The following is a 144179-nucleotide window of genomic DNA, read 5'->3' on the forward strand; positions in this document are numbered from 1 at the left end:
AGGTCCTGTCCTACTACTGGGGTATCTTCTGAGCTAACTCAGGCTCACTTGATCTTCAGGCAGGCTAGGGTTCTTCACTAGCCTCCTGGTCATAGCTAGCAGCCGGGGCTATCAAGCTGCATGTCAGGAGGAGGCCCTCAGCATATCTCTGGCTGGTGCCTTCTGACTTCTGTCTCCACAGACTCCTGACTATGAACTAACTCCTCCCTGTCTGGGCCTGAACATTTATACTAGGGGCTCCCTATCTCCCTCTAGTGTCTAGGATGCCTAACTACACCCTAATAGGCCTGCTTATACATAACACAGGGGAAACATTGCATATAAAAGCACATAGAAAATACATTAACTGCATAGTTAAATATAAGACCACTGTCCCTTGTGAGTAGAAGTAACACGCAACCAATTGACCCTTGTGTAGTGCCCACGCCTACCTAGTGGGACACTACATACCCCCACGCTATAACGTTGCCCGTCCTCGGCGCAACATGAAGGGGCCCTGCCCAGCTGGATACTGCACCTGAAAAAGAGAAATAATGCAAAGCAGGAAAATACATCTACATTTGCAAAATACATTATATGTATACATCAGGCAGTTCCACTGGCTTAGGAGCAAGTACGGTGAAAAGGGGCGTCGTTCTCTTCTCTCAGGATAATGTAAGGGAACAGGGGCGCTGACCTGGTGCAGCGTATCAATAATACCAGGATAGTCCATATAATACTTTAAGTGCAAATTGTCCATAATAGAACAGTAGAAAAAGGTAAAACAATTAAAAGTTCTTGGAGGCTCAAAGAACAAACATGAGTCCGTACCCAGGCTCTTTTCTTAATTAATAGCAAGTGTTTCAAATATTCCAGCACTGGGGAAGGTATGAGATCACAGAGGCTCGCATACAGTGGAGTCCATCTCTGGGCACATTTCTTTAAAGTAGCAATATCTCAGAGGCTCATGTGCATTTGAGTCTATCCCTGGGCGCTTTTCCTTAGACTTAGGTTGCACAATAAAATGACAGTACATAAAAATAGCCCACATTATTCCAATGGCATATATAAAAATAAGTGCTGCAATACCCTTAATCAACCTGAAAAGGGGGTTAAAGGGTTAAAGGTGCAACATAAAAATAGGCACAACTTGGTGAAATATTGTAGAAGCAGGCAGGAGGTCCTGTAAACAAAATGACTTTGCTGCAATTGGTATTTCAGTGGGCGACCACTACCACTGAGCCGTGGGTAACTGGCAGCAGCAACAAAGGACCAAAACAAAGGACTCCTGTCCTGGAAGGGTTGAATTCTCAGCAATGAGGTCCCTTGATGAAAGCAAATCAAATAAATCAATGGCCTAGCAGGCCAATTCACAGGGGCATGTCATATTCACTTTGCATCACAGTGGTGCTCCCTGGCTCCGCTTGCAGATGAGGCCTCTAATAAGCATCAACAGGCAGATGTGCCCACAACACAGTATTGGGGGGCAGCTGCAGCATAAAGGGACCCCTAATAGGTATTGGCCCCATAGGCCTAGGGGTGATCACGGTTGCTGACCTCACCGGTGCAGGCATAACAATCGTGGGCTGCTGCACTGGCCTGGGTACCGCCGCCGCAAGCGGTCCGGTGGGCTCTGGGACAACTGGCTCTGCGCAGCAAGTCACAGTGTGAGAGGGCCTCCTTGGGGGCCTCAACGCAGCCGCAGTAGCAGTAGGTGGCCGGCGGGTAGGGACAGGTACCCTTACCTCTGACCCAGCGATGTCCGAGTACTGAAGGCGGACCTCTTCCTTTCTAGGTGGCTTCCGGATTCTGGCGGTGGCAATTCGGCGTAGTTCCCGCAGCTTTTCCTCCAGACGGACGATCTGATCATCTAGACTCTCAGCTTCAGGATCGCTGTCTTCCGGAGCTTCCACTGGTACAGGTAGGGGAATCGCATCCTGCGCAGCCGCTACAGGTTCAGGTGGCGCGTCCGGTCTTTTACCCTTTCGGGAATCGCTCCAGGTTCTCCATCTCTTTAATAGTCTTCTCCCGGCGAGGCAGCTCAGGGGACGGATATGGGCTCACCCACTTCTCCACTACCGTTGGTTGCCAGAATACATTCGGGCCAATGAAAGAGCCCCGCTCTTGAAATGCATGATGGGCCGGTTCTGGAGAGCGCGCTGGTTCACGCTCGCAGCCAGTGTAGTCCTCATCAGCTTCCCAGTCCTCCGGTTCTTTCCTGGGACGGGTCACGGCAGTGGCATATGGGCCTCGAAGGCCCTCGGCAGGGGTGAACTCCACTTCTTCTCCCTCGCGGAGGTTGTGCATGCGCTCCGGGAGGTAACTCTGCTTGACGGACCTCCGATTCACGTACAAGTCTCTGCCGGTGGTATAGTCCTGTATAAAACCGTAGCCACGGTCCTTGTCAAATGCCACAACCAACCCCTTTCTCCTTTCCAGGCGTGGTTGGGTGTCAGTGTGGCACTCATGAATGGTCTTTGCCAGTTCCTCATAGTATATCTTTGTCTTTGTAGTTTTCTTTATGGCGGCCTCCCGTATCTCTGCCATCAGCGCCGACCATTTGAATGAGGGCTGGAAAAAGTCTCTCCAGGAGCCATAGTAGTTCTCCGGTTGCGTCCTCAGTGGCGGGCAGGCGGGTCTCTCCGGTCCCGGAGAGTAGGCCGGTGGAGCGTCCTCTTGCTCCATGGTATTAGGATCCATTTTCAACAGATCAGGCGCGGACATCCCAGCAGAGCAGTCTTCACTCTTCAACATGCTCGATCCTTCTCTGGAGAGCGACAGGGTGGCGCCAATAATTTCAGACAGATCCTCCCATTGCTCTGGGAGGCCGCCCCCCAGGTACTCCAGTATGGGGGAGGCGGAGTCCATTTCTGCAGACATGCAAATGTCCAGACAGGGCGGTGGCGCCGACATTGAGCCTTTCCCGCACTTTTCAGCAAAAAGGCGCCAATTTTTACCGCCAATTTAGTATGAAGATGACGCAGCAATAAATCCAAGCAAGCTAAGCGGCCATCTTAAGCAAAACGCTGTCTATTCACTGACAGCAAGCGGTGGCTTAAATAAGCAGCAAACAGTCCAGAAAATATTATCTTCACACCGCAAATTATTACAGTTCTTTGGCCCAGCAATTTTTCAATAAAGCAATTAGGGCTTGGTCACTTTAAAGCAATTAACAGCACACAGTTCTTGTATCCGCAATGGCGCAGGAATGTTCAGAATCCTGTTCGTGACGCCAATTTATGCAGCACGCCAGACCTGCAGGATATTGAGAAGTGAGGTCACGGTTATGGGCAATCGAGGGTTACTCACTGTTTGGAGGAGAACCCTGGGCAGGCATGCGGCAGTGAAGGAGAGGTAGACACAAGTTCCTCTGGGGCACACTCTGTATGTAGAGACCTGGCCTGATGTTGTGTGAGGTGCCCTGGATGTTGCAGGTGTTTAATGTGCCTGAAGCAAGGTCCCTTTAGAGATTCGTGACGCCAGTGCCTGTAACGGTGGCACACCGGGTTCCAGTAGCAATAAGTGAGGTACACAGGTGGTATAGTGAACCAAACGTTGCTTTACTTAAAACAGTCCAACTTTGTAAATACAGATGATGATGCAGTCCCTTATTTCAATGTTTCACAAGCAGGCTTATTCTCAACAATATGGCAGGTATTAATTCTGTGCAAGATACTCAGAGGGTAATCAACAACACACTCAGAATCAGGTTGTACCTTCTCCTCAGAGATAGTGTACGCTGTTCTTTAGAACTCCTGTCTGGTTTCTATCCCAAGGCCCGGATGCCTAAATGCTGGCTTAAATCCTTGGTAAAATAATCTTCCTCCCGTATTGACTCTTGCTCTCACTTTATAGCTCCTCTGCCCATTAGCTTACTTATCTGAGCTGGTGGCACTGTCTCTGCTTGGCTTGAGGGTAACTGCAGGTTTCTCCCAGGAGGTCCTGTCCTTCTACTGGGGTGACTTCTGAGCTAACTGAGGCTCACTTGGACTTCAGACAGGCTAGGGTTCTTCACTAGCCTCCTGGTCATAGCTAGCAGCCGGGGCTATCAAGCTTCATGTCAGGAGGAGGCCCTCAGCGTATCTCTGGCTGGTGCCTTCTGACTTCTGTCTCCACAGACTCCTGACTATGAACTAACTCCTTCCTGTCTGGGCCTGGAAATTTATACTAGGGGCTCCCTATCTCCCTCTAGTGTCTAGGATGCCTAACTACACCCTAATAGGCCTGCTATGCATAATACAGGGGGAACATTGTATATAAAAGCACATAGAAAAATACATTAAATGCATAATCAAATATAAGACAACTGTCCCTTGTGAGTAGAAGTAACACGCAAACCAATTGACCCTTGTGTAGTGCCCACACCAATCTAGTGGGACACTACACTTCTTAAAGTTCAGATAGCCATACGGCTAATGAGTTCCCGTTTAAGGTCTATTTTAAAATATAACATTTATTGAATATTCATTTAAAATTAACGGGAAAAAGAAAAGAAAAGTATTTAAAAGTTCAAATGCTCTGGTGCTTGATAACAGTAGTTGCTCTGTTTTCCTATGTCCACTGCTTGTATGACATTCTCAATCTTTGATATATATACAAATCTATCCTGAGGAGTTGATCTAACTGAATTTCCCTGCTTCAGTTAAGCAGGAGTATGGCGAGATAGATCACTATCAGTCCCGCATCATAATGGATAGAGTATATGTAACTCTATCCCTTGTTCCTCTTAAGGATAGATTGTAACTATTTGTCACGGCTAACCCAGTGTCTGCAGCTCACCGGGGCCGGACTACAAGCACACCGCACTGATCTAAAACCTAAGATTGTAGCTCCCCCGACATGTTTCACCATAACATTCTAATATAGTATATAATATCCCCAAGTCCTCCACCCGGGCACCTCTCCTCCACCCTCCATTTCTCTATTCAGGAAAATAGGACCAGTCTATATTTATATGTTGCAGCCCTCCTAATCCTTCAGAAATAAATGGATAATAAGGCAATAATTTAGGAAAAGCTGCATAATTCTACATCTATATGCTGAAATTCCCCCAAGTCCCTATGCTAATAAAATGGATAGTAAGTGCCAATAATCTTATATCTCCAATATAATGTGGAGAGAATTGGAAGGTGATGATATGGAATAAGAATATAGAAGGTGAGATTAACCTAGTCAATTCTTTATAAAAGAGACACTGAATGTACCTAAAATATGGGCTTGAGAGAATCTGGCAAACTGATAGACAAACAGGCTGAGCATGCGTAGTAGAAACACCTTAGAAAATAATTGGAGTATACACGTATGCGCCTCAACTCTAACCTGACGAAATAAGTGGAGAGGATGGGGAGGTCCTGGAAACGACAGAGTGTGGACGCATGCGCATTGACACTCGTATCGTGGATTCTAGCAACTCACGAACAGAGTGTGTGAGCATGCGCAGTAGGGATAACCTGTGGCGAAGCGATCTGACAGTAATGCGCTTGCGCCTACACTTGGTAATCGGGGAGGCGATGCTGTGAGTGCTGCGCATGCGCCTATACTTAGCAGCCGTACGGAAAGCCTACCCTAGCGAGACAGACCTGGAATGAAAAGAGGATTTCAGGTTACAAGTCGACACGCAAGCGCACACTGTTGACAGGCACTGGTCGGGTTAACACTGACGGTGTATGAATTGGACTCCTATTGGCCAACCATTGTGACTAACAACAGATCCCCGGCGAATCACTGGTGATAGGGTAAGTTCAACGACCCACCCATGTGATATATAAAGGGCAAATCAGAGGACGATCGTGTTGTTAGTAGCTCCATAGCCCCTGAAGACGCCACATTTGTGGTGAAACATGTCGGGGGAGCTACAATCTTAGGTTTTAGATCAGTGCGGTGTGCTTGTAGTCCGGCCCCGGTGAGCTGCAGACACTGGGTTAGCCGTGACAAATAGTTACAATCTATCCTTAAGAGGAACAAGGGATAGAGCTACATATACTCTATCCATTATGATGCGGGACTGATAGTGATCTATCTCGCCATACTCCTGCTTAACTGAAGCAGGGAAATTCAGTTAGATCAACTCCTCAGGATAGATTTGTATATATATCAAAGATTGAGAATGTCATACAAGCAGTGGACATAGGAAAACAGAGCAACTACTGTTATCAAGCACCAGAGCATTTGAACTTTTAAATACTTTTCTTTTCTTTTTCCCGTTAATTTTAAATGAATATTCAATAAATGTTATATTTTAAAATAGACCTTAAACGGGAACTCATTAGCCGTATGGCTATCTGAACTTTAATAATTTAAATCCCGGGTCCGAAGGGTCCCTGAAAGGAAACACTACACTTCTGACACCCAGAGGATCCTAGTGATGAAGGAAGAGGAGACATCTATGGGGGCAAATGATAAATCTTTAATATATATATATATATATATATATCCAGTATAGAAAATACGTATGATAAGAAGCTCTTCACTGGAAAGTCCCTTAAACAGACAATGGCGCCCCCTGTGCAGGATTCAGTCTCCAGCGTTGGAAAGGCTTCTTCACTGTAAGAGCAGAGACACTGACTCGTGGCACACCGGGGTCCACTCCTTCCACTGACTCAGAATGAACGTGTTTACCGTCACTATGCTGCAACAGAAAACGCTGTACCACGTACTGACTTCTAGCTGAGCTTGTGCTTATACAGAACAGCCAAACTGATGAAGCAGAGCTGCAGTGTACAGCATGGGGACAGACTTCCTCCCACCCTCTGCACTTTGATTGACAGGACCAGGCAGTGTAAACGTCATCACACCTGGCCCTGTTAATAAAGAGCAGAGGACGAGGCAGTTGCACAGAGAGCAGAGCCGCTAGGTGTAATGGTAACGCCCCCGTTGCTCCTAGAGGCTCATTTGCATATAATGAAACATCATATTTCTCAACAATGCGGCACATATGAACACGGGACCAACACAGATGCCTTCAGCTGCCGGTGTCATAGGGACAGAACTGTGGACAGATTTAAAGGGGTTACGCCATTATGTAAAGAATGAAAATCAGACGTCATATAGGACATGACAGTCTCTTTCTATCAAAGCTAGGATTAGCCCTGGACCTCACATGGATCCAGAGATCTCTACATTCACTGCTCCAACTGCTCTGTTAGATTATCTTCAGCCTGGCAACTCAGGGGGCGTGTCCCTTCTGCAGCAGCTCAGGGGGCGCGTCCTTTCTGCAGCAGCTCAGGGGAGCGCACATAGGCTGGTGCTTTTTCCTATAGTGTGCAAGCACGACCACCGATGCTGGATTGCAGGGTGGCCGTAACCATGGAAACAAGAAGTGCATAATGTGATGGAAAAATGAATCCAGCCAGCAGAGGAGGCAATATGGAGAATGACAATACATTAGTAAGTGCCTTGTATTCACTTCCTCTACATGATAAATGCCATTTGCTGAAGTGAGACGACCCCTTTAATCTTCCTCACAAAATTGCAGATCTGCACCCCTTACTACATTCATTACGCCCCAACATCCGCAAGCATGAAGCATCTGATTGGCGCTGACACCAGGGGGCGCATTTTAAGTGCCATGTCAAATACATACATGGACGGACGAAATTCCAATTCGGAAGCTTTGATTCCTCCATATAGGACAATGTGGCCCGAAACAGGTCGCCTCCTCTGTCTCATATAGGGAAATATGGCTTCGTAATAGGACATCAGAAAATGCTTGCGAAGCGAATCTACACAAATGTGCGATTTCCGTGCGTGAATGCGGCCGAATAAAGTCAATCACTGCAGGAAAAAGACAAAGCCTAGTCCTACAGTCAGACAGAAGCCGAGATCTGCAGATTTCTAGAACTTGTGTAACTGATACTTTGTAACAAGCCTCTTAAAGTGGCAGATACTTTCTTTCTTTCTTTCTGCGAGAAAATGCCAAATTCCTCCACCCCCCATCTAAAAAGAGTCCAGTGCCAAGGTAACCAAGCTACGCAGGAGGAGCTGGAGGCGTCTGGCAGAGCCGGGCCGGGTCAGTGCCTGCGATTGGGAGTCTGAGTCAATAGAGGAGGATGTGGAGGGGTCATTGTTACCTCCTGCCAAGACTGCACAGGCGCTCACACCGCACACACATGCCGCACCGCAGGGACACGCAGCTCTGAGGGCTCCGCAACATGTCACAGGCCGAGAGCAGGATCCTGCAGCTGGCCGCCAGAGGCGAGTGGATCACCCTGGAGCAGACGCTGAAAGGGATCGACAAAGGCGATCTAGGAGCCTCCGAAACCGACCCAGTGGGTGACCTAATTTTCTCTTCATTAGACAGAATATAGCGATCATTTATACGTCTTTTTATGTAGTTGCTATTTATGCAATTTTCTACCCAGGCAGACTAGAGTGCTATTATTTATGCAGCGGGTCTGCAATACACGGATGCAGCATAGGTCCGCAACGGAGGCATGGAGCGCCACGGAAGCACCACAGAGCGCTTCCGCGGGGGTTTCTGTCTGTGCCTCCGCACAGCGAAAAAGGTAGTGCATGCAGTACTTTTTTGTGGTGCGGACAGACCACGGACCTATTCAAGTCGAATGAGTCCGGATCCGTCTGCGGAATCCGCACGGGTGGTGCCCGCGCCTTAGGGTCCCCGATGCACAGGACGGCCGATCGACGAGTCCTAATACTGAATGACGTAGGTGCTGTTTATGCAGTTCCCTGCTCTAATCGCCAAGCAGAACCGCAATCCCATTTTATTAGGGTGTTATTATTTATGCAATTCTCTTAAAGTAATTTTTCAATCTAATGGGTTCCCCAATCATCGATCGGAGGTTTCCGTATCTCCCATAGACTTGTATGGAAAATGTTGTGGCCATGCTGAAGGATTGGGGGCCCCTGATCTAGCAATTAGTGGGGACCCAGCAGTCGTAACCACTACAAACGTGCGGTCCTATTATACCTCTGATTGCCCCCATGGTCCATCGACAAGCACCATAAGATTACCGGTGGTCCCATGAGAACATCATATTAGGGAGTTGCTATTTAAGCAGTTTCCTAATACAAACATTTCTCAGTTCCAGACTTTAGGGAGTTGCAATTTCTGCAGTGCCTAAAGGGGCCCAAGGGCCACTCTGCTCCCCAGAACACCAGCACTGGCAACTGGGAAAAGATTGTGCCTCGTTACACCTCTTCTTATTGATTCCATTCATGTCAGATTAAGAGAATTATGCAGCATTGATAGTCATAGAACTACAACTCCCAGCATATCCTACCAAACTTGAACTGGCCGCACAGATCGGTATTCTCAGATGGTTTGCTGATCGATAAACAGATTGTTTGTCTATTGCGGCTGTAGAAAAGACACACAAATAGTTCAGGAAGGATCTCTCCTTGCTGTCAGTGAATAGAAACATTGGTATTCACATACAGACGCTGATACCGTCTCACAGCTGAGGTTTGTTACATGGTGTCAGCATAGGTGTCCTTCATAAGCACAACACAGCAGAAAAGTGTCATTTTGCTGGCCTGAATGCCAGGCTGATACACTGTAACGAACCATCAGCTGTGTGGGTAGGACTAGTTCAGGGTTGCAGTGAGGTTGCCATTTTACTGTGACTAATAAGCGCACGATTATCAGATGATTGTAGAAAAGTATATAAAACTCATTCCTAAAGGTTAAGAAAGTAATAACTTAAAAAAAACATTGCAACCTTTATAACAGTGCAAAAATAATACTGCCACATAGTTTCCAAATGATATTGCGATACAGAACCCAGATACCACTGTATAGTGTCTGAATATTAACACCATAGTGTGCTCAAGTACTGCAGCCATAAAGTACCCAATAATACTACACGATACTGCCTGAATAACACCAGCGTACAGCGCCTGAATAACACCACTATAATGTGCTCATGCTGCCATACAGCGCCCAATAATACTACACGATACTGCCCGAATAACACCAGTGTACAGAGCCTAAATAACACCACTATAATGTGCTCATGCTGCCATACAGCGCCCAATAATACTACACGATACTGCCCGAATAACACCAGTGTACAGAGCCTAAATAACACCACTATAATGTGCTCATGCTGCCATACAACGTCCAATAATACTACAATATACTGCCCGAATAACACCAACATACAGCACCTAAATAACACCACTATAATGTGCTCATGCTGCCATACAGCGCCCAATAATACTGCAATATACTGCCTAAATAACACCACTATAATGTGCTCATGCTGCCATACAGCACCCAATAATACTGCAATATACTGCCTAAATAACACCACTATAATGTGCTCATGCTGCCATACAGCGCCCAATAATACTGCAATATACTGCCCGAATAACACCAGTGTACAGAGCCTGAATAACACCACTATAATGTGCTCATGCTGCCATACAGCGCCCAATAATACTACAATATACTGCCCGAATAACACCAGTGTACAGAGCCTAAATAACACCACTATAATGTGCTCATGCTGCCATACAACGTCCAATAATACTACAATATACTGCCCGAATAACACCAACATACAGCACCTAAATAACACCACTATAATGTGCTCATGCTGCCATACAGCGCCCAATAATACTACAATATACTGCCCGAATAACACCAGTGTACAGAGCCTAAATAACACCACTATAATGTGCTCATGCTGCCATACAACGTCCAATAATACTACAATATACTGCCCGAATAACACCAACATACAGCACCTAAATAACACCACTATAATGTGCTCATGCTGCCATACAGCGCCCAATAATACTACACGATACTGCCCGAATAACACCAGTGTACAGAGCCTAAATAACACCACTATAATGTGCTCATGCTGCCATACAGCGCCCAATAATACTACACGATACTGCCCGAATAACACCAGTGTACAGAGCCTGAATAACACCACTATAATGTGCTCATGCTGCCATACAACATCCAATAATACTACAATATACTGCCTAAATAACACCAGCATCCAGCGCCTAAATAACACCACTATAATGTGCTCATGCTGCCATACAACGTCCAATAATACTACAATATACTGCCCGAATAACACCAACATACAGCACCTAAATAACACCACTATAATGTGCTCATGCTGCCATACAGCGCCCAATAATACTGCAATATACTGCCTAAATAACACCACTATAATGTGCTCATGCTGCCATACAACGTCCAATAATACTACAATATACTGCCCGAATAACACCAACATACAGCACCTAAATAACACCACTATAATGTGCTCATGCTGCCATACAGCGCCCAATAATACTGCAATATACTGCCTAAATAACACCACTATAATGTGCTCATGCTGCCATACAGCGCCCAATAATACTGCAATATACTGCCCGAATAACACCAGTGTACAGAGCCTGAATAACACCACTATAATGTGCTCATGCTGCCATACAACGTCCAATAATACTACAATATACTGCCCGAATAACACCAACATACAGCACCTAAATAACACCACTATAATGTGCTCATGCTGCCATACAGCGCCCAATAATACTACAATATACTGCCCGAATAACACCAGTGTACAGAGCCTAAATAACACCACTATAATGTGCTCATGCTGCCATACAACGTCCAATAATACTACAATATACTGCCCGAATAACACCAACATACAGCACCTAAATAACACCACTATAATGTGCTCATGCTGCCATACAGCGCCCAATAATACTACAATATACTGCCCGAATAACACCAGTGTACAGAGCCTAAATAACACCACTATAATGTGCTCATGCTGCCATACAACGTCCAATAATACTACAATATACTGCCCGAATAACACCAACATACAGCACCTAAATAACACCACTATAATGTGCTCATGCTGCCATACAGCGCCCAATAATACTACACGATACTGCCCGAATAACACCAGTGTACAGAGCCTAAATAACACCACTATAATGTGCTCATGCTGCCATACAGCGCCCAATAATACTACACGATACTGCCCGAATAACACCAGTGTACAGAGCCTGAATAACACCACTATAATGTGCTCATGCTGCCATACAACATCCAATAATACTACAATATACTGCCTAAATAACACCAGCATCCAGCGCCTAAATAACACCACTATAATGTGCTCATGCTGCCATACAACGTCCAATAATACTACAATATACTGCCCGAATAACACCAACATACAGCACCTAAATAACACCACTATAATGTGCTCATGCTGCCATACAGCGCCCAATAATACTGCAATATACTGCCTAAATAACACCACTATAATGTGCTCATGCTGCCATACAACGTCCAATAATACTACAATATACTGCCCGAATAACACCAACATACAGCACCTAAATAACACCACTATAATGTGCTCATGCTGCCATACAGCGCCCAATAATACTGCAATATACTGCCTAAATAACACCACTATAATGTGCTCATGCTGCCATACAGCGCCCAATAATACTGCAATATACTGCCCGAATAACACCAGTGTACAGAGCCTGAATAACACCACTATAATGTGCTCATGCTGCCATACAACGTCCAATAATACTACAATATACTGCCCGAATAACACCAACATACAGCACCTAAATAACACCACTATAATGTGCTCATGCTGCCATACAGCGCCCTACCCTACCGTTACCTACATCATACTGCCATGATGCTTTTAACTAATACATCTATATGGTATGCAAATAATATCGCCCTACAGTTTCAAAATGATATTGGCATGGAGTGAAATGAAATTACTACCCGACAATGTCTGTATAATGCCACCGTAATTCACTTGATTAATACCGCCATACGGTGCCCAAATAACAGAACCATACAATGCCTGAATAATATCACCATAATGTATAAAAATAATGCATCCATATAGTGCCCAAATAATACTGGCCTATGATTGAAAAATGATATTGCCATACAGCACCCAGATACCACCGTACAATGCCTGCATGCAGTGCCTAAATAATACAATCATGCAATGTCTGAAAAGTGCTACCATAATGTGCTAAAATAATACATCCATATGGTGCCCAAACATAATAATACCACCCTTTAATGCCTGAACGCAATCAGCAGAAATGATGCTTATTAGAAGTCTCACTGCTGATAATCCTCACACCCCTGGGTGTCCTTCACGTGTGAGGTCCTCTACCACCGCCAAACATTCCTGGAACCAGACGGAAGAGATGACTGCGATAAACGCCATGAAACAAAATCCGGCCGAGTCATTGTAACCGAACCTGAAACCCTAGTTGTTTATAACTGGAGCCCGGCCAACGGCAGAACGTCCTGAGTGCGGAGTTTCCTCATCTCCTAGTGACTCACCGCCAACATTTTACATCACAGAACCACCGCGGAGCCGCTCAGTCAGGACCTGCACCAGAAACGGGGCCCCGTTATACTACAGAAAGATTCCAGCGGCCTTGATACCTGTTCTCCATTGGAGAAATATCTTTATGGAACCGCTCTCCATGTTTGTCACTTATGTGTCCCAAATTGGGTGGGAAAAAGTCAAGATAGGAATGTAAGAAATGCACTTTCAATGACATTCGGCAGCCAAGTTGTTCATATGCTGTAGGCATGTTGTCTACTAATTCAGCATAGTTTGCAGCTCGTCTGTTCCCAAGGAAGTTCTGCACTACTAGCACAAATGCATCCCGAGCTGCAAGACTCACTCGCTTTGTCAGATTCTTGCGCTGATCATAAGTAGTGTATTTGCCACATATGTAGCAGAAATTGTCTGGATTGTTAACACATTTGCGTATATCAATCTTAAGTTTCAAAACTGATAGCACTGTAACAGATCACTTTATCAAAATCTGTCCAGCTTGCCTTATATACTTACTGCTGACATCAGCCTGAGTGCGTCCGGACAGGTCTGGACAAGTCCATTGGAATATCTCCAGTATAATGCATTAATATTATAACTGAATAGGCTTTGCATGTATAACTTAACCCTTTAAGGACCCAAACATGGCGCCCGTTCGCACGTGCAGCGGGCGCCATAGCCGCTGGGTTTCTGCTATTTTAAATAGCAGAGACCCGCGGCACATGTATGCGATCAGCCTTATGATTTTTCCTTTCAGGTGCCGTGGTCAAATGTGACCATGGCATCTGCGCAGTCCGGTGTCACGATCAGTGTGGGGGAAAAACTTCACACTAAACACAGGAGGGAAGGGGAATAGTAACTGGGCCTGGAAACTAGGGAAGGAGCAGGTCACCTCCTAAACAACCCTAATCCGGGCCCTAACTACCTATCAATATGAATAGACCTTAAAGGTAGGAATATCCATATGCAGGATACCTAGGCCTTTATATCCCTATAAGGCCCTGGAATGAGGTTAGGACCAGAGACAACCCATTCCTCCCCAGATGGACGAATGGAATTCTCTGTCTCAGGCCCAGATACAAACAACAGGGAATATAACAAACACAAAACAATAAGAAAAGACAAGACTTAGCTGAAAGTAGAAAACGGGCAACTCCAGAAGCAGCACAGAGTACAACCGACCAACTAGTTAGAAGGCAGGAAGAACATCTATAAACCGCACCTCCAAGAGTGAGAAGCGGCTACTTATGGGAAAAGTAAATTACCAACAAGCAACACCTGAAGCAAGGGGTGGGGCAGACACCAAAACACAGACACAATAAGATCCACAGGGAACTTGTCAATTTAACCCACGGGTTGCCAGTCTCTCCGATCTCCTGGTACCTGCCGAGAACGTCCGTGACATGCGGAAGTCGCGCACTTTTGCTCCGGTAACAGTGTTCCCCGGCTGAGATCGGGGAACCTGTTACATTGATCTAATAGGCTGAAGACTCAAGCAGGCTTCGGTGCCTATTAGATGACTATACCAATACAGGCCACTAGGTGGCAGCATTGTATTGGTATAGTGCAAATGAAGTGTTCAATGGTGTCTATATAGGCATCAATGAACACAATAGGCAGTTATTGTCACCCAAGGTGACTTAAAAAAGTAAAAAATGTTTTTGCAAATACAACAATAAACAATAAAAAAAATAAACATCACGGGCTTAGCCGTGTGCGAAAATGCCCATACTATTAAAATATAACAATATTAATGGCATACAGAAAATTGCGTAATGGGAAAAAAATAAAAACAGCCAATTTGCCATTTTTTGTCACTTCAACTACCCAATAATTTTTTAATAAAAAGTGATCAAAAAGTCGCACACACTTTAAATTGGTATCACTGAAAAGAACAGATCGTCCCACAAAAAATGAGCCCTCACACAGCCCCGTACACATAACTACTAAAAAGTTATAGGGGTCAGAATATGGTTATAAAAATAAAAATAAAAAATTCCTCAAAGGTTTAATATTTTTTTTCTGTATTAAAACGCAAGAAAAATTATACGAGTGTGGTATCGTTGTAACCGTACTGACCTGGAGAATGAAGATAAAAAGACAATTTTACCGCAGAGTGTACAGTGTAAAAAACAAACAAAACAAAAAAACTTTATCTGAATTGCATTTTTTCCCAATTCTACCCCATTTGGAATTTTTTACTGCTTCCTTCTACATGGTATGCAACCTTAAATGGTGCCATTAGAAAGTAAAACTTGTCCCGCAAAAAATAAGCCCTCATAAGGCTATGTGAATGGAAAAATGAAAAGTTAGGACTATGGGAAGGCGGGGAGTGAAAAATGAAAACGCAAAAATGGAAAATCCCAGGATCCTTAAGGGGTTAAAATCTAGACGTGTCAGGCCAATTCTGAGTTCCTATTTGGAATCAGCGCGCTCATTTTAGTATAAATCACATGTTTTTCTCTCAGTAGCAAAATCATTGTTGCGCGGTGTTATAGATTAAAAAAGTGCACGTGTGTTGTTTCCGTTGTGTTTCCTTTTCCGTTTTTCAGTTCCGTTTTTCCGTATGCCATATACAGTATACAGTAATTACATAGAAAAAATTTGGGCTGGGCATAACATTTTCAATAGATGGTTCCGCAAAAACGGAACGGATACGGAAGACAGACGGATGCATTTTCGAAGGTATCGCAACAACTATCAAACATAATTACAAATAGAAATATGTTGTGATTGACATAGGGCAATATTTATCAAAACGACAGAAAAGCCACAAAATACTATTATACTATGTCAGTGGTATTAAAGACAAAATAGTATAGATGTGATAGATGAAATAAATCATACTCTCCGGGACACAGATGTTTTATCAAAAATTATCATATGATCCAAAATGGAGGATAGAAAAACAAATTAAAACCCTATTAGATAAGGTTTACAAGGAGGGTTGATTGACATGAAGTTGAGAGATTTCTTGTCTATTACACATCCAACACCTGAGCTTTATTTATTGCTCAAAATACACAAAGGTCTTACCGACCCCCCTGGGAGACCGATTGTCTCAGGCTCTATGTTTAGTAATATCGCTAGATTACTGGGTTTTTTGTATGACTGTGGACACAAGAATCTACAACCAACATGGACCCCTGTACAATATAAAATTATCATATTTAATTGAGGTGTCTCTTTAATGTGTTGTGCTTGGCAGTGGTGAGCTATATAATATGTAACAGGCAAATTTGCCTTTTTTTGATTTCAGACATGGGAGAATGCAATAAATATTCTATACATACGGTGATCAAGTATCTTTAGTGATTCCTTACTAATAACATTTTCCTGAATATACACTGCCTGTCCAAAAAAAAAGTCGCCACCTGGATTTAACGAAGCAAATAGTTCTGAGCCTCCTATTGGATAATTACTGCACGGGCGATTATCTTTCAGCTGGCAACAAGTTATTTAACCCCAACTGGTGCAATGAGTTGCTTCTCATTTCTTAAACAACCATGTTGAAAGCCACATCTCGTGGTCGTGGAGAAGATGTTAGTCTGATTGAGAAGGGTCAAATCATTGGCATCAAGCAGAGAAAACAGATGGCAGAAACTACTAAAATTGGATTAAGAACTGCCCAACGCTTTTTAAAAACTGGAAGGATAGCGGGGACCCATCGTATCCAAGGAAGAAATGTGGCGGGAAAATAAATCCTGAATGATTGGCGTTCGGTGAAATCAAATCGAAGAAAAACAACAGTAGAACTCAGGGCTATGTTTAATAGTGAAAGTAATAGAACTCAGGGCTACGTTTAATAGTGAAAGTAAGAGCATTTCCACACGCACAATGCGAAGGGAACTCAAGGGATTTGGACTGAACAGTTGTGTAGCCGTAAGAAAACCACTGATCAGTGAGGAAACCAGAAAAAAAGGCTTCAATTTGCTCGGGAGCATAAAGATTGGACTCTGGAGCAATGGAAGAAGGTGATGTGGTCTGATGAGTCCAGATTTACCCTGTTCCAGAGTGATGGGCGCATCAGGGTAAGAAGAGAGGCAGATGAAGTGATGCCCCCATCATGCCTAGTGCCTACTGTACCAGCCTGTGGTCGGCAGTGCTATGATCTGGGGTTGCTGCAGTTGGTCAGGTCTAGGTTTACCAACAGTATGTGCTCCAAGAATGAGGTCAGCGACTACCTGAACATACTGAAGGACCAGGTTATTCCATCAATGGATTTGTTCTTCCCTGATGGCACGGGCATATTCCAAGAGGACAATGCCAGGATTCATCAGGCTCAAATTGTGAAAGAGTGGTTCAGGGAGCATGAGACATCATTGTCACACATGGATTGGCCACCACAGAGTCCAGACCTTAACCCCATTGAGAATCTTTGGGATGTGCTGGAGAAGGCTTCGCGCAGCGGTCAGACTCCACCATCATCAATGCAAGATCTTGGTGAAAAATTAATGCAACATCGGATGGAAATAAATCTTGTGACATTGCAGAAGCTTATCGAAACAACGCCACAGCGAATGCGTGCCGTAATCAAAGCTAAAAGCTTTTTTTTGGTGGCGACTTTTTTTTTGGACAGGCAATGTATGACGCAGTGGAGGCTTACCATTGGAGCCTATTGTGGGGAATATATGGGGCAATCCACTAGTTACAGGGACGACCATTTTTTATACATAATTTAGGTTAAAATGAAGGGGAAGTGAGGTTTTCACAGTTATGTTCAACGTCCGATTTTCAGATGGTGAGTGACTAGTGCTCCCCTCTGATGTGTGACTGGCTGCGGATGACTCCACCTATCACCGTTTTATTCTGTTATTGGTTGTGACTGAATGGGGTTAACCCTATCTATCTTAGGCTCATTACACACGAACGTAATGCAATAAAAGGGCACCGTTCCGTGTGCATTCCGCACCATTCACTTCAATGGGTCCGCAAACCCAGACATGCGGAATGGAAGCACGGAACGGAACCCTACAGAAGCACTACGGAGTGCTTCCGTGGGGTTTCGTCCCGTACTTCCGTTCCGCAAAAAGATAGAACATGTCCTATCTTTTTTCGAAACGGCCGGATCGCGGACCCATTAAAGTGAATGGGTCCGCGATCCGCTGCGGCTGCCCCACGGTGGGTGTTTGTGCAGTGTGGCCCGCAATTTGCAGGCCGCAGCACGACCGCGGGGCGAACACGTTCGTGTGCAAGAGGCCTAACACTGGAAATATTCTGGTCACACTTGATATGACCGGAGAGTACGATTTATTTCATCTATCACATCTATACTATTTTGTCTTTAATACCACTGACATAGTACAATAGTATTTTGTGGCTTTCCCCTGGTGTCTGATAATCTTATAATAATATACTTCTGTCGTTTTGATAAATATTGCCCTTTGTCAATCGGAACATATTTCTATTTGTAATTCTGTTTGACAGTTGTTACGATACCTTTGGTCATGTGATTTAATAGATCACATGAGCCTTTCACTGATGGACTCCTTGGAGATGTCTACGAGCAGAGTCACGTGATCGGACCCGATGGTCACATGTGCGCTTCACTCATGCACTCCATTTGAAGTGTGCGCATTACTCAAGCCTGCGCAGTGTGTTGACTGTCACGCTGAAGTGTGCGCGTGGTTCGCGCATGCGCACTGAGCTGTTTACCACGCCGAATACCATCTGATGCACCGGGGTCCATGCTGGCTAAGTGTCCACACATTTATGTTTTTAATCATCTGTTTTTAATATAACACGTGCACTTTTTTAATCTATAATTGGTGATTAGTATATTTTATGAATTTTGCCACAATACAATAATCATGAGAAATACTGAGTATTTACAGTTATGTATATCTCTATATCACTGTATACTTATATTTGAATCATGTATTTGCACCATTTATCTATAATCATGTTAATTATAGAGATGTCCTGAACTATTCGCCGGCGAATAGTTCCCGGCGAACATTGCTTGTTCGCGTTCACCGCGACGGGCGAACATATGCGATGTTCGGTCCGCCCCCTATACGTCATCATTGAGCAAACTTTGACCCTGTACCTCACAGTCAGCAGACACATTCCAGCCAATCAGCAGCATACCCTCCCTCCCAGACCCTCCCACCTCCTGGACAGCATCCATCTTAGATTCATTCTGAAGCTGCAGTGTCACAAAGTTGACTAAGTTGTAATCGCAATGCGATTAATACAGGTTATATTAATCGCATTGCGAATTCAACTTAGAGCTGGGCTCCTAATGGTTGGCGTTGCTATGGCTGGTGTCACCCGGTGCGGTAGAAAATTGTGTCACCCCTGCCCCCCCCCCCCCCCGAAGCCATAATAAAGAGATAAAGAGAAAAAAAAGAAGTCACTAAGTCAGCTCCAATCAGATATCTGCATAGACCCAGAGTCTTGGTCTATGTGCAGATATCTGATTGGAGCTGACTTCTTATTTTCTCTTTTGCACATAAACGTTTAAACTATATTCCTTAGTAAAAATGACCAGTCCACACCATGTGGGTGTATATTTATGAGGGCCCCCTGAGCAAAGATTAGTAAATGTGGCCGGGTGGCCCCAGCCCACAGTTCAACCCAACCACTTATGTCTCCTGGCCTGGGGCCGTCTCTATAATAATCCACCTGTAATTTATGAATGGGGTTAGGTTATTAACTTATTATTATTGGGGTATTATTACAATAATTATAAAGTCAGAGCTGCTCTACCTACCTCCTCCACCCGGCACCAGAGGCTCCTGCAGGGCAGCTGCCGCGGCGCCCCACCACTCACCAGGCTCCAGTCACACCCCCGTCCCCCTTTACCACGTGACGGCGCGACCAATACAACCATTATGAACTCAGATCTAAGTTGTAATCGCAATGCGATTAATGCAGGTTATATTAATCGCATTGCGAATTCAACTTACCACACTCTGCGTCAACTACGTAATTTTCCATGGGAGTTTTGCCATGGATCCCCCTCCGGCATGCCACAGTGCAGGTGTTAGTCCCCTTGAAACAACTTTTCCATCACTATTGTGGCCAGAAAGAGTCCCTGTGGGTTTTAAAATTCGCCTGTCTATTAAAGTCTATGGCGGTTCGCCCGGTTCGCGAACATTTGTGGAAATTCGCGTTCGCCGTTCGCGAACGGTAAATTTTATGTTTGCGACATCTCTAGTTAAGGCCTCTTTCACACTTGCGTTGTCCGGATCCGGCGTGTACTCCACTTGCCGGAATTACACGCCGGATCCGGAAAAACGCAAGTGTACTGAAAGCATTTGAAGACGGAACCGTCTTCCTAATGCGTTCAGTGTTACTATGGCAGCCAGGACGCTATTAAAGTCCTGGTTGCCATAGTAGGAGCGGGGAGCGGGGGAGCAGTATACTTACAGTCCGTGCGGCTCCCGGGGCGCTCCAGAGTGACGTCAGAGCGCCCCATGCGCATGGATGACGTGATCCATGTGATCACATGATCCATGCGCTTGGGGCGCCCTGACGTCACTCTGGAGCGCCCCGGGAGCCGCACGGACTGTAAGTATACTGCTCCCCCGCTCCCCACTACTACTATGGCACCCAGGACTTTAATAGCGTCCTGGGTACCATAGTAACCATTCAGAAAAAGCTAAACGTCGGATCCGGTAATGCGCCGAAACGACGTTTAGCTTAAGGCCGGATCCGGATCAATGCCTTTCAATGGGCATTAATTCCGGATCCGGCCTTGCGGCAAGTGTTCAGGATTTTTGACCGGAGCAAAAAGCGCAGCATGGTGCGGTATTTTCTCCGGCCAAAAAACTTTCTGGTCCGGAACTGAAGACATCCTGATGCATCCTGAACGGATTTCTCTCCATTCAGAATGCATTAGGATAAAACTGATCAGGATTCTTCCGGCATAGAGCCCCGACGACGGAACTCTATGCCGGAAGAAAAGAACACAAGTGTGAAAGAGCCCTAATTAATGAGTTATATTGAATATCCTATTTATACGCACAGAGGTCCTATGTATAATGTCACTGCTTGAGAAAGGTCCCAGTGACTGGACCGGAACGTTGCTGTTTGGTGATTGAAATTTACTCCTTTTTAGGCCTCTTTCACACTACAGTATTTTGCGTTCAGTATACTGGACGTTTTTTGAGTTCAGTATACGGAACAGATACTGAACCATTCATTTCAATGGTTCAGCAAAAAATACTGAAGTGTCTCCGTGTGCATTCCGTTTCAGTATTTCAGTATTTCCGTGCCGTGGAAAGATAGAACATGTCCTATGTTTGTCCGCAAATCACGGTCCGTGGCTCCATTAAAGTCAATGGGTCCGCAAAAAAAACGGAATGCATACGGAAGGCATCCGTATGTCATCCGTATGTCATCCGTTTTTTGCGGATCCGTCATTAACAAATGCTAGGCCCAGCCCACTGTGGCCATGTGTTTCTTGTTGCCAAACTTTGGCTGAGCACAAATACAGGTGGCTTCCGTTTTTGATCCGTGAAAAACGGACCGTATACGGGAACCATACGGAAACCATACTGAAAGGTTTTTGCGGACATACTGAACGGAAACGGAGACACAAAGGAACCCAAAAACGGGACAACGGATCCGTGAAAAACGGAACGCAAAACACTGAAATGGACATACTGTAGTGTGAAAGAGGCCTTATTCTCATTTGGGAAGTTCTGTGGAATTCCCTATATGTCTTATATCTATTTATCTTGTGGGGGCTTCATAATTGCACATTATATTTTTCTGATACTTCGCTCTCTGTTATTTGTGTATTTTATGATTATTATTTTTTTTGTATCTTCAGGTTTCTGGTCTGACTCCATTCATGATCGCTGTGAGAGAGAACCGGCTGTCCATAGTGGAACGATTCCTCGACCTGGGAGTCAGTCTTCAGGAGAAGACACAGGCGAGTAGTGAGGACGGAGGCCATTATACACAGTGAAGGGAACGCCAAATACTGCAGACTGAGGGACGATACACAATGATTGCTCTATATCTATCTATTATCTATTATCTATCTATCTATCTATCTATCTATCCTATCTATCACCCCCCTCTCTGCTATACAGTGCAGTATTTCACTCCTCCTGCTCGTTACATTGTTTCTTGGCCTCACACATGTGAGGTGAACTACATCAGTCCTCGCTCGGCCTTGGAGATGACCTTTCATTGAGGACCTCCTGCTGTTTCTCCAGGGACTACAACACAACAAACTTTTACAACTTTTTTCCTGAAGAGATTGTAGACAGTGCTGCCTGGTGTAACAGTATCTGGTGGGATTAGATACACAGCTCAGCAGACAGTATCACACAGGACAGGATTAGATACAAAGCTCAGCAGACAGTATCACACAGGACAGGATTAGATACACAGCTCAGCAGACAGTATCACACAGGACAGGATTAGATACACAGCTCAGCAGACAGTATCACACAGGATAGGATTAGATACACAGCTCAGCAGACAGTATCACACAGGACAGGATCAGATACACAGCTCAGCAGACAGTATCACACAGGATAGGATTAGATACACAGCTCAGCAGACAGTATCACACAGGACAGGATTAGATACACAGCTCAGCAGACAGTATCACACAGGATAGGATTAGATACACAGCTCAGCAGACAGTATCACACATGATAGGATTAGATACACAGCTCAGCAGACAGTATCACACAGGATAGGATTAGATACACAGCTCAGCAGACAGTATCACACAGGACAGGATTAGATACACAGCTCAGCAGACAGTATCACACAGGACAGGATTAGATACACAGCTCAGCAGACAGTATCACACAGGACAGGATTAGATACACAGCTCAGCAGACAGTATCACACAGGACAGGATTAGATACACAGCTCAGCAGACAGTATCACACAGGACAGGATTAGATACACAGCTCAGCAGACAGTATCACACAGGATAGGATTAGATACACAGCTCAGCAGACAGTATCACACAGGACAGGATTAGATACACAGCTCAGCAGACAGTATCACACAGGACAGGATTAGATACACAGCTCAGCAGACAGTATCACACAGGATAGGATTAGATACACAGCTCAGCAGACAGTATCACATAGGATTAGATACACAGCTCAGCAGACAGTATCACACAGGATAGGATTAGATACACAGCTCAGCAGACAGTATCACACAGGATAGGATTAGATACACAGCTCAGCAGACAGTATCACACATGATAGGATTAGATACACAGCTCAGCAGACAGTATCACACAGGATAGGATTAGATACACAGCTCAGCAGACAGTATCACACAGGACAGGATTAGATACACAGCTCAGCAGACAGTATCACACAGGACAGGATTAGATACACAGCTCAGCAGACAGTATCACACAGGACAGGATTAGATACACAGCTCAGCAGACAGTATCACACAGGACAGGATTAGATACACAGCTCAGCAGACAGTATCACACAGGACAGGATTAGATACACAGCTCAGCAGACAGTATCACACAGGATAGGATTAGATACACAGCTCAGCAGACAGTATCACACAGGACAGGATTAGATACACAGCTCAGCAGACAGTATCACACAGGACAGGATTAGATACACAGCTCAGCAGACAGTATCACACAGGATAGGATTAGATACACAGCTCAGCAGACAGTATCACATAGGATTAGATACACAGCTCAGCAGACAGTATCACACAGGATAGGATTAGATACACAGCTCAGCAGACAGTATCACACAGGATAGGATTAGATACACAGCTCAGCAGACAGTATCACACAGGATAGGATTAGATACACCGCTCAGTAGACAGTATCACACAGGACAGGATTAGATACACAGCTCAGCAGACAGTATCACACAGGATAGGATTAGATACACAGCTCAGCAGTCAGTATCACACAGGATAGGATTAGATACACAGCTCAGCAGACAGTATCACACAAAATAGGATTAGATACACAGCTCAGCAGGCAGTATCACACAGGATAGGATTAGATACACAGCTCAGCAGTCAGTATCACACAGGACAGGATTAGATACACAGCTCAGCAGACAGTATCACACAGGATAGAATTAGATACACAGCTCCGCAGACAGTATCACACACGATAGGATTAGATACACAGCTCAGCAGACAGTATCACACAGGATAGGATTAGATACACAGCTCAGCAGACAGTATCACACACGATAGGATTAGATACACAGCTCAGCAGACAGTATCACACAGGACAGGATTAGATACACAGCTCAGCAGTCAGTATCACACAGGATAGGATTAGATACACAGCTCAGCAGACTGTATAACACAGGATAGGATTAGATACACAGCTCAGCAGACAGTATCACACAGGATAGGATTAGATACACAGCTCAGCAGACAGTATCACACAGGATAGGATTAGATACACAGCTCAGCAGACAGTATCCCACAGGACAGGATTAGATACACAGCTCAGCAGACAGTATCACACAGGATAGGATTAGATACACAGCTCAGCAGACAGTATCACACAGGACAGGATTAGATACACAGCTCAGCAGACAGTATCCCACAGGACAGGATTAGATACACAGCTCAGCAGACAGTATCACACAGGATAGGATTAGATACACAGCTCAGCAGACAGTATCACACAGGATAGGATTAGATACATAGCTCAGCAGACAGTATCACACAGGATAGGATTAGATACACAGCTCAGCAGACAGTATCACACAGGATAGGATTAGATACACAGCTCAGCAGACAGTATCACACAGGACAGGATTAGATACATAGCTCAGCAGACAGTATCACACAGGATAGGATTAGATACATAGCTCAGCAGACAGTATCACACAGGACAGGATTAGATACATAGCTCAGCAGACAGTATCACACAGGATAGGATTAGATACATAGCTCAGCAGACAGTATCACACAGGATAGGATTAGATACACAGCTCAGCAGACAGTATCACACAGGATAGGATTAGATACACAGCTCAGCAGACAGTATCACACAGGATAGGATTAGATACATAGCTCAGCAGGCAGTATCACACATTATAGGATTAGATACACAGCACAGCAGACAGTATCACACAGGACAGGATTAGATACACAGCTCAGCAGACAGTATCACACAGGACAGGATTAGATACACAGCTCAGCAGACAGTATCACACAGGATAGGATTAGATACACAGCTCAGCAGACAGTGTCACACAGGATGGATTAGATACACAGTTCAGCAGACAGTATCACACAGGATAGGATTAGATACACAGCTCAGCAGACCGTATCACACAGGATAGGATTAGATACACAGCTCAGCAGACAGTATCACAAAAGGATAGGATTAGATACACAGCTCAGCAGACAGTATCACACAGGATAGGATTAGATACACAGCTCAGCAGACAGTATCCCACAGGACAGGATTAGATACACAGCTCAGCAGACAGTATCACACAGGATAGGATTAGATACACAGCTCAGCAGACAGTATCACACAGGACAGGATAAGATACATAGCTCAGCAGACAGTATCACACAGGATAGGATTAGATACACAGCTCAGCAGACAGTATCACACAGGATAGTATTAGATACACAGCTCAGCAGACAGTATCACACAGGATAGGATTAGATACACAGCTCAGCAGACAGTATCACACAGGATAGGATTAGATACACAGCTCAGCAGACAGTATCACACAGGATAGGATTAGATACACAGCTCAGCAGGCAGTATCACACATTATAGGATTAGATACACAGCAGACAGTATCACACAGGACAGGATTAGATACACAGCTCAGCAGACAGTATCACACAGGACAGGATTAGATACACAGCTCAGCAGACAGTATCACACAGGATAGGATTAGATACACAGCTCAGCAGACAGTATCACACAGGATAGGATTAGATACACAGCTCAGCAGACAGTATCCCACAGGACAGGATTAGATACACAGCTCAGCAGACAGTATCACACAGGATAGGATTAGATACACAGCTCAGCAGACAGTATCACACAGGACAGGATTAGATACATAGCTCAGCAGACAGTATCACACAGGATAGGATTAGATACACAGCTCAGCAGACAGTATCACACAGGATAGTATTAGATACACAGCTCAGCATACAGTATCACACAGGATAGGATTAGATACACAGCTCAGCAGACAGTATCACACAGGATAGGATTAGATACACAGCTCAGCAGGCAGTATCACACATTATAGGATTAGATACACAGCACAGCAGACAGTATCACACAGGACAGGATTAGATACACAGCTCAGCAGACAGTATCACACAGGACAGGATTAGATACAAAGCTCAGCAGACAGTATCACACAAGATAGGATTAGATACACAGCTCAGCAGACAGTATCACACAGGACAGGATTAGATACACAGCTCAGCAGACAGTATCACACAGGATAGGATTAGATACACAGCTCAGCAGACAGTATCACACAAGATAGGATTAGATACACAGCTCAGCAGACAGTATCACACAGGACAGGATTAGATACACAGCTCAGCAGACAGTATCACACAGGATAGGATTAGATACACAGCTCAGCAGACAGTATCACACAGGACAGGATTAGATACATAGCTCAGCAGACAGTATCACACAGGATAGGATTAGATACATAGCTCAGCAGACAGTATCACACAGGATAGGATTAGATACACAGCTCAGCAGACAGTATCACACAGGATAGGATTAGATACACAGCTCAGCAGACAGTATCACACAGGATAGGATTAGATACACAGCTCAGCAGACAGTATCACACAGGATAGGATTAGATACACAGCTCAGCAGACAGTATCACACAGGATAGGATTAGATACACAGCTCAGCAGGCAGTATCACACATTATAGGATTAGATACACAGCACAGCAGACAGTATCACACAGGACAGGATTAGATACACAGCTCAGCAGACAGTATCACACAGGACAGGATTAGATACACAGCTCAGCAGACAGTATCACACAGGACAGGATTAGATACACAGCTCAGCAGACAGTATCACACAGGATAGGATTAGATACACAGCTCAGCAGACAGTATCACACAGGATAGGATTAGATACACAGCTCAGCAGACAGTATCACACAGGATAGGATTAGATACACAGCTCAGCAGACAGTATCCCACAGGACAGGATTAGATACACAGCTCAGCAGACAGTATCACACAGGATAGGATTAGATACACAGCTCAGCAGACAGTATCACACAGGACAGGATTAGATACATAGCTCAGCAGACAGTATCACACAGGATAGGATTAGATACACAGCTCAGCAGACAGTATCACACAGGATAGTATTAGATACACAGCTCAGCATACAGTATCACACAGGATAGGATTAGATACACAGCTCAGCAGACAGTATCACACAGGATAGGATTAGATACACAGCTCAGCAGACAGTATCACACAGGATAGGATTAGATACACAGCTCAGCAGACAGTATCACACAGGATAGGATTAGATACACAGCTCAGCAGACAGTATCACACAGGATAGGATTAGATACACAGCTCAGCAGGCAGTATCACACATTATAGGATTAGATACACAGCACAGCAGACAGTATCACACAGGACAGGATTAGATACACAGCTCAGCAGACAGTATCACACAGGACAGGATTAGATACACAGCTCAGCAGACAGTATCACACAGGATAGGATTAGATACAAAGCTCAGCAGACAGTGTCACACAGGATGGATTAGATACACAGCTCAGCAGACAGTATCACACAGGATAGGATTAGATACACAGCTCAGCAGACAGTATCACACAGGACAGGATTAGATACACAGCTCAGCAGACAGTATCACACAGGATAGGATTAGATACACAGCTCAGCAGACAGTATCACACAGGACAGGATTAGATACATAGCTCAGCAGACAGTATCACACAGGATAGGATTAGATACATAGCTCAGCAGACAGTATCACACAGGATAGGATTAGATACACAGCTCAGCAGACAGTATCACACAGGATAGGATTAGATACACAGCTCAGCAGACAGTATCACACAGGATAGGATTAGATACACAGCTCAGCAGGCAGTATCACACAGGATAGGATTAGATACACAGCTCAGCAGACAGTATCACACAGGATAGGATTAGATACACAGCTCAGCAGGCAGTATCACACATTATAGGATTAGATACACAGCTCAGCATACAGTATCACACAGGATAGGATTAGATACACAGCTCAGCAGACAGTATCACACAGGACAGGATTAGATACACAGCTCAGCAGACAGTATCACACAGGACAGGATTAGATACACAGCTCAGCAGACAGTATCACACAGGACAGGATTAGATACACAGCTCAGCAGACAGTATCACACAGGATTAGATACACAGCTCAGCAGACAGTATCACACAGGACAGGATTAGATACACAGCTCAGCAGACAGTATCACACAGGATAGGATTTGATACACAGCTCAGCAGACAGTATCACACAGGATAGGATTAGATACACAGCTCAGCAGACAGTATCACACAGGACAGGATTAGATACACAGCTCAACAGACAGTATCACACAGGATAGGACTAGATACACAGCTCAGCAGACAGTATCACACAGGATAGGATTAGATACACAGCTCAGCAGACAGTATCACATAGGATTAGATACAGCAGTTTAGCAGACAGTATCACACAGGATAGGATTAGATACACAGCTCAGCAGATAGTATCACACAGGATAGGATTAGATACACAGCTCAGCAGACAGTATCACACAGGATTAGATACACAGCTCAGCAGGCAGTATCACACAGGATAGGATTAGATACACAGCTCAGCAGACAGTATCACACAGGATAGGATTAGATACACAGCTCAGCAGACAGTATCACACAGGATAGGATTAGATACACAGCTCAGCAGACAGTATCACACAGGATAGGATTAGATACACAGCTCAGCAGACAGTATCACACAGGATAGGATTAGATACACAGCTCAGCAGACAGTATCACACAGGATAGGATTAGATACACAGCTCAGCAGACAGTATCACACAGGATAGGATTAGATACACAGCTCAGCAGACAGTATCACACAGGATAGGATTAGATACACAGCTCAGCAGACAGTATCACACAGGATAGGATTAGATACACAGCTCAGCAGACAGTATCACACAGGAGAGGATTAGATACACAGCTCAGCAGACAGTATCCCACAGGACAGGATTAGATACACAGCTCAGCAGACAGTATCACACAGGATAGGATTAGATACACAGCTCAGCAGACAGTATCACACAGGACAGGATTAGATACACAGCTCAGCAGACAGTATCACACAGGATAGGATTAGATACACAGCTCAGCAGACAGTATCACACAGGACAGGATTAGATACACAGCTCAGCAGACAGTATCCCACATGATAGGATTAGATACACAGCTCAGCAGACAGTATCACACAGGACAGGATTAGATACATAGCTCAGCAGACAGTATCACACAGGATAGGGTTAGATACACAGCTCAGCAGACAGTATCACACAGGATAGGATTAGATACATAGCTCAGCAGACAGTATCACACAGGACAGGATTAGATACATAGCTCAGCAGACAGTATCACACAGGACAGGATTAGATACACAGCTCAGCAGACAGTATCACACAGGATAGGATTAGATACACAGCTCAGCAGGCAGTATCACACATTATAGGATTAGATACACAGCACAGCAGACAGTATCACACAGGACAGGATTAGATACACAGCTCAGCAGACAGTATCACACAGGACAGGATTAGATACACAGCTCAGCAGACAGTATCACACAGGATAGGATTAGATACACAGCTCAGCAGACAGTGTCACACAGGATGGATTAGATACACAGCTCAGCAGACAGTATCACACAGGACAGGATTAGATACACAGCTCAGCAGACAGTATCACACAGGATAGGATTAGATACACAGCTCAGCAGACAGTATCACACAGGATTAGATACACAGCTCAGCAGACAGTATCACACAGGACAGGATTAGATACATAGCTCAGCAGACAGTATCACACAGGACAGGATTAGATACACAGCTCAACAGACAGTATCACACAGGATAGGATTAGATACACAGCTCAGCAGACAGTATCACACAGGACAGGATTAGATACATAGCTCAGCAGACAGTATCACACAGGATAGGATTAGATACATAGCTCAGCAGACAGTATCACACAGGATAGGATTAGATACACAGCTCAGCAGACAGTATCACACAGGATAGGATTAGATACACAGCTCAGCAGACAGTATCACACAGGATAGGATTAGATACATAGCTCAGCAGACAGTATCACACAGGACAGGATTAGATACACAGCTCAGCAGACAGTATCACACAGGATAGGATTAGATACACAGCTCAGCAGACAGTATCACACAGGACAGGATTAGATACACAGCTCAGCAGACAGTATCACACAGGATAGGATTAGATACACAGCTCAGCAGACAGTATCACACAGGATAGTATTAGATACACAGCTCAGCAGACAGTATCACACAGGATAGGATTAGATACACAGCTCAGCAGACAGTATCACACAGGACAGGATTAGATACACAGCTCAGCAGACAGTATCACACAGGATAGGATTAGATACACAGCTCAGCAGACAGTATCACACAGGATAGGATTAGATACACAGCTCAGCAGACAGTATCACACAGGATAGGATTAGATACACAGCTCAGCAGACAGTGTCACACAGGATGGATTAGATACACAGCTCAGCAGACAGTATCACACAGGATAGGATTAGATACACAGCTCAGCAGACAGTATCCCACAGGACAGGATTAGATACACAGCTCAGCAGACAGTATCACACAGGATAGGATTAGATACACAGCTCAGCAGACAGTATCACACAGGACAGGATTAGATACATAGCTCAGCAGACAGTATCACACAGGACAGGATTAGATACATAGCTCAGCAGACAGTATCACACAGGATAGGATTAGATACACAGCTCAGCATACAGTATCACACAGGATAGGATTAGATACACAGCTCAGCAGACAGTATCACACAGGATAGGATTAGATACACAGCTCAGCAGACAGTATCACACAGGATAGGATTAGATACACAGCTCAGCAGGCAGTATCACACATTATAGGATTAGATACACAGCACAGCAGACAGTATCACACAGGACAGGATTAGATACACAGCTCAGCAGTCAGTATCACACAGGATAGGATTAGATACACAGCTCAGCAGACAGTATCACACAGGACAGGATTAGATACAAAGCTCAGCAGACAGTGTCACACAGGATGGATTAGATACACAGCTCAGCAGACAGTATCACACAGGATAGGATTAGATACACAGCTCATCAGACAGTATCACACAGGATAGGGTTAGATACACAGCTCAGCAGACAGTATCACACAGGATAGGATTAGATACACAGCTCAGCAGACAGTATCACACAGGATAGGATTAGATACACAGCTCAGCAGACAGTATCACACAGGATAGGATTAGATACACAGCTCAGCAGACAGTATCACACAGGACAGGATTAGATACATAGCTCAGCAGACAGTATCACACAGGATAGGATTAGATACATAGCTCAGCAGACAGTATCACACAGGATAGGATTAGATACACAGCTCAGCAGACAGTATCACACAGGATAGGATTAGATACACAGCTCAGCAGACAGTATCACACAGGATAGGATTAGATACACAGCTCAGCAGGCAGTATCACACATTATATGATTAGATACACAGCACAGCAGACAGTATCACACAGGACAGGATTAGATACACAGCTCAGCAGACAGTATCACACAGGACAGGATTAGATACACAGCTCAGCAGACAGTGTCACACAGGATGGATTAGATACACAGCTCAGCAGACAGTATCACACAGGACAGGATTAGATACACAGCTCAGCAGACAGTATCACACAGGATAGGATTAGATACACAGCTCAGCAGACAGTATCACACAGGATTAGATACACAGCTCAGCAGACAGTATCACACAGGACAGGATTAGATACACAGCTCAGCAGACAGTATCACACAGGATAGGATTAGATACACAGCTCAGCAGACAGTATCACACTGGATAGGATTAGATACACAGCTCAGCAGACAGTATCACACAGGATAGGATTAGATACACAGCTCAGCAGACAGTATCACATAGGATTAGATACAGCAGTTTAGCAGACAGTATCACACAGGATAGGATTAGATACACAGCTCAGCAGATAGTATCACACAGGATAGGATTAGATACACAGCTCAGCAGACAGTATCACACAGGATTAGATACACAGCTCAGCAGGCAGTATCACACAGGATAGGATTAGATACACAGCTCAGCAGACAGTATCACACAGGATAGGATTAGATACACAGCTCAGCAGACAGTATCACACAGGATAGGATTAGATACACAGCTCAGCAGACAGTATCACACAGGATAGGATTAGATACACAGCTCAGCAGACAGTATCACACAGGATAGGATTAGATACACAGCTCAGCAGTCAGTATCTGGTAGGATTAGATACACAGCTCAGCAGACAGTATCACACAAGATAGGATTAGATACACAGCTCAGCAGACAGTATCACACAGGAGAGGATTAGATACACAGCTCTGCAGACAGTATCACACAGGATAGGATTAGATACACAGCTCAGCAGACAGTATCACACAGGATAGGATTAGATACACAGCTCAGCAGACAGTATCACACAGGATAGGATTAGATACACAGCTCAGCAGACAGTATCACACAGGACAGGATTAGATACACAGTTCTGCAGACAGTATAACACAGGATAGGATTAGATACACAGCTCAGCAGACAGTATCACACAGGATAGGATTAGATACACAGCTCAGCAGACAGTATCACATAGGATAGGATTAGATACACAGCTCTGCAGACAGTATCACACAGGATAGGATCAGATACACAGCTCAGCAGACAGTATCACACAGGATAGGGTTAGATACACAGCTCAGCAGACAGTATCACACAGGATAGGATTAGATACACAGCACAGCAGACAGTATCACACAGGATAGGATTAGATACACAGCTCAGCAGACAGTATCACACAGGATAGGATTAGATACACAGCTCAGCAGACAGTATCACACAGGATATGATAAGACACACAGCTCAGCAGACAGTATCACACAGGATAAGATTAGATACACAGCTCAGCAGACAGTATCACACAGGATAGGATTAGATACACAGTTCTGCAGACAGTATAACACAGGATAGGATTAGATACACAGCTCAGCGGACAGTATCACACAGGATAGGATCAGATACACAGCTCAGCAGACAGTATCACACAGGATAGGATTAGATACACAGCTCAGCAGACAGTATCACACATGATAGGATTAGATACACAGTTCTGCAGACAGTATAACACAGGATAGGATTAGATACACAGCTCAGCAGACAGTATCACACAGGATAGGATTAGATACACAGCTCAGCAGACAGTATAACACAGGACAGGATTAGATACATAGCTCAGCAGACAGTATCCCACATGATAGGATTATATACACTGTTTAGAAGACAGTATCACACATGACAGGATTAGATACACAGCTCAGCAGATAGTATCACACATGATAAGATTAGATACACTGCTCAGCAGACAGTATCACACATGATTGGATTAGATACACAGCTCAGCAGTCAGTATCACACAGGATAGGATTAGATACACAGCTCAGCAGTCAGTATCACACATGACAGGATTAGATACACAGCTCAGCAGACTGTATCACACATGATAGGATTAGATACCCCAGTCACAATGGTTACTGTCTGATAATGAAGCTGTTGGGTCCTGATATTGGCGGAGCCAGAATCCAGCAGAGATGGGGTTAACCATCCCTTAGGATCCCGGCTACGCTCCAGTCATCGACCTAAAATCAATGGTAGAAATATTTCACATTCTTTTCAAGTAGGTGAACAGGAGTGTATGACACTGAAGGGTTAACTAACAACAGAACGGTTGTCACCTGCGCTAAAAACGTCACCGGGGGGGACCTGACTGTATCTGACTTACATGGGGACCCCCAATAACAGAGGCAAAGGTCTAAGCAAAATGCAGAACACACTCGGCCAGTATCCGTGTTTTGTGGATCTGTAATTTGCGGACCGCAAAAATAGCTACGGCTACGACACTGGCCTGTGTCAGGGGTGCACAACCTGCAGTTCAGGGGCCACACACGCCACCAGCCGCCAGGACACCGCCATATCTGTCGGCTCATAAATCAGAATGATATGGCTGTCAAATGGAAGGAAGCAGCATCAGTGCTGGTGACTGGAGAGGACTGGTGTGCAGCATGCTGGTTACAGGGTGCATCAGCACTATATATGGGGGCACAAGGTCTCTAGCACTAGTATGGGGGGCTAAGTGACTGAAACTGATATGGGGGCACTGGGTCTCTGGCACAGGTATCAGGGCGTATGGTGTCTGGAAGTGGTATGAGGGTACTGGGTGTCTGGCACTAATATGGGGCCACTGACTGTATGGTACTGGTATGGAGGCACTGAGTGTCTGGCATTAGTATGGGAGCACTGGGTGTCTGGCACTGGTATGGAGGCACTGGGTCTCTGGCACTGGTATGGAGGCACTGGTTTTCTGGCACTGGTATAGGAACACTGGGTGTCTGGTACTGGTATGGAGGCACTAGGTCTCTGGAACTGGTAAGGGAGCACTGGGTGTATGGAATTGGTAAGGGAGCACTGGGTGTCTGGCATTGGTATGGAGGCACTGGGTGTCTGGCATTGGTATGGAGGCACTGGGTGTTTGGCATTGGTATGGAGGCACTGGTTGTCTGGTACTGGTAAGGGACCACTGGGTGTATGGAACTGGCAAGAGAACACTGGATTCTAGCACTGGTATGGGAGAACTGGGTATCTGGCACTGGTAAGGTAACACAAGGTGTCTGGCACTGGTATGTGAGCAGTGGGTGTCTGGCACTGGTATGTGAGCAGTGGGTGTCTGGCATTAGTATGGAGGCACTGCGTGTTTGGCACTGGAATGGAGCACTGGGTGTCTGGTACTGGTAAGGGACCCCTGGGTGTATAGAACTGGCAAGAGAACACTGGATGTCTAGCACTGGTATGGGAGAACTGGGTATCTGGCACTGGTATGAAGGCTCTGGGTGTCTGGCATTGGTATGGAGGCACTGGGTGTTTGGCACTGGAATGGAGCACTGGGTGTCTGGTACTGGTAAGGGAGCACTGGGTGTATAGAACTGGTAAGAGAGCACTGGATGTCTAGCACTGGTATGGTAGAACTGGGCGTCTGGCACTGTTATGGAGGCACTGGTTGTCTGGCACTGGTATGGGAGCACTAGGTGTCTGGTACTGGTATGGAGGCACTGGGTGTATGGAACTGGTAAGAGAGCACTGGATGTCTAGCACTGGTATGGGAGAACTGGGCATCTGGCACTGGTATGGAGGCACTTGTTTTCTGGCACTGGTATGGGAGCACTGGGTGTCTGGTACTGGTATGGAGGCACTGGGTGTATGGAACTGGTAAGGGAGCATTGGGTGCCTGGCACTGGTATGGAGGCGCTGGGTATCTGGCAGTGGTAAGGAAACACAAGATGTCTGGCACTGGTATGTGAGCACTGGGTGTCTGGCACTGGTAAGGGAGCACTGGCTGTCTGGCACTGGGATGGAGGCACTGGGTGTCTGGTACTGGTATGGGGAAACTGGGAGCTTGGCACTGGAATGGGGGCACTGCGTGTCTGGCACTGTGGTAGTGAAGGCAAAAATAGTAGTAGTACTTCTTTCACCTCCAGAGCTGCATTGACAATATTGCTATTTCCTGGTGAGCTTTAGTCACCTTTTTCTTGCTGATTTTGGGCTTTGGGTTGACCCATGACCTCTTTTTTTTTCTGTAGTAACTCTTTACTGTGTAATTTCAGGACGACCGCACAGCGTTACACGTCGCTGCAGAAGGTTCTAAAGATGAGATTGTCCGTCTACTGCTGGTGAAGAAAGCAGAACCAAACCTTCCTGGAGGGGTAAGTGTAGTGCCCTGGAGCAGGGGGTATTTTGACGTTTGGACATTTGTGGACATTTGTCTATTCCCCCTATGCAAAGTTATACATTTCTTACTTTATTTCACTTGAAAAGGTTAACTTGCACTGTTTAATACTGTGTAACTGCATGTTATCTGTATGTTGTGGTATATATCCTATTCATTATTACTGTATTTGCAAGGCTCTGTGGAAAGGGTTAATGAATACTGAAAGATTGTTAGGACTTTGAATGAGAAGCTGGTAATTTTCCACAGCTGCCATACAGTTTAAAGAAGACCATGTTTTGGAGGGAGAAAAGGCCAGACGTTGTTTATCACCAAAACCAGACAGACTGACCTTGTGACTTGTTTTAGCTCTGTTGTTATGTCTGGAAACTTGTTTTTGTCTGGAAAAATTGCTGTCATTGCCATTGAGAATCATTGAAGCTGTAATGTAAGTCTATGAGAGACGTAATTGTAACAATGTATCTGTTTGTGCTGAGCTTCTCCACTCCACCCCTCCCACTAGAAGGTTCTAGTATAGCGAAAACTGTACAGGTGAACATCGAAAAATTAGAATATTGTGCAAAAGTCCATTTAGTAATCCGTACCCCCTGAGCAAAGGGTACCTAAAAATTGTGACTTTGGGGTTTCATAAGCTGTAAGCCATAATCATCCAAATTATAACAAATAAAGGCTTGAAATATCTCGCTTTGCCTGTAATGAGTCTCATATGTTAGTTTCACCTTTTAAGTTGCATTACTGAAATAAATGAACTTTGCACAATATTCTAATTTTCCGAGTTTCACCTGTATATAAGGAGAGCAGTCAGAGCCCCTAGTGTGCTACAGATAGGGACCAGAGCTTGGAAGAGGAGACTCAGCCAGACTACTAGTGACCAGAAGAAGATGCTGAGACTGGGATACGCTGCCACAGAGCCTGGATCACCAGTCTTGGACCAGGGTACCAGCCTTTTGAAGAGATAGGGACAGCTAGCTCAGGCCTTTCCTCAGCATCAAACCCTTCTTATGCCAGGGAGGAGACTGGAGAAGCCAGCCCTATGCACCTGAATCTCTCCAGTAAAGAAGCACCGTGGTTACTGCAGACCCTGACTCTCTGGACCTATTTCCCATTGGGATGCACCACGTCTTACCATCCCTTCTGTAGAGCAGCAACATATGGTGACACCTTAACGTTGTCCGGGGGACCCAGCGTAGCGTTGGGGCCACCCCAAACACGGCCACTGCATAAGCCTTCAACCTAATATCTTACTATACTGGGTTAATACAGTATTTATGAAATGACCCATTAGTATGTGAACCCCAGAGCATTGCAGATGTTCTTGTTAAACATTCCCTCCTAAACCATAGTGCTCAATATTTAATTAGTCCTCCTTGTGCTGCCATGATATCCTCTGCTCTGCCAGTGGATCTATGGACATGGCTGGAGAGGCTGGTGATTCCTGTGGGTTGATAAATTCTGGGTCTTAGTTTACGTTCCAGTTCATCATAACCAAGACTCAAGTTCTTCGGATCCACCAAACTGGAAACAGCATTTCAGAGGGCTTGTTTCTAGTTTTCCAGTGGTGATGGCTTTACACCACTCCAGCAGACACCTGGCATTGTGATGACTTGTCATCCATGGAAATTATACTTTGTGAGGGGTCACTTTACTATGGAAAGCAGTCCCATTTCTTCCATGCTTCCATGTCTGATTCTGAAAATCACCTGTCAATGTCCACATTTTTCTATTGTTCTCTTCACAGCTGAAGGAGCAGCTGCCTTTGCACTACACGGCCCAGCGACCCACCGGGGCTATCAATGTTATTCAGACATTGCTAAAAGCTTCTCACAAGGACGCCCGTCTCATCCAGGACACGGTATGAAGAATCTGTCACAGTGATAGTTGGCCTTTAAAGACCATGCTCCCCTGTCAATGGTGCTCCTGAAGATATAAAAATGAGACTCCTTAGTGGTCGATACCTTTTAATGGCTAAAAAAAATCATGACAAAATTGCAAGGTTTTATTACTACTTCAGGCCTCTTCCTCAGACACGTCACAACATCTGAAGGTTCACATACTTATATACAACAATACATGAGAATAGTGAGGTAGATGAAACTGATGTAAAGCAGATCAATTTGAGTGGAAGGGGAATCAAACATTTGTAGCAGTAAATTGTTGTAGCAGTTACAGATAAGGAATGTGGAAGTTTTATTGTCCCCGATATACTGTGTATATGTTCCATCAATGTGTGGAAAACAGGACGTCAGATGTTGAAGGACATAAATCCATGTGACACGTTCATTCCTGATCTCAGTGTGTTAAAGGTTGTCGTGAGCTTGTACTCCCAGACTTTGCTGTCCTTCTTAGATTTCAAATTCCTCAAGACTTTCCATCAAGACTTTCATATCTGTGATGTTGTTGTCATGGCTTCAAAAGTGTTTCGGTACAGGCAGATATTTTCTTTCTACTTTTATTGTGTGGTGATGAGAGTTTGTTCTTGTTCTAAGCTTTTGACCAGTTTCACCAAAATAGAGACCCCAAGTAGGACATTTGGTACATACAGTATGATCGAGTAGACCATGTTTGGAGTGGTGCAGGTGAAGGTACCTGGGATCTTGCAGTCCTGATGTGTATTGGGGACCTGTCCCTTGTCAGAGGTCATTAGGTAATGACAGGTCTTACATTTTGTCCGGTTGCAGAGGAATGTTGCTGTTCTTGGAGAGGACAGTGAGCTTCTGCCAATGATTAGGTGGCTTCCTATAGTGGGGGGGGGGGTCTGGAAATACTGATTTCAGATGGTCATCTTTTTGTAGTATTGACTGCAGTCTCTGAACAAACCTCCTCAGAGTCTTCAGATTTGGGTTGTAGGTGATTACTAGAGGTACCCAATGGTTTTCTTATTTTGTGTTGTAGGAGCATACCTCTTGGTAGACTGGTGACTCTGGCAATTTTGTTTTTCCACTCTAGTGAATTCCATATTCAAAGACTTGCAAAGTGTTCATCCCTGTCTGTAGGGTTCTGCAGAGCGATGTCTACTGTTTTGTATCTTTATGATGGTGTTTAAAAAGTTTATTTCAGTAGGCGTAATTGAATTGATGGTGGGATGAAACTGAAGCCTTCATGGAATGTTTTTAGTTGTGGTTCTGGTTCAGTCCAGATGATCATAATATCATTAATGTAATGTCTTCAGGAACAAATAAATCCAGCACATGCACTACGGATAAAATCTAGCCTTTTTTATTGTAATTCTTTAAAAAATTCCATGTGCTGATCAGAGAGCTTTTCGGTCTACGCGTTTTGACAAACTGTCTTATTACAGAATTTTATTACTACTGCTTATTACCTGAGAAATTAAATTTTTTCTATCCAAACGGTTCACCTTTTCTACACTTTTGCAAGTTCTCACTATATCCCCTTACTTTAAGTCTTCTATATAACGCTGCACTATCCCTTTCTATAGGTAGAGTCCTCTGTACAATTACGGCGGATTTTAATCATTTCACCATAGGGGATACCATTGACGACATGTTTAGGGTGACAAGAGGACGCCAATAGAAAAGTATTCCTACGTACAGTACAGACCAAAAGTTTGGACACACCTTCTCATTCAAAGAGTTTTCTTTATTTTCATGACTATGAAAATTGTAGATTCACACTGAAGGCATCAAAACTATGAATTAACACATGTGGAATTATATACATAACAAACAAGTGTGAAACAACTGAAAATATGTCATATTCTAGGTTCTTCAAAGTAGCCACCTTTTGCTTTGATTACTGCTTTGCACACTCTTGGCATTCTCTTGATGAGCTTCAAGAGGTAGTCCCCTGAAATGGTTTTCACTTCACAGGTGTGCCCTGTCAGGTTTAATAAGTGGGATTTCTTGCCTTATAAATGGGGTTGGGACCATCAGTTGCGTTGAGGAGAAGTCAGGTGGATACACAGCTGATAGTCCTACTGAATAGACTGTTAGAATTTGTATTATGGCAAGAAAAAAGAAGCTAAGTAAAGAAAAATGAGTGGCCATCATTACTTTAAGTAATGAAGGTCAGTCAGTCAGCCGAAAAATTGGGAAAACTTTGAAAGTAAGGGCTATTTGACCATGAAGGAGAGTGATGGGGTGCTGCGCAAGATGACCTGGCCTCCACAGTCACCGGACCTGAACCCAATCGAGATGGTTTGGGGTGAGCTGGACCGCAGAGTGAAGGCAAAAGGGCCAACAAGTGCTAAGCATCTCTGGGAACTCCTTCAAGACTGTTGGAAGACCATTTAAGGGGACTACCTCTTGAAGCTCATCAAGAGAATGCCAAGAGTGTGCAAAGCAGTAATCAAAGCAAAAGGTGGCTACTTTGAAGAACCTAGAATATGACATATTTTCAGTTGTTTCACACTTGTTTGTTATGTATATAATTCCACATGTGTTAATTCATAGTTTTGATGCCTTCATAGTCATGAAAATAAAGAAAACTCTTTGAATGAGAAGGTGTGTCCAAACTTTTGGTCTGTACTGTATATCTTTTCTATAGTTGCTACTGACAACCTCATTCCCCTTGTTGGAAAGCTTAACATCCAAAAAAAGGAATGTCACTGACAGCTAATGTATAAGTGAATTGGAGAGTCATGACATTTTTGTTCATGTATCTCATGAAATTCACAAAATCTTCTGTGGAGTTCCACACCAGGACAATATCATCAATGAATCTTCCATACCATTTGATGGAGGACAAAAAAACATTGTCCTCGATCATAAGGTATTGTTCTTCCCAATGGGACATATAGATATTTGCATACGAGGGGGAGAACTTCGCACCCATTGATACTCCCCTCGTCCATTAAAGGAGAAGTAGTTATGTCCTAGCAGGAACTCCACAGATAAATAGATAAATTCCTTCAAAGCAGCGCTGTAACTGCTGTACAGATCCAAATGTCTCCTGAGACTCGCCAAACCCAAATGGTGCGGAATTGAGGAATAGAGAGAGCGGCGACATCACAAGTCGCCCAACTGTATAACTCTTCCCAGACTAGGTTACCAGTTAATTCCAAAACATGTTTTGTGTCTCGCAGGTAGCTTGGGATACGCTGTACAAGGGGTTGCAAAAAAGCGGTCTACCCATGCTCCCAAACGTTCTCCCAAGCTCCCTATGCCAGACACTATAGCTCTCAGGGAGGGAGGAAAAATCTTTTTATGTACCTTGGGGAGTGAATGAAAAATTGGAATTACTGGTTTATTTACAAACAAATAATCTCTAAGTCTCATATCCAAAACACCCAGCGAAACGCCCTCGTCTAGGTGTGAGACAAATTCTATAGTGAGATCCGCCCTCAATGTTCTAGATGTGTCTGAGGTGTGTAAAAAGGTTTTTTAAATCAGTAAATTTTGCTACACAGTATGGTCATGAATAAGACAGTTTGTCGAAACGCGTAGACCGAAAAGCCCTCTGATCAGCACATGGAATTTTTAAAAGAATTACAATAAAAAAGCTGGATTTTATCCGTACTGTATCATTAATGCAATAGGCCAAAGGTTTGATGGGGCAGGAGGATAGGAAGTCACGTTCAAGCTTGGCCATGAACAGATTTGCATTTTGCTTCTCATTGCTGTATCGGTCTTCTGTAGGTAGATGCTGTCAAAAAATGAAAAGTAGTTATGGATGAGGATGAATTTTGTAAGTTCCCACACAGATACAGCGCTAGTTCCTTTATATATATTTTTTTTATAAAAACCTGTCAGGCTTTTAGTCCATCCTGGTGAGGAATATTGGAAAATATAGATGCCACCTCCATGGATAGAGGACCTATTGGAGACAGTTTATTTAGTAGGCCAGTTGTGTCCTGATGGTAGCTGGCTTTATCTCACCAGGGGTTTAAAGACACCTTAACCCATCCAGAAATGTTCTCGGTCAGGTGCCCACAGATCAGATTATGAGTCTTCCTGCCGTTCCAGGTTTGTGTATCTTGGGAAGCATGTAAAAGCTCCCCATTCTTGGAGTTTCTGGTATCTGATCGTGGTATTGTAGGCAGTACTTTACACCTGTGTGGGGTCTGACTTCAGTTATGTATAGCGTGTCCTTTGCTGGTTTATCGAGGATTTCCTTATTGTTGTCCTTCCGCCCCTGGGCACTTATGTTGGATGGATAGTTCACGTCCGTGTCCAAAATAATGGATTTTACCATGTTTCTAAAGGACTTTATATATTTATCCAGATGGCGGATGGTTCCAGTTGGAGATGTCCAGTCAGATCTCTTCTTAGCTGTCACATTACTTCTCCCTTCTGTCCGGACGGGTTCTGTCTCTTCCGCTGCAGAGTTCTATTTTATCGAGGGCTTTTTGGGGACAGAATAGTTAGTAAGTGCCTGGTATTAACTTTCTCTCCATGATACAGTGCCTTGAAAAAGTATTCATACCTCTTGAACTTTTCCACATTTTATTTACGTTACACCCACAAACTTAAATGTATTTTATTGGGATTTTATGTGATCGACCAACACAAAGTAGCAAGTATGTGTGAAGGGGAAAAGAAAATTGTATATATGGTTTTCAAAAATTGTAATCAATAAAAATCTGAAAAGTGTGGCGTGCATTTGTATTCAGCCCCCTGTAGTCTGATACCCTAAATAAAATCCAGTGTGACCAGTCGCCTTCAGAAGTCACCTAATTAGTAAATAGAGTCCACCTGTGTGTAATATATTCTCAATATAACTACAGCTGTTCTGTGAAGGCCTCAGAGGTTTGTTAGAGAACATTAGTTATCAAACAGCATCCTGAAAACTAAGGAACACACCAGACAGGTCAGGGATAAAATTGTGGAGAAGTGTTAGGATAAAAAGCAGGGTTAGGTTATAAAAAAAAATACCCCATGCTCTGAGCATCTCACGGAGCACTGTTCAATCCATCATCCGAAAATGGAAGAAGTATGGCACAACTGCAAGACACGGACATCCACCTAATCTGAGAGCCTAGGAAAGGCGAGCACTAATTAGAGAAGCAGCCAAGAGGCCCAGGGTCACTCTGGAAGAGCTGCAGAGATTCACAGCTCAAGAGGGAGAATCTGTCGACAGGACAACTTTTAGTCGTTTACTCCACAAATCTGCCCTTTATGGGAGAGTGGTAAGAAGAAAGACATTCTATAAAGCAAGCTATAAGAAGTCCTGTTTGCAGTTTGGCGCAAGCCATGTAGGGGACACAGCAAACATGTGGAAGAAGGTGCTCTGGTCAAATGAGACCAAAGTTGAACTTTTTGGCCTAGATGAAAAATGCTGTGTGTGGTGGAAAACTAACCCTGCACATCACCCTGAACATGGTAAAACATGGTGGTGGCAGCAGCATCATGCTGGGGGAGGGTTTTCTTCAGCAGGGACAGGGAAGCTGGTCAGAGTTGATGGGAAAATGGATGGAGCTAAATACAGGGCAATCCTGGAGAAAAACCTGGTAGAGGCTGGGCAGAGGTCCACCTTCCAGCAGGACAACAACCCTCAACATCCAGCCAGAGCGACAATGGAATAGTTTAGATAAAAGCATATTCATGTGCTAGGATGGCCCAGTCAAAGTCCAGTCAAATACAAATGCACGCCGCACTGTCCAGATATTTATTATTTTCATTTTTTGAAAACCATGTATTATTCTCTTTTCACCTCACACATACTGTACTCGCTACTTTGTGTTGGTCTATCACATTAAATCTCAATAAAATACATTTAAGTTTGTGGGTGTGACGTGAAACAATTTGGAAAAGTTCAAGGGGTGGCAGTGTAAATGTCATTTGCTGAGGTGAGACAACCCCTTTAAGTCTCAGTCTGCAGAGTTTCTTTTTGATCAGACATGTCCGCGGATTGTTGCTGTTCTTGTTCTCCGCTCTCTGTTGTTTCTTTGTGTTTCAGTTTCCGTTCGGACAGTTGGTCCTTACAAGGTATCAACCACTAAGGAATCTCATTATATATCGTCTATTTACTGGCTAGCACAGTACAAAATGGTGCTCTAGGCAGCCGGCTGCTTAGCCTAGCCCTCATCTGGGGCCTGAGTCGGTTGTACTGGTGACCGCTCGCTGATTGTAAGGTTTCCACCCCCAGGATGGCTGCATCCCTCTGTTCCTGGCCATAGAGGCTGGCAATCTAGGGATATGTAAGGAACTGCTCTCATCTCACACTGACGCCCAGCTGAAAGCTACAAGCAAGGTAAGAAGGCGCTACAACCTGCAGAGCATCGCACCCAAGCAGAACATAGAAGATAGAAGCAGATGTTTCAGTGCAGAGTATTCAGTGATGATATTGATAGGGCTGGGATGTGATGATCCCTTCAGATCCCATCGGGAGACAATAGAAAGCCGTCCAATTTTGATACATTGTGTCCGTTACATTGTAACATTTGCAATGAGTCCATTATTGGTGTAATCGCTAATGTACCGCCTGTCAACAGCAGAAATGTGGTGACTGCGCCCTTCATACATGTTGTAGAAAGCGAGACGTGGACCTGGCCAAACTCCTCGTGGAATATGGAGCTACAGTGGAATGTCAGAATGTGAGTATCTATCATCTATCTTCTATCTATCTATTATCTCATATCTATCTATCTATCTATCTATCTCATATCTATCTATCTATCTCCTATCTATCTATCTATCTATCTATCTATCTATCTATCTATCTATTATCTATCTATCTATCATCTAGAAGAAAAGATAGCCAGCAATAGACAGCTTGTTGCTGTCTTTGTCAAGCATGCTTGACAAAGACAGCAACAAGCTGTCGAAACGTCGCTTGACTTTGGGTCTAATAAACCACCGTTTGCCTTTAATATCTCGGAGTGCTGCTGGCTATCTTTTCTTCTAGCTTATTGGGCCTAGGTGCTGGTCCACTTTTGCCAGACGTGCACCCCTCGTCTACACAGTGTGCTGCCTCCTCATTTTTTCCAATTTTATCTATCATCTATCTTCTATCTATCTATTATCTATCTATCTATCTATCTATCTATCTATCTATCTATCTCATATCTATCTATCTATCTATCTCATATCTATCTATTATCTATCTATCTATCTATCTCATATCTATCTATCTATCTATCTATCTCATATCTATCTATCTATCTATCTATTATCTATCTATCTATCTATCTATCTATTATCTATCTATTATCTATCTAATATCTATCTATCATCTATCTATCTATCTATCTATCTATTATCTATCTATCTATCTATCTATCTATCTCATATCTATCTATCTATCTATCTATTATCTATCTATCTATCTATCTATCTATCTATCTATCTATCTATCCATCTATCTATTATCTATCTCATATCTATCTATCTATCTATCTATCTATCTATCTATCATCTATTATCTATCATCTATCATCTATCATCTATCTATCTATCTATCTATCTATCTATCTATCTATCTATCTATCTATCTATCTGTCTATCTCATATCTACACAGGGGGAGGGTCAGACCCCTCTACACATTGCCTGCTGGGAAGGTGATGAGATGATTGTGAAGTTCCTCCATCAATGTAAAGCCAACCCTAACATCACAGACCAGGTAACCTGCCATTTCCCCCTTTACAATAGGGTGTACTCCACTCTCGTTCTGGGGATTATTCATGTATATATTTTAGGGCGGTCTGTCGGTGATCTGTGACGCTGTCATTCTGTGGTCAGGGCCAATGTGTCTGGGAGCATCATATCCCGGGGACTGCAGAAAAAATGACTATATGAGCTACACATGGTGAGGGGACATGGTCGCGTCACCTGGAGGTGGCCCCATGTTGACGTCTCCACCTGGTGGTCATTTGTGAATATGCATTCTAAATATTTTTCATTTTGATCATTATTTATACTGTACATGATCACAGCAGGGATTTTATATGTCATTATTATTTGCTGCAAGTTGTTTTCTTTGTATTTTCCAGTTTCACCAAAAATGTTTCCTTTTTTATTAGATTCTTTTAAGGGGTTTGGACCAGTATCACACATGACAAGCTTAGATACCCAGCAGAACATATCCCAAATGTATGCTAAGGTACACAGCTCAGCAGACAGTATCCCACATGATAGGATTAGATACAAAGCTCAGCAGACAGTATCACACATGATAGGATTAGATACGCGGCTTAGCAGACAGTATCACACATGATAGGATTAGATACACAGTTTAGCAGACAGTATCACACAGGATAGGATTAGATACACAGCTCAGCAGGCAGTATCACACATGATAGGATTAGATACAAAGCTCAGCAGACAGTATCACACATGATAGGATTAGATACGTGGCTTAGCAGACAGTATCACACATGATAGGATTAGATATGCGGCTTAGCAGACAGTATCACACATGATAGGATTAGATACAAAGCTCAGCAGACAGTATCACACATGATAGGATTAGATACAAAGCTCAGCAGACAGTATCACACATGATAGGATTAGATACAAAGCTCAGCAGACAGTATCACACATGATAGGATTAAATACGCGGCTTAGCAGACAGTATCCCACATGATAGGATTAGATACGCGGCTTAGCAGACAGTATCCCACATGATAGGATTAGATACGCGGCTTAGCAGACAGTATCCCACATGATAGGATTAGATACGCGGCTTAGCAGACAGTATCACACATGATAGGATTAGATACAAAGCTCAGCAGACAGTATCACACATGATAGGATTAGATACGCGGCTTAGCAGACAGTATCACACATGATAGGATTAGATACAAAGCTCAGCAGACAGTATCACACATGATAGGATTAGATACGTGGCTTAGCAGACAGTATCACACATGATAGGATTAGATACAAAGCTCAGCAGACAGTATCACACATGATAGGATTAGATACGTGGCTTAGCAGACAGTATCACACATGATAGGATTAGATATGCGGCTTAGCAGACAGTATCACACATGATAGGATTAGATACAAAGCTCAGCAGACAGTATCACACATGATAGGATTAGATACGCGGCTTAGCAGACAGTATCCCACATGATAGGATTAGATACGCGGCTTAGCAGACAGTATCCCACATGATAGGATTAGATACGCGGCTTAGCAGACAGTATCCCACATGATAGGATTAGATACGCGGCTTAGCAGACAGTATCCCACATGATAGGATTAGATACGCGGCTTAGCAGACAGTATCCCACATGATCGGATTAGATACGCGGCTTAGCAGACAGTATCACACATGATCAGGAATACAGTAAAGTATGGTGCCATTCTACCTATACATGGGTATCTGATGTCTCCTCTGTGTTTCTGTAGATGGACAGGTCTCCCTTGCACATTGCTGCAGAGAGAGGACACACCGCGATTGTTGAACTCCTCACAGAGAAGTTTCGGGCCAATGTTTTAGCAAGGACTAAGGTGAGACTATCCATAAGGCACCAATCACACATGCAGTTTTTGTGGAAGGTCATTAAGCTAAACACTTAAGATACAGATGGATACAAAAGAGACATGTATCGCTCTTTCCTTTATACTTTTCCTTCTTCTGGATCCACTCCTGTTTTTGTCTCAAAAAGCTGCAATTAAAAAAATGCACATGTGACTGGGGCTTTATCATGAAGTACCTACAGCTGTCACCGTCCTGCCACTCTGCAGGCATCTCATCCACCGCCGCCTGTTTTCAGAGCTGGGGCGTCCTCCATGGTGGTTTTTATTAATTCTTTCCAATATATCCCTGGATAAAGAACTTGTGTTATTTGGCCTTAACCCCTTTCCCTCAATTGAGCAAACCAGAACAGGTCTGACATTTGGATTCTTAGGGCTCGTTCACACGAACGTGTGATGCCCGTTGCCATATTGCAGACCTCATTTGCGGATCCGCAATACGCGGGCACCGTTCCGTGGCCATTCCGCATCACGGATGCGGACCTATTCATTTCAATGGGTCCGCAAATCCGGAGATGCTGAACGGAAGAACGGAACAGAACACTACAGGAGCACTACGGAGTGCTTTCTGGGGTTCCGTTCCGTGCTTCCGCACCGCAAAAAGATAGAACTTGCTCTATCTTTTTGCAGAACGGAAGGATGGCGGACCTATTCAAGTGAATGGGTCTGCGATCCCCATGCGCCTGCCCCACGGACGGTGCATTGTGTGAACGAGCCTTTAGTCTTACTAAGACCCCCAGGGCAGTTGTATACTAATACTAGAAGAATAAATAGTCTACTTTCACACTGGCGTTTTGGCTTTCCGTTTGTAAAATCCGTTCAGGGCTCTCACAAGCGATCCAAACGGATCAGTTCAGCCCCAATGCATTCTGAATGGAAAAGGATCCGCTCAGAAGGCATCAGTTTGCCTCCGTTCAGTCTCCATTCCGCTCTGGAGGCGGACACCAAAACTCTGCTTGAACGGGTGCAGACGTTTGTATTATCTGAATGTATCCGTCTGTGCAGATCCATGATGGATCCGCACCAAATGCGAGTGTGAAAGTAGCCTAAGACATTTAAAAAATTATCATAAAAGTTGAGAAAAGAATAATAATTGAATTTATATATTTGTTCATTAAATAAATGTCACAAAACATAAACAAAATAAACCCACTTTTATATCCTGGTAACAATAACAATGTAACGAGGAGACCACAAGGTAACAAAAGCTGATGTAACTTGAACCATCCTGTCCCCATACCCCCTCTGCCCCCCGACAGATACTGTGCTAAATGTCCTTCTGGCTTTTCTCCTAGGATGGCGACACCCTCATGCACATTGCTTCACAGTGCGGACATCCAGAAACTGCCCTGGTGTTCTTGAAAAAGGGCGTCCTTCTGCATATGCCCAATAAGGTGCGTATGGTATAAATGCCAGTGTCGACTGATGGACCCATTGAGATACGCTGAGGTCAGATTTGGCTTAAAAATACACAACTGAGTGAAGTCTATGGCCTGAGCCAACCTTTACTCTCTATTTTGCACAGTTCTGTTAAGAGCCTGCAGTGTAAAGAATCGTTAATTTCTAACGATAATTTGCTTTCCCTTAGTCCTAACAGCAGCACAGATGGGGTTAACTACCCCCCGTGGACTGGTAGGACCGGCGGAATTTTAATGAGCCCAAAAACCAATAACAAAGCTTTACACCCCTACAAAAAGAGGGAACACCCCCAGCCCACTGTGTCTATAGCAAGAATAACTTACTAGGGTGGGAAATTTGTGTGCTGCTGTTAGGACTAAGGGAAAACAAATTATCGTTAGAAATTAACGATTCTCTTACGTCCTACCAGCAGCACAGATGGGGAGATAGCAAGAAGAACCCCTAGGGAGGGCCCTCATGCCTGGCAGAGCTAAGGATAGCCTGCCCAAAGGCCGAAAACTCAGCTACCCTGGCATCTAGTCTGTAGTGGGAGATGAAAGTGGATTCAGAGCTCCAGGAGGCAGCTTTACAAATCATCTCCAGAGGAAGGAGACTTCTTTCAGTAAAGGAAGTAGAGATGGCCCTTGTGGAATGGGCCTTCACAAACTCTGGAGGATCCAAAGCCTGAGAAGCAAAAGATTCTCTAATGGCCTCCTTAATCCCGCGACTAATCGACGCCTTGGACGCCTTTGCAGCCTTTAGACTTACCGGCAAACAGGATGAAGAGATTGTCATATATCCTGAACTCCTTGGATCTATCCACATAGATCTGGAGGCATCTCGAGATATCCAACGGATGCTTGACAGGATTCCTGGAGGAGGTAGAAGGAGAAAATAAAACTGGCAAAGAAATCACCTGATTTATGTTCTGAAATGATGGGATCTTAGGCCTGAAATATGGAAGGAATCTCAGGAGAACCCGGTCTTGAAGAAAGATGGTATAGGGTTCTGAGGCCGAGAAGGCTTGAAGCTGTGAGATTCTCTTGGCCGAGGTTACCGCCAGTAAGAAGACCAACTTCAGAGTCACAAACTTTAAATCCACCTCCTCCAAAGGCTCAAAGGGGGGAGATGCTAAACCCCTGAGCACGACTGATAAGTCCCACTGAGGGATGGGCCTCAGTACTGTAGGCTTCAATCTTTTGGCTCCTTTAAGGAAGCGTTTGATGAGCGGGTCCCGAGATAAGGGTCTGTTTAGACAGGCCGAGATGGCAAAAATCTGGACCCTCAGAGTAGATAGAGCAAGGCCTCTGTCTAGGCCGTCCTGTAGGCCGTCCTGTAGGAATTAAAGTATCGTAGAGAGGGGCGGATCTGCAGACGCCACCTGGTTTGAAGCACACCATGACGAGAAGATTCTCATGATTCTGGAGTAAGCTTTCTTAGTAGATTTTGCTCTTGAATGTGACAACGTTCTCAGGACCGACTCTGAAAGCCCTTCTATTCTGGGAAGGGACTGATCAACCTCCAGGCTGTCAGGTTGAACCTGTGCAGATCTGAGTGTCCCATGACACCAGGGTCTGCCGTGGGGGGAGCCTCCAATAATGTCCCCGACTCTTCTAAATGAGCTGGGTAAACCAGGATCTCTTGGGCCAAAACGTTATGATGGCTATTACCGAGGCCTGATCCTGACGAATTTTTATCAATACCCTCGGTATCATGGAAAAGGGAGGGAAGATGTAAGCCAGCCTGAACCTCCATGGTATTGACAGAGCATCTATCGCCAGGGGGTTGTCCTCCCTGTAAAGGGAGCAGAACCTCTCCACCTTGGCATTGAACCTCGTTGCCATGAGATCTACCTCTGGCAAACCCCACCTGAGGAATATCTGCCTGAATATCTCCGGATGCAGGGACCATTCCATTGTCAGCAGACCGCGACTCAGACGATCCACGATTATATTGCAGGAACCACGGATGGTGGGAAAGGTTCAACTTTGCCCACCGAAGAATTACCTCGATCTCTGAAAGGAGGAGTAGAGATCTTGTGCCTTCCTGCTTGTTGATGTACAGGACTTCAGTCATGTTGTTTGACTGTACTCTCACTGCTAAGTCCCGGATTCGGGGGGCAAAGTGTAGGAGGGCTAGCTGGATGGCTCGAATCTCGCGGAGATTGGAGTAAAGTAGCCGCTCCTGAGGAGACCAAGTCCCTTGGACAGGGGAACCGTCTAGGTGAGCGCCCCAGCCTACTTGGGACACATCCGTAGTCAATATGACCCAGGATGGCTGGGTTATAGACTTCTCCCCCGGGAGATGGAGCCACCATCTCAGGGAGGTTCGAGTCTGACAAGCCAGGGAACACAGGGAATTTAGCCCGGCGGGGCTGCCATCCCATTTGTCAAGGACTTGCGATTGTAAAGAGCGGAGGTGCCACAAAGCCCAAGGGACTGCCTCCGCAGCCGCTGACATGAGCCCCAACATCTTCATGAGAGTCCTGATGGAAACTCGACGAAGAATAAATAGGAACCTTGCCAGGTCCAGAATCCGAGTTCTTCTTTCTGGAGTCAACTGGAGGGACATCCCAACGGAGTCTACTATGAAGCCAAGATAGGTTACTGAAGTCGACGGGCTCATGTTTGACTTCTGCCAGTTGATGATCCACCCTAGGCGGAGCAGAAAAGAGAGAGCCACATGAAGATGGTGGGTAAGAACTGGAACCGAGGAGGCTTTTAGGAGCCAATCGTCCAGGTAAGGAATTACGGTCAGCCCTTGAAGTCTCAGAACTGCCACCACCAAAACCACCACCTTGGTGAAGGTGATAGTAGCAGAGGAAATCCCGAAGGGTAAGGCAACAAATTAAAGGTGCCTGAGGACCCCTGAGACCTGGACCGCGATCCTGAGATACCTCTGGGAAGCAGGATGGATGGGGATGTGAAGATAGGCATCCTTGAGGTCCAGGGTAGCCATCACGTCTCCGGGGTTGAGAACGTGGGTCACTGACCTGATAGTTTCCATGCAAAACTTTGCCTTATAAATCGATTGAAAAATCTCAAATCGATAATCATCTGGAGGTATCCGGATTTCTTGGGAACTAGAAAAAACGGAGAATAGATCCCTAAGCCCCGCTCTCCTGCCTGAACCTCCTACAGAGCGCCCTTGAGGATATAGTCCTGGATATAGGCCTCCAGAATTGCCTGCCTGGTGGGCGGTAGGCGCTGGTTGATGACAAATCTGTCCGGAGGAGGCGACTTGAGGTTTATTAAGTAGCCCTCGGAAATGACCTCTAGGACCCAAGGGTCCGGAATCTCCTGAGCCCAGACATCGTTGAACTGGTCGGAAGTGACGCCGGGAAGGGGCCGACGTCACTTCCGGTGATAACGGCGCCCATCGGAGATGCGGTGCCGGACGGAGAAGAGGGGAGGTAAGCAAGGAGAAGCTCCGAAACTAAGTAAAGGGTGGCTAAGAAAAAAAAATACCAAAGTAGGTGGAAAGAAACCGCCAAACACAAAAAAACACTTCCCCAAAAAAACGGAGGGGGACCGCCAGTCCACCTGTCCGGAGGACAGAAAAGAACACAGTGGGCTGGGGGGTGTTCCCTCCTTTTGTAGGGATGTTAAGCTTTGTTATTGGTTCTTGGGCTCATTAAAATTCCACCGGTCCTACCAGTCCACGGGGGGTAGTTAACCCCATCTGTGCTGCTGGTAGGACGTAAGGGAATGGAGGTTTTCTCTCTGGTTGTTATACCTACTTCCAGTATCATGAACATGCTCTTTCTCCTCTACTCTATACTAAAATTACTTATATACAAATATACTGAGGGGGAAATTTTAACGTGTTGTCAGATGCAATGCTTCATTGGAAGTGGCATAACTGAAACCAAATTTCAAAAAATTTCACAGCGGAGAGCGTCACAGCCAGGGAGAAGGTGAGCTTTTTTTTCTCCCTGGCTGTGACGCTCTCCACTGTGATGGCGTCTCCTCCTGGCGTCTCCTCCTCCCTGTAACGATGCTCAGTATTAATATACTGAGCGGGAATAGTGCAGGGGGGGCACAGCAGGGCGTAGGAGCGATATTTAAAAAGAAAAAAAACAGGTAGGGTGGCAGCATCAGCTGGGGGTACCCCACAAGTAAAGGTATTTATCTAAGCTAAAAAACAAACAAACATGAAATGTCCTCTTTAACCCCTTAAGGACCGGGCTCATTTTCACCTTCAGGACCAGGCCATTTTTTGCAAATCTGACCAGTGTCACTTTATGTGGTGATAACTTTAAAACACTTTGACTTATCCAGGCCATTCTAAGATTGTTTTTTCGTCACATATTGTACTTCATGACACTGGTAAAATTGAGTTTATTTTTATTTATAAAAAAATACAAAATTTGCCCAAAATTTAGAAAAATTAGCAAATTTCCAAGTTTCAATTTCTCTACTTCTATAATACATAATAATACCTACAAAAATAGTTATTACTTTACATTTCCAATATGTCTACTTCATGTTAGGATCATTTTGGGAATGACATTTTATTTTTGGGGGACGTTACAAGGCTTAGAAGTTTTGAAGTAAATCTTGAAATTTCTCAGAAATTTTCAAAAACCAACTTTTTAAGGACCAGTTCAGGTCTGAAGTCACTTTGTGAAGCTTACATAATGGAAACCACCCAAAAATGACCCTATTCTAGAAACTACACCCCTCAAGATATTCAAAACTGATTTTACAAACGTTGTTAACCCTTTAGGTGTTCCACAAGAATTAATGGAAAATAGAGATACAATTTCAAAATTTCACTTTCTTGCCAGATTTTGCATTTTAAGATTTTTTTTATGGCCCTGATTCTGTAGTTTACAGAAACACCCCATATGTGGTTGTAAACTGCTGTATGGGCACACGGCAGGGCACAGAAGGAAAGGAATGCCATACGGTTTTTGGAAGGCCGATTTTGCTGAACTATTTTTTTTTGATACTATGTCCAATTTGAAGCCCCCCTGATGCACCCCTAGAGTAGAAACTCCATAAAAGTGACCCCATCTAAGAAACTACACCCCTCAAAGTATTCAAAACTGATTTTACAAACGTCGTTAACCCTTTAGTTGTTCCACAATAATTAATGGAAAATAGAGATACAATTTCAAAATTGCACTTTTTTGGCAGATTTCCCATTTTAATATTTTTTTTTCCAGTTACAAAGCAAGGGTTAAAAGCCAAACAAAACTCAATATTTATGGCCCTGATTCTGTAGTTTACAGAAACACCCCATATGTGGTCGTAAACTGCTGTACAGGCACACAGCAGGGCGCAGAAGGAAAGGAATGCCATATGGTTTTTGGAAGGCAGATTTTGCTGGACTGTTTTTTTTTACACCATATCCCATTTGAAGCCCCCCTGATGCACTCCTAGAGTAGAAACTCCAAAAAAGTGACCCCATTTTAGAAACTACGGGATAGGGTGGAAGTTTTGTTGGTACTAGTTTAGGGTACATATGATTTTTGGTTGCTCTATATTACACTTTTTGTTAGGCAAGGTAACAAGAAATAGCTGTTTTGGCACAGTTTTTTTTTGTTATTTACAACATTCATCTGACAGGCTAAATCATGTGGTATTTTTATAGAGCAGGTTGTCACGGACGCGGCAATACCTAATATGTATACAATTTTTTTATTTATGTAAGTTTTACACAATGATTTCATTTTTGAAACAAAAAAAAATCATGTTTTAGTGTCTCCATAGTCTGAGAGCCATAGTTTTTTCAGTTTTTGGGCGATTATCTTAGGTTGGTCTCATTTTTTGCGGGATGAGATGATGGTTTGATTGGCACTATTTTGGGGTGCATATGACTCTTTGATCGCTTGCTATAACACTTTTTGTGATGTAAGATGACAAAAAATGGCTTTTTTTACATAGTTTTTTTTTTTTTTTACGGTGTTCACCTGAGGGGTTAGGTCATGTGATATTTTTATAGAGCTGGTCGATACGGACGCGGTGATACCTAATATGTATACTTTTTTTATTTATGTAAGTTTTACACACTGATTTCATTTTTGAAACAAAAAAATCATCTGTCACGGATGAAGTTGCAGATAGCTGGAACTTATAAATAAACGACTGACTGGCTTGATCCCAAACTAAGGAGCATATGGGTGAGCCCTATAAAACCCTAAGAGCTCTCCCTGACTGCTATGCACATGCAAGGGTCTCAATGGTAGACGATTGCATGCCCACGTACCTAAGACTGTGTGACACCTGAAAACCCTATAATAGTGAGGGTACATGACCACCGGCTCCCTGCACATAATACGGACGGAGTCAGGGTCACCTAGAATCAAGTCAGCAAGGAAACACAATAAAGGAAAAGACTTATCTGAGCAAACAGCAGCAGCCTCCAGCAGTGAACACTTCATCCAGGAACTAGTATAAACCGCAAAGTGAGGCAGTATGGGAGGGAATATAAAGGAAGACGATTAGTCTAAATAAATGACACCTGGCAGAAGGAAAGGAGATGACAAAGTAAAACCAAAACAAAGAACGTCATACAAGAGGTAGAGAAGAACGTCTGTCAGACCTTCTCACAGAACTGGCGGTGACATCATGTTTTAGTGTTTCCATAGTCTAAGAGCCATAGTTTTTTATGTTTTTGGGCGATTATCTTGGGTAGGGTATGATTTTTGCGGGATGAGATGACGGTTTGATTGGCAATATTTTGGGGTGCATATGACTTTTTGATCGTTTGCTATTACACTTTTTGTTATGTAAGATGACAAAAAATGGTTTATTTAGCACAGTTTTTATTTTTATTTTTTACGGTGTTCACCTAAGGGGTTAGGTCATGTGATATTTTTATAGAGCCGGTCGATACGGACGCGGCGATACCTAATATGTATACTTTTTTTTTATTTATGTAAGTTTTACACAATAACAGCTTTTTTAAAACAAAAAAAATGATGTTTTAGTGTCTCCATATTCTGAGCCATAGTTTTTTTATTTATGTAAGTTTTACACAATGATTTCATTTTTGAAACCAAAAAAATTATGTTTTAGTGTTTCCATAGTCTAAGAGCTTTGTTTTTTCAGTTTTTGGGCGATTATCTTGGGTAGGGTATGATTTTTGCGGGATGAGATGACGGTTTGATTGGCACTATTTTGGGGTGCATATGACTTTTTGATCGCTTGCTATTACACTTTTTGTGATGTAAGGTGACAAAAATGGTTTATTTAGCACAGTTTTTATTTTTATTTTTTACGGTGTTCACCTAAGGGGTTAGGTCAAGTGATATTTTTATAGAGCCGGTCGATACGGACGCGGCGATACCTAATATGTGTACTTTTTTTTATTTATGTAAGTTTTACACTAACAGCTTTTTTAAAACAAAAAAAATGATCCATACTGAGACATAGTTTTTTTTATTTTTTGGGCGATTGTCTCAGGTAGGGGCTCATTTTTTGCGGGATGAGGTGACGTTTAGATTGGTACTATTTTGGTAGGCGTACGCCTTTTTGATCACTTGCTGTTGTACTTTTTGTGATGTAAGGTGCCAATTTTTTTTTATTTAGCACAGTTTTTATTTTTTATTTTTTACGGTGTTCATCTGAGGGGTTAGGTCATGTTATTTTTGGAAAAGGACGCTTTTTTTTTTTTACTTGAAACTTTAACTTTTTTTTCCACTTTATTATTTGTCCCACTCTGGGACTTCAACATTACAGGGTCTGATCCCTGTTTCAATGCAGCACGATACATCTGTATTGTGCTGTATGGAACTGTTAGTGTCTTACACTGTAAGACGCTAACAGTTGCCTAGGAGAACCAGCCTGGGGGCTGGGCCTCTTAGGCCTCCATACATGCCAGGCCCCAAGCCTTGGAATGGCTTGGGGCTGCCATGGCAACCATCGAGTCCCCGCCACAGCAGCGCGGGGACCGATGGATGAGGTGAGGGAGCGCAAACCTCCCATATGCCGCGGTCAGCGCTGACCGCGGTATATGAGGGGTTAATCCACCGACATCAGCATCATCACAGCCGGATCTCTGCCGCTGATTGCGGCACCGCATGCGGGGGGGGGGGGGAGGAAGGACTGCAGGACGAGAATGCTCGTCCTCTAGCGCTAAGTGCCGTCGATTTAGGACGAGCATTCTCGTCCTGGGTCGTTAAGCTGTTAATTTTTACTGAAAAGGAAAAACTAAAATCTTGCATTGACATAAGTATTCAGCCCCTTTACTCGGGACATAAGTATTCAGACGCTTTCCTAAGGACTTAGTTTAAGCCCCTTTGGCAATGATATCAGCCTGCAGTCTTCAAGGTTTGCATGCCTAGATTTGGGAATTTTTGGTCATTCTTCTCTGCAGATCCCCTCAAGTTCTGTCAGGTTGGATGGGGACCATCGGTGAACAACCATTTTCACGTCTCACCAGAGATGTTCCATTGGGTTCAAGTCAGGGCTGCGGTTGGGCCACTCAAGGATATTCATAGAGTTGTCCCTAAGCCGCTCTTGTGTTGTCCTGGCTGTGTGCTTAGGGTCATTGTCTTGTTAGAGGGTGAACCTTCAGCCGAATATGAGGTCTAGAGCTCTGTATCAGGTTTTCATTAAGAATATCTCTGTACTCTGCTCCATTCAGCTTTCCCTCAGTCCTGACCAGTCTCCATGTCTCCCACAGCCACCACTATGCTTTACTGTAGGTAAAGTATTTTGCAGGTGATGAGCAGTGCCTGGTTTCCTTCAGTTCTGATGATGCTTAGAATTGAGGCCAAAAAGTTCAATCTTGGTTTCATCAGACCAGAGAATCTTGTTTCTCACAGTCTCAGCGTCATTTAGGTGCTTTTTTTGCAAACTCCAGGCAGCTTTAATGTGTCTTTTACTGAGGAAAGGCTTCTTTCTGCACAGGTTGGTGGAGGCTGCAGTGATGGATAATCTTCTGGACATTTCTCCCATCTGCACACAGGATCTCTGGAGCTCAGCCAGAGTGACCATTGGGTTCTTTGGTCAGCTTTCTTACCAAGGCCTTTCTCCCCAATTACGTACTAGTTTGGTGCGGCAGACACCTTTAGGAAGAGTCCTGGTTGTTCTCCATTTAAGGATAATAGAGGCCCCTGTGATCTTGGGAACTTTCATTGCAGAAGAACATTTTTGTCCCCTTCTCCAGATCTGTGCCCCCACACAATGCCATCTCTGAGCTCTACAGGCAGTTCTTTCTTCCTTATTGTTTGGTTTTTCCTCTCATATGCATTGTCAGCTGTGAGACCTTATATAGACAGGGATGGGTCTTTCCAAATCATGTCCAGTCACCTGAATTTACCCTTACCACAGGTGACTTCAATCAATGTGAAAAAAAATCTCGAAGATGATCAAGATAAATGGGAGGTCCCAGAAAAAAATGTCAAGTGTCATAGCAAAGGGTCTGAATACTTATGCAATGTGAAATTTTAGTTTTTCCTTTTAAAAAATTTTGCAAAAATTTCTAAAATTCAGTTTTCACTTTCTCACTATATTGAGTGCAGAATGATGGGGGGGAGAACTTTATTTTTTTTTTAGCTCAAGGAGAAACATAACAAAATGTGAAAAAGTGAAAGGGTCTGAAGCTTTCTGAATGCTCTGTATATTATATTCTTTAATGAAAATTACTTAGTAAATTTTTTACAACGTTAGAGATAAAAGAAACATAGTTATATATTCCTGGAGGTAGCCATGGCAACTAGAACCTCCATGGACCTTTATAATCAAGATGGATTTTTGCAAAACCCTGACATCAGGTCAACTGGCATGGACATTGTAGGGGGTATTTTTTCTTCTTCTGGATCAACACTGCAGGATAATAGGACGAACACATGTCTTTTTTAACCTCACTATGTAACTACAGTCCTGGTCAAAAGTTTAAGACCACTTGAAAAATGGAAAAAAATCCTATTTAGCATGGCTGGATCTTAACAAGGTTCCAAGTAGAGCTTCAACATGCAACAAGAAGAAATGGGAGTGAGACAAAACATTTTTTGAGCATTCAATTTAATGAAAACAAGGAATAAACTGAAACAGGCTGTTTTTCAGCTGATCAAAAGTTTAGGACCACACCTCCAAAAAAAACTAAACCCCCCCAAAACAGAAATCCAACTTCCAAACATGAACTCAGTAATGAGTAGCTCCGCCGTTATTGTTTATCACTTCAATTCGTTTCAGCATGCTTGATGCAAGCGTTTCCATGAGGTGAGTGGGAACATTTCTCCCAGTGGTGAAGACGGCCGCACGAAGGCCATCTACTGTCTGGAACTGTTGTCCATTTTTGTAAACTTCCCTTGCCATCCATCCCCAAAGGTTCTCAATTGGATTTAGATCAGGGGAACACGCAGGATGGGCCAAAAGAGTGATGTTATTCTCCTGGAGGAAGTTCCTTGTCCTGCGGGCATTGTGTACTGTAGCGTTGTCCTGTTTAAAAACCCAGTCGTTACCACACAGACGAGGGTCCTCAGTCATGAGGAATGCTCTCTGCAACATCTGGACATAGCCAGCGGCCGTTTTACGCCCCTGCACTTCCTGAAGCTCCATTGTTCTACTGAAGGAAAAAGCACCCCAGACCATTATGGCGCCCCCTCAGGTGGGATCTGCTTGTCATGCCAGTAACGTTGGAAACCATCAAGACCATCAAGGTTACATTTTTTCTCATCAGAGAATAAAACTTTCTTCCACCTTTGAATGTCCCATGTTTGGTGCTCTCTTGCAAAGTCCAAACGAGCAGTTCTGTGGCGTTCAAGGAGACGAGGTCTTTGAAGACGTTTTTTGTTTTTGAAGCCCTTCAGTCTCAGATGCCATCTGATGGTTATGGGGCTGCAGTCAACACCAGTAAGGGCCTTAATTTGGGTCGAGGATCATCCAGTGTCTTGACAGACAGCCAATTGGATCCTCCGGCTCAGTGCTGATTAAATTTTTTGGGGTCTTCCACTTTTTTGTTCCATAACCTTCACGATCATTTAGGAAATTCCAAATGACTTTCTTACTGCGTCCCACCTCAGCAGCGATGGCGCGCTGTGAGAGACCCTGCTTATGCAGTTCAACGACCCGACCATGTTCAAAAAGGGAGAGTTTTTTTAGCCTTTGCCATCACAACGTTTCAGTTTTATCGTTATTTTCAATTAATTGAATGCTCCAAATTTTTTTTGTCTCACTCTCATTCCTTCTTGTTGCTTGTTGAAGCTCTACTTGGAACCTTGTTAAGATCCAACAATGTAAAATATGATTTCTTGCCATTTTTCAAGTGGTTTTAAACTTTTGATCAGGACTGTATTTGTCTACAGTACAGCTGGGATTTTTTTTGCCTAAGCAGACATAAGGAGACCCAAAATTTTACAAACCTTGGGGGAACAAGTTATGTGGAGCAGATTTTGTTGAAGTTATAATGGGACTGTATCATTGATATAATCCAAGAAAATAAGCAGCTCAGGGGAGGGTCTAAATGATATATACTGCCCCTTAGGGCCAGAGAAAATTGTAAATTTAATTAGTTTCAAATATCCATGGCTAAAGATAAGCAGCCTTCACTCTCGGGTACTACATACAATGTCGGACATGGGTTAAGAATACATCTCCTATGGTTGCACATATGGGATATACCATTGATCAATATAAATCATTGGATTCTAGACCCCTGTATGCGACAATTATTATTGGTGCCATTGATTTGGGTGTTGTATAATAATGCACGTTGTCTTTCTTAACCCTGCAGTCAGGAGCACTGTGCCTCCATGCAGCAGCCAGAAGGGGGCACACTTCAGTGGTAAAGGCCCTGTTGCAAAAGGGGGCCCAAGTTGATGCTAGAACCAAAGAGAACTACACTGCGCTTCACATTGCTGTGGAAAACTGCAAACCACAGGTGGTCCAGACCTTACTTGGCTTCGGAGCACAAGTACAACCAAAAGGAGGGAAGGTGAGAGTCCAAAGGTCCAAGTAACGGTTAAAGGCATTGTCTTGTTTTTTAATTACCTTAATAATTAATTCTTAGTTGATAGTGGGAGGTCCTCCATTTAGGGTCCTTATCTATTAGCCAGAGGATAGAGCAACTACAAAAAGCAACTCTCTATCTGGAGGACCCAACGTGTCTCTCCATAACATGGACAGCCCATGAATTTGAATAAATTAGTGTCATTCTTTATATTTCCTTTGGTGGCGCTGCAGTGAATTGGAACACTAACCCTGAGGTTCCTGCACACATTACAACTGATCCATGGAGGTCCAAGCAGCAGGACACCATGGAGGACCAAGCAGCTTATCATCTGAAGATTCAACTGAAAGGGATTGCCCAAATGAACAACCCCTTCAAGGATTGAATTCTGAATTGAATTAAATGAGACCTGAAATAAAATTATTTTAAAAACTCACTCATTAGGTTACAGCAGTGGTCCTCAACACATGGTTCTCCAACTGCTGGGGAACTACAGCGTAAAGAAAAATTTAGAAGAAAACACATTGTAAAGTTGGGCCCACATTCAAGATCTTTGCTGCTTCCTGTGGTTATTCCTAGTTCAGCCACTTGATGGCGACAGAGTCCCACACTGATACAATGTAGCCATGAATGTATCACTGACTGGAGCTGATGTTTTTATTGGATATTAGAGGAATAAGTGCTTTGTGTTACGAGACATTATAAAGTCACAAAAAATCTGGTCTCCTTTTATTGCAAACACAGTAAGAACTTTACAAGGATCGCTCAATGCTTTTACACACTGCTGGATTTTCATCCCCTTTAAGCACCTTCTCCCTCTAAACCACTGCACTCCAACCTGTGGGTCTCTGGCTGTCACACAGCTACAACCCCCATTATGCTCTGACAACCTCTGGAGTAGTTTTGCAACAGCCAGTAAGCCACAGGTCAGAGACCGCTGCTCTAAACACTGATGTCTGGAAGGAGATAGCGGTACTCCAGGAGTTCCCAAACTTCTTCGAGCCAGGTAACCTTAAACTGCAAGACAAAACAACTCAGAGACCCCACCACGGAACACATTTTGGGAAATACTGCTCTAGTTTTAAACAATTTCATTCACTTGACAGCAAGCGGCAATATTGAAATGGGACAAAAACTAAAATACAAAGTATATTAGGGAGTGGCAGAACTTGTCATTGTACAGTCATTAGGCTTTATATTGGAAGAGCGTAAAAATCCCTTTAACAAAGTCCTTCTCCCTCAGGACCAGGAGACTCCATTACACATTGCAGCGCGGATAAAAGATGGGCAAAAGGTGGCCGAGATTCTGCTGAAGAGCGGAGCCGATGTCAACATGGAGCAGTCAGTGAGTACAGCTCCACCCAATACACTCATTTCATGGAATTTCCTGTTTCTGCGCTGTATCATACATGATCGAGTCTCATCAGGATGTAGTAACAACCAAACATGGTAACACCTAAATCATAAGTGTAAGCAGCCCAGTCACAGAGTGCAGCTCTGGAGTATAATACAGGATGTAACTCAGGATCAGTACAGGATAAGTAATGTAATGTATTTACACAGTGACTGCACCAGCAGAATACTGAGTGCAGCTCTGGAGTATAATACAGGATGTAACTCAGGATCAGTACAGGATAAGTAATGTAATGTATGTACACAGTGACTTCACTGGCAGAATAGTGAGTGCAGCTCTGGAGTATAATACAGGATGTAACTCAGGATCAGTACAGGATAAGTAATGTATGTACACAGTGACTACACCAGCAGAATAGTGAGTGCAGCTCTGGAGTATAATACAGGATGTAACTCAGGATCAGTACAGGATAAGTAATGTAATGTATGTACACAGTGACTGCACCAGCAGAATAGTGAGTGCAGCTCTGGAGTATAATAAAGGATGTAACTCAGGATCAGTACAGGATATGTAATGTATGTACACAGTGACTCCACCAGCAGAATAGTGAGTGCAGCTCTGGAGTATAATAAAGGATGTAACTCAGGATCAGTACAGGATAAGTAATGTAATGTATGTACACAGTGACTGCCCCAGCAGAATAGCGAGTGCAGCTCTGGAGTATAATACAGGATGTAACTCAGGATCAGTACAGGATAAGTAATGTAATGTATGTACACAGTGACTGCACCAGCAGAATAGTGAGTGCAGCTCTGGAGTATAATACAGGATATAACTCAGGATCAGTACAGGATAAGTAATGTAATGTATGTGCACAGTGACTGCACCAGCAGAATAGTGAGTGCAGCTCTGGAGTATAATACAGGATGTAACTCAGGATCAGTACAGGATAAGTAATGTAATGTATTTACACAGTGACTGCACCAGCAGAATACTGAGTGCAGCTCTGGAGTATAATACAGGATGTAACTCAGGATCAGTACAGGATAAGTAATGTAATGTATGTACACAGTGACTTCACTGGCAGAATAGTGAGTGCAGCTCTGGAGTATAATACAGGATGTAACTCAGGATCAGTATAGGATAAGTAATGTATGTACACAGTGACTGCCCCAGCAGAATAGTGAGTGCAGCTCTGGAGTATAATACAGGATGTAACTCAGGATCAGTACAGGATAAGTAATGTAATGTATTTACACAGTGACTGCACCAGCAGAATACTGAGTGCAGCTCTGGAGTATAATACAGGATGTAACTCAGGATCAGTACAGGATAAGTAATGTATGTACACAGTGACTACACCAGCAGAATAGTGAGTGCAGCTCTGGAGTATAATACAGGATGTAACTCAGGATCAGTACAGGATAAGTAATGTAATGTATGTACACAGTGACTGCACCAGCAGAATAGTGAATGCAGCTCTGGAGTATAATACAGGATGTAACTCAGGATCAGTACAGGATAAGTAATGTAATGTATTTACACAGTGACTGCACCAGCAGAATACTGAGTGCAGCTCTGGAGTATAATACAGGATGTAACTCAGGATCAGTACAGGATAAGTAATGTAATGTATGTACACAGTGACTTCACTGGCAGAATAGTGAGTGCAGCTCTGGAGTATAATACAGGATGTAACTCAGGATCAGTATAGGATAAGTAATGTATGTACACAGTGACTGCCCCAGCAGAATAGTGAGTGCAGCTCTGAAGTATAATACAGGATGTAACTCAGGATCAGTACAGGATAAGTAATGTATGTACACAGTGACTACACCAGCAGAATAGTGAGTGCAGCTCTGGAGTATAATACAGGATGTAACTCAGGATCAGTACAGGATAAGTAATGTAATGTATGTACACAGTGACTGCACCAGCAGAATAGTGAGTACAGCTCTAGAGTATAATACAGGATGTAACTCAGGATCAGTATAGGATCAGTAATGTAATGTATGTACACAGTGACTGCACCAGCAGAATAGTGTGTACAGCTCTGGAGTATAATACAGGATGTAACTCAGGATCAGTACAGGATAAGTAATGTAATGTATGTACACAGTGACTGCACCAGCAGAATAGTGAGTGGAGCTCTGGAGTATAATAAAGGATGTAACTCAGGATCAGTACAGGATATGTAATGTATATACACAGGGACTCCACCAGCAGAATAGTGAGTGCAGCTCTGGAGTATAATACAGGATATAACGCAGGATCAGTGCAGGATAAGTAATGTAATGTACGTACACAGTGACTCCACCAGCAGAATAGTGAGTGCAGCTCTGGAGTATAATACGGGATGTAACTCAGGATCAGTACAGGATAAGTAATGTAATGTATGTACACAGTGACTGCCCCAGCAGAATAGTGAGTGCAGCTGTGTAGTATAAGACAGGATGTAACTCAGGATCAGTACTGGATACAGTCACAATCTATTTAAGTGAATGGATCACATGGATCCAGCTGTACCCCTGTATTACTGTTGGTCACAGCAGTTAGACACCAGTCATACTTTTAAGTCTCTGATAGCAAAACCCTACAATTAACTCACCCCATGTTTTTTGTGGATATCAGTCTCACCTCTCAGGACTGACACAGAGGATGGGATGCTGGGGACATTTATAAAAATGACCTATTTCCAGAAAGTAGATGCCAACAACTACTGTAGGAAGGCACAAGGGACCGTCATTGACGGAAGGTATGTGTCACCGAGGTTCCTGGCCTCGGTGGCGTAAGAGCCAGTTTTCATGTGTCAGCAGCAGTTGCTGTTTGACACCTTGCTATTTAGTATAGCTGTAATAGCTGATTCGGGACGGCTCTTACTGGGAGTAGTCAAAGTGCTGGGTGGGTGACTACTCCCCACGTTCTAGGCCGGGTTTTGAGAGGCCTATAAAAAACAGCCAGCAGTGTCAGGTGGTGGTGATGAACTCTCTCTGACATTGGAGCTCTGGAAATCTCTGTGGGAACTGAGCCTTGTGCCAGACTGGAGACCCTAATCCGGGAGGACTGCTCTGTCCTGTGCTATGCCGACCGGGTGTGGATTAACACCCAGGATAAAAGGTGACTGTTTTTGCTGTATGATCTGTCTAGGTAGGAACGAACATCAAAACTGCAAATGGACTGTCGTACTGTTTTCTTGCCATAAGTGTGAATAAGACACAGAAGTTTTTGAGTTACAAACTGGTCTTTGCCTCTATACTGCGTCCGCTTGTCCTGTCTACCAGAGCAAATCCCCACACTACCTAAATAGTAATTTCATTATATATCTCTATAGGGGTCACAATTAAATTTTTATAATACAGAGCTCCAAATCATCTCCTTGGTTAGAATGACATAATGCATTTGCATCGCATATCTTCATTTAGCTCCTGAGCTCCCTCTTGTGGTGGGTGCAGAACACCCATAATTTGGCCTCTTTAGTGACATCTTATCCTTCTCGTTGTCAGGACGGTGAGACCGCAATGCATGTAGCTGCTCAACACGGGAACATCAAGATGATCAGAGCCCTTTTGGAGGAGGGCGGGGAGGTGACATGGCAGTCCAAGGTGCTTCATGCTCAATGTATCTTCTGTTCCATAGATCTGCTGTAAATGTCTTCCTTCAGTTATGTTAGGAGCTTTGCTGATTTCGATAATTTATAGTAAAGGACTAAAAGTATGTGCACTCCAAGCATCATATCCATATTGGTTTGTTGGACCTGAGCTTTAAAATAAGCTCTAATATGAGAACTCAAGTTTTTCCAGCACAAACCATTTTTATGGACCTTGCTTCTTCTGCTCGACTTGTTGTGGCTTTACATGATTTCAGTTGACTCCTGGCATTGTGCTTATGCCTCAGTCATGTCACTCGACCTCCGTTCTCTGTGATGTGCCATAGGGATACATTTTTGCACAGATTTTATCACCTGAGGGTTGCATAGCTGTTTGCTGGGTTTTACACACTAATTAGAGGTGCAAATACATTTTCTTTATTTACTTCCATATTAACATTGCATTAGGACTTCTATTTGAAACTGTGACCTTGTCGCTTCAGGCTAGAGAAAATGCCCTGCACACGGCCGTCCGGCACTGTCACCTGCCCATTGTGGAAGTTATACTCACCTATCTGACCAATGAGAGGAGCCGGGCTGATGCTGTGGTCTGTGTCAACCAACCCAACCAGGTATGTTGATATAGATGATAAATACCCAGTGAAGCAGCATGCTCAGGACCAGATACTGACGGTAAAAGTCTTTTAAAGTTAAAGTAGTTTTATAGAACTAGAAGAACATGACTGCTTTTCACCAGGAATAGCGCCACCCTTGTACGCAGGGTATCTATGGTACTGCAGTTCATTTTTAGTATGATAATATCTGATATTAGAAGCTTTCTGCTTTTTAATTCAGGAAAGGGAGACTCCTCTACATTTAGCAGCAGCCGTCGGTAAAGACATTATCCACTGTGAGGATGAGGATGTGAAGATCATCAGGCTCCTGTTGGATCACGATGCTGATATTTCCTCCACCACATCACAGGTACAGATAAGATTGAACGTCTAGTTTCTTAGCTTTCTCCAACATGTGATATGAAAGGGTATTCTACTTTGGACAAGCAATGTCCAGCTGCTGCTTCTTCTGGATGGACTGACTACTGAGCGTCTAGTGGTTGTGATCTGAGGCCATCAGCAATAGCATCCTTCCTTCGATCCTCCCTTCCTTCCTTCGTTCCTTCCCTCGATCCATCTTTCCATGAATCCTTCCTTCCATCTTTCCATGAATCTTTCTTTCTATCATTCTAACGATCCTTGGATCCTTCCTTCCATCCTTCCTTTGATCATTCCTTAATTTGCACCTTTCTTCCATCCTTCAATCCTTCTGTTCATCCTTCAATCCTTTCTTCCATCTTCCTTCCTTCGATTCTTCCAGTCATCCTTCCATCCTCCCTTCTATCCTTCTATCCTTCATTCAATCATCCCTTCCTTCTCTCCTTCAATCCTTACTTCCATCTTTGATCCTTCCTTCTTTCCTTTCTTTCTTTCTTTCTTTCTTCCTTCCTTCGATTCTTCTATCCATCTTTTATAAAATCACAGAAAATAATGCACTAAAATTATAGATGCAAACATAATATATGGACTCAGCCCTCACTCTAATAATAAAATCTGAGACTCTCGGCCAATATATTTTGATCAAAACACATCTGTGCCCGCCTACCTGCGCCAAGGTGGTCTCAGGCAGGTCCTACTCTAAACCTGCCTATGCCGTATGTGCATCTATATTCAGGAGAGCAGACCCTGCACATATAGAGTGCTGCTCATAGTTACCTCTGTGTGCATCCAGCAACTGAGAGGAGGAACACACACAGCTATATGTACCACCTCAATCAAGGTTGTCCTGTTAGATAGGAAGGGCATAGGTAGGTTTAGATTATGACCTTCCTGACTGAGACCACCTTGGCGCGGGTAGGCGGGCACAGATGTGCTTTGATCCAAATTTATTGGCTGAGAGTCTCAGATTTTATTAGAGTGAAGGCTTAGTCCATATATTATGTTTGCATCTATTGTGTTAGTGTATTATTTTCTGTGATAAATGTAGCCATGCACATCCGCATATTTACTATCATATTGTGCAGGATGTTTTATATCTTTTTCCAAGATCTTCAATCCATCCTCTCTTCCTTCCTTCTATCCCTCCTTTGATCCTTCCCTCTTTCGATCCTTTCATCCTTCCATTGAGCCCTCCCACATGTTTCACAAAGGAGGATGCATAAAAATTTCAGCCAAAGGGCACATAACATGTTGTGACAGCTGCCAAAAGGCATACAAAGACAAGGTGTAAAATATCAGGATCCAAGGGCAGTGGGGGTGAGATTGCAAAAAAAGTATTTCCTCATTTTTGCACACATTTGGCCACACAGTGTACTTGGCGCATGCTCATGTCAGAGATTAGTGGCTTGTGACTGGTGGTTGAAGGCACCTTCTTTGGGATGATTCTGCTGTGCCCCTGATGGCGGCCCTGCTTCTTGGTGTCAAATAGTCTTCAGGAGTATCCAACTCAATCCCAAGTGATCTACATTTACAAATATTAAAGTAAAACTTGTTTATAAATTTCTGAAATATTTTTGGCAAAAAAAAAAAAATTGTGAAGTAACGAAGCGTCCTGTTCTAAGAGCTACTGTAATAGATTCTGTTTGCTTGCAGCTCTCACAACCCAAAGCGGAATTTAAATGAATGTTAAGTATTATAATAATATTTATTTGGCCAATTTACAGTGCAGAAACAGCTTGTTGACTCCTTACAAGATTTGTGGCCACACATAGGGGATTAGCTGCCACTCTGTGGGCCGGCGGCGCTCTCAGGGGCTGGCTCAGTATATAAGCCCGGCTTCATACAAACTGCTGTTTATTCTGAAAGCACCGTTATATAAACAGTATCCGGTACTTGGCTCCGGCACCATTCCCCACACCAGACTGTGACAATACAAAAAAAAAATGCTTATGGGGCGCAGAAAAAGGGTTTAGAAAAAAGGAAAAGCAGCATAATAAACAGTACTCCAAGGGTGAAGAGTATGAAATCCAAAACCTGAGCTTCAGGAAGAAGCAAGAGAGCAGAGATTGTCATTATCTACAGCATACTTCCCTCTATGTACAAGAATATAACTACTATAATACTGCTCCTATGTACCAGAATGTAACTACTATAATACTGCCTCCTATGTACAAGAATATAACTACTATAATACTGCCTTCTATGTACAAGACTATAACTACTATAATACTGCTCCTATGTACCAGAATGTAACTACTATAATACTGCTCCTATGTACAAGAATATAACTACTATAATACTGCTCCTATGTACAAGAATATAACTACTATAATACTGCTCCTATGTACCAGAATGTAACTACTATAATACTGCTCCTATGTACAAGAATATAACTACTATAATACTGCTCCTATGTACAAGAATATAACTACTATAATAATGCACCTATGTACAAGAATATAACTACTATAATACTGCTCCTATGTACAAGAATATAACTACTATAATACTGCCTCCTATGTACAAGGATATAACTACTATAATACTGCTCCTATGTACAAGAATATAACTACTATAATACTGCCTCTTATGTACAAGGATATAACTACTATAATACTGCTTCTTATGTACAAGGATATAACTACTATAATACTGCCTCCTATGTACAAGGATATAACTACTATAATACTGCTCCTATGTACAAGAATATAACTACTATAATACTGCCTCCTATGTACAAGAATATAAATACTATAATACTGCTCTGTACAAGAATATAACTACTATAATACTGCCTCCTATGTACAAGAATTTAACTACTATAATACTGCTCCTATGTACAAGAATATAACTACTATAATACTGCTCCTATGTACAAGTATATAACTACTATTATACTGCCTCCTATGTACAAGAATATAACTACTATAATATTGCTCCTATGTACAAGAATATAACTACTATAATACTGCTGCTATGTACAAGAATATAACTACTATAATACTGCCCTTATGTACAAGAATATAACTACTATAATACTGCCCCTATGTACAAGAATATAACTACTATAATACTGCTCCTTATGTACAAGAATATAACTACTATAATACTGCTCCTATGTACAAGAATATAACTACTATAATACTGCTCCTATGTACAAGAATATACCTACTATAATACCGCTCCTATGTACAAGAATATGACTACTATAATACTGCCTCCTATGTACGAGAATATAACTACTATAATACTGCTCCTATGTACAAGAATATAACTACTATAATACTGCCTCCTATGTACAAGAATATAACTACTATAATACTGCCTCCTATGTACAAGAATATAACTACTATAATACTGCCTCCTATGTACAGGAATATAACTACTATAATACTGCCTCCTATGTACAGGAATATAACTACTATAATACTGCTCCTATGTACAAGAATATAACTACTATAATACTGCCTCCTATGTACAGGAATATAACTACTATAATACTGCCTTCTGTGCAATAATATAACTCTTTTTCTCTACATAAATCCTAATTTGTTAGAATTTTGGAACTTATGGTCCTACAGTGCTGTTAATCTATAAATGTGTTTGACTATATGTATGGTGGTATAAACTCCTTATTTTCTCTCTGCAGACAGGGGAGACTCCACTGCACTACTGCGCTAGGATGGGGAATGAAGATCTCTTACTGGAGATGATTAAACATATAGGATCTAACCGAATGCAGCAGACGATGAACAGACAGGAGAAGGTGTCTAGTAAATGCTAAATGCTGCTAAGAACATATTGTACATTAAATCATGTTCTAATTGATATTTTAAAATAACAAATTGTTGAATTTAATTCCTAACAAATGTAATTGCCCCTCCTCTGTTTCCAGTTTAGGCAGTATAATAGTAGTTTCATCCTTGTGTATATGAGGCAGTTATATGTTATTATACATATTAGCTATATTATTCAATAGTAGTTATATTCTTGCACATAAGAAGCAGTATTATACGAGTAATATTTTTGTACATAGGGGTAGTATTATGGTAGTTATATTCTTGTACATATAAGCAGTATTATAGTTATATTCTTGTACATAGAAGCAGTATTATAGTAGTTATATTCTTGTACATAGGAGCAGTATTATAGTAGTTATATTCTTGTACATAGGAGGCAGTATTATAGTAGTTATATTCTTGTACATAGGAGCAGTATTATAGTAGTTATATTCTTGTACATATGAGCAGTATTATAGTAGTTATATTCTTGTACATAGGAGGCAGTATTATAGTAGTTATATTCTTGTACATAGGAGCAGTATTATAGTAGTTATATTCCTGTACATAGAAGCAGTATTATAGTAGTTATATTCTTGTACATAGGAGCAGTATTATAGTAGTTATATTCTTGCACATAGGAGCAGTATTGTAGTAGTTATATTCTTGTATATAGGAGCAGTATTATAGCAGTTATATTCTTGTACATATGAGCAGTATTATAGTAGTTATATTCTTGTACATAGGAGGCAGTATTATAGTAGTTATATTCTTGTACATAGGAGCAGTATTATAGTAGTTATATTCCTGTACATAGAAGCAGTATTATAGTAGTTATATTCTTGTACATAGGAGCAGTATTATAGTAGTTATATTCTTGCACATAGGAGCAGTATTGTAGTAGTTATATTCTTGTACATAGGAGCAGTATTATAGTAGTTATATTCTTGTACATAGGAGCAGTATTATAGCAGTTATATTCCTGTACATAGAAGCAGTATTATAGTAGTTATATTCTTGTACATAAGGAGCAGTATTATAGTAGTTATATTCTTGTACATAGGAGACAGTATTATAGTAGTTATATTCTTGTACATAGGAGCAGTATTATAGTAGTTATATTCCTGTACATAGAAGCAGTATTATAGTAGTTATATTCTTGTACATAGGAGCAGTATTATAGCAGTTATATTCTTGCATATAGGAAACGTATTATAGTAGTTATATTCTTGTACATTGAAGGCAGTATTATAGTAGTTATATTCTTGTACATAGGAACAGTATTATAGTAGTTATTTTCTTGTACATAGGAGCAGTATTATAGTAGTTATATTCTTGTACATAGGAGCAGTATTATAGTAGTTATATTCTTGTACATAGGGGCAGTATTATAGTAGTTATATTCTAGTACATAGGAGCAGTATTATAGTAGTTATATTCTTGCACATAGGAGCAGTATTATAGTAGTTATATTCTTGTACATAGGAGCAGTATTATAGTAGTTATATTCTAGTACATAGGAGCAGTATTATAGTAGTTATATTCTTGTACATAGGAGGCAGTATTATAGTAGTTATATTCTTGTACATAGGAGCAGTATTATAGTAGTTATATTCTAGTACATAGGAGCAGTATTATAGTAGTTATATTCTTGTACATAGGAGGCAGTATTATAGTATTTATATTCTTGTACTTAGTAGCAGTATTATAGTAGTTATATTCTTGTACATAGGAGCAGTATTATAGTAGTTATATTCTTGCACATAGAAGCAGTATTATAGTAGTTATATTCCTGTACATAGAAGCAGTATTATAGTAGTTATATTCTTGTATATAGGAAACGTATTATAGTAGTGATATTCTTGTACATTGGAGGCAGTATTATATACATAGGTGGTAGTAGTAAAAACATCCTTTAATTTTACTTACAGTATTTCTACTTTGCGTAGCTGTTGTTCTGATCAAAGTTTATCCCTATGTCGAGGCAGATAAACAGTGATAGTGCAGAGTATGGTAGTGGTTGCCATTATTTATTGTTGTCAGATGTCATTACTATGTCACTTTTATTTTTCGATACTGCTAAGTAGTTCTGTGAGTTGATTTTAATATCAAGAGGAAATCTTGGTTCTTCTATGTGTCAGGCAGTGAAGGAGGAGGTTACTGTCAGAGGTCAGTGTTGTGTATTTTCACACAGGTTCCAGTTTCATTTTGATTATTTTTGTAGAGGAACATGTTAGAAATAATAAACACTGATGTCCTAATTTCCTCAACAAGTAGTGTGAATGTGATATAAACATTAGTCCCTGAATTTATGCCTGTTTTTTTTGTAGAATGGATGGTCGCCATTGCTTCTGGCTGCGGAGAAAGGTCACATTGCGATTGTGAAAATCCTGCTGCAGAATCATGCCAGAGTGGATGTATTTGATGAGGTAAGAATCATTTAGGCACCGATATAATATAACCAAACCTTTTATCATAGTAAAAACAGTTCAGGTGCAGATTTCACATTAAACACACTTTTCACCCCCTGATACTTAGGGAAATAAGTACAGTATCCATTGCTTTATTTGTCTTTACAACATTAGATGTGTTTAAGTATCTGCAAATGCCTGTCTATATGATCCAGCAAACTATGTGTGTATGTGTATTATGGAAAATCAATCGCCCATCTTTTTTGGACACTCCCCTCTTTACCGAACGTAAGTTAAATATAAATAAGTTGTGACCAAGTGGGAGAAATATGCTAGTAATGAAACTTCTAATGCTTTTTAGGGGTCTTGAATATTTTTTTTGAGATTCATTGAAAGTTCTTTAATATTCAGTCACTTTGCATAATTTTGTGATACTTTTTTCAGGATGTAGCATAACTGATCAATGACATATAAGAATTCATGGCAGTAATGGAATAGTTTATTGACTGTTCCTCCTTTCCATCTGCAGCATGGAAAAGCAGCTTTACACCTGGCTTGTGAGAACGGCCATGACAAGATCGCAGATGTCCTACTCTGGCACAAAGCCTTTGTGAATGCAAAAACCAAGCTTGGTCTGACACCCCTTCACCTGTGCTCCCAAAATGGCTTTAACCATCTTGTGAAATTACTTGTGGGAACCCACCTGGCCAGTATCGACATCATGTCACTGGTAAATACCATCCAGTCTATATAAGACCTATCCAAACTAACCGCTAACTACTGTAAGCATATTGGAGTACTGTCATTGTATTGGTGTCCTCCTGTTTGAGGCTGGCAGTGGAGATGCAAGAGAGACTCAGTCTGTGTGACCTCTGCCTCTGTGTATTAAAGTATTTCTACATGACACAATACATTTTTTTGATCTGCCCAGAGTACCCCAAACAATCAATTATTTTACCACTTTAACCTATTTTTCATGCCAGCACTTTCCTTCTTCTGTTCTCAGCATCTCTGCATCCTGGCAGGATGTTTACATGCAGAACTTCCTGTTATCATCATCTTCCTGCTAAGTTTTCTAACCAAACCCAGCATTCTTTGCTCTGTAGTGTTTCGCAGGGCTTGTGTTACCTACCATACTGTTCCCTCTGCAGTAGTCATGCGAATGCACCTACCCTCTCTGTGTTATCTAGAGAAATATTACAGGGTAAAGCCTGCTGGGATTGGTAAGAAGACCCAGCAGGAAGCTGATGAAGACAGGAAGTTCTGCATGTAAACATCCTGCCAAGATGCAGTGATGCTGAGAACAAAGGAAGGAAAGCACTGACATGAAAAACAGGTATAAGGGTAAAAACTATGCAGTGTTTGGGGTTCTCTGGGCAGATAAAAAAAACTTTGCATGGTTAGAAATATTTCAGCAGACATCTATCTACTTAAGGTTCTTCTAAAATTTGGATAGAAGATTTAGAAAAATTATAAAGTTGCTCATTTTCTCATTTCCAGTTGATACCAGTAATTAACTTTTATTGCTGCAGACCAAGCGGACCCCTCTGCACCTGGCGGCCCTGAACGGACAATTGGACGTGTGCAACAGTCTACTGACTATGAAGGCCGATGTCTACGCAGCCGATATTGTAAGGGCTTCTAGAAATTCCATAAGCATTGATATGATTGACAATAATACACTGCAAGGTGCAGTGCGGGGTTTCTTTTTTAAAAGTTCAGTCACCTAGGACCCCAGTGATCTATATAAAAGAGGGGTGCCCCTTCGTTTTGCTGATCGGGGTGAGACGTGCACCGATCACGCATTGATAGTCAACCCTAAGTTTACACCATTAGTCTTAGAACCTAAAAAGAACCCTTTGAAGAGCACCTGGCAGCAGGACCAACTATTTGTAAGGATGACTCAACGCTTCCTTGTAAGAAAAGTAGTTATTTTGGATGATTATACAGCCTGAGGAGTTAGTTTTACTGCTTTACGTGCTGTATTCCAGTCCTTTAAAGAGCACATTTCAGCAGGATCAACTCTATTACACCAGATATGGTACCTGGTAGGGCTGATATTGCTGGTCTAAAATGATACCTGTCTTGTGAAAATCATTTCTGGCATTACTGAGAAAAAAGACTTTTACTCTTTATGCAAATTATAATTTTAGTGCATTAAGGGGAGGGGCCAAGCCCCTAAGTGCAACTCAGCTCAGTGCACTCAAACCCGAAATTTGCATAAATAATAAAAGTATTTTTTCTCTCAGAAATGCCACAAACAATTTTCAGAAGACAAGTATCTTTTTAGGCAAACAAAAAGCATAGGTTGCATAATATAGATAATAGAATAGATGATATAATAATATACCCAAATGACATCAGCAAAGTGAGACTGGCCCACCCCCATGACATCACAATGACTGGGCAGGAACTAAACCAATTACATGCCCTGTGTTGTGTGAAGCATACCTGTAATTTGTTTGGTCACTATGATGTCATGGGGGTGGGACAGTCTCACTTTGATGATGTCAACGTGGGCGGTGAGTGTGCTGCAAGTGCCAGTGCTCCCCGCCTTACTTGCGCCTGACTCCTCCCCTCTGTATTGTCCGGCCTGCCCTGTATCCATGTGATGTCATTCTTATCTCCATTCGTAATCCAGCGCCTGCACACATCACCGCTGGACCCGGGCATGCGCAGTACTTTGCCCACTGTGGGCAGAGGCATAGTGATATGCAGTGCTTATGAGCCAGTTAAAGGGAACCTGTCACCTGGATTTTGGGTATACAGGGAGTGCAGAATTATTAGGCAAGTTGTATTTTTGAGGATTAATTTTATTATTGAACAACCATGTTCTCAATGAACCCAAAAAACTCATTAATATCAAAGCTGAATATTTTTGGAAGTAGTTTTTAGTTTGTTTTTAGTTTTAGCTATTTTAGGGGGATATCTGTGTGTGCAGGTGACTATTACTGTGCATAATTATTAGGCAACTTAACAAAAAACAAATATATACCCATTTCAATTATTTATTTTTACCAGTGAAACCAATATAACATCTCAACATTCACAAATATACATTTCTGACATTCAAAAACAAAACAAAAACAAATCAGTGACCAATATAGCCACCTTTCTTTGCAAGGACACTCAAAAGCCTGCCATCCATGGATTCTGTCAGTGTTTTGATCTGTTCACCATCAACATTGCGTGCAGCAGCAACCACAGCCTCCCAGACACTGTTCAGAGAGGTGTACTGTTTTCCCTCCTTGTAAATCTCACATTTGATGATGGACCACAGGTTCTCAATGGGGTTCAGATCAGGTGAACAAGGAGGCCATGTCATTAGATTTTCCTCTTTTATACCCTTTCTTGCCAGCCACGCTGTGGAGTACTTGGACGCGTGTGATGGAGCATTGTCCTCATGAAAATCATGTTTTTCTTGAAGGATGCAGACTTCTTCCTGTACCACTGCTTGAAGAAGGTGTCTTCCAGAAACTGGCAGTAGGACTGGGAGTTGAGCTTGACTCCATCCTTAACCCGAAAAGGCCCCACAAGCTCATCTTTGATGATACCAGCCCAAACCAGTACTCCACCTCCACCTTGCTGGCGTCTGAGTCGGACTGGAGCTCTCTGCCCTTTACCAATCCAGCCACGGGCCCATCCATCTGGCCCATCAAGACTCACTCTCATTTCATCAGTCCATAAAACCTTAGAAAAATCAGTCTTGAGATATTTCTTGGCCCAGTCTTGACGTTTCAGCTTGTGTGTCTTGTTCAGTGGTGGTCGTCTTTCAGCCTTTCTTACCTTGGCCATGTCTGTGAGTATTGCACACCTTGTGCTTTTGGGCACTCCAGTGATGTTGCAGCTCTGAAATATGGCCAAACTGGTGGCAAGGGGCATCTTGGACTTTTCTCAGTTCATGGGCAGTTATTTTGCGCCTTGGTTTTTCCACACGCTTCTTGTGACCCTGTTGACTATTTTGAATGAAACGCTTGATTGTTCGATGATCGCGCTTCAGAAGCTTTGCAATTTTAAGAGTGCTGCATCCCTCTGCAAGATATCTCACTATTTTTGACTTTTCTGAGCCTGTCAAGTCCTTCTTTTGACCCATTTTGCCAAAGGAAAGGAAGTTGCCTAATAATTATGCACACCTAATATAGGGTGTTGATGTCATTAGACCACACCCCTTCTCATTACAGAGATGCACATCACCTAATATGCTTAATTGGTAGTAGGCTTTCGAGCCTATACAGCTTGGAGTAAGACAACATGCATAAAGAGGATGATGTGGTCAAAATACTCATTTGCCTAATAATTCTGCACACAGTGTAGAGCTGAGGACATGGGCTGCTAGATCGACGCTAGCACATCCGCAATACCCAGTCCCCATAGCTCTGTGTGCTTTTATTGTGTCAAAAAAACTATTTTATATATATGTAAATGAGGCCACTAACGTTTCTGGAGTCCAGCCACGCCCACGGTGAAGGAGCCCAGCACCGACCCACATACTCCGAATCTCCTCCTTGCTCCCCGACGTCACAAAGCGCATGTGCAGTGTCATCATAGTGTTCCCTCCCTGTGCTGGCATCAGCCTCAGGGAACAAACTGCGCATGCGCTAGCTCGCGCATCTCGAGATTACGGCGCTCTAGCTTTGTGACGTCAGGGAGCAAGGAGGAGATTCGGAGGATGCGGGGCGGTGCTGGGCTCCTTCACAGTGGGCGTGGTTGGGCTCAGAGTCAGAGAACACTGGACTCTTCTCTCAAGCATGGAAGAGACAGAACTCATCTAAGGTTAATTTACATAATTATAAATCTGTAAAAGCACACAGAGCTATGGGGAATTGATATTGCGGATGTGCTAGCGGCGTTCTAGCGGCGTTCTGGCAGCTCATGTCCTCAGCTCTATACCCAAAATCCAGATGACAGGTTCCCTTTAAGTATCTAGTAACCAGTGCATGCGCACTGCATATCACTATGCCTCTGCTAACAGTGGGCAATGTACGGCGCATGCCCGGGTCCGGTAGGAATGACGCAACATACAGGGCTGGCTGGACGATACAGAGGGGAAGGTCAGGCGCAAGTAAGGCTTGGAGCAGTGGGCACTTGCAGCACACTCACCGCCCCCGGGCACTTGTAGCACACTCGCCCCCCCGGGCACTTGCAGCACACTCACTGGCCCGGGCACTTGCAGCACACTTACCGCCCCCGGGCACTTGCAGCACACTCACCACCCCCGGGCACTTGCAGCACACTCACTGGCCCGGGCACTTGCAGCACACTCACCGCCCCCGGGCACTTGCAGCACACTCACCACCCCCGGGCACTTGCAGCACACTCACCGCCCCCGGGCACTTGCAGTACACTCACCGCCCCCGGGCACTTGCAGCACACTTACCGCCCTCAGGCACTTGCAGCACACTCACCGTCCCTGGGCACTTGCAGCACACTCACCGCCCCCGGGCACTTGCAGCACACTCACCGCCCCCGGGCACTTGCAGCACACTCACCGCCCCCGGGCACTTGCAATATCTAATTTGTATCTCTTTACAACTTCATTTTTGGTGCTTTGGAGTCTCTCAAAAACTAAACCAAGTCCCATTAGTGTTATGTATTTGCATCCCACAGAGCTATATTATCAGTTTAAAACATGTCACGTAGGTGACTCCCTTTTAAGATCACCTGTCAGCAGTATCAACCCTGTTAAACCAGGACTACTGCCTGCTATAGTTTATCATGCTGATTAAAAAGATACTTAACAAAAAGAACTTGTGGACAGCACTTCCTAGCATACAGCGTAGTCCCTTTAAGGGACTGGAAGAATGGAGTGGATTAAAGCTAAGTAATCATCCAAAATACAGACTCTTCTTACAAGGAAGCATTGAGCCGTCTGTATGGAGCCCATGTTCCTCAGAGGGCCATAGGACCAGGAATTCTCACGTGGCAGCAGCACTAGTGGTGTGGTCAGACGTATATAATAACACATTTGCGTTCCTCGTGTCGTGTGACGCATGTCGGCTGCATAATATTTACTCTGTGACATCACAACCTGCACTTCTATCACAAGTGTTGCATCAGACATGAAAGGCCGGACTGGCGGTCACGCTAAGTATCTCTTCCTGGATTGCTCGCTGTGCTTGAAATCGGACGCCCGCAGTGCACTTCCCTTTGGGCTGCTCCCTTTCCTCCCAGTAATTATCCTGCTCCTCTGCTGATGACACTCAAGCTATAACCTCGTGTGGAATGTGGAAAGAATTTCATCAACCTTCCTGACTAAGGGCTCATCATGCACACGACCGTGGTTTGGGTCCACATCTGATTCCGCATTTTTTGTGGGGGGGTCGGATGTGGACCCATTCACTTTAGTGTACTGTCTACATCCGTGCCTTCCGCAAAATTATAAAACATGTCCTATTCTTTTCCGCCTTACGGACAAGGATAGGAATGTTCTCTTAGAGGCCGGGCATTCCCTTTCGCAAAATGTGGAACGTACACAGCCGGTATCCGTGTACATGAGCCCTAAAGTGGAGATTGATGGAAGAGTTAGACAGTCCAACCATTCAAACTCCTCACATCAGCCTTTCCGTTCTCCTGCTCCGTTATAGGAGCAGAAGAACGGAAAGGACGGATTTAGCACATAACTGAGCCGAACGGATCCTAAGGACCCCATAGACTATAATTGGGTCTTTTAGGTTTCCGCCCAGAGGAAGATTTTTGAAGCAGAGACAAAAGTTCTGCATAAATTTTTATTTTGGTGTCATTCTGTGATAAAACCTGAGAAGTGGACACAATTGTATCCAGTGTAGACAATGTCCTGTGAGCTATGGTAAGCACCTCAACAGCATCTGTACTTTGCTACAATGTATCAGTCTGGAGTCTGGTTTTTATACAGTCCTGATCAAAAGTTTAAGGCTGGGTTCACACCTGAGCGTATTACAGCGCGTTCCTACGCGCTGTAAACCGCTCAACAGGCAAGAACCAATGATTCCCTATGGGCATGGTTCTCACTTGAGCGTTTTACTGTGCGTACAAACGATGATATTTTTCACTTTCAGTTGTAAATTTTTTTTTTTTTTAAAATACATTTCTATATAAATTTATCTCTAAATTTATTGTTCTACATGTCTTTGATAAAAAAAAAATGTTTGGGTAAAAAAAAAAAATGGTTTGGGTAAAAGTTATAGCGTTTACAAACTATGGGACAAAAATGTGAATTTCCGCTTTTTGAAGCAGCTCTGACTTTCTGAGCACCTGTCATGTTTCCTGAGGTTCTACAATGCCCAGACAGTAGAAAAACCCCACAAATCACCCCATTTCGGAAAGTAGACACCCTAAGGTATTCGCTGATGGGCATAGTGAGTTTATAGAACTTTTTATTTTTTGTCACAAGTTAGCGGAAAATGATGATTTTTTTTTTTCCTTACAAAGTCTCATATTCCACTAACTTGTGACAAAAAATAAAAACTTCCATGAACTCACTATGCCCATAACGAAATACCTTGGGGTGTCTTCTTTCCAAAATGGGGTCACTTGTGGGGTAGTTATACTGCCCTGGCATTTTAGGGGCCCTAATGTGTGAGAAGTAGTTTGAAATCAAAATGTGTAAAAAATGCCCTGTGAAATCCTAAAGGTGCTCTTTGGAATGTGGGCCCCTTTGCCCACATAGGCTGCAAAAAAGTGTCACACATGTGGTATCGCCGTACTCAGGAGAAGTCGGGCAATGTGTGTGTTTTGGGGTGTCTTTTTACACATGCCCATGCTGGGTGAGAGAAATTTCTCTGTCAAATGACAACTTTGTATAAAAAAATTGGAAAAGTTGTCTTTTAGGCCTCATGCACACAACCGTTGTGTGCATCCGTGGCCGTTGTGCCGTTTTCCGTTTTTTTTTTTCCCCTGACCCATTGACTTTCAATGGGTCCATGGAAAAATCAGAAAATGCACCGTTTTGCAGCCGTATCCGTGATCCGTGTTTCCTGTCCGTCAAAAAAATATGACCTGTCCTATTTTTTTGACGGACAGCAGTGCACGGACCCATTCAAGTCAATGGGTCCGTGAAAGAACACGGATGCACACAAGATTGGCATCCGCGTCCATGATCCGTGGCCGTAGGTTACTTTCATACAGACGGATCTGAAGATCCGTCTGCATTAAAGCTTTTTCAGAGATGAGTTTTCACTTCGTGAAAACTCATATCCGACAGTATATTCTAACACAGAGGCGTTCCTATAGTGATGGAGACGCTTCAAGTTAGAATATACTACGAACTGTGTACATGACTGCCCCCTGCTGCCTGACAGCACCCGATCGCTTACAGGGGGCTGTGATCCGCACAATTAACCCCTCAGGTGCTGCACCTGAGGGGTTAATTGTGCATATCATAGCCCCCTATAAGAGATCAGGGGCTGCCAGGCAGCAGGGGGCAGACCCCCTCCCTCCCCAGTTTTAATTTCATTGGTGGCCAGTGCGGCCCCCCCGGCCCCCCCTCCCTCCCTCTATTGTATTATTTTCATTGGTGGCACAGTGTGCGGCCCCCCCTCCCTCCCTCTATTGTATTATTTTCATTGGTGGCTGTCACGGATGGTGTACAGGAAACAAGACAATACAATATAAACAATGACTCACTGGATCCACAACTAAGGAACAAAAGGGAGACCCCTGCATGAGACCTGCCGCTCTCCCTTATTGCTCAGCCTATGCAACCACCCCAAAGGTGGATGGGCGCATATCCACGTACCTCGACTATCTTACACCTGAAGACCCTACAATAGTGAGGGGACACGACCACCGGCTCCCTACACAGACACGGAGGGAGTCAGGGTCACCTGGATCCAGAAAACAGAAAATCATAAATACATAAACAGAACTTATCTTGCAGACAACTAGGGACTGTGGACTGGGAACTAGGAACAGCATGCACACACACTCCAGGAAGTTGTATAAGCTGCACACTACTGCATTCTGGGGAGGAACTTAAAGGGCAGCAATCAGTCCAACTGCATGACAGCTGAGATAGACTAACGAGATGAGGAACTAAACCAAAACAAAGAAATTCAAGGAGGAGGATCTAAAAGGCTCCTGTCAGAGCTTCTCAGCTGTCTGGCTGTGACAGTACCCCTCCCTCTACGAGTGGACTCCGGACACTCAGAGCCCACCTTCTCAGGATGGGACCTATGGAAAGCCCTGATGAGACGAGAGGCCTTAATGTCCGTCACTGGGACCCACATCCTCTCCTCAGGACCATAACCCTCCCAATGAACGAGGTACTGGAGGGAACCGCGGACAAGACGAGAATCCACAATCCTAGAGACCTGAAATTCAAGATTTCCATCAACCATAATCGGAGGAGGAGGCAAAGGCGAGGGTACAATAGGTTGAACATAAGATTTCAATAAGGACTTATGAAAAACATTATGGATCTTCCAAGTCTGAGGAAGATCAAGACGGTAGGCAACAGGATTGATGACAGACAGGATCTTGTAAGGCCCAATAAACCTAGGACCCAACTTCCAGGAGGGAACCTTCAATTTGATATTCTTGGTAGACAACCACACCAGATCACCAACATTCAGGTCCGGACCAGGCACACGTCTCTTATCTGCCACACGCTTATATCTCTCACTCATGCTCTTTAGATTATCCTGAATCTTTTGCCAAATAGATGACAAAGACGAGGAGAATCTGTCCTCATCAGGTAAACCAGAAGACCCCTCTCCCGAGAAAGTCCCAAACTGCGGATGAAACCCATATGCACCAAAAAATGGTGACTTATCAGAGGACTCCTGACGACGGTTATTTAAAGCAAACTCAGCAAGGGACAAAAAAGAACACCAATCCTCCTGATTCTCCGCCACAAAACAGCGCAGATATGTCTCCAGATTCTGATTGACGCGCTCTGTCTGGCTATTCGACTGCGGATGGAAAGCAGAAGAGAATGACAACCGAACCCCCAAGCGAGAACAGAAAGCCTTCCAGAATCTGGAAACAAACTGCGTGCCCCTATCAGAGACTATGTCTGAAGGAATACCATGCAATTTGACAATGTGGTCAATAAATGCCTGCGCCAGCGTCTTAGCATTGGGCAAACCAGGAAAAGGGATAAAATGCACCATTTTGCTAAAACGGTCCACCACCACCAGAATCACAGTCTTCCCCGAGGAACGAGGCAAGTCCGTTATGAAGTCCATGGACAGATGTGTCCAAGGACGGGAAGGAATGGGCAAAGGGAGGAGAGGACCTGATGGCCGTGAATGAGGGACTTTGGCACGAGCGCAAGTCTCGCAAGCTGCCACAAAACCCTCAACCGACTTACGAAGCGCAGGCCACCAGAATCTCCGAGCGATGAGATCCAGTGTGGCTCTTGCCCCTGGGTGCCCAGCAAGGACCGTATCGTGGTGTTCTTTAAAAATCTTGTGTCTCAAAGCGAGAGGCACAAACAACCTCCCAGGAGGACAAAGATCAGGAGCTTCTGACTGGGCTGCCTGCACCTCTGCCTCCAATTCAGGAAAAAGAGCAGAGACCACCACACCTTCAGCCAAAATGGGACCCGGGTCTTCAAAATTCCCACCTCCCGGAAAACAACGTGACAGGGCACCTGCCTTCACATTCTTAACCCCAGGGCGGAACGTGACAACAAAATTAAACCTTGAAAAGAACAAAGACCATCTGGCCTGTCTCGGGTTCAGACTCTTGGCTGACTCCAAGTAGGCCAGATTTTTATGGTCAGTAAACACGGTAATAGGGTGTCTGGCTCCCTCTAGCCAATGGCGCCATTCTTCAAAAGCCAACTTGATGGCCAACAATTCCCTATCTCCCACATCATAATTTCTCTCTGCGGAGGAGAGTTTCTTTGAGAAAAAGGCACACGGTTGCCATTTGGCAAGAGAGGAACCCTGAGACAAGACCGCACCCACCCCTACCTCAGAAGCATCAACCTCAACTATGAAGGGTAACGAAATATCAGGTTGTACCAGGATGGGAGCGGAAGCAAAACTCTCCTTGATATTAGAAAAGGCCTTACGCGCCTCTACCGACCAGGAAGAAAAATCTACCCCCTTTCTGGTCATATCAGTGAGTGGTTTAACAACAGAGGAATAATTCAAAATAAATCTCCTGTAATAATTGGCAAAGCCCAAAAAACGCATCAGCGCCTTCTGATTCTCAGGAAGCTCCCACTCAAGCACAGCGCGGACCTTCTCGGGGTCCATGCGAAAACCAGAAGCGGAGAGAAGAAACCCCAGAAATTGAATTTCTGGAACTGCAAACACACATTTTTCCAGTTTTGCGTATAATTTATTCTCCCGCAGAATGAGCAAGACCTGACGTAAGTGTTCCTTATGAGTCTTGAAATCAGGAGAAAAAATCAAAATGTCATCCAAATACACTAATACAAATTTTCCCATTAAATGATAAAAAATGCTGTTGACGAAATGCTGAAAAACGGCTGGGGCATTCATCAAACCAAAAGGCATAACCAAATTCTCAAAATGGCCCTCAGGGGTATTGAAAGCCGTCTTCCATTCGTCTCCTTCTCTGACCCTGACCAGGTTGTATGCCCCTCTTAGGTCTAATTTGGAAAAGACTTTAGCCCCAACAACCTGGTTAAACAGGTCCGGGATCAGAGGAAGCGGATAAGGATAACGAATAGTGATACTGTTCAGCTCCCTGAAATCCATACAAGGTCTTAAAGAACCATCTTTTTTCTTAACAAAGAAAAAGCCAGCGGCAACAGGTGACTTCGAGGGTCGTATGTGTCCTTTTCTCAAACTCTCAGAGATATAAGCACGCATAGCGACCCTCTCAGGTTGGGAGAGATTGTATAAACGAGATTTAGGCAGCTTGGCGCCTGGGATGAGATTAATAGGGCAATCATACTCCCTGTGCGGAGGCAAATCCTGAACTCCACTCTCCGAAAAGACATCCGAAAATTCAGAGAGGAAAGGTGGTACAGTCTTAGTAGAAACCTCAGAAACAGATGTTATGAGCCAATTCTCTCTGCAAAAGTCACTCCAACCATTTATGCTTGCCAATCAATGGTGGGGTTATGTTTAGTGAGCCAGGGTAGTCCCAACACTCGAGGAGTAGGCAAACCGCTAAGGACGAAACATGACACATCCTCAACATGAGCATCACTCACAATTAAACGGATATGGTGAACTATGCCCTTTAATGATTTCTGAGAAAGTGGAGCGGAATCAATAGCAAAAACAGGAATATCCTTTCCCAAAGTGCATACCTGGAAACCATGAGTTATTGCAAATTGATTATCAATGAGATTGACAGCTGCTACACTATCCTCAAAAATCTCACAAAAAATGCTCTTGCTCTCTAGCGCCACCCTAGCAGGTAGGACAAAACGGGAACTACAAGCAAACGGAAAACCTTCAATTTCCGCCTCAACCCTGCCAATAGTAACAGACGGAACATTTTTAAAAGATTTTTTCCTTTTTGTCTCTTTATTACTCCCAGAAAACTGCCTGAATCTCCTAGAGGGACAAACATTTGCCAAATGATTTATACCTCCACAACAAAAACAAACCCTCCCATGCGGGCTGAATCTTCTATTGTCAGAGGCAATCAACCCCAGCTGCATGGGCTCCTGCTCAGAAGGGGCTGACAGCGACTGAGACCCCTGCGCACAGAATGAGACCGCTGCACTGTCCCGGGACTGAGTATGACAGGAAGGAGAGATCTCTCCTCTCTCACTAAGACGCCTGTCAATACGAACGGCCTGAGACATAGCAGAGTCCAGGGAGATTGGCCTCTCATGAAAGGCAAATGCATCTTTCAATCCCTCTGAAAGACCCTGGCAAAATTGACTTCGGAGTGCAGCATCATTCCAACCAGTATCAGTTGCCCATCTCCGAAATTCTGAGCAGTATATCTCTGCGGATTGTTTACCCTGGCATAACAGACGTAGTCTAGACTCAGCCAGAGCAATACGATCCGGATCATCATATATCTGACCCAGGGCTAAAAAGAATTTATCCACTGAGCGGAGGGGCCGTGCCCCCTCCGGTAGCGAAAAGGCCCAGGATTGAGCGTTACCCCTGAGCAGCGATACAATGATCCCCACCCTCCGTTCTTCATCACCAGAGGAATGGGGAAGAAGGCGAAAATGGAGTTTGCAAGCCTCTTTAAAACGCACAAAATTCTCACTACCCCCAGAGAACGTATCCGGGAGCGAGATCTTAGGCTCAGCACAAACTCCATGAACGCAAGCTGAACCGGTCACTTGAAACTGAGAAAAAATCCTACGGAGATCAGCTACCTCCAATGAAAGACCCTGGAGGCGTTCAGCCAAAAGTGAAACCGGATCCATGCTTGAGACGGTTTTGGCGGCTTATAATGTCACGGATGGTGTACAGGAAACAAGACAATACAAAATAAACAATGACTCACTGGATCCACAACTAAGGAACAAAAGGGAGACCCCTGCATGAGACCTGCCGCTCTCCCTTATTGCTCAGCCTATGCGACCACCCCAAAGGTGGATGGGCGCATATCCACATACCTCGACTATCTTACACCTGAAGACCCTACAATAGTGAGGGGACACGACCACCGGCTCCCTACACAGACACGGAGGGAGTCAGGGTCACCTGGATCCAGAAAACAAAAAATCATAAATACATAAACAGAACTTATCTTGGGACTGGGAACTGGGATCAAGGAACATCATGCACACACACTCCAGGAAGTTGTATAAGCTGCACACTACTGCATTCTGGGGAGGAACTTAAAGGGCAGCAATCAGTCCAACTGCATGACAGCTGAGATAGACTAACGAGATGAGGAACTAAACCAAAACAAAGAAATTCAAGGAGGAGGATCTAAAAGGCTCCTGTCAGAGCTTCTCAGCTGTCTGGCTGTGACAGTGGCACAGTGTCCAGCCCCCCCTCCCTCCCTCTATTGTATTATTTTCATTGGTGGCACAGTGTGCGGCCCCCCCGGCCCCCCCCCTCCCTCCCTCTATTGTATTATATTCATTGGTGGCACAGTGTGCGGCCTCCCCTTACTTAGCAATATTAGAAGCATAATACTTACCTGCTGCGCTGTCTGTGACCGGCCGGGAGCTCCTCCTACTGGTAAGTGACAGATCATTAAGCAATGCGCCTCACAGACCTGTCACTTACCAGTAGGAGGAGCTTCCGGCCGGTCACAGACAGCGCAACAGGTAAGTATGATGCTTCTAATATTGCTAAGTAACCATGGCAACCAGGACTGCAGTAACGTCCTGGTTGCCATGGTTACCGATCGGAGCCCCAGCGATTAAACTGGGACTCCGATCGGAACTCTCCGCTGCCACCAATGAAAGGGGGGGGGGGAGAGGGGAGGCCGCACACTGTGCCACCAATGAAAATAATACAATGGGGGGAGGGAGGGACGGGGCCGGGGGGGCCGCACACTGTGCCACCAATGAAAATAATACAATAGAGGAAGGGAGGGGGGCCGCACACTGTGCCACCAATGAAAATAATACAATAGAGGGAGGGAGGGGGGCCGCACACTGGCCACCAATGAAATTAATACAATAGAGGGAGGGAGGGGGGGCCGAGGGGGGTCTGCCTACTGCTGCCTGGCAGCCCCTGATCTCTTACAGGGGACTATGATACGCACAATTAACCCCCCTCAGGTGCGGCACCTGATGAGTTAATTGTGCGGATCACAGCCCCCTGTAAGAGATCGGGTGCTGCCAGGCAGCAGGGGGCAGTCATGTACAAAGTTCTTAGTATATTCTAACTTGAAGCGTCCCCATCACCATGGGAACGCCTCTGTGTTAGAATATACTGTCGGATCTGAGTTTCACGATCTAACTCATATCCGACAGTATATTCTAACATAGAGGCGTTCCCATGGTGATGGGGACGCTTCAAGTTAAAATATACCATCGGATTGGAGAAAACTCCGATCCGATGGTATAATAGGAACTCCTGACTTTACATTGAAAGTCAATGGGGGACGGATCCATTTGAAATTGCACCATATTGTGTCAACGTCAAACGGATCCGTCCCCATTGACTTGCATTGTAATTCAGGACGGATCCGTTTGGATCCGCACGGCCAGGCGGACACCAAAACGACTTTTTTTTAATGTCCGTGGATCCTCCAAAAATCAAGGAAGACCCACGGATGAAAAAACGGTCACGGATCACGGACCTACAGACCCCGTTTTTGCGGACCTTAAAAAAAAACGGTCGTGTGCATGAGGCCTTAGAGAGATATTTCTCTCACCCAGCATGGTTATATGTAAAAAGACACCCCAAAACACATTGCCCAACTTCTCCAACTTCTCTGAAAGTCAATGGGTCAGCGGAAAAAAAAAACGGAAAACGGCACAACGGCCACGGATGCACACAACGGTTGTGTGCATGAGGCCTAAAAGACAACTTTTCCAATTTTTTTATACAAAGTTGTCATTTGACAGAGAAATTTCTCTCACCCAGCATGGGCATGTGTAAAAAGACACCCCAAAACACACACATTGCCCGACTTCTCCTGAGTACGGCGATACCACATGTGTGACACTTTTTTGCGGCCTAGGTGGGCAAAGGGGCCCACATTCCAAAGAGCACCTTTAGGATTTCACAGGGCATTTTTTACACATTTTGATTTCAAACTACTTCTCACGCATTAGGGCCCCTAAAATGCCAGGGCAGTATAACTACCCCACAAGTGACCCCATTTTGGAAAGAAGACACCCCAAGGTATTTCGTGATGGGCATAGTGAGTTTATGGAAGTTATTATTTTTTGTCACAAGTTAGTGGAATATGAGACTTTGTAAGAAAAAAATAAATAAAAAATCATCATTTTCCGCTAACTTGTGACAAAAAAATAAAAAATTCGAGGAACTCGCCATGCTCCTCACGGAATACCTTGGGGTGTCTTATTTCCAAAATAGGGTCACTTGTGGGGTAGTTATACTGCCCTGGCATTTTAGGGGCCCTAATGCGTGAGAAGTAGTTTGAAATCAAAATGTGTAAAAAATGCCCTGTGAAATCCTAAAGGTGCTCTTTAGAATTTGGGCCCCTTTGCCCACCTAGGCTGCAAAAAAGTGTCACACATGTGGTATCGCCGTACTCAGGAGAAGTTGGGCAATGTGTTTTGGGGTGTCTTTCTACATATACCCATGCTGGGTGAGAGAAATATCTCTCTAAAAGACAACTTTTCCCATTTTTTTTATACAAAGTTGGCATTTGACCGATATATTTATCTCACCCAGCATGGGTATATGTAAAATGACACCCCAAAACACATTGCTTAACTTCTTCTGAGTACGGCGATACCACATGTGTGACACTTTTTTACAGCCTAGGTGCGCAAAGGGGCCCAAATTCCTTTTAGGAGGGCATTTTTAGACATTTGGATTCCAGACTTCTTCTCACGCTTTAGGGCCCTAAAATGCCAGGGCAGTATAAATACCCCACATGTGACCCCATTTTGGAAAGAAGACACCCCAAGGAATTCCGTGAGGGGCATGGCGAGTTCATAGAATTTTTTTTTTTTGGCAAATTTTTTTTTAGTTTTTTCTCACAAAGTCTCCCTTTCCGCTAACTTGTAACAAAAAGTTCAATCTTTCATGGACTCAATATGCCCCTCAGCGAATACCTTGGGGTGTCTACTTTACGAAATAGGGTCATTTGTGGGGTATTTATACTGCCCTGGCATTTTAGGGGCCCTAAAGCGTGAGAAGAAGTCTGGAATATAAATGTCAAAAAATTTCTACGCATTTGGATTCCGTGTGGGGTATGGTGAGTTCATGTGAGATTTTATTTTTTGTCACAAGTTAGTGGAATATGAGACTTTGTAAGAAAAAACAAAAAAATCAATTTCCGCTAACTTGTGACAAAAAAAAAAACTTTTATGAACTCGCCATGCCCCTCAAAAGTGATCTTTTTAAAGCGCCACAGCGATTTTACGGTGTTTTTGCAGTGATCAGAAAAAAAAATTCTTTCACTGCAGTGGGGCGGACTGAACGCAAGTGTGCGCACAAGATCAGGCCTGATCGGGCGAACGCTGCGTTTTTTGTAGAGCCTATAGAACATGTACTATTCTTGTCCGCAATTGCGGACAAGAAAAGGCATTTTCTATATAGTTCTGGCAATGTGCGGATCCGCAAAATGTGGAAAGCATATTGCCGGTGTCCGTGTTTTGCGGATCCGCGGTGTCCGTGTTTTGCGGATCCGCAAAACACATACGGACGTCTGAATGGAGCCTTACAGGGGGGTGATCAATGACAGGGGGGTGATCAGGGAGTCTATATGGGGTGATCAGGGGTTAATAAGTGACAGGGGGGGTGTAGTGTAGTGTGGTGTTTGGTGCTACTTTACAGAGCTGCATGTGTCCTCTGGTGGTCGATCCAAACAAAAGGGACCACCAGAGGACCAGGTAGCAGGTATATTAGACGCTGTTATCAAAACAGCGTCTAATATACCTTTTAAGGGGTTAAAAAAAATCGGATCTACAGTCTGCCAGCGAATGATCGCCGCTGGCAGGCTGCAGATCCACTCGATTACCTGTAGTTCCTGTGAACGCGCGCGCCTGTTTGCGCGCGTTTGCAGGAAATCTTGCGTCTCGCGAGATGACGCGCCGGCGCGTCCACTCGGAATAACAGGGCCGCCGCGAAGACGCAATCCTGCGTACGGCGGTCCTGTAGTGGTTAAAGGCATGTGGTCCTAAAATTTTGATCAGCTGAAAAACAGCCTGTTTCAGTTTAATCGTTATTTTCAATTAATTGAATGCTCCAAAAATGTTTTGTCTCACTCTCATTTCTTCTTGTTGCATGTTGAAGCTCTACTCGGAACCTTGTTAAGATCCAACAATGTAAAATATAATTTTTTGCTAATTTTCAAGTGGTCTTAAACTTTTGATCAGGACTGTATCACAGAGCATTGTCTACAATTGTATCCACTTCTCAACTGAGAGCAGGACAAGCTATGCACAGGTTTACTAAAAAGCAAACACCAGTGTTCTCATTCACTGACAGCAAGCAGAGATTTTGAAGTAGTGACAAACTGAAACCAGAAACCCCCTTTAATTAGTTTTACAGCTCCGTCTTCTGCTACAGAACACCAAATCTCTTCCACCTCACTCAATAATAAATCCTTCTTTAGAAAGTCCCTCTCCCAAGTAGTGACTGCAGGGAGACTGACAACAGACTGACAACAAACTGTTGTCTGTTTCCAAGGGCAACCTGGAGAATTTTAAAAGCAGCTGCATGGTAAAGGGAGGAGAGCTGCCATAACTGGGTTGGCGTGTAAAGTCTTGGACCCACCCAAAAAAGACATTCATCATTAATCATCATCCTATAATTTCTCCCAGGAAGGACAGACCCCACTTCACCTCGCTGCTGAAAACGACCATTCTGAGGTCGTTAAGCTGTTCCTGAAACATCGACCTGAGCTGGTGACATCGGCCAACGTGGACGGATCAACGTGCGCTCATATTGCAGCCGCCAAGGGGAGTGTCGCCGTCATCAAAGAGCTTCTCAAATTTAATATGCGTAGTGTGACCACAGCACGAAATAAGGTCAGGTTATAACCCCAGGGCAACAACGACAGGCCAAATGAGGTATTCAGTACAGGTCACTGCAGAGAATGGTGTACTAATCATTTGTGACCAGGCCAGATGTCGTTTTAGGAGATAATGCATTATAAATATATAACATTTCCTATGTTGTACTATTCCTGAGGTACATCCTGTATTATACTCCAGAGCTGCACTCACTATTCTGCTGGTGCAGTCACTGTGTACATACATTACATTACTTATCCTGTACTGATCCTGAGTTACATCCTGTATTATACTCCAGAGCTGCACTCACTATTCTGCTGGTGCAGTCACTGTGTACATACATTACATTACTTATCCTGTACTGATCCTGAGTTACATCCTGTATTATACTCCAGAGCTGCACTCACTATTCTGCTGGTGCAGTCGCTGTGTACATACATTACATTACTTATCCTGTACTGATCCTGAGTTACATCCTGTATTATACTCCAGAGCTGCACTCACTATTCTGCTGGTGCAGTCACTGTGTACATACATTACATTACTTATCCTGTACTGATCCTGAGTTACATCCTGTATTATACTTCAGAGCTGCACTCACTATTCTGCTGGTGCAGTCACTGTGTACATACATTATATTACTTATCCTGTACTGATCCTGAGTTACATCCTGTATTATACTCCAGAGCTGCACTCACTATTCTGCTGGTGCAGTCACTGTGTACATACATTACATTACTTATCCTGTACTGATCCTGAGTTACATACTGTATTATACTCCAGAGCTGCACTCACTATTCTGCTGGTGCAGTCACTGTGTACATACATTATATTACTTATCCTGTACTGATCCTGAGTTACATACTGTATTATACTCCAGAGCTGCACTCACTATTCTGCTGGTGCAGTCACTGTGTACATACATTACATTACTTATCCTGTACTGATCGTGAGTTACATCCAGTATTATACTCCAGAGCTGCACTCACTATTCTGCTAGTATGGTTACTGTGTACATACATTACATTAGTGGCCATTTATCTATACAGTTAGTTGGTTTTCGGCAATACATGAAGATCCGGTCCGGCTATGAAAAATTAAAATATGGATTAAAACTTTTTTTTGCAGCGAATAATATTTTGTTACAGTTGTGAAAACCATCCCCCCCCCCCCCATTACTGTTACTATTGTTTCCCAGGTCTTTATTGTATAGCCCCCCCCCCCCACCTTGTGAAGTAGATTATGATGACGGATATGCGTGTGTCTCTAAAAGAGCTTTGATGTAAGCTGCTTACAATAGTAATGAGCCGCCCCCAGTGTATCCGGTCTCCTGCATTGTCCTGCAGAAGAGGAATAACCAGGAGACCAGAACCGCCATATGGTGGATAACCTTAGTTTTATCAGTTAGCACTAAAGATCACATTACATCTAGCTTGAGATAATAAGGACAACTGAACTTGTCCCCAAAAATCCTTAGAGAGAAGGTCCTCCTTACTATAGATGGAAAATGCAAATATATGCCGCCATGCTATGTGGAAAGCAGATGTAGCCCACTATTAAATACTAAACTGTATAATGGTGCTTGCTGGATGGAGGAGACATGCTGAAATGTCAGGGACTGCAAACGGTATGCCCAACCGTCCACATGACTCATTAGAGGCATGTTTAATGATAAACTTGCTGACTATTTCCAATGACAGCCAACAGTATTGTCAATAAGGTATCTTGGGTAACAAAAGGGGTTTTACTCACCCAAGACTCTTTTGTTAAACTTCAGGAAAGAAATGGAAATTGGAAACTTTAGTTCCTCCACTATTTCACCAGGACATAGAGACTAAGGGACCTTTCCCTCCCGTTTTTTCCTCCTAAGCTTGCCAGTCACATTCTCAGATCATTTCCAGATTACAACCTCTAAAATAGTCATCAGTTGACAGCAGGTGGTTTGATGAAGATGTCAGCCAAGATTAGGGAAATTTATATAGATACATAGTCCAGGAAGGCGAAAGTACCAGGGATGAGCTGAGGAATGGAGATAGTGTCCATCAAGGTACATAGATACGCAATGGACATCCACAGGAGAGATGATCAGAACCTAGGAAAGTCTGGAGGAACCTAAGGGGGAGATGAGTTCTCGAGCCACAGGAATTCAAAAAGGCTGCCTATGGTGACATCATCGGTTGGTGCCAGATGGCAGATCAAAATAAACTGTATCTGCATCTACCAAAAAAAAACATAAACAAGACTTTTTTTATGTTTTCCTTTTTCTCCTGTTTGGGGTTCAAGACAAATGACTCCACACCCCTGCACCTGGCGGCATCAGGGGGACATGCGGAGGTGGTGAAAGTATTGCTGGAAGCTGGAGCATCTCCATCAGATGAGGATGCGGTAAGTTTACCATAGTTTGCAGACTGAAGATCTGATTTACAAAAACATTCTTAAAATTTTCTCCTGGGGGATTTTGCCTTAGTAGAGCAGAGTGGGTCTCCAATCAGCACTTTCAATAGGAATTGTGTAATTCTTCATTTTCCCCATGGTGCCACTGCAGTTGAATTAATCACTTGCTGCTGAAGAAAGCTAATACATATTACTGCTTTATTCACAGGCACAATATAGGATTATAAATAAACCAGTAATATTAGCTTTCTAAGTATAGAAAAATCACAACTCCTAATGTGATAAGGCTAACTGGTCAGTCTTGCATGTAGAGATACCAGGTTTGACTCTTGGGAGTGAGTCTTAGATTTTTTTATTTCTTCAGATATTGTTTTCTCCCTCATTTAACACATAATAAAAGGCTATGGCCTTATCATATTGAGAATATTGACTTTTTATATTTAGAAAGCTAATAGATATTACTGGTGTCTTTATAATCATATAGTGTGCCTGTAAATAAACCAGTGATATGTTTAATTTTTTTCAAGCATAAATAACACTATTCTTAATAGGATATGGCTACACCCTTTTAGTGTGGGTTAAATGATAGAGAGAAAAAAATAACTGGGACTTCAACCTAGTCTCTTGGGACTTCAACCTAGGGTTTCTACATGCAATGCATTGCTGACAACATACCAACAAATTATAATTTTACCATATTGAGAATTATACATTTTTTTCTATACTTAGAAAGCTAATACATATTAATGGGTTCTTCATAATCATATATTGTGTCTGTGGATGAACCAGTAATATGTATTAGCTTTCTAAGGATAGAAAACCTCTATTCTCAACGTAGTAAGGCTATAGTCTATAGTCTATATAATATCTTATGATATCTGATGAATCAATTTTCATAAAAACAATCCTTTCAAATGGTTAGTAGCATTGACCCAAGCCACAGTTGTCAGTCGGTAGAGATTCCCAGCCATAAAAAGACTTTTGGTTATGGCTTCCCTCTCATCTATCACCATTACTGCTTCCAACACAGATGTTCTTCCATCTTCAGCTAAGGTCATGTTAAATATCTACAAAATCATATAGATGATTTCCCTCCAGTATCTATGCAGCTTGGGACAACACAACCACATGTGAATCAGGAATCCACAAGGAAGACTACATCTATGACATTAATCATTCTCCTGATAACCAATTAGTTGTCCAGTATCCTCTACTTATAAAAAAAAACTCTACATCAATATCTGTTAGAGGACCTTTCATGGGTCCAGACATTATCAAATAAGTAGGGGGTTGTGTAGGGCATAGTGCAGGGATGTAAGGTTACTTACTAGTTTATGTGTGTGACGCTCCATTCCCCCGATGTGCCCCCCTTTTACTTTTCCCGACTGGGATGTAAATGAATATCATCGGTATAGGCAGGAGGAGACGGCCCTGTTTCTCAATGGGTGTCTCCTTCTTCCTGGCTGTGCCGCGGTCCATTCGCAGCGGAGAGTGTCACAGCCAAGGAGAAAAAAAATCACCTTCTCCCTGGCTGTGACGCTCTCCGCTGCGATTGGATCGATAATGTCTGGACCCATGAAAGGTCCTCTTTAAGCTTCGTAGTGTTCCTCTCCACCTGCCAATAAATTGATTTTTTAGTCATCAGAGTTATGTGATTGTCTGCCATAGGAAGGTATGTCCACCATCCAACTGGCAGCTAAGAATGGCCACATCAATGTCCTGGACGTGTTAAAGGGTAGCGTCTCATTTCATATGACAAGCACTAAGGTAAGATCTTCTAGAATGAATCCGCCATATTTCCACCCTTAACTCCCATCTGACACTTCTCACCATTATTGACAGCCTGGTTCCCAGCAGAAAAATGTTCGGGATTCAAGAAAATGTGTTTAATGGGTGGATGGTTGACTTCTGGGTGGTCAGTGATGAAATATATGGACACTGCAACACAGTTACCAGTGGAACCTGCTCTCGGCTGAGAAGTGGATATAATTGTAACCAGTCTAGACAATGCTCTTTGAGCTGTACAGCTTAGTTCTCCAGACTGATACATTGTAGCAAACCAGAGAGACAAGTGCAGCTGCTGCTGAGGTTTTTAGCCCACAGAGCATTGTCTAGCCTGGATACAATTGTAACAAACCCTCAGCTGAGAGGTAGGACTAGCTATGTAGGTCTTTACTACCTCTGAAGGTAAACTGGAGTGTTCTTATTCACTGACAGCAAACAGATACTTGAAAATGGGGAGAAACTGAAACCTGAAGGGGAATTCATCATTCTCCCTACATGTGTTTTTGGCATAAAAAAATTGTAAAACCCTGGTTCTTAGTTGCAACTGGCATTTTACACTGCCCTCCTCAGGCTTACAAAAACAGGCGTAGCAAAGGTGGGGTGTGGATGGGTCCATTGTCCTCGGCTCCTTCATCATTATTTATGCCAGAAATTGGAGTAAACAATGACTGAAATCTACAGCAGCTCCATTTTCAGGTTGGCACACGGACTGCCGGAGGAGGCATGTCTTGTCATATATTACATGTCTCCTCTGGCAGAGCAGGCCACATGAAGACAAAATTTATAGGAAAAGTTGTACAGTTCTCATTATTAACCATTTTAATGACCTTAAAGATGAAGTAGAGTAAAATCTCCATATTGGCAGAGCAACGTAAGATCAATAACACAGAAGAAGATAATATTACTTGACAGGGAGATGTCAAAATGTTGGGTGTAGTAGTAATGAAAAATGAAGACAAATATTTGGCTATGCTCTTGCTATGAGAGGACACATATTACCATTACATATTTTAAATGTGGCTCTTAACAAGCTCTGCCTCTGATGCCTCCAGATGTAAGGCAGCTATGCTATAAGTCAATATTCGGCCCTTTAAATAAGCCTTGAGACATGACTTACATATTAAATAAGCCAGCACCTCATCTGCAGACAGCTGTTTCGGGGTGATTGCCCCTCATCAGTGCAGAGCAGAGAGTACTGGCTTAGCTGGGTGAGAGGCCTTAGTTGGGATTTGGGGGGTACTATTTCTCCTTGGGGAGAGAGCGCCTTAATCTCTACTCTGTACTGATGAGTGGCAATTACCCCGAAACAGCTGGCTGCAGATGAGGTGGAGGCTTATTTAATATCCGAATCATGTAAAGGGTCGAACATTGACTTATAGGATAGCTGCCTTACATCTGGTGGCATTAGAGGTGGAGCTTGGAGCTCATTTGCATTCCATTCTTCTCAGAATTCCAGAGGAGCACGTATGGCCTATAAGTCTCCTCACGTCAACTAAGGAGCTCTTTCCCCAAGGAGAGATAGTATCCCCCAAATTATAAAAATGCTATAACACTAGGAAGACGTGGGAACGGAAATCTAAGGGATGCCAGTGGACAGTGTCAGGTACCTACCCTAAAGGTGAATAGGTTCAGGAAATGAACCCAAAGTGGGTTTAGATGCGCCTCATGAGAACATGATTTTCCTCCTATAAAATCACTGTTCAGAGGCCACACATGCTATATACAGCAAAATATAGCCAAAGCTATGGCAGGTCTGAGAAGGTTTCAGAGGTAGATGCCAGAGTAATTAAGGAAGTAGGTGAACTGTAGCAGCAAGAAAAAAACTGTAGCAGCAAGAAAAAAACTGTAGCAGCAAGAAAAAAACTGTAGCAGCAAGCAACAATATTTGATGTCTGATTATTGTTATCACCGCCAGCTTCAATGATTATTTCTGGCATTCCGACTCCATGATGTTTTTCATCCTCATCATCTCTGATCTCACTCCCCAGACGGGATTCACCGCTCTTCATGTCGCAGCACATTTTGGACAAGCGGATTTTGTTCGAGAGATTTTGATGAAGGTTCAGGCCACAATCCACAGTGATCCTCCGAAATCCACAGCCGACAGGGTGCTTGTGAAGGAACACGGGGGCGAGGTAAAGGGGGGTAAATTGTAACTTTAGGACCTTCTGGTTTGATACTTTATCAGTTCTGTTATCCAACTGATACATGGTCATAAATACTAATATTACATAGTGCTATTCATTACCTAGTAGAAAAAGGTGTACATACAGTAGAGGCAGACCATGCCATTTATATGTGTCCATGAAAAGAAGGCTGAACAACTCTCCCTGTATGATGGAGAAATGGTTATAGGGTCATGCCTCCAGTCTTTCCTGCAAGGGATTCAATGGGGATGGATGGAGGATTGCAACAAGTGCTGGTCAGTCCTGTCCTGTGGTGCTAAGTGCTGGCAAGTGTTGCCTTTGAGTGGTAAGTGCTGGCCAGTCTTCTCCTCGAGTGGTATGTACTAGCCAGTCTTGTCCTGGTGTGCTAAGTGCCAGCCTGGCCTGTCTTAGGGTGCTTAGTTCTGGCTAGTGTTGTCTTGGGGTGCTAAGTTCTGACAAGCCCTGTCCTAGCATGCTAAGTTCTGACCAGCCCTGTCCTGGGGTGCTAAGGTCTGGCCAGTCCTGTCCTGGGGTGCTAAGTTCTGACCAGTCCTGTCCTGGGGTGCTAAGTGCTCGCTAGTCCTGTCCTGGGGTGCTAAGTGCTGGCCAGTCTTGTCTTAGGGTGCTTAGTGCTGTCCAGTGATTTCTTGGGGTGCTAAGTTCTGACCAGCCCTGTCCTGGGGTGCTAAGTTCTGACCAGCCCTATCCTGGGGTGCTAAGGTCTGGCCAGTCCTGTCCTGGGGTGCTAAGTTCTGACCAGTCCTGTCCTGGGGTGCCAAGTGCTCGCTAGTCCTGTCCTGGGGTGCTAAGTGCTGGCCAGTCTTGTCTTAGGGTGCTTAGTGCTGTCCAGTGATTTATTGGGGTGCTAAGTTCTGAACAGTCCTGTTCTGGGGTGCTAAGTGCTGGTGTCACGAATACAGGGGAGGGGAGGGACACAGAACTAGGCCTCAAGACTAGGGAGAGGGAAAAGGTCACCTCCTATGAAGCCTCTAAACCTGACTCCTGTCAGTATGTATAGACCCTTAAGGTGGGAAAATACATACGCCGGAACCTAGACACTAAGAGCCCTGAAATGCCCTAGGTAGTGGCAGGGAATAAGACTACTGGTTCCTTCCCAGGTGAACGAACCAGCGTCTCCCTGAGGCCTAGTAACAACAAGCACAGGGGAACAACCAAATACAAAGAGCAGTACAACTTATCTTATAGAAAATGGATGAGCAGGAACACAGGTAAGGTCCACACACCAACTCTTCCAAATCCAAGCAGAGAATATCAACCGCATGGTATGAAGTGTGAGACCAAACTTAGTAGGGAAGCAGTAATGACCAATGGCTGCACCTGGCAAGAGGTGTGGTCATTACCAAACCACAACACTGAGAATCAAGAGACTGTCAGTTAACCCCACGTGCAGTCAATCTCTCCGATCTTCTAACCTCTGTCACAGAAGGTACCGTGAAAGAGAAATCAACAGCTCACGATCCTAGTTCACGCTGCACGGGAAAGGGCAATACCATGTCAAATCCAACGAAAGAAATCCCAGCAAGCGTTCTTGTCTTCAATATGTTATACTCCTTATTACAACTCTAAATTAACAGGACGCGTTTTGGCCCGTCCAGCCTTTCTCAACTGCATGACATCTATGGTCATGCAGTTGAGAAAGTCTGGACGGGCCGAAACGCGTCCTGTTAATTTTGTAGTTGTAATAAAGAGTATAACATATTGAAGGCAAGAACGCTTGCTGGGATTTCTTTAGTTGAACAGAAGGTACCGTGACAGCTGGCCAGTTCTGTCCTGGTGTGCTAAGTGCTAACCTGGCCTGTCTTGGAGAGCTAAGTGCTGGCCAGTCCTGTATTGTCATTCTAAGTTCTGACCAGTCCTGTCTTAGGGTGCTAAGTTGTGACCAGTCCTGTCCTGAGGTGCTAAGTGCTTATCAGTCCTGTCCTGGGGTACTAAGTGTGAGCCAGTATTGTCTTGGGGTGCTAGGGGCTGGCCAGTCATGTCTTGGAGTGCTAAGTTCTTCCCAGTCCTGTCCTGTGGTGCTAAGTGCTGGCTACAGTTGTCTTGGGGTACTAAGGGCAGGCCAGTTCTGTCCTGGGGTGCTAGAGTGTTGTGGTATGATGGAGCAAATGGACCACATTTATTTGGCTATGTGTACTAGATAATAGAGGGGGTACAGAGTATAAATCAAGGCATGTATCTAAACAGTATAAGGTAGGAGAAGAAGTCCACTCAAATTATTTTAAAATGGCGAAGCAATATCCCATGTATAGTATCACATGCTATAATATGTATCAACAATAAGGCATTCTCGATCTTGTCCTCTTCTACAGTCTGGTTACACACCCTTGCACCTGGCTTCTCAATCCGGTCATGAAAGTCTAGTGCGCCTGTTACTGAACTACCCAGGAGTCCAGGCAGATGCAGCCACCAGGCATCAGGTGACTCTCTCTACATTTTTTTCTTCGCCACGTTTCTGCATTTGAATTTTGTGTCTATGCACAATGTGAATGCCAATCTGTTAAAGAGTAGCTTCAAAATTGTGTAGCACTCAATGCCAGAGAGCTGCTGTTAAAGCAATAAGATCATGCAATACATTAATATGGGCATGAAAAAAAGACTGTATGCACTTCTACATTAGATTGTTAGTAATTATCTTGGAAATCAAATACTTTCACATTACCCTTTGAGTCCTTTGATAGTCATAGAAGTGTATGTAACCTCTCGGAAGAGCAGACAATATTATATGATTGCACATGCTATAACATTCTGTAATCTCTTGAAGTTTCTCATTGGTTCTCTGCTCAATCTTCCGCTTCTGGAAAATTCTACATTATCTTACAGTTATGTGCTGGAAACAAGTTGAAAATTTCACTCCACAGGGTTCGACTCCAATACACCTTGCAGCTCAGAATGGGCACACTGCCGTTGTTGGTCTCCTTCTCAGTAAATCTACGTCTCAGCTGCATGTAAAAGACAACAGAGGAAGGACGTGTCTCCACCTGGCAGCTGCCAATGGTCACATTGAGATGATGAGAGCCCTAATTGGACAGGGAGCAGAGATCAATGTGACTGATAAGGTGATTTTCTTTGGATTGAAATAATTTGGACCTGAAGTGCTCCTCATGGGCGGGGCTTGGTGCTTTGGAATTTATTACATTTTTCCAATTTTACTATTGGTTAAGGATCAGATCTAGTAAGGGTCAATATACAAACCTTCCAACTTCACAGATGTCAATTGTGTCGTTCAATTATTACCACAGCTCTTTATATGTATTTCCAGTATATATTTTATATGCTTTGAGTAATAAACTTAAAATATAGACAGAAGTTAAAATGTCCATCTTGGATACACCCATTAAAACACATCAGTAATACATGATATGTTTTCATTGGATTTAACTATCCTTTCCTGTATGAATGTATATCTGTTTTGTGTACAGAATGGGTGGTCTCCTCTGCACTTCGCAGCCAAGTCTGGGTTTTTAGAAACTGTTCGCTTCCTTGTGGAATGTGGTGCCAACCCCACATTAGAGTGCAATGATGGGAAGACTGCGATCCAGTACGCTGCAGGTGACAACCACCAAGATGTGGTGAGCTTCTTGCTGAAGAGAAGCCATAACACCCTCAAACTAACTGAGGACAGGAAGGTAATCCTCACCATACTACATTTAGTCATGACAGTGATTTGCAGATGTTCTACACTGTTATTACTTTTGGTTCTAAACTTTTGGGGTCATTTTTGTAAATCAGTACAAAGATGGTGGACACGGCAATATCAGCTGCCGGGTTCAGTGTTTAAATCAGTAGGGCTTTAGGTGGTCCGAACTAGTTATGTCTGTAGTGGTTTTTAAAAATGATCTCTGGAGTAACTCTGAAGAGTGGTCCATGTATTGCAAAGGGCAACGTATCACAGATATCCCAAGTGTCTGCTATGAGGCTCGATAAGTGAGGAGCAAAGCTAAGGTGGACCTCAACTCCAACTATATGAACCTGTGCCCCCAAGTGTTAACACCTTGCGGAAATGCGTATCCTTTCTTAATAGAAATCTCAATAACAGCAGTGCCCTCCAATCCCAGAATGGGGTAAATAACGTACAGTATTGTAGGGTTGACTCACCAGAACTCTAAAGGCTACTTAGGCAATAGTAAAAGAATTGGCCCTAAAGCTTCAGCAGAAGACAACCCCATTTGGAGGTGACTTTGGAGCAATCACTAACCTTACTGAGGATATGTCTTGTGAGTACAATGATAAGTGCAAATATTATGATGCATGTGGATGTCCACATGGTCTGTATAAATATAGAGTGGCCCTCAGAAGCATTATTTCTCTGAGGGGGAACCCATTTCGCTTTACGATCAGCTTTCCTCTAGGTGGATCTATACAAGTTATAAATACTGGCCCATTCTTACAATCTAGAACCGAATGTTCTTGAAGTTTCAAGAATTTTTTAAATTTTGGACTCTATTCATGTCTGACCCTTCCACCAGACATAAATGTTGAGACTGCTCCCCAACATAAGTCTCTGACATATACCATTTTATAGTCATGCTGTTGTGTATGTCAACCATAGGCCCAATATTAAATTAAAAAAACTATACCACTTTATGTTTTTGGGGGGTGATCCACAGTATAGGGAAGCTCAGTCTTCTGTGTTTTCCCTATATGGTAAACTGCTTAGTCTACAATACCAGACGAGTTATATGGTTAGACAACACATACTAAACCAATGGAAGCCAAAAAAACTGCCTCCATCGTGTCAATGGGACCAATGGATGAATTTGACATATGTGCAGGGAGCTTTCCTGGCTTATATTCCGAATGTAATAAAAAAAACAATATGTGAGCCAAATTGTCTTAGAACTTTATCAGTTCCCGGGAGTCTAACTACAAGAAACGGAAGTTTCATAAATATCATATGCCTACATGTTATGGTCATGGTCCGTGCCTACTGTTGCTCCTCTCCTGCTGATGAGCACGGCCGCCACTATGCTATCTGCTGTCCAATGGTTCCGGTGGCCCGTTCCCTCTATGGCGTCTCCCGGCCTGATGGTCTCGTATGCCGTAGTAGGCCTGCTTCTTGCCCCATGATTTCTGTAATTGACTCTTCCCAACTTGACATGACCCTTGCCAGATCTCCGTACTGACCCTGAGTTGCCCGTCCTGACTGCAGACTGTTTATAGGACTGCATATACTTTGCCTGTCCTAACCTCAGACCGTCCTTGACTATGATTTTGCCTGACCATTCAAAACTCCACAACAGTGTCTCTTGACCCCGTGGGTCAGCAGTCACTTGAATAGAGACTACTCCACGTAGCTGCCTGGTGGTTTCCCTGCAGCAGAGTCTAGATTCCTGTAAAGTGTTTAAAGGGTGAAGACCATGGGCTACTTAGATAACATCTTTTGGAGTAGCCGAGTCAAATATGTATCACTTCATGATACTACAGTTCATATCTGTCCTTGACTTTCCACAATCTTATCTTCACCAAAGTGTAAGTTATAAAAGGAGACGACTGAGATTTCTATGCCTCATTCAATAAATCCACAAAATAAATCCGCAAAACATGGATACTGGCCGTGTGTGTAACGTGTTTTGCAGAACAGTACATCCTGCCCTCTATGGAACTGTCCTATCCTTATCCATAAAATGGACAAAAATAGGACATGTTCTATTTTTTGCTGGGCTGCGGAATGGATATACAGATGTTGAGAGCACACGGGTGTACTTTCCGCATCTTTTGCAGCCTCACTAAAGTGAATGGGTCCACATCCAATCCGCAAAAAAATGCGGACCAAAAATAAGTTTGTGTGCATGAGCCCTAAGTCTATGATTTACATTGCCATCGACACATTTTGATTTCCACTTGCTTTTCTGTTTCCAGTTTGTTTTTGACTTAATGGTTTGTGGAAAGCTGAACAACAACAGAATTATCGAGGAATACATCCTGAATTCTGCCGCTCCCCTGGACACCGCTGTGAAACTTTCCAGAGCGTTTAACATCACTGCCCTAAAAGAGAAAGAGAGGGCAGTCGACCTACTCAACGCTGCAAAGTACACCGAAACCATGGCCACCGAACTCTTGACATTGGCATCTGGTAGTAAAAATGCAGGATACATCCTCAGGGCTACAGACCACCGTGGCACCACCATACTGGACTGTTTAATTGAGTGTGAGCAGAAAGATGTTGTTGCCCACCCAGCTGTTCAGAAATACTTGACTGAAGTCTGGTATGGAAACCTGGACTGGACTGCCTGGAAGCTGGTCCTTCTCTTTTTCACATTTTTAGCTTGCCCTCCGGTTTGGTTTGTGTTCTCTCTACCTCTTAAGCATAGATTTAACAAAATCCCCATCATGAAGTTCATGAGTTACTTGGCGTCACACATATTCCTGCTGGTACTTTTCATCCTCACCATCGTCTACCCCCCTTTGAGTCCAATTTATGAAGGACGCATGATCCCATCATGGAATGAGTGGTTGCTGCTTGCATGGTTGTCTGGAATGCTGGTTTCAGAGCTTACCCACCAAGGTGAGAGGGCCGGCTTGGCCTGGATTCGAGTATTTGTCCTGGGATTTTCTGCCGTCGCCTTCTTTTGCCACCTACTTGCATTCTTGTTTACAGAAATTGATCGTCTACACTGCCTATTTGCCAGGAACATCTTTCTTGGCATTGCCATGACTCTCTCATTCTTCCAATTCTTGGAGTTCCTCACATTCCACCACCTCTTTGGACCATGGGCGATCATCATCAGAGATTTGATCAAAGACCTCACCAGGTTTGCAGTGATTCTTGCTTTGTTTCATGTGGCCTTCACAATGCAACTCTCTGCGGTCTATCAGCCAGTATATCCAGAATCCAAAGCCAATCAGTCAATTGATGGAACTGGGGTCAACAGAAACGAGACCAATATTCAGGATCCCATAGACATCACTGTCCTCTTATTCTTCTCTTTGTTTGGCCTAGTGGAACCTGATTGTCTTCCATCGTTGAGCAGGACGCCTCAGTTTACCCTCGTCATCATCCGCTTTGTGTTTGGAGTTTACCTGGTGGTCACTTTAATTGTTCTGATCAATCTATTGATCGCCATGATGAGTGACACCTACCAACGCATACAAGCACAGTCAGACACAGAATGGAAATACGGAAGAGCCACTTTAATAAGAGATATGACTAGGAAACCTGGGACGCCTTCTCCTTTCAACCTCTTCACCAACCTGTTTTACTACATCAAACTACTATGCAAATATAAAGGTAAGATCAATAATCAATAAAAGTCCCCATTCGTAGTGATAAATCACCATGATCTTTATTTTAGATAGCCTTTCAGGTGATTAAAAAGGGGGACCCCATTCTCGTCTGTAATCCGGAATGGAGAGTAGCTATAAAGAGTGTCTCTCAGTCTGGGGGACCCGACACATCCATATACATTATGAGGACCACCTATTGGGTTATTGTGTAATATTTCATTTCACCAGCGGTGGCACTGCAGGAAATTTGAACCATTACTGCTTGGATCAATCAGCAGATCGCTGTGAAAGTGTGCTAGGTTCAATCAAACCCAATTGACCCCATTGACAAATAATCCCCTTGCTGTTTCAGACATTTTGTTGCCGTGAATATCTCTGCATGCTGAGCTATTCTTGCCATCAGATGTGATAGAAACCCAAGTGGTATAACATAAGACTGATTATTATTTGGACTTCTTACCAATACCATAGACCTTGTCCTGAGCCTTCATCTACCTACCTACATGTACATTTGACTTGAGCATAGGTGGAATAAGCTCTATTGGTGCCCAGGGCAGAGGTTTTACTTAGAATGAGCCACTCCCCAACCTTGTTCCTAAATTTTTAATAATAGCTGTTGGATGAATGACTTCTTTGATTCACATGTACGGTATGTTAATGTATAATGTGATGCAAATGTCTGTGTGATAGAAAGAAATGTAATGGCAACTGCATCCAGGCTCGGACTGGCCTACCGGGGAGGCGGAGGATTCCTCGGTGGGCCCCCAGTCTCCTGCGCCCGGAGATAAGATGGAGTGGTAATTATTTCTCTTGTTTCTCAGGAGAGATAATTATTGTAGCCACTAGGTGGCAGTATCGCACAGTGATGCAGTATCCTACTGGTGTAAATTGTACAGGAGGCCCTGCAGTATCTTCTAAACTTCCTCGCTGCTGGCAGTGAAGGAGGAGGGAACATGTCTGGCCATCCTCCTGCCCTCCCTGCTGTCTGAAAACTGTCTGCTGGAGAGAAGGGCTCCTCTGCGGTGCTGGGCTGATTTCTCAGGTGTGTGACAGTAGTGAGCTGTAGGAGACTGTAAGGGGAAAATAGTGGCTTTGTTTATAGCAGACTCAGATCTGTGTATGTGTGCTGTTCTCTGCAGAGTTCAGAGTGGCATTGGGGGGACTCTGCCCTAGGTCCCCCCAATGCCTCTGCTTTAGGTGCACCCTCTAAAGTGCCCTAGCTCCAGATGCCCCCCAATGTCCCCCCTCTAAATGCACCCCTAATATTGCCTCTTCTCCAGTTACCCCCCAATACCTCTGCTCCAGGATCACCACTATTACCCTGCCTCATGCGACCCTAATGCCTCTGCTTTAGGTGCACCCCCATAAATGCCCCAGCTGCAGATGCCCCCCACTCTGAATGCACTGCTAATATTGCCTCTTCTCCAGTTACCCCTGCTCCAGGATCCCCACTATTACCCTGCCTCAGGAGACCCTAATGCCTCTGTTTCAGTTGTGACCCTCCATTTGTGCCCTTTGCTCCTCTAGCACCTTTGTTTGGTCTTTGCTAAAGGTTGTGACCTGCAAAGGGGGTTGAAGTTATGACTGAAAAATTCTGCACAGTGCGTCACATTCTCCAGTATTGACACGTATGGTTTACATGGCGGTAGTGATGATATTCCGTATTTACAGGCATTACTGCTGCCATGTAAAGAGATACAGGTGGAGTGGTGGAGGATTTAAAGGGATTGTCAAGGTTTTCAAGTTATCCTCTCCACACCATAGGGCATAACTATATGATTAGTGGGGTCCGATTCTGCAATGGGCGCCTCCTCCTAGGGCCCTCTATGTAATGCGACCCAGGTATAGGAATGCCGAGTGGTATAGTGAGGCCTAAAATGTCCCTTATTGTGTGTCACGGTGCTCCTACCTGGATACGGCTAGACCCCAGGCTTTGGCTCCGAAGCAATTAATAGGGGGAATAATTGAGGGATGTGAAAGAAAGATTGAGTCCAGACCTTGTATGTAGTTGAACAGCAGCTCTACTTGAATAAGCGTTCATCAAAACAATCTTCAAGCTTTATCTTGGTCCCAGCAGGACTGGCAGGCAAACTCGTCTCTGATACATCTGTTTCTCTCTGGCTCTGCTGTACTGACAGGCTGGCTGTATAACTCTGCTTCTGCTGTATACTGCACTTCTCTTTGTATCGTCTGTCTCTAGATTAGGCCAGGGAACTTTCCTCCTGGCTCCTGAGGCTTTAAGCTTTGGCCTCCATGGCCAGCAGAGACGTGCCCTGCACCTGTCCCCTAGCAGGGGGTAAGCATGACTGACTCTCACTGGTCCCCACCCTTCCTGCAGGAAGTGGGACTCTCCCACTCCTCTCCAGAGGGGGGTTAGAATAGAATGGAAAGCTCCATTCTACCTAACTGTAGCTCTGCCGTGTTTGCTGCGACCTGCTGGTGAACCAGGCACATTACAGGTGAACATAACAGTTGCATTAGAAATAGGAATGCACAGTGTAGTGGACCTGAAATAAATATATAGATGACATTATATTAACCCATTAAAGACAGTAACGGTGTGAAGTAGTGGTAATGCCACTCGGGGGCGTTACAATTCTGCAACCCCCACTGATTCCAGGAACGGGTCCTCTTCCCCCTTTTTGATGGTGTGACAGGCCACACATACCCCCTGCTGCTCCATTTATTCTCTTTGGGACCACTGGAAATAGCCAGCGCTGGACTCCGCCATTTCCAGCGACCCCATAGAGAATGGATGGAGAGGCAGGGCATATGCTCAGTTAAGAAGGAAGAAGGGGGATCAGTGGGGGCTCCAGCGTTCAGACCCCCATGGATCACTTAGTTATCCCCGATCCTGTGGATAGAGGATAACTAGAAAAGTGGACACAGGCCCTTTAGCAGGCAAGCATTTCTATTTTAGTTTGACACATATTTTGGGCCAGATTTAAATTTTTTTATTTTTTTTTTAAACCCAAAGAAAACCTTTTGACGATAGGGGATGTGAAAAGGTCCAACAGCTATGACACGACAGGTGATAAGTGTCTGACTGCTGGGGTCTGACTGCCGGGACCCCCATGATCAAGGGAACATGGTCTTAAGACTCTTGTGTACATAGATTGGCGGTCATGTAATTGAATGATCAGTGGGTGTTCCAGCAGTCAGACCCCAGCAATCTGATATTTATCACCTATCCTGTAGATAGACAATAGGTCATTATGGTAGGACAACCCTTTCTCATATACTGTAGATAATGTACAATCTGAGGAGGTTACGATTTGGTAAATTTCATGTCAGACATTTATGCTTAAAGGAGTTAGGCTACTTTCACACTTGCGTTGCTAGATTCCGGCAAACAGTTCCGTCGCCGTAACTGCCTGCCGGATCCGGCAATCTGTATGCAAACGGATCCCATTTGTAGACGGATCCTTCTCACAAATGCATTGCAAGACCGGATCCGTCTCTCCAGTGTCATCCGGAAAAACGGATCCGGTATTTACTATTTTCAAATTTTTAAAGGTCTGCGCATGCGGCACTAATACATTTCAATGGAAATTAATGCCTGATCCGGCATTTCGGTAAGTGTTCCGGAATTTTGGACGGAGAGAAAAATGCAGCATGCTGCTGTTTTTTTCTCCGTCCAAATACCATGAAGGGACTGAACTGATGCATACTGAACGGATTGCTTTACATTCAGAATGCATTAGGATAAAACTGATCAGTTTTTTCCGGTATTGAGCCCCGAGGATGGAACTTAATACTGGAGAACTTTAATGCAAGTGTGAAAGTCGCCTTAAAGGGTTTGTCTCACTTCAGTAAATGGCATTTATCATGCAGTTAATACCAGGCACTTACTAATGTATTGTGATACTCCATATTGCCTCCTTTCCATCATTTATACACAGCACGTATCCGTGGTTATGACCACCGTGTAATCCAGCGGCGGTGGCCGTGCTTACACACTATAGGGAAAGGCTGGAAGTGCTCATAGGCCAACGCCTTTACCTATAGTGTGCAAGCACGGCCACCGCTGCTGGATTACACTGTGGTAATAACCACGGATACGAGCTGTGTATAATGTGATGGGAAGGAGGCAATATGGAAAATCACAATACATTAGTAAGTGCCTTCTATTAACTTTCTCTACATGATAAATGCCAATTGCTGAAGTGAGAGGACCCCTTTAACTTCTTTAAGGGGGCTACACTTACGGTAATAGGGTTAGGCATAAATGTCTTTGTCTGAGCATTGCGTGTTTCCTATGTGTGATTGGTGTGTGCTATATATGTTCTATGTATCAGTATGTGACATATGCATCAGTGGCATGTGAGCCACGTATCAGTGTCTTGTGTGCCACATGTGTCCAATGAGTGATTGGTGTGCGCTGCGTGTGTCTTGTTTCTGACTGACTGAAGTGCAGGATATCCCTATATGTGTAAATCCTGCCACATGTATGTTTGTGCATGTTGCTGTGAGTGTGCGCCATCATACTTCATCTGTAATATTTCTGTTATCACTGTAAGGGCTCATGAACACGACCGGATCCGCAAAACATGGATACCGGGTGTGTGCATTCCACATTATGCGAACAGAACGGCCGGCCTCTAACAGAACCGTCCTATCCTTGTCTGTAATGCCGAAAATAATAGGACATGTTCTATCATTTTGCAGAACGGCCATGCGGACATACAGACACGGAATGCACACAGAGTCTTTTATTTAAATAGGGTTGTTTTCATGGCAAGCACATGGACTTCTGCAAGCCCCATTGACATGAAGGGGACAGCAGCAGAAAGTTCTGCAACGAGTTTTCTAAAATCTCGGATGAATTCCATGTCAATCTACCTCCCATTGCTTTCAATAGAAAATCCACGCTGTAGTCCGGCACGTTCCACATTTCTGGAAAAAACAAACAAAACTCCTGGTTATTCTCGGTGAGGATTCCATGTGGAAATTCTATTGAAATCAATACAATCTGCACAAAAAAAACACCGGGCTGATGGCCCCATTTTGGTATGTAGTTTAGCGCCCCCTTTGGCTCTGTGGTCGTTCTTGTCCACACATCGGGGCTAGAGTTTAAAGTTTCTAATTATCTTGCAATCTGTTACAGGGAAGATGTGTTCTTCCAACGCCAGGACGTTGATGAATGAGGAGGATACAGACGGCTTCTCCGACACTCGCTCCATTGATTTACTAGCCCACTCATCATTTGGGTGGCTACGAACCACTGCCAAGAGGACCGTGCAGGTGTCACCAGAAGGTAAGTTCCCCATGATGATGGGTGGTTGGGTTGATACTAAATTTCAGGGATGGATACTACTCTTGTAGATGGAGCTTAGTCTACGTGTATTCTTTTTTTGGTGACCAGCCAAAGGACCAGTAAAGATGGTGCTGGTTGGATCAGAGTGATCTTCAGATTGACTGCTAGCCGGATCACTCCCATCAGTGAACCCAGAGGGGTATTCAGTTGCATATAGTTTCTGAGCCCCGGATCTACGTACATGTCCACGTTACATTTACGACCAGAACTTGGACCATTATGATACATTGTAATCTCTGCGCAGTAAATTGCTCCAGCGTCGGGTCAGGTTACTCCGACCGTTACAAGGATACGTATATACGCTGGACTAATATGGAAAACTCATGAGAGGAATTCCACAGGCGTTTATAGGAAAGACTCAGCAGTAAATTATGTAATTCGGAGTCAGCTTGTACGCAAGTGACGAGAGATACACGCCATAGCGTTATTATAGCTGATGATACATGGGCCAGTCACCGTAGAGAAGCTTCTCATAGAATATCCCGGAATATTCATCTGCAAGTTATTAGCATGTGTGGTCAGCCTGAACCCCCAGCGATCAGCAGTCATCTGTGAGGGCAGCAAGTGTCTAATCTCCACGATGGACTGCCAGAGGAGAAATGAGCCATTACATATTGGAGAATTCTTGAAGAACTACTCTCTGCTCCGGCCCTAAGTGGGACCCCCCTAATACTTTCAGATCCCATATGTGTATATTACAAGGGGTTTTATAAAGTAGACAACTTCCTTCTGTCCTATTCATCTGCAGGATGGGGTAAAGGGTCCCCCACATTCTAGAAATAGATGCAAGTCGCAGAGGTGTAGTCCACATCTATCTCAACCACCCAGATAAATTCTTTAAATTCTGCAGCCACCGCTAGAGGGAGCTCACTGCATACAGATTTATACAGTCGCCACTAGAGGGAGCTCATTGCATACAGATCAATACAGCCACGACTAGGAAGAGGTAATTGCATACTAATTTATTCAGCCACCACTAGAGGGGGCTCTCTACATACAGATTTATATGGCCACCACTAGAGGGAGCTCAGTGCATGCAGATTATACAGCCACTGCTAGGGGAGCTCACTACATAAAGATTATATAGCCGCCACTAGAGGGAGCTCACTATATTCAGATTATACAGCCACCACTAGAACGAGCTCACTACATACAGATTATACAGCCACCACTAGAACGAGCTCACTACATACAGATTATACAGCCACCACTAGAACGAGCTCACTACATACAGATTATACAGCCACTACTAGAGGGAGCTCACTGCATGCAGATTATATAGCCGCCAATAGGGGGAGATCATTATATACAGATTATACAGCCACCACTAGAGGGAGCTCACTACCTACAGATTATACAGCCACCACTAGAGGGAGCTCACTGCATGCAGATTATATAGCCGCCACTAGAGGGAGCTCACTATATACAGATTATACAGCCACCACTAGAGGGAGCTCACTGCATGCAGATTATATAGCCGCCACTAGAGGGAGCTCACTATATACAGATTATACAGCCACCAGTAGGAGATTACTCAATGCATACAGACAAAACAAGGGGGAGATCATTGCATAAAGATTTATACAGCCACCACTAGAGGCTATAGCAACAACTAGAGGGTGCTTTCTGTATGCAAGTAAATATGGCCACTATTAGTAGGAGCTCACTGTATGAAGATTATACAGCCACCACTAGGGGGAGCTCACTGCATACACATTTATACAGGACCAATTGAACTTAAAGGTAAATCTGTATGCTGCTCTCTCTCTAGCTAGACCACTATTTTATTCCACTTAACCCAATGTTTTCTCCTGAGCTGCTCAGGTTGGGTTCTCATACTGCTCTACACGTGCTTCTGGCTAATCACAAATAGTGTGAATACCTGAGAACATAGCTATGCGTCTAATCCCCTCTTCTTCCGGCAGGTGGGATACATAGAAACCATCCATTCGCCGGCCCCGTACATGTGGATGAGGTTATAGACTGGCACGATGTCGTGGTACGATTCATGTCTCTGAAAGGACAGAGGGACAGAGTCAGAAATCCTGAGAGAGCCATCATCCCTCACATCATGGAGGCCGACAAGAAACCACTGCCTGACAGGGAGACGGGGACAAAGCAACAGAATGGACACCTACCTTCTAGTCGGTAGCCCCCCTTCATGTTTCCTACACATGGGATAGACCCCCCCCCCCCCCCTGAAGACCCAGCACCAGATCCATAAGGCACAAGCTCATCAGCTCACTAACTTGAAGAAAGAGTGGAAAAGATAAGTGACTGTTAAATATATGTGACACCACTTATCTCCGGGGCAAACTCTATTATTGGGCTGATAGAGTTGTTGTTGAGCTTAAAGGGGGCTTCAGGTTTACTATAATAAAATGATCTGCAATTTTCTCATTTACATTTACAGTTCCGGGTTTTTTCACACCTCCATCTGTCCTCTCCGGCCGGCCATTCCAGCATAGAATGTAAAGATTCAGCCAGACAAAGACGTTGCATGCAGCGGTTTTTGTTGAGCTGATTCCTAGCATATTTGCCAGGTAGCTGCTAGACTCCATTATAGTCAACGTGGTCCAATGGGCAGGTAGCCCATCCGGCAGTGTGGGTCCGGAGAAAAAAAAAAACAGAGATGGAAAACTAGCCACACTGAAAAACATTTTTAACATCTCTGATTGCTGCCAGGGACCTAAACCTTCTCTCAGTCGGAGGGATTGATACAAAGTATCCAGTCTAGACAATCCTCTGAGCTACACACATCAGCAGAGCGAATCTCTACTCTGTCCTGATAGTTTGCTACAGTGTGTCAGTCTGACGTCAAGGCTGTTTAAGCTCAATGAGGAGTCCATATATTAAATACAACTGTAACAAAACCTCAGCTGTATTAAGTCTTACAATATACTGCATTCCCATTCACTAACAGCAAGCAGAAACCTTTACAACGGAGAGGATTTGGAACATAAATTATATTGCAAAGCTGCCGATTTTTTTTTTTATTATACAAGAATTAAGATAAAATCATAAAACCCCTTTAAGGGTGTACATACCACAGAGACAGACCATGCAACTGCTCTGGGGCCCTTAGAGAGAGAAGACTATAACCTTGGTTGCTTCCATCCTTTTTGCTCCTAGATTGGAACCTGGAGGGTCACATACAGAAGATCCTAGCTATCGGGCGCCCTCTCTTCTATGTGCAGCGTTTCTCATAGGGATGCATTGAGTCGCTATCCAGATGTATCCACCCTTACATTACCTGGAATTTGGTGAAGGACTCCAATCTCTCATGAAATTAATTCACTGCAATATTGCAACATATTAGCAAAAAAAAGACTGACAGACTGCAATACACATCGCAATCACTGGGTGGCGACCCATGGGCTTATAAATCTAGCTATCTCATGACACAATATCACGATATCATGTTTTTTAAAATCGCTGGTAAACTCGAACTCTACCTCTTGGGATATAGTAGGCCAAGAGGAAGGTAAGAAAGGACACATCTGTAACCGCAACTTTGGAGGGACTAGACCCATGGCAACCTATAAAAATGGATGTTGACCTCGACTACTGAGAGAGATCACCTATAGCTGCTGCGTACAATATATGAAAATTCTCCTCTAATCTTTCTGCTCCCTGGATACCTTAAACCCCAGATGAAGCGTTCCTTATCTGCAGCTTGGACATAAGACATTTATTTTGGGACGGTTTTAGGGGAAAAGTCATGAATCATTCATGAATGTGATTTTTCCCTCATCTGCCATTGTTTCCCTAGGTTTCTGCCTGGGACATATTGCTATTTTTGTAAAGAATCAATAAACTTTAGGATATTTTATTTGGCTCATGTCTGATGTATTTGCTGACAAAATCCTTCACTGAAAGGAGAAGTTACTTGTGGTTCCCAATAAAGCATTTCTACAGGGAAGATGACCGCAGGCAGCAGGTAAGTAAGAAAAGGCAGTCAGTAGGGTCTAGTCTCTGACTTGCATATCTTCTCCTCCATGCTTGCCGAGTGGGCGGGCTCTTCCTGGTGTGATGTCAAAGCTGTGCTGTCTGCCCTGAGCCAATCAAACGTCTTCCCGCTTGAGCACCCTCTCACAGCATGCACAGAGAGACTGCAGCTGCATCCCCCTTCTCCATACCTACTGTTCGCTGTTTGACTCTACAGATGTTTTAGCACCTGAGGTTTCTGGACATTTACAAAGAGGCCGAGGAAGGGGATGTCAAGGCTGTTGTGTCCTTGCAACATATAATACAATGTTTCATATAGTCACATGTATTACTGATTTATGTAAGCAAAATGATAACAACAGATACAATGTAAAGCCATATACAACTGGTTTGCATTGTTATAGCTTTACTGCCAACAGAGTGGTGGCGGGGGACTTGTCTAGGTTGGCCTTATGAATTCTAGTTATTGTCCTGGTTAGGATAGTCACAAATGTCCATGACTACACAGAAAAAGTTTAGCCATGGGAAAAGCTTCTACTTATAACATCAACTCCAGTAGTCATTTGATGTCATCACCTGTTGGACTCGTCCATAGTACAATGATATCATCAGATGGTGCCATTTTCTTGATGGTATCCGGTGAATGACAAGAAAGCAGCAGGACAAGGTAAACCAGATAACAAACAGCCTCTCATCTCTAGATTCTTTCAAGAACATGAAGGCCATTAGTGTCTCCACTCATGGGCTTACAATTGTAGCTGTCTGGCATTGTCCTCCTGGCCACCAGTCTCCTCCTCCATCCTGCTGCCTGTAACTGTGGATCGCTCCTCGCCTCCTAAAGGCACGCTAATCACCTCTAACTATTACTAATGCCCAAGTGCCTCATGCTTCATAAGGGTCCTTCCAACCTCACTCTTGACCTGAGAAATAAGTTCCATTTGGTTGTTCCTGCTCCATAAGATTCCAAAACGGATTCTGTTCTTGACTCATGCCTCGACCTATGCATGTATGCCTGCCTCGACCTACGCTCTGTTGACCACAATTCCTGCCCTCTTCCTAAGTACTGCAACTTGGAAATTGCACTTCGTCAGTGTGTCAGCCGTTGCTAATGGAGAGTACTTCGGGGGAGCATAAATTGTTGCTGAGGGCAGAGAAGGTACAAGGAGGCATGGCAAGACGGACATGCTTTTCTTTATCTCTTCTGCACCGTTCACACTGGAGTTTCCACTTTTTTTTGGTCCATAATGGATTGAAGTAGAACCGTTTGGATCCTATTGAGATCAGTCAGGTTTCTCACTGGAATAGATTAGCAGACTAAAAACAGGTTTACAGGGCCCGATGTTGGGCCCGATAACCTGGAATGAACATTCGTATGAATGCTCATTCTAGATAATCGTCCCGTGGAAAGTTGCCGCAGATCACCCGATGAACGAGCAAAATGCTCATTCATTGGTTGAATTGATTGTTGGTGCAAACAACTCAATCATCGTTTCTGGGCAACAGATTGTGCTGTGTGAACAGGGATCTGCTGCAGAGGAACAATGAATTTGTATGGGGACGAGAGATAGCAGTAGCCATTGAGCATCCCCATACAGTGGAGGTGATCGCTGCATGTAAATTTTCACCTCCACTGACTAAACACTACCTTCTCGACAATCGCGAGCTTCATTCAGCTGTGTAAATAAGGCACCAAAAAACAACTATATCATAAATATCTCGCATGGAGTTATTCGTATTATCACCTACACAGCTCAAAAGAGCAACCACACAGAGAGCAATTCTAATTAATTATTCTTTATTGGATATCCAACACATTAGATGGTATATCAGTTAAAACATATACAAAAACAGCACATACTGGGAACACAACGGTGTTACAATAAATGTATAAAAACAGAGTAAGCTCCAAACCAATAAGGGACTAGTATCCCCCCATACACAGTAAGGCAGTATCAGCTTGATGGGACGCATATATAGCAATAATAGCATCCAGAACATACATACACAGACACTCCAAACATTTAAGGGAGTGTAGGCCTGGGTGCCGTCCACATCAAGCAGAGACTGCAAGGGAAGAAGGGGGGAAAAAACACAGTTTAAAGTGCAAGTGCAATGAATACCTACTGACCCTGGTCTGGAACAGCCGCCCGACGATCGTTTCGCAAAATGCTTCCTCTTGGGGCCTACTGAACTACTCCATACTGGTCTCCTATATACTCCCGACATCTAGATTCAACCAATCAACACACACATGCCCAGCTTTCCCTACTTGGGCAAATCAGCTACTCCTGGCCGTGGGAAAAATACCCAACCAATAGTCAGTCGTGTTCAGTCTCGTCATCAGTCACCTGATCTTAGGGTATTGGCACCGCCCACCTATCTTTTCAAGCCGTGTTGCGGCACCATTCAAAACCGAGCATCCACCACTATTGTTTCTTTTTTCTGTACCTCCGTATCGCTCCTTCAGATTATATATTGTATGCTCAATCACAGGTAGCGCTCGGATGATCAGATGCCGTCACGCGATCCGCATCATGACTCGGTCACCAGCGGCGCCAGAGAGTGACATCACTCCCTGTACTAACGCCGTACTCCCACGGCGTCCTTGTTTCCTGGCAACCGAGTCACGAGGCGGGTCACGTGATCGGACCAGCAGCATCAAAACCTTCAATGTTATTACTACCAAACATCTGCGGAGAAGACCAGGGTCCATATCTTATAGCATATTATCGTCACTCTCTGCCATATATATGTCAACAAATAAATATAATGGTAGTGACACAAATAAATATAAATAAGTAAATAAATATACATATGAAAGGTTGGGCATTCTACATAGGCATGAGATTGGAGCATATATCTCTCCAAGTGATGACAGTGGCGCGTGCACATATAATTAGATATTATACCAAAATTGTAAATATAAAGGTTACATTCATTATCTATAGAACAGTTATTACAATATCCCACATATTATAACAATCACAATACCAACGTTAAAGTGCTATAATGTTGATTACGTCATATTAATACCGCAAGAAAAACAGTGCATATATGATTTTTAAAAAGTCAAATATTTATCTACCATCATCAAATATTCAACATGGAAGTATCCCTACACCCGGACCATTGAGTTCATACATAGGATCCAATTGATCACCTACAGTCCCATACCTCAGGTGGCTACCCAAGGTCCAGATGTGTTCCGATACCATCAATTGTAAAAGTGACAGTGCACGTGAACAAAGAAAGATAAGTGTAAAAGCAAAGAAAAAAGTGTTAAGAAAGTGCCAGTGCCAGTGCTCCATGAGAGAAAGTTTATATTGATGGTATCCAAACCCAGCTCGCCTTTTCAAGTTTGATCACTCTAATCATATAAAACCCAACCAACATATATATACCCCATTCCAGAGACCCCTTCATCATTTCTCTGACTTTATATATGAACACAGAGGCAATATATATATCTTCAAGGGTTTCCATAAATAGGAAGGTCCTGACCACCTTAGTCTTCTCCACATCTTTTTTACTCTTTTTTTTCCACTTTTTTTCCTCTCTTTTTCTCTCTCTCTCTTTTTTCTTTTTTCTTTTCTCTCTCACACTTTTTACATGTTTGATGCAGCAAGTATATCTCAAAACACCTCATCGACCAAGAAGCTCCATGTATGTTATCCAGACCTTCAGACTATACTGGGACAAGCCGGAATTGAAAACAGGAGTACACAAGCTGTGTAAATCCAGCTTAAAGAGGTTATCCAACATCATACAACAGCCCCCCCCCCATGTGCCGGGTCCCTCAGAGGGAATATACTTACCCCGCTCCCTGCGCAGATCCTGGTCCCCGCACCACCGCTGCTGCTTCTCCCTGTACACGGATTAAAACATCCGGTGTCGGGGGGAGGCAGCCAATGGCAGGCGGGGTCGGGGACGAGCCTCCCTAGCGCCCCCCTTCAGCCCCGACACCGGATGTTTTCATCCGTGTACAGGGAGAAACAGCGGCAGCGGTGCGGGGACCAGGAGCAGCGCAGGGAGTGGGGTAAGTATATTCCCTCTGAGGGGCTGTTGTATGATGTTGGATAACTCCTTTAAGCTACTGAGGGCATCAGAAACAATGGAAACCCTAACAGATCTCCAAAATTCCCAAACACCAGTGTGGGCATACAATAGATTTACTAACAAGGACCAGAACCACGGACCAGAACCATATCACCCCTCTCAGTACATAGAGATTACATGAAATGGGGTTCTTCTATGAGCCAGGCCAAAGAGCTGTTGCAAAGAGTGGCTTCTACACTGGTGGACTCGACATGTATGTGCGCTGAACGGGTGCCATGTACTGCTAAAGTAGAAAAGAGTGGTGACATAGAGATTCCTCGGCCGTATACGCTAATTGATAGAGTTATAGAAGTTAGATCAAATGATCATTGAGGTGGCTCCGTTCTATGAAGAGGGTCTAATTGTCATCTGTCTTCTCATAGGGGAACCCATGTAGTCCCTGTCCATAAGGTGGAAGTGCCACTGGGATCTTTTTGTAAGATGGTTTCTACTGCAGTTGACATTGCTTCAGAAGAGGATTTTTAGAAATCTTCAAGGATTCAGACTCATCTATCCACTGACAAAATCTTTAATGGATGAGCTTCCACCTATGAGGGTTTTATGTGTCTCAACTTCAACAAGTCAACACAAGGAGATCCTTAAATCTCCATAATCACCCGGGTGTGAATGGAGGATCTCTTTTCTTGTCCTTGGTTCCTTGGTCTGTGACCGTACATGGAGATGTGGAAGAAGCCGGGATGTCATCATAAGGAAGGCTGGGAATAATGGAGAAGCCGTCCTTTCCATAGACTTTCAACAAACCATCTTGCCAATAAATGTTTCTTTTTACGGAACGCTGGAGGACGCTTCAAAAACAAGATGCCTTTTGGCCTCTGGATGAAAATGTCTATTTTTTCACTCCACTGCTTACAGATGACTGACTGCAGCTGGCAGGTCTGAATTCTACAAATCCGTGTTTTGTTATCATAGGAAGCGGCCAAATCGCCTCTCATCCTCTGTCATGCATCAAACTGGACATTAAATGTACAAAAGGAACAGAGTAGTTTTCTGTTCTTATTACAAATGTCATCTGTTGAACAGGGAATAAGAAGATTCTAGAACTGAAACCAACAATGCAGAACAAGAAGTATTGTTATATGTGATACATCTTCTCCCAGGTCATTCCAGGTACTTATTGCTGCCAACTTATACAGAAGATGCCCAGGTTATACCAGCATGGTCCATATCACTTTATACAGGAAATGTATAACTTATGCCAGCTGTACATATATACTGGTAATTTTATACAGGAGATACCCAGGTTATACCAGCATGGTCCATATCACTATATACAAGAAGATGTATAACTTAAACCAGCTCTACATATATAATTATATACAGGGGATGCCCAGGTTATACCAGCATGGTCCATATCACTATATACAGTAAATGTATAACTTATACCAGCTGTACATATATAATTATATACAGGAGATACCCAGGTTATACCAGCATGGTCCATATCACTATATACAGGAAATGTATAACTTATACCAGCTGTACATATATAATTATATACAGGAGATACCCAGGTTATATCAGCATGCTCCATATCACTATATACAAGAAGATGTATAACTTATACAAGCTATACATATATAATTATTTACAGGAGATGCCCAGGTTATACCAGCATGCTCCATATCACTATATACAAGAAGATGTATAACTTATACCAGCTATACATATATAATTATATACAGGAGATGCCCAGGTTATACCAGCATGGTCCATATCATTATATACAAGAAGATGTATAACTTATACCAGCTGTACATATATAATTATATACAGGAGATACCCAGGTTATTCCAGCATGCTCCATATCACTATATACAAGAAGATGTATAACTTATACCAGCTGTACATATATAATTATATACAGGAGATGCCCAGGTTATACCAGCATGCTCCATATCACTATATACAAGAAGATGTATAACTTATACAAGCTATACATATATAATTATATACAGGAGATGCCCAGGTTATACCAGCATGCTCCATATCACTATATACAAGAAGATGTATAACTTATACCAGCTGTACATATATAATTATATACAGGAGATGCCCAGGTTATACCAGCATGCTCCATATCACTATATACAAGAAGATGTATAACTTATACCAGCTGTACATATATAATTATACACAGGAGATACCCAGGTTATACCAGCATGCTCCATATCACTATATACAAGAAGATGTATAACTTATACCAGCTGTACATATATAATTATATACAGGAGATACCCAGGTTATACCAGCATGCTCCATATCACTATATACAAGAAGATGTATAACTTATACCAGCTGTACATATATAATTATATACAGGAGATACCCAGGTTATACCAGCATGGTCCATATCACTATATACAAGAAGATGTATAACTTATACCAGCTGTACTTATATAATTATATACAGGAGATGCCCAGGTTATACCAGCATGGTCCATATCACTATATACAAGAAGATGTATAACTTATACCAGCTGTACATATATAATTATATACAGGAGATACCCAGGTTATACCAGCATGGTCCATATCACTATATACAAGAAGATGTATAACTTATACCAGCTGTACTTATATAATTATATACAGGAGATGCCCAGGTTATACCAGCATGCTCCATATCACTATATACAAGAAGATGTATAACTTATACCAGCTGTACATATATAATTATATACAGGAGATACCCAGGTTATTCCAGCATGCTCCATATCACTATATACAAGAAGATGTATAACTTATACCAGCTGTACATATATAATTATATACAGGAGATACCCAGGTTATATCAGCATGCTCCATATCACTATGTACAAGAAGATGTATAACTTATACCAGCTGTACATATATAATTATATACTGGAGATGCCCAGGGTTTACCAGCATGGTCCATATCACTATATACAAGAAGATGTATAACTTATACCAGCTGTACATTTGCAATTGCAGAAAATACCCAGGTTATACCAGCTGGCAGTCTGGGTCTGGTGAAGGCCAGGAGAACGTTACCTGCCTGACTGCATTGTGCCAGCTGTATAAATTGGTGGGGGAGGTATACTGCTATGGTGGTCATTTTTTAGTCATTGGCCTTAGCCCCTTATTTCCAGGGAAGAGAAATCTTGATGCTTCAGCAGAAATTTTAGACAATTTTTCAGTTCTAACTTTGTGAAAACAATTTTGGGAAGGCAATTTTCTGTCCCGGCATGACTGCGCCCAGCCCAGTGCACAAAGCAAGCTTCATAAAGGAATGGTTGGGGGGAGTTTGCTGTGGAAGAACTCGACTTGTCGTTAAAGTCCTGACCTCAACCCATCCAACACCTTTGGCATGAACTAGAATGGAGATTGTAAGCCAGGCCCTCTTGTTCTGCATCAGTGTCTAACCTCAGAAATGCTCTTTTGGATGAATGGGCAAAAATTCACACAGACACATTCCAAAATCTTGTAGAAAGCCTTCCCAGAAGAGAAAGGAGAGGGCAGGGCCTGTGCATTTAGACTGGGATATCATAAAAGCTTCTGTAAGTGTAATTTTTAGGTGTCCCAATACTTTCCTCTCTGCTATATAATCATATAGCAGAATGTATACAATGCATTCAGAAAGTCTTCAGAACAGTTCACTTTTTTTGTTATAAAATAAAAATCAGGTTTTCCCCATCTTTCTACACTCAGCACCCCATAATGAGAAAACAGAAATGTAGATTTTTTTTTTATAAAAAGAAAAAAGAAAAACTAAAATTTTAACGGAGGGGTAGCACGATCCACAAGGCCTCCGCTGGTAGACAGGAAAAGCAGGCAATGATCCAAATAGGCCGGTACAGGATACAATCCTTCCCTCCCAAGAACTGTAACGGAACGCCTAGCACCCCGACCGGGTACCTCCGTCGATAGATGCACCGTCAGCACTGCAGACCCCACGAACCGCCGAAGCTTGGTGGAGGTCTCGCCGTCTCCTACCCACCCTGGACCTATGACAAGGCTCCAGGCTCCAGTGGGTAAACCTCTCTTAAATCCAGAGACAGGAACCAGGAGCAAGCTCTTACAAGAGCTAGGAGTTATAGCCAGGGGAGTATACAGCTTAAAGCAATCCCCATACACATGAGACGAGGCTCTATGTTGAATGTAAAACAGGAACACTTTATTGAGGGCTACCCGCCCGTATTTATGCAGGTCCCCATCTGGTGGACACGCCCCTAGGGGACCAGAATGAAGACTGTGACACAGGACAGATATGCAGCACTGCAGGATACACAGAGACAATACATCCCCACAATGCATCATGGTTTCCTCCTCTCTGCCCTGGAGACACCCGAGGAGTAATCCAATTATCTCTCAAGACAAAGGGAAATCACCAATACACATGTGGGGACAACAGAACAGAAATCACCATTTAAACACACAATGTCACAACCCTTTTCAATACACAGACATTTAACATCCCAAAATGGCACGAATTAGACCAGGAGTTCAAGTTAGTTCAAGTCCTTTGTGAACAAATGAGGCCTGGCTGATGAGAGGGCCCATAATCCTGGGGCAAGAGGCCAGCAGCCAGGCCCCTCCAAAACCCAGTGGCGAGGTTGGTTTCGCCACAGAAGTATTCAAACTAATTTAGCTCTGGGGCCTCCCATTTCTCTTGATCAACTTTGAGATGTTTCTACAACTTGATTGGAGTCACCTGTGACAAATTCAGGTGATTGGACATGATTTGGAAAGACAACTCCCTGTCTATATAAGGTCTCACAGCTGACAATGCATATCAGAGCAAAAACCAAGCCATGCAGAGGAAAGAACTGCCTGTAGAGCTCAGAGACAGGATTGTGTGGAGGTACAGATCAGGAGATGGGTCCAAAGATGTTCTGCTGCACTGAAAGTTCCCAAGAGCACATTGGCTTCCATAACTCTTAAAGGGGTTGTCCGGGTTTAGCAGCTTCCCTGATTTGCGATGCTTTCCTTTGCCCTGCTCTAAATCGCGCAGGGAAAAGGCATTTTCTGGAGTTCTGATGATGAACCAGTCTCTCCCTAGGGCTGCTAGGCGGAGCTTCCGCCCAGAAGTGAGCCCGGTGACATCATCGGCACTGATGGGCGGGCTTTAGCACTGCCCTAGCCTGTAAAACAGCTAGGGCAGTGCTAAAGAGCTCCCATCAGAAACGGTGATGTCACCGAACACACTGCTGGGCGGAGAGCATCGGAGCATGAAATTCTCTGATGCTAACATCAGGGGGGCTGCCTGGGTGAAATTATAGAGCTGAACCCGGACAACCCCTTTAAATGGAAGAAGTTTGGAACAACCTGGATCCTTTCTACAACTGGCCATCCCAACAAACAAAGTAATCAGGGGAGAAGGGCCTTGGTAAGAGAGGTGACCAAAAACCCAATGGTCACTCAGGCTGTGTGCAGATGGGAGACATGTCCAGAAGGTCTACCATCAGTGTAGCCCTCCACCAATCTAAGCTTTTTGGCAGAGTAGCCAGAAAGAAGTAAAAGACACTTAAAAGCCTGGAGTTTGCAAAAAAAAAAAGGTACCCAATGGACTGTGAGAAACAAGATTCTCTAGTCTGAGGAAACCAAGATACTATCCTTACAGTAAAGAATGGTGGTGGTAGCATCATGCTGGGGGGGAAAGAGAGACTGGTCAGGGTGGAGGGAAAGCTGGATGGAGAAAAGTACAGAGATATTAATAGAAACCTGATTCAGAGCTCAGGTTCACCTTCCAGCAAGACAATGATCCTAAGAACACAACCAACACAGGAGCAGCTTAGGGACAACTCTGTGAATGTCCTTGAGTGGCCCAGCCAGAGCCCTGAACATCTCTGGAGAGACCTGAAAATGGCTGCCCACCGATGGCCCCCATCCAACCTGACAGAATGTCTGCAGAGAAGAATGGCCGAAAATCCCCAAATGCAGGTGTGGCCCATACCCAGGAAGACTGGAGGCTAGAATCGCTGTCAAAGGGGCTTCAACTGTCCTGAGTAAAGAGGCTGAATAGTTATGTCAACGCAAGATTTCAGATTTTTATTTTCAATAAATTAGTAAAGATTTCTAACTTTCTGTTTTCACTTTCTCACTATGGAGTACTGTGTAGTGCAGAATGATGGGGGAACTGGTAACACAAGGATCTGAAGACTTTCCGACTGCAATGTAGAAGCCATCTACGTCTCTTCCTCAGCCTCTTTCTGCTTTTAGCTTATATCACACATACTTTCCCTTTTTTTGGTCAGAGAAGATAAATGGCGCTAAGTGATTTTCCTTTGACCTCCGTGCAGTGATCGCTCATTCCTGCGCAGAGCGCTTTAGAGCTCCCCCCTCCTCCTTGGAGAGGAATTACTGTCGTCTGATGGGGAAATTAATTGGACACTTGAACTTTTTAGGCAGATGAGGGCAGTGTGTCTGTGTGATTGCAACTTCTTCAATTAATCAAACGTTCAGATGCTGGAGCTGCAAAATTTCTACATGCAATCGAAATCTTAAATAAATATTCAAGAATTCTCCTGAAAGACAGAAAATGTGCCATAAGAGATGTAACTCTACACTCTACAGTTTTTTTTTTTAAGGGGATGTTTAAGATCATGGCAGCACCAGTCCTGTCCACAGATTGAATGTGGCTTTGCAGCTCAATCCCATTCCCTTCAATGGATCTGAGTTGCAATACCACACACGACCTGTGAACAGGTGTGGAGCTGTTTATGGAAGAAATCAACCATGTTGTTTTGAATCCTGATCAAATCCTTTAAGCACTAATGGGAGATTGATCACATGATACCAAACTTTGTGACAATGGAAGACACATAGGTTGTCATCCACCTTCGCCACATGTAGCCAAGTGCAGCAAGATGCAGGGGAGGCACGGGGCGGAGAGGAGGGGAGTGGTGGCTGTGGCCCTGAGATGGGTAGTAGTACTGAGTTCACAGTGGCAGTCCTCACTTTAGCACTCCCTGGGCTGTGTACAGTGAATGAAAGGCGCACCCTTTCTTCCCTCTGAGCACTCACTGACTTATGGCCAACATGTGGTGGTTGCAGGAGTCAATGAACTCTTTCCACAGCAGTAAAGTCTCTTGCCATAAACGAGAGAAAACCTTGCTATCATTATCTTACACCTTTATGATTCTTGACCTTCTATTATGGCTGGTCTCTTTCCTTCAGGGATACTCTGATGATAAAGGATCTTCTCTGGCAGCTGTAGCCTCAGAGAGAAAGATTCTCTGGACTCTGGCCTAGTTTGCAGGAGCTTTTCTGTAGCTCTGCTCTGCTAAGACTATACTAACTTACTAGGGGGCACACCAAGTCTATCACCCTGGTAATCACCCAGGTCTGCCAGTGTTAACTATATATTGCTCATACACTGGTATTCGGTATACACAGCACATCCATAAATACGTGAGTTACAGTAACAACAAAGTATGACATTTAACTCAGCAACATTAAAATGTTTGCATTTTCTTCAACACAATGACAGCAATAGCAAATCATGTTAGAGTGACAATGACATACATAGCTATGGGTAAACACATGTTTGATGGCGTTGACAAACAGTGTGTTTAAACACACACTGCGCCATCATATTTGTTATGCTTTTTCATATTTCAAAGCTTCCAAAAAGATTGTGTTTAAACACACACAGTGTTATGGGAAAAAAAACTGTGGCTTGTTGGGGACAAGTATCCAACAATTATACCTCAACATACACACATTAATATCAGAAGAAAAAGTGTCTCATTCTGCACAAGCATCCAAAAATTATGCTTTGGCGGGGGGCAGAATACTTGCCTGTATTTACGGTATACACAAACAAGTGTTAATTGTCAGGTAAAACAGTGGCTTGTTCTGAATGAGCCTGGAAAAATGTATCCTTTTAATTGGGCGTAGCAGCGGTACAATGTGGATGTGGAAAGGGTAGTGCATTAAAGGCAAGTGGCTGCAATAGTAGCGGCAGCAGTAGCAGCACAATATGGAGAAGAGAATGCATTAGATGTGTGTATGGCTGCTTATCGGTGGTAGTAGTAGTAGTGGCTGTGTAGAGGTAGTGGCAGTAGGGGTGGCAGCAGTAGCCATATGGCACAGAAGTTCTTGGTACACAGGAAAACAGTGGCATGATGGGGCACTGTCAGTAAGGGCAGATTTAGTCATCGGCCTCAGCCGGAGGAGTGTGAAAATCCTCACAGATCCATGCATTCATTGAATTTGACAAAAGTTATGTTTTGGACACTGGCAGAGGACAACTTCTTCCATTGGGTCTCACCATGCCCCTTTCCACACTGAAAACCCTCTCCTCCTGAGATGATACAGGAGGCTGGATAAGACAGAGCAGAGAGAGCTTGCTGGGCCAGTTTCATTCTGCATGCCCAGAAGTCCATGCGGTCAGGGAACACTTTATACAACGGAGAAAGGCCAGAGTCCAGATAGGACTGAATCTGGGCATTGAAGCGGTACTTCTAAGTTTGCTGATTTGCATCAGCCTGGTGCAGCACATGGAAGCATTTCTTCATCCTGTTGATAATACTGAACTGGCTGCTGTGGCTTCTGCTGTTTGTGACAGCGAAGACAGCGGGAAATGGGTGACTCTGCGGGAGGCGGAGAGGGGCCTCAGACACGTGGGTGCCAGGCATCTAGTCACTGAAAGCTGCAGCAGCTGGGTACACAGTGCACCCTGTTAATAAAGCAACTTGGCCTGCCTTTCAGCAACAGAAAAACATTCTCCCTTTTTGCTTTCATAGTGAGGGTCTAAATGCATGGTTACCCAGTAATCATCAGACTGCTTGATAGTAAAGATACGACTGTCATTACGTAAGCAAGCAAGAATACAGCTCGCCGTTCTCACAAGCATGGCTGAGGACCCAGTTCTTTCAGGCTCCGCCCCACTGAGATGATTGGTCATCATTACCAGTGCCCTCATCATCATCAGCCTCGTCTTCCTGCACAAGCGACTCCTCCTTCTTCTGCTCCTCCTCCAGTGGCAGCTCCTCATCCTCCACTTCCCCCTCCATGGGACTTGTCCATGTGGGTCCCCAACAGCCACAGAGTGGCCTGCAAAATGCATTAGTATTCAACAGGCATCTCTGGTGAACTGCCACTGCCTGACCTCGAAACAATGCATGTTCCCTGCTGAGGTGGTTTGGTGCATGATGAAATACGCTGCTCGTACAGATGCTCTAGCATATGCAAGGTGGAAATCTAGCAAGTTGGAACGTTGCAGATCAAGCAACAAAATAGCAGACTGCTCTGTTGCTGCAAGTCCAGGAGGGCATTCCTTGAAACATAAGAATGGCTGAAATACAAGGACAGTCTCCTGGACATGGCCAACACCCTGCCGCAAGCCGCTGTCCTTCTTTTTAAAATCATTGCATGACTAAATTTATTATGTGTGCCTTGCTGAAAACGTGTTATTTCCCCCAAATGCAACAAGCCCACAATGTTTCTGCCATTGATGCTAACCACCTTGCCCAGTTGGAATTGGCAGGAAGACCGACCTCCGAATGTCGGCTGCTTGATGCGCTTTAGCAAGTTATTGGCTGTGTGGCTACTTTTGCCCAGGCCATGGTGAAGGAGTTGGAGGAGGTGGATAAGCAACTGGTGTGGGAACCAGACGACACAAACGTAGGAGTGTCATTAGGTCCTGGCCTTCTGGCTGCGGTGCTGCCTTGCAAAACATTGATCCATTGGGCCATGAAAGACATGTACTTAAGCAGGGAGGAATCATGACTTCAGATGGAAAAAAAGACAAATATTCTAAAAAAAAGAATATATTCGATATAGTGCTATATATAAATTTTTCGAATATTCGTAATATTCTAAAACAAGAATATATAGCAACATAGCGAATATTCGAAAAAAAGGCGAATGTAGAACAATTTAGCTAATATAGTGCTATAATGTTATTTTTTTATAGTTGTAATTTTTTTCTAATCTGAACTTCAGATGAGAAAAAAATTACAACTATTAGACAAAGAAGATTATAGCCCTATATTAGCTAAATTGCTCTTTATTAGTTTTTTTTTTCCGAATATTCGCTATATTGCTATATATTCTTGTTTTTTAATATTACGAATATTCTAAAAAATGAATATATTTGTTTTTTAGAATATTCGTCTTTTTTTTTTTTAAATCTGTACAGTTGTTCCACTTTGGCAAACTCCTCCCCGACAAGAGTCCCCGTCACCATGGGAATGCCTGGGGGTTAGAATATACCATCGGATCTGAGTTTTCACGATCTCATCGATTCTCATTACGAAAATTAGCATTACGAAAATTCTCATTACAAAAATTTGCATTACGAAAATTCGCAATCAACTCTACTCCTAAAGTCAAAGATATTGCAGCCTTCTCATTGGCCCACAAGCTAGAAGCAGGGAGGGATCATGTGTACTGATTAAAAAAAAAACTCGAATATTCAAAATTACGAATATATATCACTATATTCTAAATATTCGCGAATTCTCGAATTGCCGATATTCGAGATGTAAATTTGCAACTCGAATATTCGTGATCAACACTAGAGAGGAATATGAGAAGAAGAAACAGTAACTGATGATGACTATGACGCACGTAGATGCGGCCTGGCTGCCACAAAGGAGGCCGGGAGAAGTGGGACACTTTTTGCGCTAGCTGGCAGCCACTTCTATTATCCCACTGGATCTGGTGATGCTGCTTGTGTGCTGTAATAGAGCCATGGTGCATATGCTTGTATTTGAATGCCCACAGCTTATTTTAATCCTGAAGATCTTGCACACAGCAATGCTTTTATTATCCGGCACTGTTAAGAAAAACTGTCAGACAGGAGATACTTGCACACTCGGCAGCTGAGCTTGGCTTAGGTCCTACAGTATCAGAGACATTACCAGTTCCTGAGCTGACCATCATAGAAGCAGATCTGGCACTGGCAGTTTTTTGGGGAAGTTCTGGACGTACCTGTACTTTGCCCCTGCTTTTTATTGCTGCTGTCATCACCCTCTTCTTCTTATGTCTTCTCCTCCTCATCACCCCGATCCGGCACCCAGGTCATATCTAACACATAATCATTGTTATTGTCATTCTCACCCTCCATGCCAGTTATATCAGACTGTTATATGTCATTGCAGGCATCTAGGCCCCCCTTCAGATTATCTGATCACTACTTGCCCCAAATGCAACTGTCGCTACCATTGCCCCTGCCACCATGGCTACAAGTGCCACTTCTACCACCAACAGCACAGTTATGCATGGGGTCCCACGAATCTCTTCCTCATTGCATTTCAAATGCTAACTGTTCTCACACAAGTCATCAACAGGGAGACGCTCGTGACTATCTGCCATAGGACATGGTGAAATTTTGTTGCCTCTTCTTAGGAAAAAAAGAAGGTGCCCCACTAGCAAGGGGCAATAAGGACCGAAAGGACTCCAGTGAAAGCCTTCTCTGTGGCTGCAAGGAAAATGAGCAGGAGGAATGATGTGACTCCTGGCTCCATGGCAAAGTGTCAAACTCAGAAGTCACCTCCACATCATCCTGTTATGACTGAGAGGAGGAGTGAGCCATGCAATCCACAATCTCATCCTCTTTGTCCTCAATAATAATGTGATGCCTATTGGACACCATGGAAAATTTTGGCCTACCACTACTACTACTGGATGATACTGCTACTGCTGCTACTATCCACAAGTTAACACTCAGATGACATGGCCTGGGTCTTTCGTTTTTCTATCTTCCATTTTCCAGACATTTTATTATGATGCCTATAAATGAAAAGTCATGGGGTTCCTATAAATGAAAAGTCACAGGTTTGGTACACAAATTATTAAAATGTACTAACAAAATTGCAAGCTTGTTTTCTTTCATTTAAATGTCCCACTCCATCTATAAACTGCAAACACTGCACACTGGTATTGACAATTTACTTTAGTAATAATTCAGTTTTTGCAGTAAAATGTCTTTGAACTATGCGTTCAATATCACAGGCATAACAATGCAATTTTTGCAGTGAAATCTCTTTGAACTACATGGTCTGATCCAGTAATGCAGCAGGTAATATGGATATCACAATGCAATGTTTGCACCAAAATGTCTTTGATCTGTTCAATAACACAGATATAAAAATGTTGTCACTGCCATAAAATGCTTTTACTGTAAAGCAACATTTTTAATAACACGTATATAATGCACTGAAACAGGTTTTTAAAGAAAAAAAATGAGCACTTGCTCAGCATTTGCTTCAAAGTGCTATTGGGGTGCTGTGCAGGCTGGGAAGCCTATGAACTGTAGAAACCTGAGGTTTTGAGAACAAACGCTGTCTGTGTCTGTTCGGTCAGACCCTGCCAGACACATCCTTGCTGGTCAGAAGCTGAACACAGTATACTGATTCCTCTCGTTCAGTATAAGGATCGCCCTGCCTACTGCCTCCCTGTTTGGCTGAGGACACTACCTTTTAGCTTTAGAGCCAATCAGGGCAAGCCTGCTCCCCCACTTTCTCCCAGCATCATGTGATCCTCCATCTTCTTCCTCCCTCAGGGTTTTCCCTGCCAATATTCATAGTAAAATGGTGCTAGGTGCCATTTTTATGTGATTCGTATGCGAAAATAATGGGTCAGGCAAAATTGTAGCCAGGGACAGACTGAGGTCAGAGCTGGCAGAGTAGGTGCAATATGGTAAACGGCAAGGTCAGGCAGTGATGGGTTAATACGGAGGTCAGGCACAGTGTCACGAGTTGGAGGTCCCAGGAGAGCAATAAACGGAAATCAGGTACAGACACAAGAGTTTATTGCACAAACAAAAACATGAAAGGCAGCACAGAGAAAACATGAGCTCTATGTACCGTCAGCACAGTGGGAGAAAACCCCCACTGCGCCACTGTCTAGTAATACTCCAGAGGGGCGTAACTAAGCAACTCCTGGTTTTCACTAGAGCCCTAGATGGTAGGGTTAGACTTAGCCGCAGGAAGTTGCCAGGGTCCACTCTGGAGCGTGAACTAGACAGTGACAGCAGGAACAAATGGACAACAGGTACCAGAAGGTACCGACGGCACATAGGCATACATAACATACAGGCAAATACAAAACAGAGCAACTAATGATACAAGCAGGAGTTCACGCAAGGGAGCAGGAGTGGCAATGAGCAGAGAAGGACTTGCTCCACCAGTAGTAAACTGCATGGCCTTGTCATGCCACTCTGCTGCAAAGGCTTGCTGAACACAGACATCAGAATAAACACAAAGTAACTAAAACATAACTGACAGAACAGATAACAGAAAGACAGGAAGGAAGACATCAATGAACAAGTAGGGAAAAACTCACAGAGCACAGACAGACAGACACAGATCCCATGGGTCAGCAGCATGGGAGAGAGAGTACAAACCAGGAACAGGACAGACAAAACACACCAGGAGAGCTGACCCAGAACTGAGGAAACCTCAGCCTTATATACAGGTTCCATGGGTGCAGCAGAGAGACCACACCCATGGAGCAGACAGAGGATTAACTCCTAATAGGCATACAGGGGAGTTAACCCATAAAGAACCACAAATGACACAGGAACGGAACTTCAGCGAAGATCGCCGAACAAGCAATGACGGAAGGTCACAGCCAGAGATAGTGGCTGTGACACACAGGACATGTCCAGCAGAGGAGGATCATAGTTGAGTGAAGGAGCAGAAGTCAACACATGGCCCGACAAAAGAAACAGCACACATTCACAGGAACTTAGAAAGCTATAGAACCTATTGCTCAGGCACCTTCCACAGGAAAAAAAGGTCCACAAGGGACCAAGACTGATGGATTGATTTGATTTCATTCCATTTTATTAAATTATTTATTAATTCTATTGTGCTAATGAGATCTCAATACTTTATACTTTATTAATTTAATGTTTATATTTTTTATCATGATTAAAGTGAGATATGTACATGTTTTTAATAAACGTAAATCTTTCCGTGAGCCAGCCATCTGTATACTATTGTGACTAAATTGGATGCTTTTTGGTAGAAAGCAGGCTGAGCTCCAGAATATAGACATCTGGTGAGCCTACCTATTTATGAAATTATTTATTGGGTATCACTCTATGTTTGTGCTCTGCCCATCCATTAGCTACACGCATTTAATAATCTTATCACCTGCCTTTGATCTATTTACAGCTTCCCTACATATCTTTAGAATGTGGAGTTCAAAACTTACCCCCATATTCAAGATGCGACCTTACAAAGGAATTATAAAGGGGTATTATGACATTGGGATCATAGGAATTTCTCTTATTTTTTTTACACCCTGTGTATCTCATTGGCTTTAGCAGCTGCTGCCTGGCATTGAGTACACTGCTGCTTACGTTCTACATGGGCTGGGCAATAAATGAGCAACAATCATTCTTACCTCCTCCATTTGCTCGCGACGGGCTGTGCGCCACCATCTTGATTGAAGATCTCAGCCAAAATCCTGTGCATGGTGACGTATGACGTCACCACGCCAGCCGGCATGACGACGTAATCTCGGGCCGCGCAAGATTTCACACAAGATCTTCAAGCAAGATGCCGGCGACCGGCTTGTCACAAACAGTTGGAGGTGGTAAGTATAATTTATTTTATTTTTTCAATTTATTTTACACTGTATTATTACTCTCAGATGCCGTGATCATGTATGAAGGCGACATCTGAGGGGTACAATGATGGGGAGTGGCGCTATCGCAGCTCCCTGTCATTGCACCCACCACTTACAAAAAAATTTGATTTGTGACGAAGTAATTCGTCTTGAAGCAAACTTTTTGGTAAAATTTGGCAAAGTAGACAAATAACATTCTCCAAAACTTCGCTCATCTGTATAGGTGACCCAACTTTTTTCTAGAACAGAAGCCCTGAAGCCTCTGTTCCTCCTCCCTGCACAACAACAGTTAGGAGGCGTTTCAGTGAAGCAGTGGTCATACACGCGCCCTGCCACTCCATTCATCCTATGGGGCTGACACAGAGCAGAGTACAAAGCTTGGCAGTTTCCTTCCCCCCCGATGGAGCGGTGTGGTACATGTGTGACCATCACTCCATTCAAACCCCTGCTCACTGTGCGTTATGCCAGATTCCTCCACAGATTACAGCTCATAGCTGGGGTATCAGCAGGAGGAAAAACTATGATTATTTTATTATCAGGCGATCATTCTAAAAAAGGATTGTCTTTGCATTCTGTAATATGAACCTTTTTCTTCATTGTTTGATTAATCTACAGAATGTCCTTTTGTTTTCTCGCTGTAATCCTTTAATTGCCACATATATAAAGTCTGAGTGGTTACGAGATCTCCGCTAATGTAACCAGCTGACAGAGCTATAGATGAACCTCTGAAACCTTCACCCTCCATACATAAACACTGTCTATATAATGACGAGCCCTTCACTATTACCATTACAACACTCGCTATTATGGAGATAGATTTCATCTCGAAAATGTTATCTTTGGTCTCAAGTGTATGAACCTGTAACAATATAATCCCACTAATGTTTAAATTGTCAAATTAATTGTAGGTACACTCCATAGCTGAGGAGTGGTCCAGCTATTTACATCTCTGTAACACTGAGGGACGTAATGTGTGCTTCACAGAAACCAGATGTGCTGCCAATACAGCTACTATAATACTGCCTCCTATGTACTAGAATATACGTACTATAATACTGCTCCTATGTACAAGAATATAACTACTATAATACTGCTCCTATGTACTATAATATACCTACCATAATACTGCTACTATGTACAAGAATATAACTACTATAATACTGCCTCCTCTGTACAAGAATATAACTACTATAATACTGCCTCCTATGTACAAGAATATAACTACTATAATACTTCCACTATGTACAAGAATATAACTACTATAATACTGCCTCCTATGTACAAGAATATAACTACTATAATACTGCTCCTATGTACAAGAATATGACTACTATAATACTGCTCCTATGTACTATAATATACCTACCATAATACTGCTACTATGTACAAGAATATAACTACTATAATACTGCTCCTATGTACAAGAATATAACTACTATAATACTGCTCCTATGTACTATAATATACCTACCATAATACTGCTCCTATGTACAAGAATATAACTACTATAATACTGCCTCCTATGTACAAGAATATAACTACTATAATACTGCCTCCTATGTACAAGAATATAACTACTATAATACTGCTCCTATGTACAAGAATATAACTACTATAATACTGCCTCCTATGTACAAGAATATAACTACTATAATACTGCCTCCTATGTACAAGAATATAGCTACTATTGGGGATTCACATCTCTGCCAACGTGAACGACCTTTACAGCCTTAACTACACCCCTATGCTTAACTCAATTAAATCCCATCTATTGTCGGTTAAACTTCCCTTCATATCATGGATAGGCAGGAAGAATTATCTCAAGACCTTCATTGTTCCCAAACTCCTATACCTGTTGCAGACATTGCCCATATGGCTCCCGCTTTCGTACTTTAGAGAGCTGCGTCGGAGATTCTCCCTTTTCCTCTGGACGAATAAACCATCTAGGATAGCTTACTCCACATTGACGAGGGAGAAGAGGTTTGGTGGCTTCGGCCTTCCCGATGTCCACCTGTATTACACTGCAACGCACCTGAATAGGTGCTTCTCTCTTCTTTCCCGAGGCTCCCCAAACCTATGCACAGCTCTAGAGCGTGGCCTAGTTACATATGACGACACTCTCGTCCTGTGGGGGATCCGTAGTTGCACGCCCTCACATTCCTTTGTATCCCCCATTTGGAAGGGCATGCTCGTTGAGTGGGCTAAACTATATAGATCTAAAGATCTAAGATTCCCTAATCCCCACCTCCCTCTGCATCTACTACAAAACTTAGCTCACCCTGAGACCACTGCTCCTTCCGGGGTCTGGCGTCAGTTGTCTAACCACAAACTACAGGACGTTGTATCTGCGGCTGGGGACTTGGCATGGGACACAATTCGGGCCTTACCGGAGGTTCGAAGGCAATCCTTCCTGGCTCTTGCTGCCTTTCGCAAAGATACTGCGATCTTGAAACTCCCTCCCTTCTGCTCGGAAGAACCCACCTGGCGGGAAAAGAAACTAGTTATGCCGATCCCCCCGAAGAAGCCCTTGTCAACTCTCTACAAGGAGCTTCTCTCTTCCACACCCCCAGCACTATCCTTTCTAATTGCCTGGGAGAAGGAGCTCTCGTTCCGCCTCTCAGAACCTGAAAAAGCATTTATCCTTTCCAATTCTCACGGATTCAGTCGTTGTATCAAAATACAGGAAAATTCCTTTAAGCTACTCACACGTTGGTACAAAACGCCTGAATTCCTTCATAATCTTAATCAGGAAATACCCGATCGGTGCTGGAGGTGTGGAACAGAGAAGGGGTCGCTTTCTCACATATGGTGGTCCTGCAGTCTAATCCGTCCCTTTTGGACACAGATTGAAAGCCTAATCGGGCACATTTGCGACTCCCATATAAGTCTAAATGCACAATTAGTCCTGCTTTGGTGCCCCAATATGTCCCTGACCCCTTCTAAGAACAACCTACCAACATTACTTCTAACTGCTGCCCGTCTGCTAATCCCTTTGCTGTGGAAGAACGATTCTGCGCCTACGCTGCTGATGTGGCAAGAGAAAGTGGATCAGATATGTCGCTTTGAAGAATTGGCTCACTGGGAATCTCACACTCGCCCTCGTTTTCTAGACATATGGAGTCCCTGGAAAGCCTATCGCCATCCGGCACCTTGAACAACCTTATAGCGGTCTGAATGATACTGCCATTATTGTACCTACCCCCTTCCCCCCATCCCTATCCCTTCCTCCCTACTTCTGGTTTGTGTTTTCTTTATCCCTGTCCGTGGCCTTGTCTGTCTATTTTTGTTTATTCCCCCCTCATTTATTTGGCTACGATTATATTTGATTGCACTAATTTGATGCCATCTGTGTATGGCGTATGCTGTACTGTTGCACTTTCTAACTATTTGCTATCTCAATAAAAAGTGATTTGGTTAAGAATATAGCTACTATAATACTGCTCCTAGGAACAAGAATATAACTACTATAATACTTTTGCTATGTACAAGAATATAACTACTATAATACTGCTGCTATGTACAAGAATATAACTACTATAATACTGCTCCTATGTCCAAGAATATAACTACTATAATACTGCTCCTATGTACAAGAATATAACTACTATAATACTGCTCCTATGTACAGGAATATAACTACTATAATACTGCTCCTATGTACAAGAATATAACTACTATAATACTGCTCCTATGTACAAGAATATAACTACTATAATACTGCTCCTATGTACAAGAATATAACTACTATAATACTGCTCCTATGTACAAGAATATAACTACTATAATACTGCTCCTATGTACAAGAATATAACTACTATAATACTGCTCCTATGTACAGGAATATAATTACTATAATAGTGCTCCTATGTACAAGGATATAACAACTATAATACTGCCTCCTATGTACAAGAATATAACTACTATAATACTGCCTCCTATGTACAGGAATATCACTACTATAATACTGCCTCCTATGTACAAGAATATAACTACTATAATACTGCTCCTATGTACAAGAATATAACTACTATAATACTGCTCCTATGTACAAGAATATAACTACTATAATACTGCTCCTATGTACAAGACTATAACTACTATAATACTGCCTCCTATGTACAAGAATATAACTACTATAATACTGCCTCCTATGTACAGGAATATCACTACTATAATACTGCCTCCTATGTACAAGAATATAACTACTATAATACTGCTCCTATGTACAAGAATATAACTACTATAATACTGCTCCTATGTACAAGAATATAACTACTATAATACTGCTCCTATGTACAAGAATATAACTACTATAATATTGCTCCTATGTACAAGAATATAACTACTATAATACTGCTCCTATGTACAAGAATATAACTACTATAATACTGCTCCTATGTACAAGAATATAACTACTATAATAGTGCTCCTATGTACAAGGATATAACAACTATAATACTGCCTCTTATGTACAAGAATATAACTACTATAATACTGCCTCCTATGTACAAGAATATAACTACTATAATACTGCTCCTATGTACAAGAATATAACTACTATAATACTGCCTCCTATGTACAAGAATATAACTACTATAATACTGCTCCTATGTACAAGAATATAACTACTATAATACTGCTCCTATGTACAAGAAAATAACTACTATAATACTGCTCCTATGTACAGGAATATAACTACTATAATAGTGCTCCTATGTACAAGGATATAACAACTATAATACTGCCTCCTATGTACAAGAATATAACTACTATAATACTGCTCCTATGTACAGGAATATCACTACTATAATACTGCCTCCTATGTACAAGAATATAACTACTATAATACTGCTCCTATGTACAAGAATATAACTACTATAATACTGCCTCCTATGTACAGGAATATCACTACCATAATACTGCCTCCTATGTACAAGAATATAACTACTATAATACTGCTCCTATGTACAAGAATATAACTACTATAATACTGCCTCCTATGTACAAGAATATAACTACTATAATACTACTCCTATGTACAAGAATATAACTACTATAATACTGCTCCTATGTACAAGAATATAACTACTATAATACTGCTCCTATGTACAAGAATATAACTACTATAATACTGCCTCCTATGTACAAGAATATAACTACTATAATACTGCTCCTATGTACAAGAATATAACTACTATAATACTGCTCCTATGTACAAGAATATAACTACTATAATACTGCCTCCTATGTACAAGAATATAACTACTATAATACTGCTCCTATGTACAAGAATATAACTATTATAATACTGCTCCTATGTACAAGAATATAGCTACTATAATACTGCTCCTATGTTCAAGAATACAGATATAAAATGTCAGGATGCAGCTGTCACAATGTGTTACAAACCAGAAAACTCTACACTTTGTATATTCTTTCAAGGAAAAACTGGAGAGTAACAGAGAGAAGCAGGAGACACCTTGTTATTCATGACTTGTATGGGAAGATCCAACAATCCAGGAAGAGATTAAAGAAACAGGACTGTTAGTAAAATTCATCATGGCGGTGGAAGGTATCGTGTCCTGATATATGAGGCCCTCTGAGGTCCACCGCCATAGTCGTTCATAGTCATCACAGACACAAGTGGGAGTAGTAGTCTCTCTGCGCTGATACTACTGATCCCCAAAAATCCATAACTGAGCACATGTTATATGTGCGGTGTAGAGTTCATGATGTGACCCCGGGATCCTGCATGTAAATCCTGCGGCTCTCTGCTCTGTGTCATGGTGACATGTGGTGTAAGCAGGAAGCAGGTAATGTGCAGTACGCAGACAGGCGCACCGAGGCCGCAGATCAATCTGTACACAATTCATAAAGTTATGGCAGGATGACAGCAGATTTATGAAACAGTGAATCACGGTACAAAAGATAAAGCAGGATGTGCACAAAACCTGATGTGGAAATTACCGAGGAGCAATATGTCACTGTCTGTCGTAACTACACCTTGATTACCGTAAGACATACAAGTGAGGGTAGTAGTCATAAATATTCCTGTACCGTGTCATGTCGTGAGGTTGGGGACATTATATGTGAATCGATAATCTTCATTACATATATATAGACATGAGACACATAGATAACGGGTCATATTATACTGAGAGCAGAAGGGGCACCTACCCTGTGCCTTCCACCTTCTTGGGGACCCCCACGATTAGCAAATTCTGACACTATAATTGGGGGCACTACGCTTATGGAAGTAGCTTGACATGTGTGAATAGCACTATTATTTTTAGAGACATTATCTATGTTTTGAGCACAATATGGCAGTACAATAATTTATTGTGGGCACCTGTAGCAGTATACTACTGGGGGCGGCAGGACGGTGGGTTTGCTAGTCTGCAAAAAGCAGAGCCACGGCTTGTTATGACGTACCCAGACTATGGTCTGTCCATCAAGCCAAGTCAGCATGACTCCTTGGGAGAGTGGCTCCTCCCCCATGACTCCTTGGGATAGTGGCTCCTCCCCCATGACTCCTTACTGGAACTCGAAAGCATTAGTCACATTTATTTTCCTTCATTATGCAGAAACATAACACGCAGAAACAAAAATATAGCATGTCCTATTCTTGTCCGTTTGGCGGACAAGAATAGGCATGTCTACAATGGTTCCACAAATTGCGGAAGGCACACGGGCGGCTTCTGTTTTTTGCAGATCCGCGATTTGTGGACCGCAAAAAACGGCACGGTCGTATGCATGAGGCCTAAAACAGATTACCAGCCACAGAGGTTGCCCCTAAAGTGCTTGACCCAGAAACCCCCAGCCTCAGATGACACAAAGTGCCTGCCAACATGGACATGGCCACATACAGGGCTTCAAATGCCCCCTCACAGTCACAGGTGCAACAGCGGTGACCGTCTGAGCACGGGAGTGGGAAGTCCAAGCCTTTTCTGGCATGTCAAGCCCAAGAGGAGCAGGAACCTGAGCAGCAGCGGTGGGGGATCAGTGAGGTGAGTCCTGATGGTTTGCTATTTAAAACTATGCCCCCAGAAAATTCCTTTTTTTCCTACTTAGGTTCTCCTAATCCGACAGCCCTTTGAAAGCTGATGTTGCATGGCAGCATGGAGGTGCAGCAGTTATCACTGCTATCTTGCAGCACTGGAGTCCAGGATTCCAAATCCTCATGGAGCATATCTCCATCTCACCTTCCTTTGTTCTTTTACAATGTCAATTGTGCTCATTCCAGAAGTTGGACACATGGTTTCCTCTTGATTTGTGTTAGTAACCTGCAGCAGCCAGGAGGGTGGCGACAGCACCCAGAGAGGGGCCTCTTCCTTCACTTTATGGCAACAACCTACACAGGGCACACACTCAGGCAGTAGACATGGCACTGCTGTGTAAGGGAAGAAGAGGCCTGTTGGAACCAATTTTGGGGTCTGGGGATGTCACATGATGAGGTTGCGGCCTACACAAAGAGGCAGGGCATATGTCCATCAATCTTTTGTGCCAACCCCGATTTTTGTTGCAGGTGTCTAGAAGTAACTTCGAGCTCAGCAGCCCTGGCCCTGGGATGTTGCCCCTTCTTGGCAGCTTTTCATTGATATGGAGGTAAGTGCGAGGAATGTTTTTGAACTTTGTCACTTATTGCTGTCTTTTTGACTGCTGTGTTTTTGAAGCCTCTTCAGACTAGACAGTATAACCTCACAGCGCATGCGCTACAAAGGCCCACACCACCTCAGAATAGATGGCCACAAACCTGACCGAGAAGTAGGGGCTGCAGGTACATGAGGCTTCCAGCCAGATATAGCAAAGTACACAAGGATGACATCCTGCCAGGTGAGTTACAGTATCTCACATTTTTGTAAATTCCTTATTATACACTGCTCAAAAAAATAAAGGGAACACTTAAACAACACAATGTAACTCCAAGTCAATCACACTTCTGTGAAATCAAACTGTCCACTTAGGAAGCAACACTGAGTGACAATCAATTTTACTTATACAGGATGGCACATCAATGCGAGCTGTGGCAAGAAGGTTTGCTGTGTCTGTCAGCGTAGTGTCCAGAGCATGGAGGCGCTACCAGGAGACAGGCCAGTACATCAGGAGACGTGGAAGAGGCCGTAGGAGGGCAACAACCCAGCAGCAGGACCGCTACCTCCGCCTTTGTGCAAGGAGGAACAGGAGGAGCACTGCCAGAGCCCTGCAAAATGACCTCCAGCAGGCCACAAATGTGCATGTGTCTGCTCAAATGGTCAGAAACAGACTCCATGAGGGTGATATGAGGGCCCGACAGCCACAGGTGGGGGTTGTGCTTACAGCCCAACACCGTGCAGGACGTTTGGAATTTGCCAGAGAACACCAAGATTGGCAAATTCGCCACTGGCGCCCTGTGCTCTTCACAGATGAAAGCAGTTTCACACTGAGCACATGTGACAGACGTGACAGAGTCTGGAGACGCCGTGGAGAATGTTCTGCTGCCTGCAACATCCTCCAGCATGACCGGTTTGGCATTGGGTCAGTAATGGTGTGGGGTGGCATTTCTTTGGAGGGCTGCACAGCCCTCCATGTGCTCGCCAGAGGTAGCCCGACTGCCATTAGGTACCGAGATGAGACCCTCAGACCCCTTGTGAGACCATATGCTGGTGCGGTTGGCCCTGGGTTCCTCCTAATGCAAGACAATGCTAGACCTCATGTGGCTGAAGTGTGTCAGCAGTTCCTGCAAGACGAAGGCATTGATGCTATGGACTGGCCCGCCCGTTCCCCAGACCTGAATCCAATTGAGCACATCTGGGACATCATGTCTCGCTCTATTGCACCACAGAGTGTCCAGGAGTTGGCAGATGCTTTAGTCCAGGTCTGGGAGGAGATCCCTCAGGAGACCGTCCGCCACCTCATCAGGAGCATGCACAGGCGTTGTAGGGAGGTCATACAGGCACGTGGAGGCCACACACACTACTGCAAGTACTACCTTCAAGTACTACATTAAAGTACAGTGAAGAGATATTGCAGGAGACTGAAGAGACACTGCAAGAGATTGCAACTGGCTCATCTGTGTTTTTTTTGCTGACAATTGCTTGAGAAGAGGTAAGGAATTTGGTCAGGTTTTTCCTATTGTGCGTTTGCTAATGAGCCTAGCTCACTAAGGTGTTACATTTGTTGCTGGGGGAGGAGTGTGTGTATATATATAGAGACAGACTCATTAGCTGGCCTAATTCATTAGCTGCAAGTACTACCTTCAAGTACTACATTAAAGTACAGTGAAGAGATATTGCAGGAGACTGAAGAGACACTGCAAGAGATTGCAACTGGCTCATCTGTGTTTTTTTTGCTGACAATTGCTTGAGAAGAGGTAAGGAATTTGGTCAGGTTTTTCCTATTGTGCGTTTGCTAATGAGCCTAGCTCACTAAGGTGTTACATTTGTTGCTGGGGGAGGAGTGTGTGTATATATAGAGACAGACTCATTAGCTGGCCTAATTCATTAGCTGCAAGTACTACCTTCAAGTACTACATTAAAGTACAGTTAAGAGATATTGCAGGAGACTGAAGAGACACTGCAAGAGATTGCAACTGGCTCATCTGTGGTTTTTTTTGCTGACAATTGCTTGAGAAGAGGTAAGGAATTTGGTCAGGTTTTTCCTATTGTGCGTTTGCTAATGAGCCTAGCTCACTAAGGTGTTACATTTGTTGCTGGGGGAGGAGTGTGTGTATATATAGAGACAGACTCATTAGCTGGCCTAATTCATTAGCTGCAAGTACTACCTTCAAGTACTACATTAAAGTACAGTGAAGAGATATTGCAGGAGACTGAAGAGACACTGCAAGAGATTGCAACTGGCTCATCTGTGTTTTTTTTGCTGACAATTGCTTGAGAAGAGGTAAGGAATTTGGTCAGGTTTTTCCTATTGTGCGTTTGCTAATGAGCCTAGCTCACTAAGGTGTTACATTTGTTGCTGGGGGAGAAGTGTGTGTATATATAGAGACAGACTCATTAGCTGGCCTAATTCATTAGCTGCAAGTACTACCTTCAAGTACTACATTAAAGTACAGTGAAGAGATATTGCAGGAGACTGAAGAGACATTGCAAGAGATTGCAACTGGCTCATCTGTGTTTTTTTTGCTGACAATTGCTTGAGAAGAGGTAAGGAATTTGGTCAGGTTTTTCCTATTGTGCGTTTGCTAATGAGCCTAGCTCACTAAGGTGTTACATTTGTTGCTGGGGGAGGAGTGTGTGTATATATAGAGACAGATTCATTAGCTGGCCTAATTCATTAGCTGCAAGTACTACCTTCAAGTACTACATTAAAGTACAGTGAAGAGATATTGCAGGAGACTGAAGAGACACTGCAAGAGATTGCAACTGGCTCATCTGTGTTTTTTTTGCTGACAATTGCTTGAGAAGAGGTAAGGAATTTGGTCAGGTTTTTCCTATTGTGCGTTTGCTAATGAGCCTAGCTCACTAAGGTGTTACATTTGTTGCTGAGGGAGGAGTGTGTGTATATATAGAGACAGACTCATTAGCTGGCCTAATTCATTAGCTGCAAGTACTACCTTCAAGTACTACATTAAAGTACAGTGAAGAGATATTGCAGGAGACTGAAGAGACACTGCAAGAGATTGCAACTGGCTCATCTGTGGTTTTTTTGCTGACAATTGCTTGAGAAGAGGTAAGGAATTTGGTCAGGTTTTTCCTATTGTGCGTTTGCTAATGAGCCTAGCTCACTAAGGTGTTACATTTGTTGCTGGGGGAGGAGTGTGTGTATATATAGAGACAGACTCATTAGCTGGCCTAATTCATTAGCTGCAAGTACTACCTTCAAGTACTACATTAAAGTACAGTGAAGAGATATTGCAGGAGACTGAAGAGACACTGCAAGAGATTGCAACTGGCTCATCTGTGTTTTTTTTT

The 144179-nt window shown here is 43.5% G+C and overlaps 1 protein-coding gene across 1 annotated transcript; it reads left to right on the forward strand.

Moving 5' to 3' along the window:
• The first annotated feature begins 8129 nt into the window (after window positions 1–8129).
• On the forward strand, window positions 8130–112992 carry LOC121002363 (serine/threonine-protein phosphatase 6 regulatory ankyrin repeat subunit A-like). Its single transcript, XM_040433828.1, has 28 exons — window positions 8130–8246; window positions 22105–22206; window positions 36356–36454; window positions 38216–38329; window positions 44524–44628; window positions 44873–44971; window positions 45896–45997; window positions 47731–47832; window positions 49155–49253; window positions 60946–61146; window positions 62405–62506; window positions 66019–66117; window positions 66605–66733; window positions 66957–67085; window positions 70743–70859; window positions 73203–73301; window positions 73813–74013; window positions 74816–74914; window positions 91582–91788; window positions 94057–94158; window positions 95836–95934; window positions 97941–98087; window positions 100430–100537; window positions 100979–101176; window positions 101540–101746; window positions 103980–105348; window positions 110452–110601; window positions 112587–112992. The coding sequence occupies exons 1-28, from the start codon at window positions 8130–8132 to the stop codon at window positions 112811–112813; spliced, it is 4929 nt and encodes a 1642-aa protein (XP_040289762.1). The 3' UTR covers window positions 112814–112992.
• Window positions 112993–144179: the final 31187 nt, after the last annotated feature.

This window comes from Bufo bufo, chromosome 5 (genome assembly GCF_905171765.1).
Source record: "Bufo bufo chromosome 5, aBufBuf1.1, whole genome shotgun sequence".
In the NCBI taxonomy this organism is placed as follows: Eukaryota; Metazoa; Chordata; class Amphibia; order Anura; family Bufonidae; genus Bufo; species Bufo bufo.

What these genes read in the sequence shown, in the direction of transcription:
- LOC121002363 (XM_040433828.1), top strand. Translation starts at nt 8,130, where the DNA reads ATGTCACAGGCCGAGAGCAGGATCCTGCAGCTGGCCGCCAGAGGCGAG. An exon ending in GTCTTCAGGAGAAGACACAG is followed by an intron (nt 22,207 to 36,355) that starts GCGAGTAGTGAG and finishes GTGTAATTTCAG; the next exon opens with GACGACCGCACAGCGTTACA. An exon ending in GTATCGACATCATGTCACTG is followed by an intron (nt 74,014 to 74,815) that starts GTAAATACCATC and finishes TTATTGCTGCAG; the next exon opens with ACCAAGCGGACCCCTCTGCA.